Source organism: Schistocerca gregaria, chromosome 5, assembly GCF_023897955.1.
Source record: "Schistocerca gregaria isolate iqSchGreg1 chromosome 5, iqSchGreg1.2, whole genome shotgun sequence".
NCBI lineage: Eukaryota > Metazoa > Arthropoda > Insecta > Orthoptera > Acrididae > Schistocerca > Schistocerca gregaria.
The window spans coordinates 114,852,803-114,996,981 of record NC_064924.1 but is presented as its reverse complement, the minus strand read 5'-3'; the positions used below and the strand labels follow the sequence as shown (position 1 = coordinate 114,996,981).

Here is a 144,179-nt window from a genome sequence, read left to right as displayed (position 1 = left end):
ACTTGTCAACACATCATAGAGTGTTCAGCCTCTTCAATTATCTTACCGAATGAGGATTGTACATTCCCCAGCTGCGATAATGGACGACGCCATATCCGTGTATGACCTATAACTTAGATAAGTGACCGTGGGTGATGCTGTCAAGTGTATTACAAAATTAGAAAATGCTTTATTAGCTCCGATTTTCTGTCTTCGCAAAATGTTAACATTGGAGAAGAAGTGGCGATGAATCAATAAACATCTTGTCGCCTCTGCAGTGCTACCAACATTGAACTGGACATCTCTACAGTGAAGGAAGGAACTGAATGCATCAATAGTGTGTATATTTAGGATGTGTTCGTTGCGGGAATGAGTCCAGAACCTATGCGTGGTGACAACCAAAACTGTGATAGTGAAGCTGACGCTATTCATGAAGAGCAATCCCATTAGGCTATGCATAACATATTATTGCTAGATATAAGTCGCTCGCTTCAGAGCTTTCCAACCTCAATCTATCTGAGGTGAAAGAGGACGTTGAGGATGTGATTGTAAACAAGCGAATCACAATGTATGTGCAGTTACTAATTTCCACATATTTTACTACAAAAAGTTAGGTACGTACTTCTTATGGTTATGAGTACCCTATAGGAATTGGTTTTTCATTGTAGCAGTGGGCATCATTAATTGTGTTTAAGTGATTATGTTCAATATCGCATTTTACCCTCATCACCTGTTAAGAAGACCACCCCTCCAGAGTCCACTTTTCACAAAAATTCAAATGGTCAGCTTAAAGAGCTTTCATTACACACTGTTACTTGACAGTTTTTTTTTTCAAAATTGTTCCATAACCTGTTCAATAATTAAAAATTGTAAATCTGACCAGTAACTCAAGTCACACCACTAAAATTGATGAAAAGTGCAAGCAGCAGTACCATATGCCAGTTACTGCATATCTAATTAGCTCTGTCTCACTTTCCTTTAGTACAGCAAAAGCTTTGTTTGACATGCTGTAGCCTGGCGCTTTTAGGTGGCTGGTGAAAGTCGAGAGTCATCACGGGAACCAGATTTGTCATAAAAATGTTTTTGTTCCTTAGCCCAGTCTGTGGCGTTCTGAGAAGCATGCTCTGTCAGTTGAACAAAGTGAAGCTGACAGGATATCTTGCTAAGTCTGTTATAAAGCTACGTTGTTTGTAAAGGGTAAAGAACACCTTTTAGAAAAGATAAGTATGAAAGAGAGGAGAAAACATGATGCTGCTAAAAAGGAAACCAGCCCCAGACGTGGCGAAAAAAATTATCTTCAGAATGAAGGAGGGGCATCCATGACTGATACATAGCAATTATGTTGGTGATGGGAGAGAGAACTCACATGTGTGTATGTGCACATTTTCTCACTGACTGCAGCTGGAAGTCTGAAACACAGTGGGAAGACTTTATGCTGTTACCTTACTTGGAGGGAGTAATGTACTTCATTGGTTAACCACTGCAGCACCTGCCAGAGTTGGTATGTTTACTGAGTTATCATTAGTCGGACCATGGAAATTCTGTAGCACCGTGAAATTCCGGTGCTGACAGAACCAGGTAAGTTTCGTAGACCAGAGTAAGAGAACTCTCACTGTAGGGGAATCATTGTGAACACTTCTCCTTAGGGGATCAGAGAGGGTATTTATCTGCATCGTTTGATAAAGCACGCTTTGGCTTAGAGCTACAGAGCTAGATGTTTCCAACTTAGAACATAACTCAGAATTCTATGCCATTACTGCAGCCATCCTCTTTAGGCACACTATAAGCAACGAGTGGGCAAGACCCCTCAAATAACATCGGCGATAGGACGAAGTCCAGCTCAACTCCCTTCTCAGCCACTGCTCCCCTTTATTGCCCCTCGATAATTGTAACTGCAGTCTGCTTCTATACAAGTTGTAAGTAGCATTTCGCTTCCTGTATTTTGCTCCTGCTACCTTCAGAATTTCGAAGGTATATTGCAACCAACATTGTCAGAAGATTTCTGTAAGTCCACAAATGATGTAAAAGTAAGTTTGCTTTAACTTAGTCTGTAGTCTGAGATAAATCATACAGTCAGTATTCCTCCACGCGTTCCTAAATTTCTCCAGGACATACACTGAAGCGCCAAAGAAGCTAGTACAGACGTGCATACTCCAAATACAGAAATGTGTAAACAGGCAGTATACGGCGTTGCGGTCGCACTGCCTATATAAGACAACAAGAGAACGTGGTGTTACAGCCGGCGCACGAGCGATGGGACACAGCATCGCCGAGGTAGCGATGATATGGGGATTTTCCTTTTCGACCATTTCGCGGATGTACCGTGAATATCAGGAATCCGGTAAAACATCAAATCTCCAACATAGCTGCGCCTGGAAAAAGATCCAGCAGGAACGGGTCCAACGACTACTCAAGAGAATCATTTAACGTGACAGAAGTATAGCCCTTCCACAAATTTCTGCAGATTTCATCGTCGGGCCATCAACAAAGTGCGAACCATTCAACGAAACATTAGCGATATAGGATTTCTGAGCCAAAGGCCCACCCGTGTACCCTTGATGACTGTACGACAAAAAGATTTACTCCTCGCTTGGGCCCGTCAACGCCGACATTGGACTGTTGATGACTGGAAACATGATGCTTGGTCGGACGAGTCCAATCCGAATTGTATCGAGCGGAAGGAGACAACCTCATGAATGCATGGACACTGTATGTCAGCAGGGGACTCTTCAAGTTGCTGGAGGCTCTGTAATGTTTGGGAGCGTGAGCAGTTGATGTGATATGGGACCCCTGACACGTAAGACACGACTCTGATAGGTGCCGCGTACGTAAGAATGTTGTCTCATCACCTCCATACATTCATGTTCATTGTGCATTCCGAAAAACATGGGCAGTTCCAGCAGGACTAAGCGACATCCCACACATGCGGAATTGCTACAGAGTGACTGCAGGAAAACCCTTCTGAGTTTAAAGACTTCCACTCGTCACAAAACTCCCCAGACATGAACACTATTGTGAATACCTGGTATGCCTGACGTCGTGCTGTTCTCCACCTGCTCCTAGTCTTAAGGATTTATGGACAGCCCTGTAGGATCCATGCTCAGTTCTTTCCAACACTACTTTACATATTAGTCGAGTCCTTTAGGTCTTCGATGTCTAATGCTCATTAATGTTGGTGCTGGACGTCGGCTGTTGGTGTGTAAACACTGACAACTAAAACTCTGCTTATTTGTTTAACAGAGGCTGGTCACCAAAGCATGGCCATGTTTACATACGTGATATAGTTTTCCAGATCCGTTTCTGAAGCTCTGCAACATAGCTTTATTTAAATTTCTAACAAACAAAGCTGATCCTGTACATCTTCCGTCCAAACTGCGAGCAAAAGTAAATGAATTACATCGCAGTTGAGTAGACATACCTTCACGCTGCCCATAACGAAGCAAGCTGGTATGAGAGATCTAATCGTCGGAGTCTACGACTCAATAGCCGATACCAAACGGCTTGTCGTTTTGCTTTAGCACCTTTTTCCCAACATTTTCGTCAAACGTTTCAACGTCAACAATAACGAGCCGTACTGTAGACTTCCTTTCAATAGCTTTAGTGTGCCGTTAGATTAATTGAACGTCATTCAGTTAGAAAAAACGTGCTTTAGTTAATATCTCCGATGATGCACGCGATGAGAATATTAAACGTAGAATAAAATTACGTGTCTTCTGTCTATTATCATAACCAAAAAACTCGTTTTGATGTATTAAACATTTGGTGAAATACAAAGAATGAACGATTTAGGTCTTTAGTCCAGCGTAGTCTCCCACCACACGTTACTAGGGCATGTGACATGGCAGTGATGGTACCAAGTACTGATGCAACCTGACGGAGGAGATTGTTCTTTCAAGAAATCAATGTACCATCACAGAGACAAATGTAAATTCCAATAATCGGACAAACAGACAAAACGTGATGAAACCGATTCCTGTCTGTTTACATTTAAAGATCAGAGACAACTACAATGGGTGCAAGATACATTCCGTGCGACGCAAAGTAGAGGCGTGTATTTGACTGGCGCTAGACTGCTGCACATGTCCGAGATACGTACACAGAAGCAAATACAGTGAAAGTAAACAGCGAGGGGTTTATTGCGCCAGAGGACGCACCAGGGACGGCTATCAGTCAACACGTCCGCCACAGAGAGTAAACAGCCCAAGGGTTCAGCTCGCTATCGGCCGAGTACAACGGGAAACGAGCAACTCGGCAGTTGTACAAAAGACGTGGCACGCACCAGCTCTACATCGGTGGCCTGAATCACGTAGTACGCTATGGTGTGCGACCGTTAATGCTGCTAAGGTACCGTCCCAGCAACCGTACAAGACGTACACTATGTGATCAAAAATATCAGGACACTTGGCTGCAAATGACTTACGAGTTCGTGGCGCTCTCCATCGGTAATGCTGGAATTAAATATGGTGTTGGCGCACCCTTTGCCTTGATGACAGCTTCCACTCTCGCACGCATACGTTCAAACAGGTGCTGGAAGGATTCTTGGGGAATTGCAGCAAATTTTTCACGGAGTGCTGCACTGAGAAGAGGAAGCGATGTCAGTCGGTGAGGTCTGGCACGAAGTCAGCATTCCAAAACATCCCAAAGGTGTTCAAAAATGTGCAGGGCAGTCTATTACAGGGACGTTACTGTCGTATAGCCACTCCTCTACAGGCTGTGCTTTATGAACAGGTGCTCGATCGTGTTGAAAGATGCAGTCACCATCCCGGAATTGTTCTTTAGCAGTGGGAAGCAAGAAGGTTCTTCAGACATAAATGTAGGCATGTGCTGTGCAACGCTAAACAACTAGGGGTGCAAGACTCCTCCAAGAAAAACATGACCACACCATAACACCATCGACTATGAATTTTACTGTTGGCACTACACAAGCTGGTAGATGACGTTCACCGGGAATTCGCCACACCCACACCCTGCCATCGGATCGTCACATTGTGTTCCACGATTCGTCACTCCACACAACGTTTCTCCACTGTTCAATCGTCCAATGTTTACACTCCTTGCACCAAGCGAGGCGTCGTTTGGCATTTCCTTGCGTATTTTGTGGCTTATTAGCAGCCGTTAGACCATGAAATCCAAGTTTTCTCACCTCCTGCCTAACTGTTATAGTACTTGTAGTGAATCCTAATGCAATTTGGAATTTCTGTATGATGGTCTGGATAGATGTCTGCCTATTACGGATTACGAACCTCTTCAACTGTGGGCGGTCTCAGTCCGTCAAATGGTTCAAATGGCTCTGAGCACTACGGGACTTAACATGTGAGGTCATCAGTCCCCTAGAACTTACAAGTAATTAAACCTAACTAACCTAACGACACCACACACATCCATGCCCGAGGCAGGATTCGAACCTGCGACCGTAGCGGTCGCGCAGTTCCAGACTGAAGCGCCTAGAACAGCTCCTCAGTCAGTCAACAGACGATGTCGTCCTGTACGCTTTTGTGCTGTACGTGTCCCATCACGTTTCCACTTCACTATCACATCAGAAACAGTTGGCCTAGGGATGTTTAGGAGTGTTGAAATGTCGCATACAGAGGTATCACACAGTTGACACCCAATCACCTGTCCACGTTCGAAATCCGTCAGTACCGGGGAGCGCCTCATTCTGCGCTCTCACGATATCTAATGACAGTAGGTCGCTGATTCGGACTACCTTCCATAAGGTGGGAGCACAATGCACCTAACATGAAAAAAGTATGTTTTGGGGAGTTCGGATACTTTTGATCACACAGTGTACGTATCCTCCCCCCATGAACCATGGACCTTGCCATTGGTGGGGAGGCTTGCGTGCCTCAGCGATACAGATAGCCGTACCGTAGGTGCAACCACAACGGAGGGGTATCTGTTGAGAGGCCAGACAAACGTGTGGTTCCTGAAGAGGGGCAGCAGCCTTTTCAGTAGTTGCAGGGGCAACAGTCTGGATGATTGACTGATCTGGCCTTGTAACACAAACAAAAACGGCATTGCTGTGCTCGTACTGCGAACGGCTGAAAGCAAGGGGAAACTACGGCCGTAATCTTTCCCGAGGGCATGCAGATTTACTGTATGATTAAATGATGATGGCGTCCTCTTGGGTAAAATATTCCGGAGGTAAAATAGTCCCCCATTCTGATCTCCGGGCGGGGACTACTCAAGAGGATGTCGTTATCAGGAGAAAGAAAACTGGCGTTCTACGGATCGGAGCGTGGAATGTCAGATCCCTTAATCGGGCAGGTAGGTTAGAAAATTTAAAAAGGGTAATGGATAGGTTAAAGTTAGATATAGTGGGAATTAGTGAAGTTAGGTGGCAGGAGGAACAAGACTTCTGGTCCGGTGACTACAGGGTTATAAACACAAAATCAAATAGGGGTAATGCAGGAGTAGCTTTAATAATGAGTAGGAAAATAGGAATGCGGGTAAGCTACTACAAACAGCATAGTGAACGCATTATTGTGGCAAAGATAGATACGAAGCCCACACCTACTACAGTTGAACAAGTTTATATGCCAACTAGTTCTGCAGATGACGAAGAAATTGAAGAAATGTATGATCAAATAAAAGAAGTTATTCAGATAGTGAAGGGAGATGAAAATTTAATAGTCATGGGTGACTGGAATTCGGTTGTAGGGAAAGGGAGAGAAGGAAACCTAGTAAGTGAATATGGACTGGGGCAAAGAAATGAAAGAGGAAGCCGCCTGGTAGAATTTTGCACAGAGCACAACTTAATCATAGGTAACACTTGGTTCAAGAATCATAAAAGATGGCTGCATACATGGAAGAACCCTGGAGGTACTAAAGGTATCGGATAGATTATATAATGGTAAGACAGAGATTTAGGAACCAGGTTTTAAATTGTAAGACATTTCCAGGGGCAGATGTGGACTCTGACCACAATCTATTGGTTATGACCTGTAGATTAAACCCGAAGAAACTGCAAAAAGGTGGGAATTTAAGGAGATGGGACCTGGATAAACTGAAAGAACGAGAGGTTGTACAGAGTTTCAGGGAGAGCATAAGGGAGCAATTGACAGGAATGGGGGAAAGAAATACAGTAGAAGAAGAATGGGTAGCTTTGAGGGATGAAGTAGTGAAGGCAGCACAGGATCAAGTAGGTAAAAAGACGAGGATTAGTAGAAATCCTTGGGTGACAGAAAAAATATTGAATTTAACTGATGACTGGAGAAAATATAAAAATGCAGTAAATGAAGCAGGCAAAAAGGAATACAGACGTCTTAAAAATGAGATCGACAGGAAGTGCAAAATGGCTAAGCAGGGATGGCTAGAGGACAAATGTAACGATGTAGAGGCTTATCTCACTAGGGGTAAGATAGATACTGCCTAAAGGAAAATTAAAGAGACCTTTGGAGATAGGAGAACCACTTGTATGAACATCAAGAGCTCGGACGGAATCCCAGTTCTAAGCAAAGAAGATAAAGCAGAAAGGTGGAATGAGTATATAGAGGGTCTATACAAGGGCGATGTACTTGAGGACCATATTATGGAATTGGAAGAGGATGTAGATGAAGATGAAATGGGAGATACGATACTGCGTGTAGAGTTTGACAGAGCACTGAAAGACCTGAGTCGAAACAAGGCCCCCGGAGGAGACACCATTCCATTGGAACTACTGACGGCCTCGGGAGAGCCAGTCCTTACAAAACTCTACCATCTGGTGAGCAAGATGTCTGAGACAGGCGAAATACCCTCAGACTTCAAGAAGAATACAATAATTCCAATCCCAAAGAAAGCAGGTGTTGACAGATGTAAAAATTACCGAACTATCAGTTTAATAAGTCACAGCTGCAAAATACTAACGCGTGTTCTTTACAGACGAATGGAAAAACTAGTAGAAGCCGACCTCGGGGAAGATCAGTTTGGATTCCGTAGAAATGTTGGAACACGTGAGGCAATACTGACCCTACGACTTATCTTAGAAGCTAGATTAAGGAATGGCAAACCTACGTTTCTAGCATTTGTAGACATAGAGAAAGCTTTTGACTGGAATACTCTCCTTCAAATTCTGAAGGTGGCAGGGGTAAAATACAGGGAGCGAAAGGCTATTTACAATTTGTACAGAAACCAGATGGCAGTTATAAGAGTCGAGGGGCATGAAAGGGAAGCAGTGGTTGGGAAGTTGGGAAGGGAGTTAGACAGGGTTGTAGTCTCTCCCCGATGTTATTCAATCTGTATATTGAGCAAGCAGTAAAGGAAACAAAAGAAAAATTTGGAGTAGGTATTAAAATCCGTGGAGAAGAAATAAAAACTTTGAGGTTCGCCGATGACATCGTAATTCTGTCAGAGACAGCAAAGGACTTGGAAGAGCAGTTGAACGGAATGGATAGTGTCTTGAAAGGAGGATATAAAATGAACATCAACAAAAGCAAAACGAGGATAATGGAATGTAGTCGAATTAAGTCGGGTGATGTTGAGGGTATTAGATTAGGAAATGAGATACTTAAAGTAGTAAAGGAGTTTTGCTATTTGGGGAGCAAAATAACTGATGATGGTCGAAGTACAGAGGATATAAAATGTAGACTGGCAATGGCAAGGAAGGCGTTTCTGAAAAAGAGAAATTTGTTAGCATCGAGTATAGATTTAAGTGTCAGGAAGTCATTTCTGAAAGTATTTGAATGGAGTGTAGCCATGTATGGAAGTGAAACATGGACGACAAATAGTTTGGACGAGAAGAGAATAGAAGCTTTCCAAATGTGGTGCTACAGAAGAATGCTCAAGATTAGATGGATAGATCACATAACTAATGAGGAAGTATTGAATACGATTGGGGAGAAGAGAAGTTTGTGGCACAACTTGACAAGAAGAAGTGATCGGTTGGTAGGACATGTTCTGAGGCATCAAGGGATCACAAATTTAGCATTGGAGGGCAGCATGGAGGGTAAAAATCGTAGATGGAGACCAAGAGATGAATACAGTAAGCAGATTCAGAAGGACGTAGGTTGCAGTAGGTACTGGGAGATGAAGAAGCTTGCACAGGATAGAGTAGCATGGAGAGCTGCATCAAACCAGTCTCAGGACTGAAAACCACAACAACAGCAGTGTACGTACTGCAAACCTTGGCTGTACGTCATAATGTAGATTCTACGCTTATCGCCACACCTGCATTACAGCAAACATCAATAATATGTCACCGGAATGAAATTTTCGCTCTGCAGCGAGTGTGTGCTGATATGGAATTTCCTGGCAGATTAAAACCGTATGCCGGACCGAGACTTGAACTCTCTACGGACTGAGATACCCATGCGAGACTCAAAACCCGTCCTCACAGTTTCACTTTTAGCAGTACCTCCTTGCCTACTATCCTAACTTCACAAAGTTCACCTGCAAACCTTGCGAAGAATCAGTCACAAACACAAAAGAAATGACGATCGCTAACGCAAGGCAGGCTTGGGTCTTCGTTGGTTTTGTTTTGTGGGCAATAGGCCGTAGTCCACAAGGCACAAATTTCTCCCTAACGTTTTATCTTCTAGTGTTGGCGACCGTCCTACGACGTCTGTATATTATTTGATCAAACGTACTCGTAACTCATTAATTGACATTAATATGAGGTGTTTCCACCATTCACCTTTTAACTGTGTTGTGGGCACAGTGTGATGTTTATGGCTTTGGAGCCATAAGATTCCTTCCCAAAATTCACTCCATAGTGTGGCTGAATTTACCGCAGACTGAGGCATCACGTAAATAATGGGATGAGATGAAAACAACAGATGGTACAGTCACTACCAATTACGCCAGAAACTGCGTCAGTTTAGTAGGGTGATAGTGTGATCGGTGGCCGACACAGGATGTGGAGCGCCAAATTTCTTACATTCAGTCTTTAACATTTGATAAAGCCTAGTTCAGGTTTCATTTTCTGTGATGCTCAATGCATTATCAATAGGAACCTTTAAAACGCTTACATCACTATTTCAGGTCTCACTTTTATGACAACTTTCATTACCATCCGAATGATGATATTCGGACAGAGCATCCTCGGTTCCCGCCTAAGGTGCGCTCCGAAGCGAAGTGGTTCGGGTTGTTGGTCGGTCTGGGACGAGATGTTGAATTGTATGGTTCACGCTTCTAACCGCGCAACTGAGATCACGGACGCGCGACACATAATACAGTATTCAAACAATGCGAATCCATGTACAAAAGAAAAAACCATGGTAGGAGAGCGCCATTTTTGTTAACATGTATTTTATTTGCTCAAGGTAACAGGATTGACACTGATTATTATATGCATTGTCGTAATTGCATCATCGATCATTCCAAAGTTACAATAAAGCTATTGATCATATGAAACAGGTGATGAACATTAATTTCCTTTGCGCGAGGGATTTCATCTCCTTCGCAGTCATTCTCTCTATCAAGTTTTGACATACTCACTCTCGTTATGTCTCTCTCCGTTGAGATACTATGTAATAACGAGGTGAAGTATTTTCTCGTGCACCTACATTTGATGACAGTATATATGCGGAAATTGAATACTAATTTTTACTGACATTCTTATTTTCCTTGTCCTACCCTCCTACGAACCAGGTATTATTTGTTTCAGAAATTGTAAGATTACACCACGTGGAAGTTTTGCTACGGTGATGGGACTGATAGGCTGCCATTATAACCGGCTATACGCAGATGTGCATAATCAGTCACAGAACTGTCCTTCATTATCTTTTCAAGACTTATGAAGTCCGACTACAGTTTCTTGAATACGGTTTTATTCAAACTTTTATTACTGATGTACGGTCTTGCATCTCCCTATTTATGACTGACCAAGGAAACCAATTACTCCGTTTCAGTTTCTTTATTTCCAAGTCTCGCCGTTAATATAAAGATTCGCTCTCTCAAACTAACTTAGAGGCCCTTATTGTCAACTGAAACAGTTAATTTTCATTATAAATGGCGGGACCGAGACAGGACTTCTTAAAGTCTAACATAGCTCCTTCAGTTGTAGACGTTAGGCATAAGAAGCTTCCTGCTTCAGTGTGTACAATTGAAATTATCAGAGCAATTGTCGACAATCGTTTGATAAATGTAAATTTGAGTTTATAGAATTTTATTGTATGTACAAAAGTCTCATGAGCTATTTGTCACAACATGGCTGCTCTTTGCTTAGCTTCTGTATAACGGCGAATGTCCAGTTTCGTAGTGTGCGCCATGAAGCAATTTGCTTATGCTAGACACTATTGATTCTCTACATAATTCTGTAGGTATCGCTTCAGATCTTCGATTTTACATTTTTTTATTATGTTATTAAATATATTTGTTATGGTGAAAACAGGAAAAGTGAACAAAATGTCATTACGCGTGAACAGTGATGTCGAAGTGAACGCTGAACAAAGCGACCTAGACACTGTGGACGTAGAAAATTCTCATGTTTCCGAGCCCGAACCAGAATAGAGCTCTGAGACGGAGGTATATATTTTACCTGACAATCTTCTGTTGAACATGACGTTGAATTACATGGTAACTGCAGTCTCTGAAAGTGATGACGTTTCACGTGAAGCAAATGTTCCGATCGACAATGTTTCTCGAGAATCCGATTTGCAAACTAATAGTTTGCCTGCTTATCTGTTTGCACTTGTGTTCCTAAAACATAAATGATTTATCAACTAAACAAGAGTTACGTGAAGGTTTTAAGACTTTTCACGCAGAACAGGTGCAGACAGTACAATGGAAATGAAATGAGCGTTTGGCATCATTGGCCGGGAGGCCACTTACGGGGCAGGTCCGGCCGCCAGCGTGCAGGTCTTATTACATACGACGCCACATTGGGCAACCTGCTCACCGGTTGGGGATGAAATTACGATGAAGCCAACACCCAGTCCCTGAGCGGAGACAATCCCCAACCCAGCCGGGAATGGAACGCGGGCCCGCAGGAAGGAAATCCATCACGCTGACCTTTCAGCTATCGGGGCGGAAAATAATACTATGAATTAGCGACTTTAATAGCCCATTTTAATAACTTGTCTATTCAGTTCAATAGCAAGTGACGTACTGCAGCAGATTTCACAGTGATATAAGTGGAATAATATCAGGTTTGAAGAAAGAACTAAAACAATTACGTGGTACAGTAAACAGCTAGAAAATAAAGTGAATACTTTCCACGATGAAGGGGGACAGAAGTGGAAAAACAGTTTAAACATCAGTGCGAAATTACTGTTGTCGACTTTTCACAATAACTGACGGCGAAAGACACCGAGATAACTGATAAATTAAATTTTGAACTCAAAGGAGATGACAGAGTAACGGTCAATACCACAATGTTGACATTCTGGTGAGTCGGTCGACCCAGGACTCGAACAGCTTAAACAGGCTGTAAATAAAGATGTACCAGAATGGTGTGGCCAGATGACTCTGCACAATCGTACTATGTAGCAAGAAATATCTACAGTCAAAGGCATAGTTCAATGTGTAACATCGACTGGAAACCAAATTTGTAACGAATGCGCTAATCCCACTGTTTTTCTACGCCGTACAGAATGCTGTGATTTCTAGCTGTCTGTTACCGAACAATGTATCGCACGAAATACCGGCAACCTCTCAGTCGCTTGAAGAGAGGATACTAAGACACATGCAACTATAGCCTTATGTCAGAGAAAAGAATGCTCCACCTCCAATTGGTGTTCATTAAGTCCTTCAAATGTTTGTTACCGTCATGCTGGTCATAGCAAACAACAGTCACGCTTTACGACAGGATGCAGACAAGAAAATTTAGCCCGTATGGGGAACACAAACGGCTGAGTACTGTGAAACTTGGGACCGATTCGAACGAGCCCCCTTTTTTTGTGTAAACGTTGGTTCCGTCGTTACCAGGAGATACTTAGAAAAAAGGTTTTTCCTCAAAACCAATTAAATTCTACACTACCCTCCTTACTTCGAAAAGCACTTAAATAAAATGAGCCAATCTCGCACAAAGATATACCGGGTGCTCAAAAAGTCAGTATAAATTTGAAAACTGAATAAATCACGGAATAATGTAGATAGAGAGGTATAAATTGGCACACATTCTTGGAATGTCATGGGGTGTTACTAGAACCAAAAAAAAATACAGAAGTTCAAAAAATGTCCTACAGATGGCACTTCATCTGATCAGAATAGCAATAATTAGCATAACAAAGTAAGACAAAGCAAAGATGATGTTCTTTACAGGAAATGCTCAATACGTCCACCATCATTCCTCACCAATAGCTGTAGTCGAGGAATAAGCTTGTGAACAGCACTGTAAAACATTTCCGGAGTTATGGTGAGGCACTGGCGTCGGATGTTGTCGTTCACCATCCCTAGAGATGTCAGTCGATCACGATACACTTGCTACTTCAGGTAACCCCAAAGCCAATAATCGCACAGACAGACGTCTGGGGACCTGGGAGGCCAAGCATGACGAATGTGGTGGCTGAGCACACGATCTTCACCAAACGACGAGCGCAAGAAATCTTTCACGCGTCTAGCAATATGGGGTGGAGCGCCATCCTGCATAAACATCGTACGCTCCAGCAGGTGTTTATAAGCCAGGCTGTGGATGATGCGATTCTGTAACATATTGGCGTACCTCTCACACGTCACGGTAGAAGTTTTGCTGTCCACCGCCATCTTTCAGACATTTTCTGAACTTTTTCTTTTGTTCTAATAAAACCCCATGTCATTCCAAGCATGTGTGTAGATTTTTACCTCTCTATCTACATTATTCCATGATTTATTAAGTTTTCAAATTTATACTGACTTTTTTATCATCCGGTACATGGAATTTTGAACGCAAAATTGCATTAGGTATTCGTGAAAAATTTGTACATTTGCAGGAAGATAACCTACAACACTTTATGTCGGTTCTAGATTCAAATGACTGTTTACACGAAAATGGGCAAGCTAATACAAACAACGGCGCCAGCTATAACAGAGCGCCGCATCTATGCCAGCCACGCTCGCAGCATTACGCAAACGCCCGGTCGCCATGGCTTCCGCTATCCGCCTGTGACATCACAGTCGACGTCATCCGGATATGCCGCGGAGCGAACTGTTCAGCGCCCGCCGATTATGGGCAGCAATAATAACAGGACACACAATAACAACATCCGGTACCACGCCCAGTTATCAGGGAAGTGACGGTGGGCGAAAAGACACGAACAATTACTATGGTTACTGGCGTGCACGCAGTGCAAACCAGTGCCAGGCAAATAAAAAAGTACTTACCCACAGCATAGTAAGCTAACAATGAGTCCTCCTGACAACGGCTGGCCCAGTAAAGGTCATTCCGTGAATATCATAGAAATCACGAATGAGCCGCAACCTGCTGTTCGTGTTGAAGCTTCAACAAACTACACCACTGGTCATTAAAATTGCAACACCACGAAGATGTCGTGCTACAGACGTGAAATTTAACCGACAGGAAGACGATGCTGTGATTTGCAAATTATTAGCTTTTCAGAGCATTCACACAAGGTTGGCGCCGGTGGCGACATCTACAACGTGCTGACATGAGGAAAGTACATGAGGAAAGTTTCCAACCGATTTCTCATACGCAAACAGCAGTTGACCGGCGTTGCCTGGTGAAACGTTGTTGTGATGCCTCGAGTAAGGAGGAGAAGTGCGTCCATCACGCTTCCGACTTTGATAAAGGTCGGGTTGTAGCCTATCGCGATTGCGGTTTATCGTATGATGACATTGCTGCTCGCGTTGGTCGAGATCCAATGACTATTAGCAGAATATGGAATCGGTGGGTTCAGGAGGGTAATACGGAACGCCGTTTGGATCCCAACGGCCTCGTATCACTAGCAGTCGAGATGAGAGGCATCTTATCCGCATGGCTGTAACGGATCGTGCAGAAATGTCTCGATCTCTGAGTCAACAGATGGGGACGTTTGCAAGACAACAACCATCTGCACGAACAGTTCGTCTACGTTTGCAGCAGCATGGACTATCAGCTCGGAGACCATGGCTGCGGTTACCCTTACGCTGCATCACAGACAGGAGCGCCTGATATGGTGTACTCAGCGACGAAACTGGGTGCACGAATGGCAAAACGTTATTTTTTTCGGATGAATCCAGGTTTTGTTTACAGCATCATCATGGTCGCATCCGCGTTTGGTGACATCGCGATGAACGCACATTGGAAGCGTGTACTCGTCATCGCCATACTGGCGTATCAGCCGCTGTGATGGTAAGGGGTGTCATTGGTTACACGTCTCGGTCATCTCTTGTTCGCATTGACGGCGCTTTTAACAGTGGACGCCACATTTCAGATGTGTTACGACCCGTGGCTCTACCCTTCATTCGATCGCTGAGAAAACCCTACATTTCAGAAGGGTAATGCACGACTGCATGTTGCTGGTCCTGTACGGGACTTCCTGGATACATAAAATGTTCGATTCCTGCTCTGGCCAGCACATTCTCCAGATGTCTCAGCAATTGAAAACGTCTGTTCAATGGTGGCCGAACAACTGGCTCGTTACAATACGCCGGTCACTTCTCTTGATGAACTGTGGTATCGTGTTGAAGCTAATGAATACCTGTTTATCGTCTGCATTTCTTCTTGGTGTAGCAATTTTAATGCCCAGTGGTGTAGATTCCACCAAATTAAGCCCTAGGATATTGGTGGTATCACAGATGGGGACAGTGTTGACAATCAAGTGATCATGCTACGCTATAGTGACGGTAATGACAGCAGAAAAGAACAGTTCAAATGGCTCTGAGCACTATGGGACTCAACTGCTGTGGTCATTAGTTCCCTAGAACTTAGAACTACTTAAACCTAACTAACCTAAGGACATCACACACATCCACGCCCGAGGCAGGATTCGAACCTGCGACCGTAGTAGTCGCACGGTTCCGTACTGAACGCCTAGAACCGCGAGACCACTGCGGCCGGCACAAGAACAGTACAATGATCAGCATACACATTTAAACGAACCGCTAACCATGGTGCAAGCATCAACTATTGCAGCTGTACGAGCAATCCCTACCATGATTATCCTAGATACTGGTGCTTCTGTGAATGTCATGTCAGAAGAAAAAAAAAATCGTTCAAATGGCTCTGAACACTATGCGACTTACCTTCTTAGGTCATCAGTCGCCTAGAACATAGAACTAATGAAACCTAACCAACCTAAGGACATCACACACATCCATGCCCGAGGCAGGATTCGACCCTGCGACCGTAGCAGCAGCTCGGTTCCAGACTGAAGCGCCTGGAACCGCTCGGCCACCGTGGCAGCCGAAGTAGAGTCCCATAGTGCTCAGAGCCATTTTGAAAGAGAAAACTCTCGAGCATTGCGTGATTCCCGCTATGTAGCAGCAGTGTGCGCCCGCTTCAATTCTAGTAGAAATGGTGTCGACACAAGAGAAAACGTTTTGTGTTCAACTTTTAGCGCAGTGCAGGTCAGTAATAACCGCTCAGCGTGTCTCTCGTGCTAGGTACGGTGGGTATCGTCCTACAGCACAGAGCCTAGACGATGATATGAACCGTTCCGGGAAACAGGTTATCCGTGTACAGGCAAATCGCCGGGCCGTGCCCGAGTGTTTGACATAAACGTCGAACGCATCCGCAATAGTTTCACAGGGAGTCTACAGAAATCCGTTTGCCGTGCAGCTCGACAGCTCAACATGGCGCCGATGTCCGTCTGGCGTGTGTTGCGTCAATGTTTACACACGAAACCTTAAATCGAAGGAATGGAAATGAGCTTATGACATCGTTGGCCGGGAGGCACCTATTCGGGGAACTTCGGCCGCCAAGTGCAAGTCTTATTTCATTCGACGACACATTGGGCGCATTCCGCTCCATAATGAGGATGAAATGATGGTCAGGACAACACTACACCCAGTCAACGAGCGGAGAAGAATCACCAACCCGGCTGGGAATCAAACCCGGGCCCGTTTGCATGGGAAGCGAGCACGATACCACCCAGCTAAGGAGGCGGACATGAAACCATACAAAATTCAGCTACTGCAAGCTCTTCGTGAGGGTGACAAACAACAACGTGTGATGTTCTGTAATTTCGTTCTTGGCAACATGGAGCACGACACTTTTCTTCCACACTTAGTGTTTAGTGACGAGGCAACATTCCATTTAGATCGGAAGGTGAACCGGCATAATGTGAGAGTGACTACATGAAGTTGGACAGCATGAGAGGGCCTCTCCAAAATTTAATGTGTTTTCTGCAGTTTCACGGGGATGGGTGTATGGTCCATTTTTCTTTGCCGAGGGCACTGTTACAGGAAGCACAAATGTCTATATGCTTGAGAAGTTTCTTTTCCACAGTTGGAGACTGATTCTAACGACTTCATTTACCAGCAGGATGGGACACCGACGCATTGGCATCTGGAAGTGTGAGAATTTACTGAACAAACGATCGTTTGCACTGGACAAAAGGATTCAGCCTTACATTACTGGCCTCCACGGTCACCAGACCAAATTGTATATCATTATTTCTTGCTGGGTTTATAAAAGACTCTTTCTGCGTGCATCCGTTACCAACAAAAATGAATGCACTGAGACATGACATAACAGCAGCTGTGGAAACTGTAACTCAAGATATGCTCACTTCATTGTGAGAACAATTTGTATACTACATTAATATATGCCGTGCATCTCAAGGGTGTCATCCAGAACACCTATAAAAAGGTGTTAAAAAACTTTTTTGAGTTTCACATTCATCAAAAAACAAAATTCATTGTACATGTTTGTTAGTTTCAGAAATTTTGACGTCCCAAATCGGATGATTCTTTTGGTACATGTTGACGACATATTAACGGATACTGTCACCTGAAAAGAACACTTGGATTTACTATACACAATACTGTGCAAATTTTCCGGGAGTGGAGTGGCAGCTAATCTGTAGAAGGCGAAGTTTGGTAGAGAGAAGTATAAGTTTCTATAAGGAAAGAAGGAAGACTAGGTTTAACGTCCCGTCGCCATCGAGGTCATTGGAGAGGAAGCACGAGCTCAGATTGTGCCAGGATGGGGAAGGAAATCAGCTGTGCCCTTTCCTAGGAGCCATCCCTTTATTTGCCTTGAGCGATTTAGGGAAATCACGGAAAATATAAGTCCGGTTGGCTGGACGCTGGTTTCAACCATTGTTCTCGAGAATGCAAATCCGGTGTGCTAATCACTGCGCCACCTCGCTCGGAGTAATTTTCTACATCATATTGTTTCCCCATTAGGTATAGGACTTGATTCCGACAAAATAACAGCAATCAAGAATTTTCCCACACCGCGCACTGAACTGTGGTTAAAAGCCTTCATTGGCTTGTGTTCATTCTTACATCGTTCTGTGCCAAATCAATTACCGATTAAGATTACTAAAGAAAGACGCAGTATGGTTTTGGTCAGATAGCTGTCCAGCACATTTTGGTGCCATTACAGATGCACTTGTGAATTACGATATTCTAGGTCTCTCTGACATGAGGTTAGACTTTTAGATTGGCACTGATGAATCTCTCAAAGGAATCAGGGCTTCTCTGTTTCAGATGCCAGAGGGAAATGCTGAAGGAATTGACGTGATCAGTTTTGCAAGTAGTACTTTGAGTATGAACGTGGATAGCCAACGCCCAAGCTCCCAGCTCTAGTAGTCATTTGCGCTTTTAAGAAATTTAATTAACATATTTTTAAAAAAAATATGAAAATGTACTGCGATCACTGGGCACTTAGCTCTCTATTAACATGGAAGTTACTATACCATAGAATTGTTAGAAGAAGAGCATTTCTTCAGGATTATGACTTTAAAATAATGCACATACAAGGTAAAGATAATGTCGTCATTCACACTTCATCACAGCTGCCACAAGGAGCAGTTGAACGTTGTCATATCACTGTACAGATCACAGGCTACAGAATACTTTTAATGAAGGGTGGCCGCCACACCCAATTATATTTAGATATGATAATATAACTGCCATCTGATTTCTGTGCACCTTCTGAAGGTGGCAGGGGTAAAATACAGGGAGCGAAGGGCTATTTACAACTTGTACAGAAACCAGATGGCAGTTATAAGAGTCGAGGGACATAAAAGGGAAGCAGTGCTTGGAAAGGGAGTGAGACAGGGTTGTAGCCTCTCCCCAATGTTATTCAATCTGTATATTGAGCAAGCAGTAAAGGAAAGAAAAATTCGGAGTAGGTATTAAAACCCATGGGGAAGAAATAAAAACTATGACATTCGCCGACGATATTGTAATTCTGTCAGAGACTGCAAAGGACTTAGAAGAGCAGTTGAACGGAATGGTTTGTGTCTTGAAAGGAGGATATAAGATGAACACCAACAGAAGCAAAACGAGGATCATGAAATATAGTTATTAAGTCTTGAACAGCTTGCACCATTTTATATTGTCCAACGCTTTTTCCATGTCGACAAACCCTATGAACGTGTCTTGATTTTTCTTTCAACTGCATTTAACAGCGGAATTCCCGTTGCACTCTTAATGTTAGCTCCGTTGCTTTTAATGTCACCAAAGGTTGTTTTTACTTTCCTGTATGCTGAGTCTGTCCTTCCGACAATCATATCTTTTCGATGTCTTCACATTTTTCATGCAGGCATTTCGTCTTAGCTTCCCTGCACTTCCTATTTATTTCATTCCTCAGCGACGTGTATTATATTATTAAGTCGGGTGATGCTGAGGGAATTGTATTAGGAAATGTAGCACTGAAAGTAGTAAAGGAGTTTTGCTATTTGGGGAGTAAATAAATGATGATGTTCGAAGTAGAGAGGATATAAAATGTAGACAGGCAACGGTAAGGAATGCGTTCCTGAAGAAGAGAAATTTGTTAACATCGAGTATAGATTTAAGTGTCAGGAAGTCTTTTCTGAAAGTATTTGTATGGAGTGTAGCCAGGTACGGAAGGGAAACATGGACGATAACTAGTTTGGACAAGAAGAGAATAGAAGCTTTCGAAATGTGGTGCTACAGAAGAATGCTGAAGATTAGATGAGTAGATAACATAACTAATGAGGAGGTATTGAACAGGATTGGGTAGAAGTTAAGTTTGTGGCACAACTTGACTAGAAGAAGGGACCGTTTGGTAGGACACGTTCTGAGGCATCAACAGATCACCAATTTAGTATTGGAGGGCAGCGTGGAGGGTAAAAATCGTAGAGGCAGACCAAGAGATGAATACACTAAACAGATACAGAAGGATGTAGGTTGCAGTAGGTACTGGGATCCTTGTCTTACTCCCTTCTTAATACGAGCACTTCGTTCTTGATCGTCCACTCTTATTATTCCCTCTCGGTTGTTGTACATATTGTATATGACCCGTCTGTCCCTATAGCCTACCCCAAATTTTTTCAGACTCTTGAACAGCTTGCACCATTTTATATTGTCGAACGCTTTTTCCATGTCGACAAACACTATGAACGTGTCATGATTTTCCTTTAGCCTTGCTTCCATTATTAACCGTAATGTCAGAATTGCCTCTCTCGTGTCTTTACTTTTCCTAAAGCCAAACTGATCGTCACCTAGCGCATTCTCAATTTTCTTTTCCATTCTTCTGTATATTATTCTTGTAAGCAGCTTCGATGCATGAACTGGTAAGCTGATTGTGCGATAATTCTCGCACTTGTCAGCTCTTGCCATCTTCGGAATTGTGAGGATGGTGCTTTTCCGAAAGTCAGATGGTATGTCGCCAGACTCATATATTCTACACATCAACGTGAATTGTCGTTTTGTTGCCACTTCCCCTAATGATTGTAGAAATTCTGATGGAATGTTATCTATCCCTTCTGCCTTATTTGACCGTAAGTTCTCCAATGCTCTTTTAAATTCCGATTCTAATACTGGATGCCCTCTCTCTTCTAAATCGACTCCTGTTTCTTCTTCCATCACATCAGACAAATCTTCCCCCTCATAGGGTCTTTCAATGTATTCTTTCCACCTATCTGCTCTCTCCTCTGCATTTAACAGTGGAATTACCGTTGCACTCTTAATGTTAGCTCCGTTGCTTTTATGTCACCAAAGGTTGTTTTGACTTTCCTGCATGCTGAGTCTGTCCTTCCGACAATCATATCTTTTTCGAAGTCTTCACATTTTTCCTGCAGCCATTTCGTCTTAGCTTCCCTGCACTTCCCATTTATTTCATTCCTCAGCCACTTGTATTTCTGTATTCCTGATTTTCCCGGAACATATTTGTACTTCCTCCTTTCATCAATCAACTGAAGTATTTCTTCTGTTACCCATGGTTTCTTCGCAGCTACCTTCTTTGTACCTATGTTTTCCTTCCCAACTTCTGTGATGGCCCTTTTTAGAGACGTCCATTCCTCTCCAACTGTGTTGCCTTCTGCGCTATTCCTTATTGCTGTATCTATAGCGTTAGAGAACTTCAAACGTATCTCGTCATTCCTTAGAACTTCCGTATCCCACTTCTTAGCATATTGATTGTTCCTGAGTAATGTCTTGTACTTCAGCCTAATCTTCATCACTACTATATTGTGATCTGAGTATATATCTGCTCCTGGTACGCCTTAGAATGCAGTATCTGATTTCGGAATCTCTGTCTGACCATGATGTAATCTAATTGAAATCTTCCCGTATCTCCCTGCCTTTTCCAAGTATACCTAATCATATTGTGATTCTTGAACAGGGTATTCGCTATTACTAGCTTAAACTTGTTACAGAACTCAATTAGTCTTTCTCCTCTTTCATTCCTTGTCTCAAGCCCATATTCTCCTGTAACGTTTTCTTCTACTCCTTCCCCTACAACTTCATTCCAGTCGCCCATGACTATTAGATTTTCGTCCCCCTTTACATACTGCATTACCCTTTCAATATCCTCATACACTTTCTGTGTCTGTTCATCTTCAGCTTGCGACGTCGGCATATATACCTGAACTATCGTTGTCGGTGTTGGTCTGCTGTCGATTCTGATTAGAACAAACCGGTTACTGAACTGTTCACAGTAAGACACACTCTACCCTACCTTCCTATTCATAACGAATACTACTCCTCTTATACCATTTTCTGCTGCTGTTGATATTACCTGATACTCATCTGACCAGAAATTCTTGTCTTCCTTCCAATTCACTTCACTGACCCCTACTATATCTAGATTGAGCCGTTGCACTTCTCTTTTCATATTTTATAGTTTCCCTACCACGTTCAAACTTCTCACATTCCACGCCCGACTCGTAGAACATTATCCTTTTGTTGATTATTCAATCTGTTGTGGTTGGCAGGAAAGCCAACCGTATGGTTAAAGGAGGCCAATATGCATGCGTTTTAGCTCACGCAGGCTGGCGTGAGGTCTGGAACATGACAAGGGAATTAGAAGTGAGAAAAACGGACGTAGCTGGTGGAATACTCAACTTTAATCCATTCATGGAGAACGTCGCTCTTTATAGTACATAATTCACAGTATCAATAGTACAGATACTGGCGCTTTGCTAGGTCGTAGCAAATAACGTAGCTGAAGGCTATGCTAACTATCGTCTCGGCAAATGAGAGCGTAGAAGTCAGTGAACCATCGCTAGAATAGTCGGCTGTACAACTGGGGCGAGTGTTAGGAAGTCTCTCTAGACCTGCCGTGTGGCAGCGCTCGGTGTGCAATCGATTGATAGTGGCGACACGCGGGTCCGATGTATACTACCGGACCTCGGCCGATTTAAAGGCTACCACCTAGGAAGTGTGGTGTCTGGCGGTAACACAACATTCCTCCCCCGCAAATCGGCGTACGGTTGTGGTATAAGGCTTCCGCCCGCCGTGGGGAGGACCGCATGTTGACGTATGCGACGAAGTGGGGAGCTTAACAACAGGTGAGGCTGTGCCACCCGCACCCTGCCATTCGGACCGCGGGGAGCTAGGAAATGCCTGAAAACCTGCTCCAGGGTGCACGCCAACATGCGGTGTATGCGCTCTTAGAGAGACAGGAGGGGCCGAAGGGTCGACCTCCATCGGGCCGGGGCACCCGACGGGCGAAGACGACATATGATCCGGAGCGGGCAAGAATTCCATGTCGGAGGACAACCGGTCACGGGAAGCTATCGGCGGCACTGGGTCACCCAGGGAGGCGCCCGGCGGTTGCAGCGACGCGTCCACTGTGGGCGTCGCCGGCGGGAGAACAGGCGGCGGCGACGGCGGCGGTGGCGGCGGCGCGTCGCCATGGGGCAGAATGGAAGGCTGCGTCGGTAACACCTGGGGCTGAGGCGAGACAGTAGATGGGTCCCCAGGGAGCTGACCGGACGGCACCGTCGCTGAAAGCAGACGGGGAGCGGCAGATCCTGTGCGACGACAGAGGCGCGGCTGATTGAGATGCCGACGCACCTCACCAGAGGCCCCCAAAACCAGATACATAGCGCGGTGGAGGCAGCGAAGAATGCGCCCTTCGAGCCAACGCCGTGAACCTCGATAGTGGCTATAGTAGACAACGTCGCCTGGAGCAAAAGCAGGTGTCTGCCGCTGCACAGGAACTTGATGCGGCGGATGCAGCAAAGACATCATGGTTCGATGAGGGCGACCATGGAGCAACTCAGCCGGCGAGCGACCATCCCGCGGCTGAGAGCGATACGAGGACAAAAAGAGCAATAACGCGTCCTCCCGAGAATGCGACTCTTTCAACTTCAGCATCTGTGACTTGAAAGTCCTGACCAATCGTTCAGCGGTACCGTTTGACTGTGGTGAAAACGGCGTGGGCGTCACATGTTGAATACCATAGGCCTTGCAGAATGACTGAAATTCTGCGGACATGAATTGTGGGCCATTGTCGGAAACTATAGTCTGTGGAAGACCTTCAATGCAAAAGATAGCGGATAACGCTTGGATGGAGGCAGATGACGTCGTGGAAGACATCCGGACAACAAAAGGAAAATTACTGAATGAATCTACCACAACCAACCATCGAGCATTCCAGAATGGACCAGCAAAATAAATGTGTAAGCGTTTCCAAGTGGAAGTGGATTTTGGCCATGCAAAGAATTTCAGCGGTGGTGCTGATTGTTGTTCGGTACACACCAGGTAAGAAGAGAACATATTCGTAATCGCGGCATCGATTCCGAACCAAGTACAGTGCTGACGAGCAAGTTGTGTCGTTCTCACTATACCCCAATGTCCTTGGTGGAGAAGCTATAAGACAGAGAACTGTAACGAACGTGGGACCACGACCCTGGACTGATCATTATCAGAACGCAACAGCAAAACACCCCGCCATACAAAAAGTCTCTCTTTGTGACCAAAAAATCGGCAAACTAACGGGTCCCCGATCCGTGACTTTGACAAGGGCCATTGCGTAGCAACAAAACGCAGAACGGTAGCAACGACAGGGTCGGCAGCTGTGGCTGTAGCTACACGACGAAAATCAATCGGAAACGATTCGACCACGTCATCGGTTTCCGCATCAATGAACATGCAAGCAAGTTCGGAGAAATCGAATGCCCTATCCTCAGCAACAGGCAAGCGGGTCAACGCATCGGCGTTTCCGTGCTTAGCAGTGGACCGATACAAGATATCGTAGCGGTACTGCGAGAGGAAAATAGACCAGCGACTGAATTTCTGCGCTGTACGTGGAGGTACAGGCTTGGTCGGATGAAAAAGCGATGTCAAAGGTTTGTGATCTGTGAGTATGGTAAAGTGACGACCATACAAGAAATCATGAAACTTTGTAACACCAAATACGAGAGCCAATGCTTCTTTCTCGATCTGTGAATAATTACTTTGCACAGACGAGAGCAATTTGGACGCAAAGGCAATAGGGCGATCGTGCTATCCATCTTTGTGGGCAAGCACAGCACCGATCCCGAAATCCGATGCATCCACCATCAACAAGAGGGGCTTCCGGGGATCGAATGGCGTAAGGCAAGTATTGGAAAACAACGCCGATTTCAACTGGCGAAAGGCGCGTTCGCATTCCGTTGTCCAGATGAACGGAACACCCTTACGGCGTAAGCGATGAAGCGGAGCTGAAATGAAAGAGGCGAGCGGCACATATTAATTACAATAGTTGATTTTTCCCAGCACACTCTGTAGCTGCTTCAAATTCTGCGGCGAAGGCAAGTCTTGTATGGCATGGGGGTGCGTGGGACTGGGATGTATGCCTTGGGCATTGATTACATTTCCCAGGTATGGCAAGTCCCACTCAAAAAACACACATATGTCCTTCAGCAAGCGAAGACCATTTTGTCGCAAGACCTGAAATAATGTTCGGAGATTGGCCAAATGTTCTTCTTCCGTCTTTCCGGAGATCACAATATCGTCCAGATAATTTGCTGCAGTAGGGACCGACGCACAAACAGTTTGTAGATATTGCTGAAACAATGCAGGGGCGGATGCACACCCGAAGGGCAGTCGATTGAATCGATGGAAAAGTTGCAATCCCTAGTTGTGGATTCACTGTTGCCTTGAAGTCTACACAAATTCGCAACTTTCCGGAAGCTTTTGGCAAAATTACTAAGGGTGATGCCCAGAGAGAAGCCTGTACACGTTCAATTACACCTTGTGATTCCAAATCGTGTAATGTATTGGCGACCTCATCACGCAATGCGTGGGGAGCATTGCGCGCTCTGAAAAATTTTGGTTTCGCGTTTACTTACAGTTCCAAATGTGCTTTATAGTTCTTAGCGCAACCGAGGCCCGGTGCAAAAATGTGTGCAAATTCTTCACAGAGACGAGAAACACTTTCTGGAGCCACAGTGTGTTTCACTGATAGGACCTGATTGACTATAGACAAGTTACACAATTGACATCAATCGAAACCAAACAAGTTCACTGCAGAAGAAGAACGAAGGACGTAAAATGACACAAGTTTTGTTTGTCCTTTGTATGTTGCAAGAAGGCTGCACTGTCCTAACACAGGGATCGCTTGACCGGAATAGCTATGTAACGTAACATTTGCGGCACGCAACGGAGGTGTGCCCAGCAGTTTGTAAGTGTCTTCATTGATCAGTGAAACTGCAGCTCCTGTATCGAGCTGCAAAAATTTTATTGTCCTGCTGTCGACAAGAGCAATTGTCTCGTGCAACGTGAACTGACACTGGTACATAATCACTTGCGACTTGACGGGAGTTCCGGCGATGTCGACGCACACTATTTTTGGGACGAACACAGTCACTGTTAGAGAGAGTGGCACTGGGCGGAGTAGAATGAACTACATGAATTTCCATGGGTGAAGTTCCGCGAGCCTGAGTATCCTTGGTTCGATTCCGATTCCGGCGCAAAGCAAAGGGCCTGGAACTGTTTTGAGCTTCCGATCTGAGCTTTTTCTGGCAAACACTCTGAACATGTCCTTTTTTATTACAATAAAGGCAAATAGCCTGGCTTGACGGGCAATTCTCACGCGAATGTTTAGTAGCACACCGCGGGCATGATTTGATCACTGCAATAGCTTGCCGACGCGGCACACGTGGCTGAGAGCCTGGCGGCAGCGGCGCGGCCGGGCGCGAGGGCTGTTTACTGCTCCGTGCAGCTCTCCCGGCGTGCCGGTTAACCTGACACACGGCTGGCGAAGTTTCAAATGATTCCTGAGCAAAGTCAAGTGTGTCCTGCCGGTCCAATATGTCCATCACTTGTTGAAGGGACCGATTTATTGGTTTCAAAATCTGTTCCCTTATACGAACATCACAAACGTTCTGTGCAATTGCATCACGTACCATAGTATATGAATAAGGGAGTCCACATTAGCATTCAAAAGAACAATCCCTAGTAAGGACTTGCAAGGTTGCAATCCACTCCCGATTAGTCTGACGTGCCGTACGTTTTGTACGAAAGAAGGTATACCTTTTTGCAACTACATTGACTGATTCTTTGAAATATGCATCTAATGCAGACAAAACTTCTTCGTAGGACAGAGTTGCTACGTCGCGTCGGGGAAATAATTTGACTCTCACACGGTACGTGGTTACGCCGACAGACGACAATAAATAAAGCTGCCGCTCGTTACCTTGAATTCTGTATACGGCGGGATGGAATCTAAATTGGCGTGACCACTCCGTCCAGCTTTCCAGTGCAGCATCAAAAGGTCGAAAAGTTGGTGCAACAGCGTGTTGTGGCTGCGTTAGCGGTGAAGCGGCTGCCGCCTCATCGTTTTTCATCGCACGTTGACGCAGGACGAGCTGTCCAAGTGCATCCAGTAAGGCCTGCGTCTGCTGACTCTGTAAGCGATAAAAGTCGGACAGTATATCTGGAGATTGTGGCGAAGCCATTACACAAGTGAATCAGGGCAATTTAGATAAGAACACCTTGACTCTCGTCGCCAATGTTGTGGTTGGCAGGAGAGCCAACCGTATGGTTAAAGGAGGCCGATATACAGTGGCGGGGATCGAACCCGCGACCGAAGACGTTTTTTATATGGATCAAAGACGCTACCCCTACACCACGGATACTGATCTAGATTTGCGCACTTCTTAAAGTAACTTAACGCTAAAGACAGCACTCACACAAATGCCCGAGGGAGGACTCGAACCTTCGGCGTGAGGGGCCGGACGATCAGTGACACGGTCACTCCTCGCGGCTGTAATGGATTCAGGTTTTTGTCCATGTAACTAAGTTCCATGAAAAGTCATTAATTTTGGAATCCTAAATGTACTCGAATTAAGTATAGATGTTACGAAAGACTGAACAGTAATCTGATCTCCAAACATCCATTCTGTATCTCCATTTTCTTCTTTTGCAGGAAAAGACACGCACTTACTTTCGAAGAACAGTCTCATTTTTACTGTTTGTTTGCGTTATCAAGAAATTTGTAGTCACCAGAAGCAAGATTTGTAAGTAAAAATGGCTTAAAGTTTTCGTAATACTAACATACAACCAATGAATACATGCTGCATTTAATTGTACATACTAATTTTTACGTTTTCCTATGCAGCGGAATGCCGACTAAACTGCTGTAAACCAGTTAATACACGTAACACAAGCTTTGATGGCGAGCACTATTTTAAATGAGTAATTTCATTCTTATGGTATTTCATGGCAGCAGCTTAGAAACCTATTTAAGGTGTTGTTCTGATAGATTCGTTGAGAGTAAGAAACTAGTAGCACTCAATGGATGAAAGTTTTGATGAAGCTAACTGTATGTTCACTGTCCAGTGTTAAAGCATGTTTTCTTTGCTGTGACTAACACACTTTTTCAGTTTTTCTGTCTTCGGAATGTGCAGATATTTTCTACATGATATGGGGTAGATCTTATGTCAGAATTGCAGATAGTGTAGCTCCGGTGTCGCAATGCGATTCAGAATACCAGATCGGCCTAACTGTTATTTACTTGCCTTTACTTAATGTAATGGGATGCAGATTAAACGCTTTTGTAAAGGACTGGGAATGAGTTATTAATTCAAACGATAACTGTTATTGTTACCAAGTGGAACGTGCGGAATTTGCAAATTTGTTTCGATGACAAGCTGCAGAATGAAAGTATTATATGTGAACTAGAGTAAATACTAAGGGAAAACATTCTGCGAATGTGTGTGCTTACCATGATGTGTTCGTGAAAATAAAGATTTCAACTTATACAGGGTTCGAGTGTTTGATGATGTTTCTACCTGTGGACGATGTTCCGCTTACACTCAAAGAAAGAACTATATCAGGTGAGCAGCCGACTACTTGTGTGTGAAATGCTGGGTGCCAATGTACTCTTTGAAGAGGCATTATCCTGCGTTTGTAACTCGGGAAGGCGTTAATTACTCCGCACCTTTGCTGAACCCAGTGCTTCCCCTGACGACAATCCTATTTTTCGCATAATGTAAGAAGGCAGCCCAATTTTCAGCCATCTGTGCATCGCACCCCCCTCCCCACCCAACACTAGCCACAGGCTGCCAATAATATTCATTCTTTTTCCGAGTGTCTAGCAGAGAGTAGCTGCTAGAGTGCGAGAATCTCGCGCCTACATGTTCCACTGTTGCCGCACTTCGCGACAAACGAATTATTTGTTCAACTATCAATATTTTTGAATTCTGTTTTTTTTTTCTGGCAGCAGTATAGTTCTGAATGTGTGTCTTTTAAGAGTTTAAGTGCGATTAAAAAAACCGTCAGAACAATAAATGTGAAGTTTTTCACAAGTTGGCGAGGCGGATCTATAACTATTTCAAATGTGAATTTAAAAGCGGGTCTCGTACTATTTACATAGGAAAAAACAAGAACGGACTCCAGTACCATGTTGTGTTGGTCAAGAGAACTCTAAAGAGAATTATAAAGGAAACTGTCAGAGCTGTAGGGACTGTAGAAACAGTTGGTTTCCTGTCGCCTGGAAAGCATCGAAATCGCAAGGAACCTGTAAACAAATGGATAGTTTTGACAACGATGTTTTAAATTGCTTCATGTGGATGATCCATGACTGACATGACAAAAACGTGTTACAGTTATGCAGGCTTCAATGGTCAGTGCTTCGCCAATGTAAAGAATTGTAAAAGACGTTGGTTGTAGATAAGTTAAGACGAGAGTTTTTAGTTCAACGAAGTGACCTAGGTGCAGCATGAACTACATCCCATATAAAGTTTCACTATACAATGGAAGGAGACAGTTCAACAATGTATACCTTGATGAAACATGGGTCAATTAGAATCATTACAAGAAGATCTGCTGGGAAAATTAGTGATGGTAGTAGCTGTTTTCAAGTTTTCATGGGGATAGGTTCTCGGATAATTATTCTGCATGCTCACTCTTTTTCTTGCTTTATTACTCAGAATAAACTCGTATTTACTTGCAAGAAAAACAGCAGTGATTACCATTCGCCATGATCAATGACTGACATGACAAAAACGTGTTACAGTTATGCAGGCTTCAATGGTCAGCGCTTCGCCAATGCAAAGAATTGTAAAAGACGTTGGTTGTAGATAAGTTAAGACGAGAGTTTTTAGTTCAACGAAGTGACCTAGGTGCAACAGGAACTACATCCCATATAAAGATTCACTATACAATGGAAGGAGACAGTTCAACAATGTATACCTTGATGAAACATGGGTCAATTAGAATCATTACAAGAACATCTGCTGGAAAATTAGTGATGGTAGTAGCTGTTTTCAACTTTTCATGGGGATAGGTTCTCTGATAATTATTCTGCATGCTCACTCTTTTCCTTGCTTTATTACTCAGAATAAACTCGTATTTACTTGCAAGAAAAACAGCAGTGATTACCATTCGCCAATGAATGTGACATGGTTCACAATTATTGTCATACCTTGCTTCGATATCGGTCGAAATCAAGTACAAGCACCACAAAAGCGGATATTTTCCCCAGGCTTCAAAATAAAAATATTAACCACCGTATAAACCAGTCTCTTAATGATCTATTGCACCTCGTTAATTTATACTATACATGTCACTTGACAGAATGTAGAAACTTGACTTCCTTGCACGTGAAAGGGCTCACACAGTTTTGCGTTTAACCACGTGTCACTTTCATTGTAGCCTCATGGAATTATTTTGGGCAAAGGGTTTTAAGACTATGTAGGAGACAAAAAAATTCAAAATAACTTAGAGTGCACAGACAACATATCACATGTAGCATGGGTGCAGACTGTGTGGCATGATCAAAAACTTCAGAAAGAAGAATTTCACAGGAAAGTGATTATGGATATAAACCATGAACCTATTATTCTAAATTTGTAACTAGACTATTCGGAAACAGACTCAAATAGAACTGACGATGGTATTACGATGTCGACTTAGGAACAAAGTAATAATATTTCTTACTTTTAAAAAATGTGCTTGTCAACATATCAGTTGTAAACATACTAATGAGAACTTCCTAGCCTTTTTGATTGAGACTTTGTATCCTTTTAATTATGCTGACTATAATATTCAACATAGTGCCCAAGGAGAAGTTAAGTTTGTCCCACCAAGTTGAAAAGCTCTGTCATTTTAAAGGCACGAAATGGATAAGGCCCTAAATTGACAGTAACTGCTACTTGTCGAGATATCGATGGTTTTCGGTGTTATTGGTCAGATACCATGGCGTTTCTCGCAGATGGCGTTTAATTATTTGCTTCTTCAATGTATTATAACTGCGGTCTCTTACTGTAATATCGAACGTGTTAGTTAACACTCATAATGGCCACTAAAAACAAAAAAGATTACAACGTACTGACCATTTTGACGATACTCTTTTACATTAGTCTTTTCTATCACTAACTCTCTTTTAAACGCAGTGATTACACTTAACTATCGTCCAAATTATCCACACCTTTTAAGAATTCTATTGAGCAGAAGCAATTGTCAAGCAAATATAAGGATTTAGGTTTTTGGTTGAAGTTAATTTTGTTGTGTATCAAAATTTTTACTTATAATGTGAATCAAACCGCTATAAATGGTATTTATTGGACGTAGTTTCAATGTCGTCTTGAGAAAAATTGTACTTCACGTCTTCACAAAGTTGTGTCAGCTGTGGAGTAGTGGAAGTGAATTGATATTTGTCTCATGACGATTGATGGAAATTGATTTTGTACCGTATGCAAAAGAGCTTGTCTGTTATCCGCAGCAATGCAGTTCGGCAACGTGGACTTTGTTTGCCCGCTCTCTGCTGCATCACATGCCCAGATCTCATCCCCCCCACCCCCCCACCCCCCCCACCCGGTTCATTTCCCCTCCGCCTCTACACGAGGAAGCGTCGGGGTGACGCGGCTTTTACCTTCCTGCAACAGACTTGATTCTCGAGTTGACTACAGCGCACGTAGCAACGCTGCAGAATTTAAAACAACGTAATGAAATTAAAGAGAATAAATAACATTGACGCCAATACGTAGTGACTTTCATGAACATTTATAGTGAACAACGATGACAGAGTTTGTGTTGTGTTCTACGGCAACCGCAGAACTTGCGTGATTAGGCAGGACCCAAAGGTAGCAAACGAAATAAAATATTAATCTTTAGGAAAGGTCATTTCCCTTGGCTGAAAACTTGACGGATCTTGCAAATAAGTACAAAAAACTTTAACTGTGTGTCTCTAAACATGATTTCAAGAACGAAAATTCTGCATTTTTTAATCCCGTGCCGGTGAAACATGTCACTTGACAGTATTTGACAGTTGTAGCATTGCGCTTTACTTCTTAGATTCTAACTTAAATTGCGTGTGAGTTTCGTATAGGAGGTGTAATTTCGCGTTTTAGTTACTGTACTCGTAAATTCAGGCACATTGAAACGCAGTCGTCAGGCATTTGTACAGGTTAGTTCATACATTCTTTGCGTGTTTCTCTTGCGTTATCTAAGCACGGACTCGTGTTTCAGTAACTGTTGTTCAACAGAATGGACAGGGACTGTGATTGCTGTGTTTGGATGAGGGCTGAGTTGGCATCCCTTCGCTCACAGCTGCAAGCGGCGCTTACTTCGGTCGCGCAGCTTGAGGCTGTTGCCAATGGGCACCACTGTGGGGAGCCGGACTTGGGTATCACGGGGATGTGAACCTCGTTCCGTCTGTCCCCAGATCGGTCTGCCGCTGCGGTTGCCCCGGTTGCTGCCCGCAGTGGGGCTGAGCTCTCGCCTGTGGTTGATTAGGAGGTCGTTCCAAGGCGTGGCAGGCAGCGAAAGACGTCCCCGGGGGCTGATCAGAAAGTCTCCCCGGCCCGTCTGACAAACAGGTTTCAGGCACTGTCCCTAGCTGAGCCAGATGCAGCTGCCTGCCCTGTTTCAGAAGATCATTCTCAGCCTTCAAGGTCCGGGCCATTGCAGAGGGTGGGCTTATTGGTAGTTGGGAGCTCCAATGTCAGGCGCGTAATGGGGCCCCTTAGGGATATGGCGGCTAAGGAGGGGAAGAAATCCTGTGTGCACTCCGTGTGCATTCCGGGTGGAGTCATTCCTGATGTGGAAAGGGTCTTTCCGGATGCCATAAAGAGCACAGGGTGCAGCCAGCTGCAGGTGGTAGCACATGTCGGCACTAATGACGTGTGTCGCTTTGGAACTGAGCAAATTCTCTCTGGATTCCAGCGGCTATCGGATTTGGTGAAGGCTGCCGGTCTTGCTTACGAGATGAAGGCAGAACTCACCATCTGCAGCATCGTTGACAGAACCGACTGCGGACCTTTGGTGCAGAGCCGGGTGGAGGGCTGAATCAGAGGCACAGAAGGCTGCAGATTCCTTGACTTGCGCCATTGGGTGGTGGGGTTCGCGTTCCGGTGACTAGGTCAGGAGGTCACTACACTCAGCTGGCGACTACACGGGTAGCGGAGGCTGTGTGGCATAGATTGGGCGTTATTATTTTTTTTTTTTTTAGGTTAGAAGGCTTCGGGAAAGTACAGTGTGGGCTGCAATCTCAAAGGGTGCATGGCAAATACAGGACGTGCTTGGATCAAGGAACAGTAGGAATTGTAGTTATAAATTGTTGTAGTTGTGCTGGGAAAGTCCCTGAGCTACAAGTGCTAATAGAAAGCACAGAAGCTGAAATCGTTATAGATACAGAAAGCTGGTTAAAGCAGAAATTTTTACGAAGTCTCAGACGGTGTTCAGGAAAGATAGATTAGGCAGAATTGGTGGTGGAGTGTTTGTGTCTGCCGTTAGTGGTTTATCTTGTAGTGAAGTCGAAATAGATACTCAGTGCAAATTGGTATGGGTGGAGGTTATACTTAACAGCCGAACTAAGTTAATAATTTTCTCCTTCTACCGACCCCAAGACTCCGATGATATAGTTGCTGAACAGTTGAGAGAGAATTTGAGTCTCGTAACAAATAAATACCCCACTCACACGGTTATAGTTGGTGGGGACTTCAACCTTCCCTCGATATGTTCGCAAAAATACTTGTTCAAAACCGGTGGTAGGCAAAAAACATCTTCCGAGATTGTCCTGAATGCTTTCTCCGAAAATTATTTCCAGCAGTTAGTCCACGAAACCATGAGTCAATGGTTGTGAAAACACTCTTGACCTCTTAGCCACAAACGATCCAGAGCTTACAGACAGCATAATGACTGATACAAGGATTAGTGATCACATGATCGTACTAGCTAAGCCTAATACCGTTTCTTCCAAATCCACCAGAAACAAACGCAAAATAATATTATTTAAAAAAGCGGATAAAGTGTCACTAGAAGCCTTCCTAAGAGACAATCTCCTTTCGTTCCGAACTAACTATGCAAATGTTGACTAGATGTGGCTCAAATTCAAAGATATAGCAGCAACAACAATTGAGAGATTCATACCTCATAAATTGGTAAGAGATGGAACTGATCCCCCATGGTACACAAAACAGGTCGGAACGCTGTTTCAGAGGCAACGGAAAAAGCATGAGAAGTTCAGAAGAACGCGAAATTCCGAAGATTGTCTAAAATTTACAGACGCGCGAAATTTGGCACGGACATCAATGAGAGATGCCTTTAATAGGTTCCACTACGAAACATTGTCTCGAAATTTGGTAGAAAATCCGAAGAAATTCTGGTCGTATGTAAAGTACACAAGCGGCAAGAAGCAATCAATACCTTCGCTGCGTAGTGTCGATGGTACTGTTACCGACGACTGTGCCGCTAAAGCGGAGTTATTGAACGCAGTTTTCCGAAATTCCTTCAGCAGGGAAGACGAATGGAATATTCCAGAATTTGAAACACGAACAGCTGCTAGTGTGAGTTTCTTAGAAGTAGATACCTTAGGGGTTGCGAAGCAACTCAAATCGCTTGATACGGGCAAGTCTTCGTGTTCAGATTGTATACCGATTACGTTCCTTTCAGACTATGCTGATACAATATCTCCCTACTTAGCAATCATATACAACCGCCCCCTCACCGATAGATCTGTACCTACAGATTGGAAAATTGCGTAGGTCGCACCAGTCTTTAAGAAGGGTAGTAGGAGTAATCCATCGAACTACAGACCTATATCATTGACGTCGGTTTGCAGTAGGGTTTTGGAGCATCTACTGTATTCAAACATTATGAATCACCTCGAAGGCAACGATGTATTAATACGTAATCAGCATGGTTTCAGAAAACATAGTTCTTGTGCAACGCACGAGGTACTGGCCGCTATCAACAGGGGATCTCAGGTTGATTCCGTATTTCTGGATTTCTGGAAAGCTTTTGACACCGTTCCTCACAAGCGTCTTCTAATCAAGCTGCGGGCCTATGGGGTATCGTCTCAATTGTGCGACTGGATTCGTGATTTCCTGTCAGGAAGTGTCCTGGGACCTCTGCTGTCCGTGATCTATATAAATGACCTGGGTGATGCTGTAATTTACGTCTAGTAAGGTCATCCAAAACCATTATCAGTTGCAAAGAGATTTAGAAAAGATTGCTATATGGTGTGGCAGGTGGCAGTATACGCTAAATAACGAAAAGTGTGAGGTAATCCACATGAGTGGATCCGTTGGAATTCGATTACTCGATAAATAGTACAATTCTCAAGGCTGTCAATTCAACTAGGTACCTGGGTGTTCAAATCACGGACAACTTCAGTTGGAAAGACCACATAGATAATACTATGGGGAAGGCGAGACAAAGGTTGCGTTTCATTGGCAGGACACACATAAGATGCAACAAGTCCACTAAAGAGACAGCTTACACTACACACGTTCGTCCTTACTAGGTGGGATTGACGGGCAGCTCGTTTTGTATTATTACGTAATAGGGGGAGAGTGTGGCAGATATGATACGCGAGTTGGAATGGAAGTCATTAAAGCAAAGACGTTTTTCGTCGCGGCGAGATCTATTAAGGAAATTTCAGTCACCGACGTTCTCTTCCAAATGCGAAAATAGTTTCTTGAGCCCAACCTACGGGGTAGGAATGAGCATCACAATAAAATAAGAGATATCAGAGATCGAACAGAAAGATTTAGGTGTTCGATTTTCCCGCGCGCTCTTCGGGAGTGGAATGGTAGAGAGATAGTATGATTGTGGTTCGATGAACGCCCTACCAAGCACGTAAATGTGAATTGCAGAATAATCATGTAGATGTAGATGTAGATCCTCATCATTATTAAGAGAAATCATTAAATGTTCGTTTCCATTTATAACGCCGTCTATAATCTTTGTTTCTTTTATGAGTTTAGCAACATGGTCTACTTTTTTCCTCCATCAGGTAGCGTCTGCAGTAGCAAGATCTTCACGTAGCAGTCTTTCCACTTCTGTTATAGTAAAAGTATTATTGTTACTACTAATGTACCCCTTGACTTCAGTGAATACCAATTCAATTAAATTGAAACGGCAATCATAAGGCGGTAGCCTAATTACCAAGTGACTCTGTTCGCTTGCAATTTCATCTACAACGTATTTAGGTGTCACATGGTTATTTTGTTTTGCTCATACGAGGGCTCATTTAAATGACTTAAATTACAAACTCCTGAAACAAGGGCAGTTCATTCACGAATTATACAGCCATCTAAAAGCTTTTCAAACGAAAATGTGTTTGTGGGAAATGCAATGAGAGCTGCAAAATTTTACCATTTTGAAAGGTGGCTTCCCTGAGTCACAGCGACAGATATTGCCCCAAAGATTATTATTCCGCCGCCTCCACTGGAGCAGTACTAGTTCAGAGGATGTCGAGTGCAGTTGTTCTTCTTTGGGCGAGAGAGTAGACGCTGTTCGATTGCTGTTATGTATAGATGGAAGATGTTGCAAATATCACAGTTTATTTGAAAAGGAGATGGGCTTTTTATTTGTGATGCTCGTGTAATGGACATTTTTCGTTAATATGTAATGAGGTAAAAAGGTATTACAGTTTTCTTTAATGACAATGCCTCTTGGTCACAGATACAATCAACAAAGCATCTGGCTAGTGTCCATGTATTAGACTTGTAGTTCTGGTTTCTATGTGCAATTATGGTATTTCTGGTTTTTTCATTAGTTCATTGTAAATGGTGTTTAAATTATTTTCTCGTTTTGAGAAAGAACCGAGACAGATACATGTACGTTGAGTCACACTACCACACACAGAACAGTTACACTTGTGTTCTGTTGTTTCGTAGCTTTTTATAGTTGCAATGGACTTAATTAATGAATTGAGTTAATGGAAATTCGTTATCATTCTTTATTTTTATTTTATGCAGTCAGATTGCGTGCTAATACTAGTCAGGGCCAACCGGTTACAACACTACGTAAACGGTCACACAGCTACTAAAATTATTGCATCTTATTCTTTCTAATTAGGCCCCCATGCACGTGCCAACCGGTGCTTCGGATCAACCCTTGTAATTCTTTTGATAGTAAAAATAGCACACAGTAGTATTGGGTGTAATTTGTAGTTCAGTGAGTGTAGTCTATACTGCACGTGTAGATTTTGCAAGTGAACGTTTGTAGTTGTCTTGCCATTCTTCTGATGGTATTTTTGTAGAATTTAATTTTCGATGTGTCGTATACGGGTTTGACAATTTTGTGCAATTGTGAAGGTTTCAATTGTTCGTTAATCGTGTTTGTCGGGAAGCATTTCGTGTGAATGGTATTGTTGGTAATAAGTGTTATATTGTGTGTAATTTTCATATAACGACGAGTTTTGTATGTTTTGTATCTGATTACGCGGCCGATGAAAAAGGCAGGAATGATGGAGAGTCAGAATAACGAAATAGTTGACATGACGAATTTGCCAGCACAGGAGAACTGTATGGAGTAGAAAACAATTTAATAAGCCGGGAAAATTGTCCGGAACCAAATTTTTTCACAAGCGGATAATTTTCAGAATACGAGATTAACGATAGAAGATTTTGAAATAATATCGAACACATAGCTATACGGCTATGCCGGAGGAAGTTAGTTTTACGGGAAATGATAGGAGCGGAAAGAATTTCGAATCAGTTTATATGGAGCAGTTGATTAGTGCAATATTAAATTTAGGATCTGAATTAAAAACAGAAATAAGGAACATTTGCAACACGGTTAGACTCATGAATATTGAATGCTCACAATATCAGATTATCTTCAATAGAAATTAGACAAAAGGAACACTATAGAGAACAGGAAGAAAGAGATCGCGCGGTAGTACGAAAATTTTCAGAGTGAAATTTTTTTAACGTGCACACAATAAGGAAGAAATATTTGAAACGATCGAGGAATCCGTACCAAATGACAGAATAAATAACCTAACACAACAATATGAACAGTTAACTACTAAATGTGTCAATACTGAAACCCGAGTCGCGACACTTACGGAAGACGTAAATAAACGGAAAGAACAAGTAGGTGATTTATCGGAAAGAGTTAGATTTCAGATAAATTGACAAGTCTTGCTTTAAATGGGGACAGAGATTCAGATGATACAACTCTATTGCCATTTTCAGAAACAGAAGAGTACCAGAATCTAAATAAACATGTTGAAAATCAGGGAAAATTTAATGAACGCGTTAAAAGGGAATTTCAGGCTTTACGAAAACAAGTTAAGCAAATTGAAAGCGAAATCGTGGGAAAAGAGAGTAGAAGAAATTTACAATCACCGATAGGGGGGGGGGGGGTTTGAAGAAAACAATTTATTTCATTTACGAGAGCGCCAGAATAATCGGCATTCGCTCTGGGACAGACGTGGCAGGGTTTTGTCGCCATGAGGCAAAAACTTTGATTATAAACACTTTTCAACTGTTCGGAAATTTAAGATCTTTCGCAATTCTAATAATGACATACATCCATGTTTATGGTTAGATCAATTTATGTACGCACTTCCGCCAAATTGGACACTAAGTCACAAACTGGAATTTATGTGTGGATATTTAGAAAACGAACCGGCGACGCCCATGCGCGTACTTATTAGAGATTGTGATAACTGAAATGATTTTTATCATGCATTTATATCGGCATATTGGTCCGAAAACACTCAAGACAGAGTCAGTCATAGTCTTATTATGCAGGGTAATTTTAAACGGTCTGAGTTCCTCACGCCGGCAGAACACTTTGAAGACATGATTCGAAAGAAACAATTCCTTTCCAACCCTTATAGCCCGACTGAATTAATTCGCATTTGTTTAACTAAGCTGCCACAATCGATAAGATACATTGCTTTAGCCGGAAGATGTAAAGATGATATTGAAACTTTGAAGACTTTGCCACAAGAACCTGAGTATGACAACGACGATGGATAATTTTTTCAGTAACGGTAATCCCAATAGACTTTCAGAGAAAAGGGATAATTTTTTAGTGGTAATTTTGAAAATGACACACGAAACGGACAGGACAATAGATACCAGCCTTGTGACAATAATTACATTGGCAAGTATAATAACAGAAATTCTTACCGGAATGATCAATCATACGGAAACAGTAATCATTATCATCAAGGCAGAAATTATTCACACAATAATAGAAATTCTTAGTACAGAACTACCCAGGTTAGTAGACGTAACAATAATTTCAGAAGCGACAGTCGAAATTACACAAGAAGTAGTCACGCAGATAGCCAGGAAAATAGAAATTTTAATATCAGACACAACCAAAATTTACATGTAACAGACACGAGGGACATAATTAGCATCCTTCACGTGACCGAAATTCAGAGAGACAAGTGCAAATTGTAGAAATTGATGCGCGAAATGACGCGAATAATCTAAGACGTGACGCAAACAATCGACAATGAATTGTAGCTTCGGCTTCTGGCAGCAATATAGACCGTTCAGTATGTAATGACACTACAACTCTACACTACGTACGCTTGAAAGACATGAGAGATATTTTGCTAGACGCAAAGGAAAATAATGTAGACGTATTTTTACATCCTGTTATTGAAGTATGCGTGAGTAAGAATAAGTTCACTGCAGTTTTAGATTCTGGGAGTCCATTGAATGTTTTTAGTGAATCAATTTTTTCGTGTATGTGTAAGAACTATTGCTTGTCCTGTGTTACCTGTTTCTAAAAGTACAAGTCGAGGAGCTATTTCTGTAAAAAGTGTGAAGTCAAACACCAGACCAACTTAAATTTCATTTGTCAAGGATATGAATTTTTTGCTAATTTTAATATTGTTCCATTACTCAGTTCACAAATTATATTAGATTTGGAGTTTCTTAACACATATAAGGCAATTTTAAACTTTTAGGAAGGAAGTGTGAACTTGACTGTTGCCGGAATGCCGAGACGTTTGAAATTTTTCGAGTATGTAACGAAATCTGAATCAGACACAAATTGTTTAAGGTTTCTTTTTACTGACGTTTTCGCTGCTTATTATGACGACAATGTGTTCATTCATGACAACGACAATAGATACAGAGACGCGATGGATGATATGATTAATAGTGAATACTTAATTAATTAAAGGTTATCAAAGCTGAAGTGACAGATGACGTTGCAAGAGAAGAATTGCACCAAATTTTGACTTCACATGCTACAGTATATAGTCATCACACAGGAACTATAAAAGGCTTACAACATTTATTTAAAGTAATAGAACACACACCATTTCGGGGCAAAACGTACGCTTTTCCTTTGGTTTATGGAGGCACGGTTAAGAGTGAACTACTGTACATGTTAGATCAAGACATTATTGAGCCAGCAGTCAGTCCTTATACCAGACGATTACATGTCGTTCTTAAAAAGGATGGGTCAATTCGTTTGGTTCTGGATTCCAGACAGATAAATAATATCATGAAAGGTTTCAAATGGATCTGAGCAATATGCGACTTAACATCTGAGGTCATCAGTCCCCTAGAACTTTGAACTACTTAAATCTAACGAACTTAAGGACGTCACACACATCCATGCCCGAGGCAGTATTCGAACCTGCGACCGTGGGAGTCGCGCGGCTCCAGACTGAAGTGTCTAGAACCGCTCGGCCACCGCGGCCGGCAATAATATCATCATTCCTGAAACTGAGCGCCCACAAAATTTAGATGAACTTATGCAACATTTACATGGAATTAAGGTTTTATCCACAATTGATATGCGCGAAAGGTTTTGGCAAATAGAATTCCACCCAGATTGTAGAAAATTCGCGCATTTTAGCCGTTGGTAACTGTTATCAGTTTCGGAAATTACCGTTTGGACTTACTGTATCTTCCGCAGCATTCAATCGTGGTTAACACGAAATTTTACCTGTTTATTTTCGTAACAATATTACTTCATATGTTGAGATATTCTTATTGCTAAACGTTCTTGGAGTGAGCATAACAGAATTTTGGATTCATTATTACGTCTTTTTGCAAGAGTTGGCATTACAGTGAACTTGGAAAAATCTGAATTTGGTCGTTCTCAGGTGAAATTTCTTGGTCATATTATTTCTACAGAAGGTATTCTTCCTGATCCAGAGAAAATAGACGCCATTCGTAATTATGCTGTTCCTACTACAAAACGTGACGTTCTTAGTTTCCTTGGTGTCTGTAATTTTCTTAGACGCTTTGTTAGATTGGACAAGTTGGCCGCACCTCGTTTATGTGAACATTCTGGAAAGAATTCTAATTGGTTTAGGGATGAAGAAGCTCAATTAGAATCTGAAAAACTTCGTGATGCTTTAGTTGTTGCTCCACTTCTTTCACATCCGGATTTATCTAAAGATTTTTGTTTGGCGACGGACTCATCAGACAAAGGCCTAGGTGCCCACTTATTTCAAGAGACAGAAGAAAACGGATTTGTAGTACAGAAAAGTATTGCATTTGGAAGTCGTGTTCTCTCTGAATCAGAAAAGAATTATTCCATTACGGAACTTGAAGCTTTGGCTGCTGTTTGGGCTTCCAAAAAATTTCGCATCTTTTTGTATGGGAGACATACTATGGTTTACACTGATCATCGAGCTCTGGAATTTCTTATGTCAACAAAATTAACACATGAAATATTATCACGATGGGCACTGTATCTACAGGAATTTCATTTTAGTTATTCTTTTAATTTTATTGCTGATGCTTTATCATGTGCACCTATGGGTTTGAAACAAAGTGAACATGAGGACTGCAAAGAAAACAATTATTGTTTGATGTATATACAATGTGTTGCGTTTGGTCTTCACTCCAGGACATCACTAAGGAGCAAAACAAGGATACAATCTGGAAGGACATTAAGGAGAAGTGAAGGAGAAAGGAAAGCGTAGCGATTAGACAGTATTATTTAGTTCGCAATGATATTCTTTTTAAACGAAATTCTGGTTAGTTTGCATTCCTGATGAGTGGGTTAATAAATTGATTTGGTGTACACATTTCAGTTATGAACACTTTGGTCCCAGGAAATGATTTCATAAATTGCGAGAAAATTGCTACTTCAATAACATAGAAAAACGTATTCGATTTGTTCATGCCAAATGCAAATTATGTCAAAAGGCAAAGCCGCCAACTATTTCTCACAGAGCACCGTTGTTTCCTATCATTCCAGCGAAATTAAAGGAGATGGCTGCAGACGATTTGTTATGTTCAGTGGTTCGTTCTACAAATGATTTTGCGTACATTTTGGTAGTAGTGGAATTGACAACAAAATAGATGTGTTTTACACTTTTACGCAAAGCGACAGCTCGTTCAATATCTAATGCTTTCATCAAACATTTTCTTAAAGAAGTTGGCCATGTTAATAAATTTATATCAGATAATGGATCACAGTTTCGCTCTAAAATTTTTGCTTCGTACTCTACGGCGTCATAAGATTAAACCAATTTTCATTTCACTTTTTCACCCTCATTCTAACGCGTCAGAGAGATGGATGAAGGAAATCAATAAATTGTGTCATCTTTATTGCCATCATAATCACAGAACATGGGATCAGTATCTTCATATTTTTCAGAGCATTCTGAATGAACTCCCTAATGATTCAACGTCTTTACCACATATATTGATATTAAAAAATAAAGCACCGACAAATCGCATTTCTCAAATCGTTCCTTATCCGCCTACACAGAAACTGCGGCATTGTGAAGTTGTGAACTCGGCTCTGCAAAATATTGCATCTATCGCTGCTGGGAGAGAGAAATCAGCTAAACGTCCTGGTCGTTTAAAAACTTTGTCAGTTGGTCAAAAGGTTGTTAATTAAGTCTCATCGTTTGTCTCACAAAGGAAAAGGCTTGTGTTGCAAATTTTTTCTGCTTTATAACGGTCCATATAGAGTTCGCAAAATAATTCTTGATAACACTGTCAAAGTAGAAATTGTTAAATCACGGCGCTCTAAGGGAATACATCATATATCGAACGACAAAATTTTTGTCGAATGACATGCTTTTGAGAAATTAACAGTTACTCGTAGACACGCAGAGAATACAAGGATACCATGCCGTAACTTAGCGGCAGCACATACACAAAGCGACAGTCAGTCAGCGCGCCGCACAAGGTAGCCGTTGACCGCAAACAATTACTTCCTACGTCACGCTTACCTGCAGCTGATCGAGCGCTCAGTGCGAATGCACTGACAGCCATAGACAAATGCACAGTCTAATTTCTCCGATTTAATTCAGTATAAAGCTAAAACTTATGTTATTAACGTTCAGTTTTTCCAGGATACAGTTGTATAAAATATTTAAGAACTACAGGTAAATTCTCTGCGTGTCCGACGTTAAGATGACTTGCTATCGAGAAAATTTCATGAAGAATGTAATTTCGAGGGATAAAGTAAAAGGCAACTATTTATTGAATTTTTTTCCAGGTAACATATTTCTACTTAGGTATGTAGTTTATACGTAATTTTCTGCTCGCGATTACTTGATTTATACTTTGTGTTAAATTTTATGCTCTATGAATTTACTTGTGAAGATACATGCTTGCGTACATTTGCTGATCTTGACAATGTTTTATTATTAAACAGGGTTGTTACTTGCGTATATTATGCATCGCTAGGCTGCTACGATTTCTCACTGATGTCATATTTTTTTATTATGGGCCTGCTGTGCCTATTTATTTAAATCATAATTGTCACCTGATTAGTTGTGCTGATATGGTTATGTACGTAAGTTATACTTTGTGATTTATGTGCTTGCGCCTTCACGTTTACTTATTAAGATTACATATGAACATTTATTTGCTTATGCTGATATGATGCTAATGACCTATTTATTATGTATGATATATACTTGCTGCTTTGTGTATGGGTTGCATATTTACACATTTCTTTTTTGTTGTCATAACTACTCTTTAATTTAGTGTAGAGAAATACTTATATACTGTGTACGAACATTGAGTTAAGATTACACTATGGTATTAATTATAGGTTGTTCGCCTGGCAGAGCCTCGTTGTAGGGTCTGAGCTGCATCCACTTGTTGACATTCAGTTCTCTACTGGTATATTTACTCGCTATTGCATGTTTGGCTTACGCTCAGTGCTTTATATTTTAAGATACGAAAAAGAACTGTTATTATTCTACGAACTACATGGGCACAAGAAACCTCATTGAAGTCACATGAACTGGAGGTTCTATGGAAGCTGTATTAATTCATTATAATAGAAAGGAATGAAATACCAACACTATCTTTAGAGTACTGACAGTTATTACACTGCATTCTTTCTGAGCAATTGAAATAGCAAGTGACACTTGACACAAAAAATACTCCACATGTTTGTTTCTGTTTTGGCCTTATTCGTGAAGTGGTGTACACACTGTGAAATATTACGATTTATTCATTACAATTCTTATGTGATCATTAATACTGTATACTGGCACCTACTTACTGAAAGTTATTCAAACTGAGGGCTGTTAGAGGTCATCTATGCATTTCTTTTATTTTATGATGGACAAGGTAACCAAAATGAATTTTATAATTCATAATGAGTAGAAGATTTGGCTCAGGTGGATTACACAGACATTGTGTGTGGACACTGTGTCTTCGGATTGTATGGGATGATGAGTTGAGATTTGCACTAGGATTTTATCTGTACTTGTTCGAGGAGACTGACTAGAGGAAAGAGTTGTTATGGAAGTGAAATGATATTGGTGATAAGGTTTATATGTATCGACATATTGAAGAGGTATTATTGAAGTATTTAGATTGTGTGATGTTGATGATTATTGGAGTTTGGGTGGATAAGAGGTTAGGTAAATAGTATTGGTGATAAGGTTTATATGTATCGACGTATTGAAGAGGATTATTGAAGTACTGAGATTATGTGATGCTGATGATTATTGGAGTTTTGGTGAATAAGAGGTAAAGTAAGTGAGGAGCATATTATTTTTTTGTTTTGTTTATATGGAACAAGAAGGATGAAGGTGGCACACTAGAACACTCCAGTGGAAGGAAGATTGTCTACACACACACTTTGTTAAATCAATAAGCAGTATATACTTTTTTGTGGAGAGAGGAATTATTTGCAAATCTTGGCACACTGACAGTTGTTCAGCAACCATACATTTTGATTTGGCTTGCTGCCACTACTATTTCATACACATGTTGAACATCAAGTTTTGACAGAATTACATTTGCACAGTTAACACTATTCAATTACACAGTAGTACTTAATATGTGGATGAAAGATGAGTGAGTGGGTTTTGTGTGTTTTAATTTCCTAATCGCAAATAATTGGTACCGACCTATCTCCTAAATATTATTTTACTTGTTTGTTGTGGCTTGCACTGACACCCTATAAATATTATGGGTTTTGTGATATTTGAATATTTGTAATAATTAGTATGACAATTATCTGATATCATTTGTGTGTTTATTATAATTGTATGTTTAGTGTAAGAACATTGATAATAATTTTGTAAAATCAATTGTGTGTGCATTCAAACTGTTGATCGTGCTTACACCTATTATCATTGATGGGTGGCACTTGAAAATTTTTAATTTCTGCTGATGAACTCTGATGAACTGTTTAATTATTGCTGGTGAATATTGACTTTTACCTGCACTTTTTCAACATTACTGGGTGTCACTGTTGAAACTGCTCAACCACTGATGAAATGTCACTTGTTGGTGTCTGCACCTGCTCGCCATTGCTGGGTGCCACTGTTGGAACTGTTCAAATACTGCTGATAAAATGTTATGGGACTGCTATTTGCACCTGTTGACCATTTGCTGGGTGACACTATTGGGATTGTGAACTGCTCTGAGGAGTGCTACTTGTTTATTGAACTATTGAAGAGATTTTATATGAATATTTTTGTAAACTGATTTTTGTGTATTTACTGTTTATGAAATGTTATGAGACTCTTATCTGCACCTGTTCGTCATTGGTGGTGCCATTGATTGAACTGTTTCACTACTCTGAGAAATGATACTTGCGTAAACTATTATGTATTTGTATTCCCTACTGTATTTTTATACATTAGGTTATGGAAGGTTCAGTGCAACACCAACATTTATTTAGTTATGTAATATTTACTTATTAATATCATCTTTTATTTTTGTCTATGTTTTTTGGTTGTATTTGGTAGTATTTTCACCACCAATGCTGGCAAAAGTACCACCAAATTCTAGTCCGTGGGGGAGGGGCATATGAAAGGTGGCTACACTGAGTCACAGCGCCAGAGATTGCCCCAAAGATTATTATTTCGCCGCCTCCACTGGAGCAGTAGTAGTTCAGAGGATGTAGATTAAAGATGTTGTTCTGTTGGGCGAGAGAGTAGACGCTGTTCGATTGGTGTAATGTATAGATGGAAGATGTTGCAATTATCACAGTGTATTTTAAATGGAGATAGGCTTTTGATTTATGATGCTGGTGTAATGGAAAATTTTCGTCAATATGTAGTGAGGAAAAAAGGTATTACAGTTTTCTTTAATGACAATGCCTCTTGGTCAAAGGTACAATCAACAAAGCATCTGGCTAGTGTTCATGTATTAGACTTGTTGTTCTGCTTTCTATATGCAATTATGGTATTTCTGGTTTTTCAATTAGTTCATTGTAAATGATGTTTAAATTATTTTGTCGTTTTGAGAAAGAACCGAGCCAGATACATGTACGTTGAGTCACACTACCACACACAGAACAGTTACACTTGTGCTTTGTTGTTTCGTAGCTTTTATAGTTGCAGGGGACTTAATTAATCAATTGAGTTAATGGAAATTCGTTGTCATTCTTTATTTTTATTTTTAGCAGTCAGATTGCGTGCTAATACTAGTCAGGGCCAACCGGTTACAAGACTTCGTAAACGGTCACACAGCTACTAAAATTATTGCATCTTATTCTTTTTAATTAAGCCCCCATGCAACTTTGCTACAGTGTCAGTTCATGAAAATGTAGATTACTGTACTTATGCTGATGAGCTGCAATCACTATTTGCGCTATTTACCACAAGGTTTTCTGATATCAGGAATGCAGGAAATGTAGCATGTTTGGTGTATTTGCTAACCCAACAACATGTGATGTAGAAAAGGCCCTATAAAACCTTCAAATGGAAATTATTGAACTCCAGGAAGATTTATCTATAGATTCTAAATTTGAAGGAGTAAACCTTGTCGAATTCAGTAAAATTTAACTGACCGAAGAGAAGTATCGACAACTGAGATCGTTTGCAAGATGAACAATTGGTCTTTTTTGGAAGTACATATATGTGCAAACAACCTTTTTCTATTAAGAAAGCAAATAAATGCAAGACCCATTCAACGTTAACAGACGACAACCTGGAAAATAACTGGAAAACGGAAATCGAGATATCAACAATCTTGTATTAAAAATTCAACTCAGAGCTCACATTAACCTGCTGTTGAACATTTTTCAAATGAATAAACCACTGTAAATACATTTATTAAGCGTAGCTTTTCAGCTTTCCTAATAGCTTATGACAAAATTTGTGTATTTATTGCACTTAACTGCGACAAAGTCGCCGTGTTTGACATGGGTTCCTGTGCAATGACCTGTTGTTGGAAAGTTCTATTTTGGGGTAGGAATTATTATGATGAATAGTACGGAACCAAGACATCGTGTTAAAGCACGGCGCTACAATAAATATAAACATCTGAAGATGGGGTGTCGTGTATTGTCACAGTCACCGACGACAGAGTTCCATCTTATTCGCTACGGAAGCTGCTGTCAAGCCAGGTGAGTTTCTTTTTGGTTGTTAGGCCCAGTTTTTGTATTTCACTGTGTATGATAACATCCATTTTCTGTTAATAAGGTAGGTAGAAAAGAGTAGTCCCATTAGACAGTGGCCCTGGGAGAGTATAGGCCAAACGCTACAGGAATAGAATACTAGGGCATAAAAATCGTGATACTTAGTGGCAAGTTTAGCAGTACAACAGAGGATATGAGGGCTTTGTGCGATATGTTGACAAAGATCATTTACATGAAGTAGGAGGAGGATTAAACAACTAGTATAGTTATTTAGACTATGATATGAAAGGTGACCTGTGGGACACAGTTGCAGCCACAGCACACACTGTGTGGAATTTGTGTAGATTTCACTGCACCACCACGAGCTCTGTATTAACATAATCTCAGCCATGTAAAAAAAGTTGAGTGTATTGCCTTTGAGTGAAACAAAGTCTCATATCTATTCTATGTTGTACTTCTTCTTAAATAGGAGATGGAAACATGCAAACCTTGGCCTGCATTTACATAAGTGGGAGAAGGGAAGATTACTTGAGCATATTGCAAAAGGTGTAAGAGGGAACAGAAGCACACAAGGCAGAGACCTTGTGATTCCTGGGAACAGAAGGACTAATTTTTTAGGCTATAATCAAAATATAGTTAAGCCGTGGTCGGCTCGCGCTATTGCAGTTTTTCCTTTTGGGCACTTTATCACCATCGAGTGGCTCCTTATTCCTCCCTCAGTTACTATCTGAACGAGTTGCTCACTTTACTACGTCAGTAGGAGCAGCAGCGTTTATCGATATCATCATCTATATCTACATGATTACTCTGCATTTCACATTTAAGTGCTTGGCAGAGGGTTCATCCAACCACAATCATACTATCTCTCTATCATTCCACTCCCTAACAGCGCGCGGAAAAAACGAACACCTAAACCTTTCTGTTCGAGCTCTGATTTCACTTATTTTATTTTGATGATCATTCCTACCTATGTAGGTTGGGCTCAAGAAAATATTTTCGCATTCGGAAGAGAAAGTTGGTGACTGGAATTTCGTAAATAGATCTCGCAGCGACGAAAAATGTCTTTGCTTTAATGACTTCCATCCCAACTCGCGTATCATATCTGCCACACTCTCTCCCTATTACGTGATAATACAAAACGAGCTGCCCTTCTTTGAACCCTCTCGATGTCCTCCGTCAATCCCACCTGGTAAGGATCCCACACCGCGCAGCAATATTCTAACAGAGGACGCACGAGTGATGTGTAAGCTGTCTCTTTAGCGGACTTGTTGCATCTCCTAAGTGTTTTGCCAACGAAACGCAGCCTTTGGCTCACCTTCCCCATAATATTATCTATGTGGTTTATCCAACTGAAGTTGTTCGTAATTTTAACACCCTGGTACTTAGTTGAATTGACAGCCTTGATAATTGTACTATTTATCGAGTAATCGAAATCCAACGGATTTGTTTTGGAACTCATGTGGATCACCGCACACATCTGGTATTTAGCGTCAACTTCCACCTGCCACACCATACAGCAATCTTTTCTAAATCGCTTTGCAACTTGACGCTTTGTGGCGGAGATTACATTGAGTACCTCTACCGGTTTTCCCTTCTATTCCAGTCTCGTATTCTCGTATTGTTCGTGGAAAGGAAGATTGTCGGTATGCCTCTGTGTGGTATCTAGTACTGCCGTAACTTAGTTGGCGTGGCAATTACAGTTCCGTGTCATGGCGTGTGTGTGGTGGATGAGCGGGGAAGTCTCTGTGGCGTGTGACAAGTTCTGGGCCAGCTGTGTGGCACTAGCTGTGAGAACTGCTTAGTTCATCGCCCACCGCACCTACATACTGGAGTTGAGAAATCAGTGAACCTGTTCCGAAATCTCAAACGCTGTAATCTCTCTTGACTGATTGCTGGTTGTGGCATCCTGGGATGTCGCCCCAAGCAGCAACGTGATGGTGTGTTGGAATCGGCAAAATTTTGCAGCTGTCTCATTGTATGGTGTTTAACCTTTGAAATGATTATAATTTACACTCCTGGAAATTGAAATAAGAACACCGTGAATGCATTGTCCCAGGAAGGGGAAACTTTATTGACACATTCCTGGGGTCAGATACATCACATGATCACACTGACAGAACCACAGGCACATAGACACAGGCAACAGAGCATGCACAATGTCGGCACTAGTACAGTGTATATCCACCTTTCGCAGAAATGCAGGCTGCTGTTCTCCCATGGAGACGATCGTAGAGATGCTCGATGTAGTCCTATGGAACGGCTTGCCATGCCATTTCCACCTGGCGCCTCAGTTGGACCAGCGTTCGTGCTGTACGTGCAGACCGCGTGAGACGACGCTTCATCCAGTCCCAAACATGCTCAATCAGGGACAGATCCGGACATCTTGCTGGCCAGGGTAGTTGACTTACACCTTCTAGAGCACGTTGGGTGGAACGGGATACATGCGGACGTGTATTGTCCTGTTGGAACAGCAAGTTCCCTTGCCGGTCTAGGAATGGTAGAACGATGGGTTCGATGACGGTTTGGATGTATCATGCACTATTCAGTGTCACATCGACGATCGCCAGAGGTGTACGGCCAGTGTAGGAGATCGCTCCCCACACCATGATGCCGGGTGTTGGCTCTGTGTGTCTCGGTCGTATGCAGTCCTGATTGTGGCGCTCACCTGCACGGCGCCAAACACGCATACGACCATCATTGGCACCAAGGCAGAAGCGACTCTCATCGCTGAAGACGACACGTCTCCATTTGTCCCTCCATTCACGCCTGTCGCGACGCCACTGGAGACGGGCTGCACGATGTTGGGGCGTGAGCGGAAGACGGCCTAACGGTGTGCGGGACCGTAGCCCAGCTTCATGGAGACTGTTGCGAATGGTCCTCGCCGATACCCCAGGAGCAACAGTGTCCCTAATTTGCTGGGAAGTGGCGGTGCGGTCCCCTACGGCACTGCGTAGGATCCTACGGTCTTGGCGTGCATCCGTGCGTCGCTGCGGTCCGGTCCCAGGTCGACGGGCACGTGCACATTCCGCCGATCACTGGCGACAACATCGATGTACTGTGGAGACCTCACGCCCGACGTGTTGAGCAATTCGGCGGTACGTCCACCCGGCCTCCCGCATGCCCACTATACGCCCTCGCTCAAAGTCCGTCAACTGCACATACGGTTCACTTCCACGCTGTCGCGGCATGCTACCAGTGTTAAAGACTGCGATGGAGCTCCGTATGCCACGGCAAACTGGCTGACACTGACGGCGGCGGTGCACAAATGCTGCGCAGCTAGCGCCATTCGACGGCCAACACCGCGGTCCCTGGTGTGTCCGCTGTGCCGTGCGTGTGATCATTGCTTGTACAGCCCTCTCTCAGTGTCCGGAGCAAGTATGGTGGGTCTGACACACCGGTGTCAATGTGTTCTTTTTTCCATTTCCAGGAGTGTATTAGTGAAGTTCCTTGTAGCAGTTAACGTTCGGGTTACCTGCCCTGGTTTTGCATTCTAAACGAAATACCGTATACTGAAAGTCATTAAAATTCCGAGAAACATGCAGGTCGTGGAAAATATTAATAATACCGAAAATAAGGAGAAGGTGTATGGGATACTGTGAAACAGTATACACGACAATCAGTGTACAAGTATACAACTAGAAATGGCAGCACAGACCATCACTCCTGGTTCTCAATCCGTTTGGCGGGTGACAGTAAAGTCGGTATGGCACCAGTATCCCAGATACATCTTCGCTGCTCGTCGGGTCCCACTTCGAAGCGGTACTCATCAATGAAGACTACTCCAGTCAGTGAGACCACAGGCCAAAGACGTGTTTGCAAACGCCCCCCATAGTAGTGGCATAATAACGTATCGTCCAAAAGGTGGCCCGACAACAGTATGTGGTGGTCTAAGTGGCCACTCCATTTCGTAGCAACATCCTTTAGTTGTCATCCGCGGCACAGTTACGGCACAGCGCTACGTCGATGAAATTATACGCCCCGTTAAGTTCCCCTTCAGGCCCAGCCGTCCTGGGCTTACATTTCAACAAACAGTGCTTCTCTTCATGCTTGTTAACCCTGCCTTGGCCAGTAAGAGGACCTGGATATCTCCGCAAATGAGAAGGTTTTGAAAATTATGGGCAGTTCTCTACTATTTTATGAAGATCCAAGGCACCGATCGCACAAAATCTGCAACGATATCCCTCAGGGGGACATCCAGCAGCTCTAGCAGTCAGTGAGAAGCCCAATAATAGCTAGCTAGAAGCGCATCCACACTTTCTTGATTTTTCCAATCTGCGAAGCTCTTTCCCTTGGATTAATCGCCAAAGTTTTCTGAACCCGCAGTCATTTGTTTGTCTGTACGTGTAAATCACGTCAACCGATTTCAGCCGGCCACTGTGGCTGAGCGGTTGAAGGCCCTTTAGTCCGGAACCGCGCTGCAGCTACGGTCATAGGTTCGAATCCCGCCTCGGGATTGGACGTGTGTGATACCCTTATGTTAGTTATGTTTAAGTAGTTCTACGTCTAGGGGACTGATGATCTCAGATGTTAAGTCCCTTAGTGTTTACAGCCATTTGAACCATTTTCTGAACCGATTTCAGCCGGTTCGGATAATTCCGTCGTTGGACACTAACAACAAGAAGGAACAGTGTGATGTGACGTATGAAACATCAGAAAACAACCTCCATAATATTTGAATGATCCGTAACGTGTACAAACTATAGCAGTAAACAGAGATTCGAGTAGGTGAAACAAATATTTGAGGACGAAGTATGAATGTACTATTCAGAGATAAATAGTTGGTACAGGAGAAAAAGTCGTGGCTTGCCACATCAAACCAGCCAGAGGACTAATGACCCGCCGGCCGCAGTGGTCTTGCGGTTCTAGGCGAGCAGTCCGGAAGCGCGCGACTGCTAGGTTCGAATCCTGCCTCGGGCATGGATGTGTGTTATGTACTTAGGTTAGTTAGGTTTAAGTAGTTCTAAGTTCTAGGGGACTGATGAGCACAGCAGTTGAGTCCCATAGTGCTCAGAGCCATTTTTGACTAATGACCCAAACAAATACGTCAATTCGTGCTGCGTCCAGGTCAATTTTACAAACAATGCTCTTCGACATTGCCATTAACTTTGGTTGCGTATGTCGCTGATCTCTCGTCCTGCCGTAACTTCTAAACGACTGGAAAAAGCTTAAGTTGGTGTGCCGGAGAAATCGTAAGCAGATTTGAATTTCGATTTTAATGAATTTCCTTGACATAGAAAAAAATTCTGTCCAAAATCTAGATGGATTTGAAAAGAATTTTAGCTTGCCCTTTTTACACATGGTATCTTGCGAACCATGGATGAAAGACAAAAAGTGTATTCCATATTCCTTTCTTTCCAGACAGCGTTTGACACAGTGCCCCATGCACCGGTTAGCCAAATTTTGTGCATACAGACACCTGAGTCTCTCTAAGACTTGAAAAAGAACCCAATAAGTTTTCCTCAATGGCGAGTTTTCATCAGGAGCCAGGAGTGCCCCTCGGAACCGTGATAGGACCGTTCTCTTCGAATACATCGGTCGCTAAAGACTACACTGTTGAGCGCCCATAACACTATATCCATCCATCCATCTTCGAATACATAAACAAGTAGAGTAACAGTCTGCTACAGATTCCTGATGACGCTGTAGAACCTGGGGCGTTTCGTCCTTGAGAGACTGCATGTGATATAGAATGACTTGGGATGAATTTCTATTTGGTGTAATAAAATACAGCTTGTCCTAAATGTGGGAAATTGTAAGCTAATGCAGCTAAACAGGAAAAATATTATGTAATTTTCGAAAACGGTGTTAATCGAGTGCTCCTTGACACAGTCACGTTGATTGCGTTTCCAGGTGTAACGCTAAAAAGCGCTATAAAATGAATAGAGCAGTTGCACGGTAGGTAGTTGGGCAGGTGGAAGATCGACTTCTGTTTACAAAGAGAAATCTAGCGACCTGTAGCTCATCTATAAAGGAGCGATTTTGTAGAACACTACTGCTATTGTGTCTGTTATCCACAACGGATGAGATTAAAGTCAATTATAAAAAAACTCCAGCAACGTGCTGCTATATTTGTTACCAGTACATGCCAGTGTTACGGAGATGCTTCATAAACTTCAAATGGGTACCCGTTGAAGGAAGACGACGTTATGTCCACGAGATGCTATCGAGAACAGTGAACCGGCATTTGCCACTGACGGCACAATTATTCCACTGCTACTGCGTTAACGACCGTGAAGGCAGAAAACGAGAAATTAAGGTTCGGACGGAGGCATATGAACAATCGTTTTTCTCTCGCTTTACTTTCTAGTGCAACAGAAGACGGAACTACTGGCAGTGGCACAAGGTGTCATCCTCCATGCACCTTATGGTGGCCTGTCAGGTATGTAAGTAGTTGTAGACATGCTGAATAGTAGTTTTGCTGATAATTAGCACTACTCGTGTTATACGATGGTCGTTCAATAAGTAATTTCCAGCAGTTTTTTTTTTAAGCTATTAATATACGTAGACAAACGTCGTTGTTGCTGCTTCCCAATGGATGGTTGTTCCATGAGCCGGTGAAGTTTCGAAGCGTTCTCGCGGATGTTAGAGGCGTAGTCACCGTCAAAATGGCGTCTACATACGACTGAGGTTACAAGGAGCGTGCTGTTATCGAATTCTTGTGTGCAGAAAAATAAACTGCGCTAAACATCCACAAACGTTTGTGTGAAGTGTATGCCGATGTTGCAGTTGATAGGAGTACAACTGAGCGATGGGTAAGCAAAGGTACAACCTCATGAAATGCAGGAACAAAGCTCCCTGATCACTTACGCTCGGGACGTCCTGTCACAGCCACTGCTCCAGACATGCTGAATCGTGCGGATGCCATTATTCGTGCCGACCGGCGCATCACAACTCAACAGTAGGATCTGCAATTACCGATCAGCTTTTGATGTGCTCCTACAATCATCGAGACCCTCCGATATTCAAAGAGGTGCTCACGATGGGTTTCACGAATGCTCACAGTGGACCTTAAGATTCATAGAAATGCCATTTCATCTGAATTGTTGAAGTGCTTTGAAACTGATGGAGAGGCTTTTCTGTCACGGATCTCTACGGGGAACGAAAGGTGGGTGCACCACTTTGCGCAATAAACAGAAAGGCAGTCTATGGAGTGGCATCATCCTCATTCACCACAAGCGAAGAAATTCAAGATAACCCCTTCTGCCGCAAAAGTCATGGCGACAGTCTTCTGGGATTGTGATGGTGTCATCCTCGTAGATGTGATGCCAGGAGGGTGAATCATCAATTCAGAGACATATGTGTAGACTGTGGATAAACTTAAGAACTGATTCCGACGTGTTCGATCGGCCAAGTATCCATCAGAAATCTTGCTCCAGCACGATAATGCACGGCCACACACAAGTCTAAGAACCCGGGAGCACATCCCCAAATTGGTTTGGGAATCATTGCCCCATCCACCCTACAGTAGAGAACTGGCAACCTCAGACTTTCACGTGTTTCGGCCGCTTAAAGATTCTCTACGTGGTACACACTTTGAAGTTGACTAGAGCGTCAAATGGTTCAAATTGCTCTGAGCACTATGAGACTTAACTTCTGAGGCCATCAGTCCCCTAGATCTTAGAACTACTTAAACCTAACTAACCTAAGGACATCACACACATCCATGCCCGAGGCAGGATTCGAACCTGCGACCGCAGCGGTAGCGCGGTTCCAGACTGTGGCGCCTATAACCGCTCGGCCACTCCGACCGGCACTAGAGCGTCCGTGATGCAGTGAAAACATGCCTACGCCTAAAGGACAAAAGCTTTTACTTGCAGGGAATACATGCTCTTCCACAACGTTGGCGTACGTCGATAGAAAGTGATGGAGGCTACGTAGAAAAATAGGACATGGAGAAGACATGTTGATGTATATTGTCACAAAATTCTGACTCTTAACAATAAATTTGTTGTGAGAAATAAAATGTGGAGTGTTACTTATTGAACGACTCTCGTAGATGGATGTGATCAGTGATTTCTTCAAAATACAGAGACGATCTTTTGCTCGAGGAACTGATAACGGAGTATAGTTAATTGGGGGCAAAATCACTTGAAAATTCTGTATAGAATCTTCTAGGCATTTCTTATGGTCTCGGAAGGTAGTTCTGTTTTAGCGATATCAGCTGTTTCTAAGGACCACTGAATCAAATATCAATTCGGATTTATTCATATGAAATAGACACAGTAAAAGACTAGTGTCAATACGAGACTGGAATAGAAGAGAGAACCGATAGAGGTACTCAGGTGGCTTGCGGGGTATGGATGTAGATGTAGATGTAGAAAAACCTTGTAAACTACAGTACTACCCAGTTGCTCATAACACATGTTTGCATTATTGGAGGTGTACAAGACTGTTAACTACAAACGCATTTAATGTGAATGCTATCCTTAGCTTCGACCATATAGGCGTTCGATTACAGGCATCATTTACGTTTTTATGTTCGATAATTAGAGACGTAAATTCGTTTATGTATGTTGGTGTCCATTAGTGTTTTGTATGATTTAAGTCGAACACGCGTAAAACAAGTCGTGGACTACTGATATACAGCTACTACAGGGTCCCAGGAATAGATGACTTTCCAATAAACCGATCTCCCAGATTTAGCGTGCCATTACTGCCTTTACCTCCACGTAACAACGCAATCGCGCGAGCCGGCACTCGACGTCAGTTCCCATCCACCTTTCTGACCGCAGGGACGCGGGTCACTACTATGGAATACCGGATAGTGCGGTTCTTGTGTTTACTTTTCACGTTGGTGGTACGTACTGCATCTAAATAACGTAAACCGCTCTCGTACTGCGATGCCATTTCACACTCATAGACAGATTTTTTCGATGGCATTGCGTTCTGATTTCACCGTATACGGCACAACAAAAGGTCTATGAAAGACTAAATTTATCATAACTTCTCAATCAATTTCCGGCGTCTGTGGCCGAGAAGTTGTAGGCGCTTCATAACCGTGCGACTGCTACGGTCGCAGGTTCGAATCCTGCATCGGGCATGGATATGTGTGATATCCTTAGATTAGTTAGGTTTAAGTAGTTCTAAGTTCTAGGGGACTGATGATCTCATATGTTAAGTCCCATAGTGTTCAAAGCCATCTGAACCATCTCCTACAGCTATGTCATCTTCTTGTAACACACACAATTCACAAGTTCAAATTTGTGTGATTACCTTCAACAGTTTAAAACGTCTGCTTGTAGCTTGGAAGGCTCCTGCTTACACTTAATACACTGGTGGAAAGTGTTACACCATGAAGCACTATTCCAATAACTATTAAACGTTTAACAGATCTTCAAGACACAAGCGATATTAAATAACTGACGTTTCATTCCATTCAGAACTGCTGTCCACAACAGGCGTCAGTATGAGATGCTACCCGACACGCACGGATACACTGTTGCATTCGGACCTGTACGGAAGCAAACGATCTCTGAACGTCACATGGAGGGATATCATGCCGTGCCTGAGACGTCTGCTATGTCGGTTCATGTAGACTCCCGACAGGAGCCTGATCTGAAAGTATATGTCTTCCCATCGTGTCCCTGGCTCTGTGGTGACACTGCGAGCCAGACAACGATCTGTCCATTCCTGACTGTGTCGTTACGATGTGAACTGTAGTGTGGGGTCCGGATTTATGCTAGTGTACTGTGTCATTTCGCACCATAATCGTGAAGGTATGACAAAAGAGATTCCTACATACTGACAACTGTCATTTTTCCTTCAGAAATTACCCAATCAGTCGCTTTGTCTCTTGCAATAGTTTCCTGGAGTTGGACAGGTGTGAGTCTCAGGAACTTCCCGTTCATATGACATTCCACCAGGTCGTCTATGGACGCGGTGGCGTCTATCTCCCCGCCACACACATATCAGCGTCATTCATCACTCAGCAGCACAGAATGCAGCCCAGTGTCCCAGCTGACACTGGCTCTGCATCGTGCAGCCCTATGTAGTGCGTGGGTTCGCGCCCGCAGTAATCGATGTATGGTAACCCGCGATCTCATCAGTTTTCCTAGTAATTTTACGCTATGGTGACTTCCTGCCCGTAACCTTTTCCGATCAGTTTTCCTAGTAATTTTACGCTATGGTGACTTCCTGCCCGTAACCTTTTCCGAATTACAGCTGCTGCCATCCCTCTACTTGTCGGGGCAGCAGAAAAACCCTGGAAACATGGAAATTCTGTAGTAAAAGTTTCGTGGTGCAGGTTTAGGTTCTTTGCGGTGTATCACATTACACTGCCCGCCAAGGTATGTTGCAAGGCTAGCTCCACCTCTTCCACATACTAAGTGAAAATCTCATTTAGTTAACTGTTGTGTGTAGATAAGCAGCCACCGGTTACTTGTGTTTACAAAAATGCACAGAACTACATACCAGTACCCGTCTCTGGTAGAATTCTGTAGCATATCTGGAAACCACTGGACCAGTCTTACCAGACGCACTGCGTGGAAAGAATCGCTGTTGTGGTAAGAACCACCTGTCCATCAGAGGGACGATAATAAGAGTAAAAGAGGTGTGTAGCCCAGGAAGCGCGAAGGCCCAGATTTTATTCATGCAATATCTGAGAATTTGATTACTTAGTGACATCCAAAAAACTTTACACATAATCTCAGATCTTCACTAAGCCTTCATTCTCTGAGAAGTGACGAAGTCATGAAAGTAAAAAGTTTATCCCTGACAACATTTTCGCTGTTGGTGCAGTAAACCTGCCGTATCATTCCTGATGCTTTAATACTAGATTTGTTTACTATCGACTGTATTTGAGAGAAACTTTACATACAGTATTCACATTTCTTTATTCAGTTTCAACATATTGGGAACCGGCAACTTTATTAAATTTCTGAAAGTGTTTATTAGAGATTCGGTCAACGGTTGCAGTATTTATATTAAGCGCCTAATTTCAAACCTTTGCGGTCCATACTCAGCCCTCGCCTTCTGAGGCAGGGCTGACAGTGCCGGATCTACATGATAAACATGAAAGTGATTACACAAGCTTCATAAATGATTGCATAATGACTGCCAAAATTCACACTTGCCCCTTACTAACAGGGAGAGGTCCCCAGCGATGGTATAGACTCTTTGAAACTGTACGGTGATGTAGCTTAAGATCCCATATACAATACACTGTATTCACTCTGGTGAGCCCTCGGTTTCGAGTAATTGAGGAAAAAAAGAACTAGGAATTTTGTGGGGCACTGAACAGGGTTAAACATGTTACGCTATACATCGCCTGGTAATAGTTTCACATGCAAGAGGCCGCGGATTCGTATTTAGTGAGATGCAAAGATTCATTTTAACTTTAAGAGCTTCACCGAAAAGACTTTTATCATATTTTATATTCAGTTAACTCATTCAAATACTATTTTTAATGCCATTCTTTTGTCACATAATTTTAATCATAACATAATCTTCTTCATTTCCTCTCATTTTTTTTCCTGTCAGACTTGAAATCTTTGTTGAAGTGGTTTTAATTAATTTTATGTATTATTTTCGAATTAATCTACTTTGTTTTATCAAGATGTTTTTTCGACCACATTAATGGGTTCAATATATTTACTTCTCATTTTGCTTGATTTTTTTTGCTCATAAACCCGTCTTCCAGTTAAATTTCCACCTGCGTTATTTGGTCCATAATGCAATAGGTATTTCGGTTATTATATTTAAAATATTTGTGTGACGGTTACTGCGCAAAAAAATTGCACATCTGCTAACAAAAATACATTTTCCTTTCACTATTGCTCCAATATAAATACATTAGTTCGTCTTTTGTTTTTTAAATGATAGATCGGAATTCTAAAATAAGTGAAAATTATAGTAGAAAAATGTAACTAAATTTATACACAGTAAAATTCCGACTGGAGAAGGAATGACATTAAAAATTGAAACAAATGAAGAAATTCACACGGTGATTAAAATTATGTGACAAAGGAACAGAAATAAAAAATTACATTTAACAATTAAGTGAATATAATTAATGATCAAAGTCATTTCGATAAAGATTTAAAAATAAAATGAAGTCTTTACATCTCACATGATTCAAACCCATAGCCTGCTGACTACAGTTTTTATCCTATCCATTACACCACACAACCAGGCGATATATACTGAAGCGCCAAAGAAATCTGGTACAGGCTTGCGTATTCAAATACAATGGAAACAGGCTGAACACGGCACTGCGGTTGGCAGTGCCTATGTAAGACAACAAAAGTCTGACGCAGTGGTTAGATCGTCTACTGCTGCTACATTGGCACATTATCAATATTTAAGTGAGTCTCAACGTGGTGGTATAGTCTGCGCACGAGCGATGGAACAAAGCATCACCGAAGTAGCGATAAAGTTGGGATTTTTCCGTACGACTATTTCAGGGGTGTACCATGAATATCAGGAATCTGGCAAGACATCAAATCTTCGACATCTCTGCGACCGGAAAAGTAACCTGCAAGAACCGGACCAGCGACGACTGAAGAGAATCTTTCACCGAGACAGAAGTGCAGCCCTTTCGCAAATTGCTGCAGATTTCAATGCTGAGATATGAACAAGTGTCAGCGTACGAATCATTCACCGATTCATCGATATGGGCTTTCGGATCCGAAGGCCCACTCGTTCATCCTTGACGACTGCACGACACAATGCTTTACGCCGCCCTGGGCCCGTCAGCACCGACATTGGACTGTCAATGACTTGAAACATGTGGCCTCGTCGGGCGACTCTCGATTCAAAGTGTATTGAGCGGATAGACGTGTACAGGTATGGAGACAACCTCATGAACCCATCGACCCCGCATGTCAGTAGCGGACTGTTCAAGCTTGTGGAGGCTCTATAACGGTGTGCGACATGTGCAGTTGGAGCGAATGAGTGATACATCTATTCACGACTGATAGGTTACACGTACGTAAATCTCCTATGTGATCATCTCCATCCATTCACGTCCATTGCGCGTCCTGATGGACTTGGGCAATTGAAGCACGACAATGCGACACCCACACGTACAGAATTGCTGCAGAGTGTCTCCAAAGACACACTTCTGACTTCAAAGACTTCCGCTGGCTACCAAACTGCCTAGACATGAACATTATTGAGAATATACAGGACGCTTTGCAATGTGCTTTTCAGAAGAGATCTCCATCAGCTCGTACTCTTACAGATGTATGTACATCCCTGCAAGATTCATGGCGTCAGTTCGCTCTAGCACTCCTTCAGACATTAGTCGAGTTCACGCCACGTCGTGTCGCGGCACTTCTGCTTGGTCGCTGGGGCCTACACGATATTAGCAGGTGTACCGGTTTCTTTGGCTCTTCAGTGTATGATGCAAATTTTTAACGCTATTGCGTATCACATAAAATTCCGACTTATTTATTTAAATATTTATTTATTTGTTTAGCAAATGAGGGCCCACCAGGGTGGATGGCGGCACCTTGTGATACCTTTGATCTTGAGTGAGATATTCTAACGTTGTACTTGAAATTATATCACTGTACGACTCATAATTGAGACGATATAACGTAGCAGATAGGCAAAGGTCCCTAATTCGAGTCTCGGCCCGGCAAACAGTTTTAATCTTCCGGGAAGTTTCATATCAGCGCACACTCTGCTGCAGAGTGAAAATCTCATTCTGGAAACATTTCCCAGGCTGTGGCTAAGCCATGTCTTCGCAGTATCCTTTCTCTCAGGAATGCTAGTTCTGCGAGGTTCGCAGGAGAGCTTCTGTAAAGTTTGGAAGGTAGACGAGGTACTGCCAGTAGTAAAGCTGTGAGGAGAGGGCGCGAGTCGTGCTTGGGTAGCTCGGTTGGTAGAGCACTTGCCCTCGAAAGGCAAAGGTCCCGAGTTCGAGCCTCGGCCCCCGCAAACAGTTTAAATCTGCCAGGAAGTTTCACCTTTGTTCTTAACCTACATCACCGTATGGATAGTTTCCAAAGGTCGATGTCACCCTTGCGGATCTCTTCTTGTAAGTCAAAATGAAATATATATATACTGCAACTGTTGACAGGATCATCAACAAACGCTTTATATACTCACATATTCTACCGTTGTACTTGGAAATTATATCACTGTACGACACGTAATTCAGACGATATGATGTAGCAGACATTAAGATGTTGGAAAACGAAACTACAAGGCGATATTCACAAGAGATGCAGGTGCAATATACGCACCAACGTCGATGAAATACTTGTGAAAGATATGTGAACAAAGTTGTGGATAAAAACGTGCCCCAGACCCCTAGATCGACAACAGCCCAACGTGGTACTAATATTACTTGTTGCAGCGTTAAGAACCAGGAACCTCCTTTTCGGGTGGGGGTGATAATGTAGAGAGAGAATAAGGAGATGGAGAGATGGACAACCAGAGAAGTCGGAGAGGGAGTAGCACACAGGTATTTGAGAAGAGGAGATGGCGAGAGAGAGAGAGAGAGAGAGAGCGAGGGGGGAAATAGACAGGGGAAGAGAAGAGGAGGAGATGAGCAGAGAATGGAGGAAAGAAAGAGATCGACATTGGAAGGAAAGAGGAGGAGATGGTCCAACAGATGGGATATGATGAGAAGGAGATGGAGTGATGAGGAAATGGGATAAGAGAGGGGGAGACAGAGCAGACACAACGAGATGGGTTAGAGGAGGGAGGAGGAAATGGGCACAGAGAGGGGTAGATGGACAAAGTGTAGGATGTGGAGGAGGTAGACAGAGAGAGGGGGCTGAAGGAGATGACCACAAAGAGGAACAACGGCGAGCGAGGGGGCTAGGGGGAGAATGGGAACTAGATATGTACTAAATACACTCCTGGAAATGGAAAAAAGAACACATTGACACCGGTGTGTCAGATCCACCATACTTGCTCCGGACACTGCGAGAGGGCTGTAAAAGTAGTGATCACACGCACGGCACAGCGGACAATCCTTGAACCGCGGTGTTGGCCGTCGAATGGCGCTAGCTGCGCAGCATTTTTGCACCGCCGCCGTCAGTGTCAGCCAGTTTGCCGTGGCATACGAAGCTCCATCGCAGTCTTTAACACTGGTAGCATGCCGCGACAGCGTGGACGTTAACCGTATGTGCAGCTGACGGACTTTGAGCGAGGGCGTATAGTGGGCATGCGGGAGGCCGGGTGGACGTACCGCCGAATTGCTCAACACGTGGGGCGTGAAGTGTCCACAGTACATCGCTGTTGTCGCCAGTGGTCGGCGGAAGGTGCACGTGCCCGTCGACCTGGGACCGGACCGCAGCGACGCACGGATGCACGCCAAGACCGTAGGATCCTACGCAGTGCCGTAGGGGACCGCACCGCCACTTCCCAGCAAATTAGGGACACTGTTGCTCCTGGTGTATTGGCGAGGACCATTCGCAACCGTCTCCATGGAGCTGGGTTACGGTCGCGCACACTGTTAGGCCGTCTTCCGCTCACGCCCCAACAACGTGCAGCCCGCCTCCAGTGGTGTCGCGACAGGCGTGAATGGAGGGACGAATGGAGACGTGTCGTCTTCAGCGATGAGAGTCGCTTCTGCCTTGATGCCAATGATGGTCGTATGCGTGTTTGGCGCCGTGCAGGTGAGCGCCACAATCAGGACTGCATACGATCGAGGCACACAGGGCCAACACCTGGCATCATGGTGTGGGGAGCGATCTCCTACACTGGCCGTACACCTCTGGTGATCTTCGAGGGGACATTGAATAGTGCACGGTACATCCAAACTGTCATCTAACCCATCGTTCTACCATTCCTAGACCGGCAAGGGAACTTGCTGTTCCAACAGGACAATGCACGTCCGCATGTATCCCGTGCCACCCAACGTGCTCTAGAAGGTGTAAGTCAACTACCCTGGCCAGCAAGATCTCCGGATCTGTCCCTGATTGAGCATGTTTGGGACTGGATGAAGCGTCGTCTCACGCGGTCTGCACGTACAGCACGAACGCTGGTCCAACTGAGGCGCCAGGTGGAAATGGCATGGCAAGCCGTTCCACAGGACTACATCCAGCATCTCTACGATCGTCTCCATGGGAGAATAGCAGCCTGCATTGCTGCGAAAGGTGGATATACACTGTACTAGTGCCGACATTGTGCATGCTCTGTTGCCTGTGTCTATGTGCCTGTGGTTCTGTCAGTGTGATCATGTGATGTATCTGACCCCAGGAATCTGTCAATAAAGTTTCCCCTTCCTGGGACAATGAATTCACGGTGTCCTTATTTCAATTTACAGGAGTGTACCTACCCAGATGACACTAGGTGTTCAGTTACTTAAATAACAAATAAAACTGGAATATGCACCTGCGTAATGAACTCTACAGAAGGGAGTATGAGTTCTGAACTCTCATACTTAAACATGTTTCCCTGAAACCCCTGTCAGCTTCGTGGCTGTGCCCAAAAAAGAGTAGATCCGACTCTCCATATGGCGGCAAAAGCGGCGGAGATCGCATGGGGCCTCGCATATACCTATGTACACAGTAGTTTGATGACAGGAAGAAGCTTAAATGGATGTATCACTGAAGAATGCAATCGCTTACTGTACATAAATGTTTATGCACATACGAGTTGCATTCAAGTTCTAAGGACTCCGATTTTTTTTTTTTTCTCTGGACTGGAAAGTGACAGAAACATGCGCATTGTTTTAAAATGAGGCCGCGTTCATTGTCAACATGTCCCAGAGATGGCAGCACCATACGACGATGGAATTTTACCGCCTGCGGCGAGAATGAGAACTGTTTTAAATACTTAAAATGGCGACGTTTTCCTTACTTGAACAGCGTGCAATCATTCGTTTTCTGAATTTGCGTGCGGTGAAACCAACTGAAATTCATCGACAGTTGAAGGAGACATGTGGTGATGGAGTTATGGATGTGTCGAAAGTGCGTTCGTCGGTGCGACAGTTTAATGAAGGTAGAACATCGTGTGACAACAAACCGAAACAACCTCGGGCTCGCACAAGCCAGTCAGACGACATGATCGACAAAATGGAGAGAATTGTTTTGGGGGATCGTCGAATGACTGCTGAAAAGATCGCCTCCAGAGTTGACATTTCTGTGGGTTCTGTGCACACAATCCTGCATGACGACCTGAAAATGCGAAAAGTGTCATCCAGGTGGGTGCCACGAATGCTGACGGACGACCACATGGCTGCCCGTGTGGGATGTTGCCAAGCAATGTTGACGCGCAACAACAGCATGAATGGGACTTTCTTTTCGCCGATTGTGACAATGGATGAGATGTGGACGCCATTTTTCAATCCAGAAACAATGCGCTAGTCAGCTCAATGGAAGCACACAGATTCACCGCCACCAAAATAAATTCGGGCAACCGCCAGTGTTGAAAAAAGTATGGTGTCCATGTTCTGGGACAGCGAGGGCGGAATCCTTACCCATTGCGTTCCAAAGGGCACTACGGTAACAGGTGAATCCTACGAAAATGTTTTGAAAAACAAATTCTATCTTGCACTGCAACAAAAACGTCCGGGAAGGGCTGCGCGTGTGCTATTTCACCAAGACAACGCACCCGCACATCGAGCTAACGTTACGCAACAGTTTCTTCGTGATAACAACTTTGAAGTGATTTCTCATGCTCTCTACTCACCTGACCTGGCTCCTAGTGACTTTTGGCTTTTTCCAGCAATGAAAGACACTCTCCGTGGCCGCACATTCACCAGCCGTGCTGGTATTGCCTCAGCGATTTTCCAGTGGTCAAAACAGACTCCTAAAGAAGCCTTCGCCGCTGCCATGGAATCATGACGTCATCGTTGTGAAAAATGTGTACGTCTGCAGGGTGATTACGTCGAGAAGTAACGCCAGTTTTATTGATTTCGGGTGAGTAGTTAATTAGAAAAAAAATCGGAGGCCTCAGAACTTGAATGCACCTCGTATGTTCAGAATCGTTTTGTTTTCATCCATGGAATCACTCGTTCACTTCATTCCTTGGAAGGATACAAGAACATATTTGTAGCGAATAGCTCTTCCACTATCATTTCGTCATGTGTTTCGATACGCCTTTGTCAGGGCATCGAGACATTTCATTATCGACAACCAGCTGCTCACGAAACAGTGAAAGAAGTTTCACTGAAACAGTCAGTAGAGCTAATGACGCAGTACTCGCGTAAAACTGGATTGGCTACGTTTGCAAATGGTGTCTTGCAAGTAGCAGTCACGAAGCAACTCGCCTAGCCTCACTGCACCAGTTACTTTCTGTAAGACAAATAGTTTGTATGGAGTGAGAGGGTGAGTATGAATGTCCTATGTGTGGTTTCGAAGGCATTGCACAGATAGTACCTTCAGATATACAGAGATAATAGAAAGGAGCGAAATTTTACTTGTTGTCTGAATACAGTACAGGATGTCCCAAAAATTTACGTTACATATTCAGGGTGATATAACACGGCTTACAGTTAACATAGAAAAAAAAGTAAAGTTTGTCTGACGCACCATTTCAGCAAGTTTTATTCTGGAAGTTTAATCAAGTTTTACATGCGTTTCTCTTGTGGTAAGTGCAGTATTTAGCCTGTGAAGACGCTCATGGAGTAACTGGTACACCGTCGTATAAGGGATCTGATGCCATGCGGAAAGACGTATGTGGTGGACGCTGGTATACCTCTCGAATTCTCTTTGTAGCCTCATCACTTCTATTTAGCCTACCTACATGGTGCTTCAGATCCATAGTCCCTGTTTTCACGAATTTCCGGCTACATTTTTTTATGATGGCTGAGAAGGTGGTGGGTTCCTGTATCGCATTCTGAAATTTAATTGAACTTCAGTATCTGACGTCGTTTCCATAAACCAATCCACCTCTTGTAGCTTTTTTAGAACTGACTCCATTCTCCAACTCATTTATGATGATCCTATTGCCCGGCAACAACACCGAATTTTTTCAACTATGTTGCTCTTTTCACCTGGAGAGCCAAATACATTTACATATTGTTGTTGTTGTTGTTGTTGTCTTCAGTCCTGAGACTGGTTTGATGCAGCTCCCCATGCCACTCTATCCTGTGCAAGCTGCTTCATCTCCCAGTACCTACTGCAACCTACATCCTTCTGAATCTGCTTAGTGTACTCATCTCTCGGTCTCCCTCTACGATTTTTACCCTCCACGCTGCCCTCCAATGCTAAATTTGTGATCCCTTGGTGCCTCAAAACATGTCCTACCAACCGATCCCTTCTTCTAGTCAAGTTGTGCCACAAACTTCTCTCCTCCCCAATCCTATTCAATACCTCCTCATTAGTTACGTGATCTATCCACCTTATCTTCAGTATTCTTCTGTAGCACCACATTTCGAAAGCTTCCATTCTCTTCTTGTCCAAACTAGTTATCGTCCATGTTTCACTTCCATACATGGCTACACTCCAAACAAATACTTTCAGAAACGACTTCCTGATACATAAATCTATATTCGATGTTAACAAACTTCTCTTCTTCAGAAACGCTTTCCTTGCCATTGCCAGTCTACATTTTATATCCTCTCTTCTTCGACCATCATCAGTTATTTTACTTCCTAAATAGCAAAACTCCTTTACTACTTTAAGTGTCTCATTTCCTAATCTAATTCCCTCAGCATCACCCGATTTAATTTGACTACATTCCATTATCCTCGTTTTGCTTTTGTTAATGTTCATCTTATATCCTCCTTTCAAGACACTGTCCATTCCGTTCAACTGCTCTTCCAAGTCCTTTGCCGTCTCTGACAGAATTACAATGTCATCGGCGAACCTCAAAGTTTTTACTTCGTCTCCATGAATTTTAATACCTACTCCAAATTTTTCTTTTGTTTCCTTTACTGTTTGCTCAATATACAGATTGAACAACATCGGGGAGAGGCTACAACCCTGTCTCACTCCTTTCCCAACCACTGCTTCCCTTTCATGCCCCTCGACTCTTATTACTGCCATCTGGTTTCTGTACAAATTATAAATAGCCTTTCGCTCCCTGTATTTTACCCCTGCCACCTTTAGAATTTGAAAAAGAGTATTCCAGTCAACATTGTCAAAAGCTTTCTCTAAGTCTACAAATGCTAGAAACGTAGGTTTGCCTTTTCTTAATCTTTCTTCTAAGATAAGTCGTAAGGCCAGTATTGCCTCACGTGTTCCAACATTTCGACGGAATCCAAACTGATCCTCCCCGAGGTCTGCATCTACCAGTTTTTCCATTCGTCTGTAAAGAATTCGCGTTAGTATTTTGCAGCCGTGGCTTATTAAACTGATAGTTCGGTAATTTTCACATCTGTCAGCACCTGCTTTCTTTGGGATTGGAATTATTATATTCTTCTTGAAGTCTGAGGGTATTTCGCCTGTCTCATACATCTTGCTCACCAGCTGGTAGAGTTTTGTCATGACTGGCTCTCCCAAGGCCGTCAGTAGTTCTAATGGAATGTTGTCTACTCCGGGGGCCTTGTTTCGACTCAGGTCTTTCAGTGCTCTGTCAAACTCTTCACGCAGTATCGTATCTCCCAATTCGTCTTCATCTACATCCTCTTCTATTTCCATAATATTATCCTCAAGTACATCGCCCTTGTATAAACCTTCTATATACTCCTTCCACCTTTCTGCCTTCCCTTCTTTGCTTAGAACTGGGCTGCCATCTGAGCTCTTGATATTCATACACGTGGTTCTCTTCTCTCCAAAGGTCTCTTTAATTTTCCTGTAGGCAGTATCTATCTTACCCCTAGTGAGATAAGCTTCTACATCCTTACATTTGTCCTCTAACCATCCCTGTTTAGCCATTTTGCACTTCCTGTCGATCTCATTTTTGAGACGTTTGTATTCCTTTTTGCCTGCTTCATTTACTGCATTTTTATATTTTCTCCTTTCATCAATTAAATTCAATATTTCTTCTGTTACCCAAGGATTTCTAGCAGCTCTCGTCTTTGTGCCTACTTTATCCTCTGCTGCCTTCACTACTACATCCCTCAGAGCTACCCATTCTTCTTCTACTGTATTTCTTTCCCCTATTCCTGTCAATTGTTCCCTTATGCTCTCTCTGAAACTCTGTACAACCTCTGGTTCTTTCAGTTTATCCAGGTCCCATCTCCTTAATTTCCCACATTTTTGCAGTTTCTTCAGTTTTAATCTACAGGTCATAACCAATAGATTGTGGTCAGAGTCCACATCTGCCCCTGGAAATGTCTTACAACTTAAAACCTGGTTCCTAAATCTCTGTCTTACCATTATATAATCTATCTGATACCTTTTAGTATCTCCAGGGTTCTTCCACGTATACAACCTTCTTTCATGATTCTTAAACCAAGTGTTAGCTATGATTAAGTTATGCTCTGTGCAAAATTCTACTAGGCGGCTTCCTCTTTCATTTCTTAGCCCCAACCCATATTCACCTACTATGTTTCCTTCTCTCCCTTTTCCTACACTCGAATTCCAGTCACCCATTACTATTAAATTTTCGTCTCCCTTCACTATCTGAATAATTTCTTTTATTTCATCGTACATTTCTTCAATTTCTTCATCATCTGCAGAGCTAGTTGGCATATAAACTTGTACTACTGTAGTAGGTGTTGGCTTCGTATCTATCTTGGCCACAATAATGCGTTCACTATGCTGTTTGTAGTAGCTTACCCGCATTCCTATTTTCCTATTCATTATTAAACCTACTCCTGCATTACCCCTATTTGATTTTGTGTTTATAACCCTGTAGTCACCTGACCAGAAGTCTTGTTCCTCCTGCCACCGAACTTCACTAATTCCCACTATATCTAACTTTAACCTATCCATTTCCCTTTTTAAATTTTCTAACCTACCTGCCCGATTGAGGGATCTGACATTCCACGCTCCGATCCGTAGAACGCCAGTTATCTTTCTCCTGATAACGACATCCTCCTGAGTAGTCCCCGCCCGGAGATCCGAATGGGGGACTATTTTACCTCCGGAATATTTTACCCAAGAGGATGCCATCATCATTTAATCATACAGTAAAGCTGCATGTCCTCGGGAAAAATTACGGCTGTAGTTTCCCCTTGCTTTCAGCCGTTCGCAGTACCAGCACAGCAAGGCCGTTTTGGTTAATGTTGCAAGGCCAGATCAGTCAATCATCCAGACTGTTGCCCCTGCAACTACTGAAAAGGCTGCTGCCCCTCTTCAGGAACCACACGTTTGTCTGGCCTCTCAACAGATACCCCTCCGTTGTGGTTGCACCTACGGTACGGCCATCTGTATCGCTGAGGCACGCAAGCCTCCCCACCAACGGCAAGGTCCATGGTTCATGGGGGGAGGATTTACATATTACCTTACATAAAAAGAACTTTTTCAGTTGGCGCATCAGTCAAACTTTACTTTTTTCCATATATTTACCGCAAGTCGAGTTACATTTCGCTGTAGTTGTAAAGTACTTTTCTAACACCTGTGTAGTAGGATAAACACGAATAAGATTTGTTTACAGGTGGATTTAGATGCCCCTAGAAATCGTGTTTATGCAACTCTCAACACATTCAAATACTTTCGCACGCTATGTCGAATCTGTTAGTCCTACATGAAAGTAGACAGAAGCTTAGTGTGTAGCTGAATTTTGTGCTGGAATACGTTTTGAGCGGAGGCTACAGTTGTCAAGTCATTCAGGAAAGGCATACAAAAGTGAACATACACACCCCTACTTCCCCACTCAGTCCAAATATTCAGGATATCTGTTACGTTGTTCATGACATTCCATCCTACCAATGTACGAAAATTTGCTACTACACGAGTTATTTCCGACATTCGGATGTTTTTGGTCTTCATTGACTGGCATTTTTACGTCACTGGATTAGGAAAGCTCTTACAGATTGTAAAATTGACGTTTGTGTAAAATTTTACTTGACAGTTTTGTGAATTTTAGCAGAACAAAATGAATAGTTACATCAGTGTACCCACCAGGAATCCGTTTACGATGATTATGCTTGTTAGAGTTATGTTTGGGTCGAATTTTAACGGTAAGTAGTTTTACCTTAACGTTCGCAGAAGTTGTTTTTCCTTCATTACACAAATGGGTACTTTTAAATTATTAACATTATTGAAATAGCTGACTATGCTGCTGTCATGTTCAATAGATAATTAAAGACGTCAAATATTGGAAACAGTTCGTGTAGTTGGAATTTTTTGTGCTAGGATGGAGTGCCATAAAACTCCAAAAATCCTGAGATGTGAGGGATGAGGATTGTTAGAAATGCACTTTTGCCCTTTTATCTTGAATAACATGTAAACCGCGTCCTCCAGTGAAATTGTATCCCAGTATAAAATTTAAATGACTTAAATTTCCCAAGAAATGATCCTGTTAATTTTCTTTCTGTAAGACAAATAGTTTGTATGGAGTGAGCGAGTGAGTATGAATGTCCCATGTGTGGTTTAGAAGGCATTGCGGGTTGCATAAAACCCCTCAGTAAGAGCAGCTGGGCTATCCTGTAAAACATGCGAGTGAGGGGGGATGCAAAACCTAGTATCAGAACACAGATCTGTCTCCTCTAGGAGGAAGAACAGCTGTACCTCAGCTGGGCATGGAGTGGAACAAGGATGTCAGATATGGGTACAACACTATACCACAGTAGGTATAGCATATTTGATTGCAAAAGGTGCAGTAATTTTGATTTTTGGAGATGATATGTGTATTAACCCATGTGTGAAAAATCCATGATATAGACCTCATCCCCCTTGTTGTGGTATCTGCCCATTCCAAAAAAAAAAAAAAAAAAAAAAAAGAAAAACCACTAAGGAATGGCACTTTTTCCAGTTTTTCCAGACCATCTCAGCAAAAAATGCCAGTACCAAGCTGCAGACCAAGTTTCAAAAATATAACATGTTAGAAAATTTGGATCAGTTACAGAGACACGAGACTGTTACAGTCTGCCAAAATGTCGTGAAATCGCAAAATGTTAGACACATCAGTGGTTTTGCCTCAATAACTATCTTTTAGTCCAATTTTGTGCAAAGTGCATAAGGACCTGTGACATAGGGGACTTAATTTCCTTCACGATTTATAGAAAACATGTGCAATTTCTCACTTTACACGCTGAGAAATATTGCACTCGTAATATTAGCGAAAGTATACTTCATAAATACTATCCTCATTCAAAACAGTATTCCAGAAAGTAATATCATCTGTAAGCCATTATGTCTACAACACGGACATTCAGTTAATGAGATTCATGTCATTTCTCGGGGACTAATATATTCGAAAAAGATAAACAGAAAATTTCAAAAACTAATCAAACAATGGAAACTCCATGCAGGATATCAACAATGCAGGAAAGGGCATAGTGCTACTTACAGTAAAGAAGACACGTCAAGATGTAGACAGGTACAATTAAAAGACACTTACATAAAGCTTTCGGCCACAGTCTTCATCAGTAAAAGTGAGACACACCATTCACATACGCAAGCAAGCACATATTCTGCACGCACGACTGCCATCCCCAGCATATCCAGCCGGAGGCATTCCGGCCCAAGGTGCTGGAGATGGCCGCCGCGTGCGCATTATGTGTTCTTCGTTGTGTGTGTGAATGGTGTGTGCCTCTCTTTTGCTACAGAAGGCTGTGGTAGACAACTTTATGTAAGCGTCTTTAAATTGTACCTGTCCGCCACTTGACGTGTCTTCTTTACGAAAATTTCAGAACTTACACTTCTATTTCAACAAAATTTGGTTTAAAAATTGATGTCAAATTTTATTATAATGGTACACGCAACCTTTAAAGTTAAAATTTGATCACTTTCGCTGTTTTTGCTCAGCTGTCTTTGATGTGTTGAATTTCTCTCTTCAAATGTTCTTCCATGTTGAATTCAAACTCTGTTACATTACTTCGTCATTCGAACCCACAAAGAACACACAATGGAACATCGAAGTCCTGCTTTTTTGTAGCTGAATTTGTTGCCATGAGCCGTTTTGTACTGACATGAAATCATGTTAAGTACTGCCTGTAAAATTGGTTCTTTCTTGGCTGGATTGCAGTTAGACACCACTATCCTTCTTCGAGCCTGTATTTCATACCCTACAACGTTTGAGCTTGGAGATAATTTGAATATGCATGACACCGAACTTGATCCTTTCTTGGAGGCTGGCGTACGAAATCGAATTTGGTGTCTGTAGTTGCTGTAGAAAAGAAGAGATATCCTAAGTCATCTATATAACGGTTCAATATGCCACAAAGAAATTTTCAGTTGCTTCCATAATCTTATCTTTTTCTGCAGCTGAATCTTTCAAAATAAACTGACAGATAAAAGTGAGTTCCAAGAAGAAGTCGTGCGACACAGACGTAAGTTTGTAGGCGTGTTTCTACAAATTTAGGATGTCAGCTATCCAGATTTCGCACCAATCGCATAAGAGTGTAGCTAATAGCACGACTATGAGGATGCAAATCAGATTTGCTTTAAATACAAGCTGTAGCGACAAAGACGCCACTATAGACACGTTGAATTTGAACGAGGTCGTGTAATAGGACAATGAGAAGCTGGATTTTCCTTCTGCGGTATTGGAGAAAGACTTGACAAGAACGTAGCCACTGTCTATGATTGCTGGCAACTATGGTGGTGGAATAAGTGGGCGTAAGAAGACCGGGTTCTGGACGGCCGCGTGTCCCTACCGAGAGCGAAGACATTCGTGTTTGACATATGGATGTGGCCTAACTGCAGCAGCAATTTGAACAGCAATTCGTACAACTGTGAGAAAACGAACTAGATTACGTCAAGGACAGCTTCAAACTAGGCACACTGTTGCGTGCGTTCCACTGACCCCTAAGTACCGCCGTTTGGGTTCGGTGGTGTCACGTGAGAGCTCATTGGGGACCAGGGAAGACATCAGTTGTGTTTCCTGATGAAAACTGGTTCTGTCTCGGTGCCAGTGATGACCGTCTGTTGGTTAGGAGGAGGCCAGTTCTAGGCCTACAACCAACCTGTCTGTGTGCTAGACTCACTGAACCTAAACCTGGAGTTATCGCCTGAGGTGCGATTTCCTATGACAGCATGAGCACTGCCGTGGCTATACCACGCACCCTGAAGTCAGTCTCGTGACTCGACCTGTTGTGCTGCCAGGAGTGATAATGTTCGCCCACGTACTACTGTTGTAACCCAATATGCGCTATACAGTGTCGACATGTTGTCTTGGCTCTCACGACTACCGGATCTGTCTGCAATCGAGCACGTATTGGACATCATGGGAAGACAAAACAGAGTCATCCACAAACAGCAGTCCCTATATTGATCGACTGGGTGCCACAAGTATGTAACATACTGACACTAGGAACTTTACAATACACTGCATTCACATTTGCTGACTTGTATTCAACATTCGGGCAATTACACTGTTTGTGGCTCTTCTCGCACCTATGATAACATTTGTTCTTGCCATGTTAATCACTTAAATATGTTACCTAGACAAAAGTTTCCCAACAGTTCATTACACTACATCAATTACTTTTTGGTATTGAGATTGTTTTACATCGGTGTAGAAACAGTCTAATTGTATGAAGCATCGGTGTGAAGAGCGTGGAAAAATTTAGCTTCCCCTTCTTCAAAGGAGCAGAGGTATTATGGTAACTAGTTACTGCATGGAGGAAAAGAACTTTTCTCTGAAATACAGCGCATCTCCTATATTACCTCTTCTATATATCCTAAAGAAAATATTGTCAGGCGCTAGAGCCGTCATAAAAGCCAATAGACCTATGTCTGCTCCAGTAACAACTAAATCGTGTTCAGAAGGCATCGAAAACGTACTTTTTACAGTTATCACATCTGCATCCTATACTACCTGCTCATTGACCATTTGTGTTCGCAGAAATTCCTTTTGATGCAATGAGACGAAGCGGGATTTGTTTCCTTTCTTTCTTTTGTCAATCGACAACAGTTTATCCTTTGGAATGGGCGGAAAAAAATTATCATCATATAGTACTTCTCCACAAGACTGTGGCCTAGGACGACGAGCTCGTTTGTGTTCCTTTTATTTCTTTGTGTGGATTCTGTGGCGTATCCAACCAAGACTACCATAGAATTCTGACGATGATGTCGCTGTACGTAGGTCACAGATCTTTTCAAAATAGCATACAAACATTCGCTGCGACTCCACGGAACTCTGTGTTGGAGGTAGTCACCATTTATAACATCAGCTTTGTTCTTTACCGTTGCTGTGTGTCTTGGTAAGGATGTGAAGGAAGTGTAAAATGTGGACTTTATCCTTTTGTGAATGCCTTCCTCAGACGTAAGTAACAATGGAAAAGAAGAAAATTAGTACTGGAACTACTTTTTAAGGCATTATCAATGTGCTTAGAGATGACCGTACTGTGGAAAACCATGACAGGATCGAGAGCTACTTTCTCTTCCTTCTGGCACTTCATGGAGTTATCTCCGCGAGTTCTATAGATAGGTTGCAATATCGTCGCTGTCCTAAAGCTGCTACAAACACCAAATTCGATTTTGCCATGCATATCGTCATCAGCAAATGCATTTAAGTATCATTCTCACTCAGCTTATACGAAAGTTCGAAAGTTGAAGGGGCAAGAAAAAAATCATCGTCAAGTGGAGTTGGAAGAAGGTTGGTTTAATTCTAGTCCCATGGATTAAAAAATCAGCTCCACAGGCATCGCCGAGCACCGTTTCATGCCACTGGAAGAAAACTGGTCGCAACAAATACAGCTGCAAAAAAGCAGGACTTCAGTGTTCCATTGCATGTGTTCATTGTGGATTCGAATAATGCGGTGATGCACCACAGACTGAATTCAGCATGGAAAAAGGCGAGTTAGATGATTCACTGCTTATTGACTGAAGTGATGAATTGTACACATCAACCTCATCTCAGACAAAAAAACAAAAATTGATGTATTTTTCTTGAAACTCCCTACATATCATTAAAAGAAAATTTACAATATATTTTTAATCAGTGTTTTGTTTGAATATAGGTACGTGTAAATGAGTAGAAAAATTGTGTTTTTGTTTTGCAAAAATACTTATTCCCTATAAACTGCACGACTCTCACAAACCACATGTATAATTAAGTACATAACTGTTTAAAGATGATGCTACCTTTCAGAGGACTGCTTTTTACTCAGGGTGGTATTTTGAGGTTTGAGGCCTTTCTCAATGAAAATGTTAAGTCTAAATTTCTCTGTTTGTAAAGTCAGTATTTACAAATATTTTTATCAGTCTTGAAAAAAATTAATTGCTCCACGGCAGTGGTTATTATGCGTTGTGCACAAATTACCTTAAATAATTTATAAAGACGAAACAACTGTTATACCTAAGTTTCGGCGATCTCTTGATTTTTTGCATATTTTTACAGACTCGTATCTCAGTAGGTGTTTGTTCAGCATTTCTTAACATGTTATATTTGAAAGTTGCAGAAAACTTAACGTCTTATAAAATTGATATTCACATATTTTTGCCAAAAATGAATCACATGCGAGTTACTGAGGAGAAACTGAAGTAACTTTGATTTGTTACACTTGGTGGTTTCTTGAAGATGATGGATCACGCATAAGGGCGAGCAGGCCAGAAACTATGGCTTTTCTCGAGAGACGTAATCCATACATCATACCTAAAAATCAAATTACTGCAACTTTAGCAACTCAACATCTTTTTCAGACCTATCTCTGCTAAGCTGTTAAAAGTTCAACTTTATGGCAGAGTTCATTAGTCGCAGTAGCTGGCTAGAGGTGGTGTGTAAGGCCCTCGGCGGGTCATAGCCAGTTACTTGCAATGAATGAAACCCGTTGAAAGTATGCCGGACAGAGCAACAGTTCAACAACCTCTGTATAGGTCCTCCTAAGCCACTAGACAGATTTCAGCCACTCTTGGTACACACATCCCTTATTGCCATGCAACAATCATTTCGAAAATCGGAACCAAGAAAAAAGCCAGCAAAAAAACGAAAAAGAACTTCAATGACATTGAGATAGACACTAAATTGAAACATGTATTACAATACGAACGAGAAGTCTAAACAGAGAGAAGAGAAAACACTTTAAAGAGAAATACGGATGTTCTGCGTAAAACTATTTTCTAAAATAAATGGCTATGATGAAGCTAAATCATACATAAATTCCTCAAATAAAACACAGGAAGCAAGCTGGTAATCTGAAGAAGGTTCTTCAAGGTGAAGTTGACGATTCCCGGTGTCTTAGATGTCTGAAACCATTCCCTCGCAGCAATCCAGGCTATGAAGGATTTAATGTTCATGTTGTACGCAGTGGGCACATCTGTCAAGCGTTAAAACTGAAATGAAAGCTGACTTTTTTGTGAATATTTCAACTGTGAAGATACTTTCGGGCACTCAGACGGAAACTGATAAAAATCATGGACCTACTTTCCTTTCACACTTAATCCAACCACGCTAAAACAATTTGTGATCGTAGTTTTTGTGATATATCTGTAGGAACTGATGTTAAAGTATACTATGAGTACGAAATTCGACGTATTTTCAATTAAATGACCAATATCGTAAGTAAATTAAATGATACCATTATATGAGCCAACTTGCCAGAAGCGCTAGGTCATCTTGCTATGTGGATAGGGTAGGTCGTCCAGGTAGAATTGCTGTAGTAAATATATTTTTTTATGATTAGGCAAACAGTCATACGTATTAATTATCAGTTTTTAATGCGCTGAAACAATGTACCAATCTTTCCACGAATAAAAATCAAATGAAACATTTAAAATACAAACGGGAAAAAATCAAGAAGAAAAAGTGGACCAACCTGTCCCGATCTCCCTTACTGGACTTATAATTTTGCATATTAAGCGTATTTCTTTCTACAAATGTTTCATAACTTCAAAGGTGTTCGCACGATTTCATGGAAATGCAGTTTCTCCTATATTAACTACATGTACATTTCATTTTTATGGTTCCATACCTCAGTCGGTAAAATCGTAACCGTTATGGGATCACTTTGTTGTTCCTCCGTCCATTTGTCTGTCCGACTATTATTGCCATTTTTCTAAGGAATGGGTATTCATATCACTCTGAAACTTATCTCACATACTGAGGCAGATAGGCACTTGGCGGTGTGAAACATTGAAGCTTCTGAGCCAGTTTAATAAGAATATACGGCCATTTATGTCACATATTTTAATACAAACTCACTCATCGAAACCTTCAGGGTACTTCCTGTTCATCCAGGATCATGAAATTTGGCCTAAAGGAATGTTTCACAACCAAAGCAAAAAATCCTAATACTGTACATCTGTAATGATATCAGACGAAAAAAAATGTTTTTGTCATTTCAGACCTCACTATCTGTTCTTCCGTCTGTTACGAGACATTTTTTTTTAGAAACGGGTAGACGACCACGTACAAATTTCTGTCACATGCTGTGGCCTACGGTCCCCAGATGGGGCAAAAGAACCCAGGCTTCTAACTTAATGCAGTCAAACGATGACGTCATTTATATCACATATTTTTATGCTCGCAAACTCATTCATCAGAGGTACATAGTACATCCCGTTGGTTTAGCAGCATGAAATTTGGCAAGAAATAAGGTTTTATATCAAGTACAACCAAAGGTAAACAAAACTGAAAAATGTAAATTTGTAATTATATGACACGGAAAAAGATCTTTTGTCTGATTTGGTCACTGACTATCTGTCTTTTCGTCCGTCTTTTAAGACCCCTTTTTCTCAACAACAGGCAGTAGTTCTTCTTCGCAATTTATTTCACATACGTAAGCCTATCGTCCCTCGGTGGTGTCAGATATTGAAGCTTCTAAGTTAGTACATCGAAAGATAAGGTCACTTGTGTTACTTGGGGTACCTCACGTTGAACTGGAATCATGAAATTTAGCGAGAAGCAAGTTTTCGCAGTGAAATTAAAGGGAAAAACTCAGAAAATTATTGATCTGCGTTTGTATGACACGATAAAAAAATTTCTTCTGTCGTGTGTTATCCGACGTGTAACATAAAATTTAAACGATCAGTAGTTTTGCATGCAGGCTGACTAGGTCGCAGTAATGAAAGTCTAACATTAGGCAATCTATGACTTTATAGCCCTTAAACGTGTTCCGAAGTTTATCCATGATCAGATATCCCGAAGCGATTACCACACGTATTGCGGCGTTTGGTTACCATACCGTCAGTTCGTAGCGCTCCACACGCCGTCGCATTATCTCTGCGGACACAAGTATGTGAAACAAAGATTCGCAGACATTTGCAGCCCACTATTGGTCATTATAATAATGGCAGGCTGTTTTCGGCGAGACTTTATGTCACATTTATATTATTGAAATTAAAACATTCTCGACAATCTTGGACGGTGGTCTAGCGCTCAGTCCGGAACCGCGCGACCGCTACAGTCGCAGGTTCGAATCCTGCCTCGGGCATGGATGTGTGTAATGTCCTTAGGTTAGTTAGGTTTACGTAGTTCTAAGTTCTAGGGGACTTATGACCACAGATGTTAAGTCCCATAGTGCTCATAGCCATTTTTGACAATCTTGGAACCCCTGGGACCGATATCTTGCCAGTGTCATTCTCGATAACAGGAAAAATGGTGAAGCTTCTCGAATCCAGGAGCCATCGAAGACCTTTGAAATTGTACAACATCTCATGGAAGATCTTAAACTCCATAACAGAAGTTAACATAAATTTTTAAAAGAAGATTCGAAAGCTATTAGTTTCAGAAGATTAAACGAATGTTGTAGCCACGTCAAACAGCGAAAAGTATCCCACAAGTACTTTGATCTCTGCAGAACGAAGTCGTTTCACGGAAGGATGATAACTGACAGGTGACATTTCACAACGATGAAAATAAATAAAGAAATAAGTAATTTCAAATGAGTACTAATTTCGAATGTGCTAATTTAGAATGAGAGACTGCTGTAACCTGAACTGCCAATTTTTTAGGAAGATTTTAAGAGAAAGAGGAGACACAAGTGGCCCATTGATAACAGATTTACTTAGAATGAGAAAATAACTGTATGTTTAGATTTTGTAAAACTATAACAGCACACAAAAGAATGAATGAAGTATCGTCTGCTGTAATAGGTACACAGAGCAGTACAGTGAAACTAAATTTGATTTACAGACAAAACTCTATTGCGTCCGCCCCCTACTTCTCGTGACTGAATTGTGGGTATATTGCTTATCACGCGCCCCGCAGACATTGTCACAATTGGTTTATTCTCCGTCGGTCGCGAGATGTAACACTCATTCCATAAACAGTGCATAATATGTCGCTAGACGATAGATTTAACGCTAAGCATAAGAAGAATCGTAAAAGGTTAGGATATCAAATGATTTGGCTTTTTTCGTCAAATTGCAAAATTTGAACCAATCTGTCGTTAATATTTATAACAGGATTCCCGGTCATTAATCACTTGCCACCTAGCATCGCAAAAGTCACAGAATGCGTCACATCACCTTAGAATCCACATGAGATCACACAAATACGCTTTCCGAGGCAACTTTACGTTACTTCCGTCTTTACGCCAAGCTACACTTCACACACTAGTTAGCGTGTTTCCTCGTCGAAAGCTAATCGTAGACAGTCTTGGGTTAACGCAACTTCGCAGAATTACGTCATCCGAGGCACTTTTCAACAAACTGTTTCTTCTTTACTCGATAGCAGATTTTATAAACTGATCCATGTATAATGTCCTCGAAATCCGGTCGTAGACTGACAGAAGTTTGGTACCTGCCCTCTCACGCCGCACTTCTGATTTGTCCATCTCTTTCATCAGTAAGCACTAACAGTAACTGAAATTTGTTATTTGCGTTTCCTGGTGAATTGAGTGGCGCTGAATTTATTATTGACAAGTAACCAGTGCAAGTAAGATCATAGTCTCGGTTGGAGCTGAATCTTAGTATTTAATCAGTGAATATAAACAATACAAGATTTGCTCCTTGGCGCCCAGCGCTGTTGGTAGCCCCCATTTTCTCTCTCTGCTACCACGATGTGTGTCTTGCTCACCCGGCTGTTATCACGCTATGTGAGCATCTGGCGAGTCGTTCGATGGGTCTGCTTTGTGATGCTACCCACTTGCTAGCCTCCCGTAACGCAATTTTCCTATAGTGTACATTAAAACATAGCAACAAAAATGTAATAAACGTGGGGAGAGATGTGGCATAAACGCCACATATGCCCCATCGTGAATGATTTTGAGTACTATCCGGTTCTGAAAAGACTAGGAAATTAAAAGAAAGGAACACCAACCATACTAGGACCTTTAGTTCGTTGATACATCAAATTTCCCTACTAATTTGTCTTTTCAGTACTTTAGATTTCCTTCAGTTCCCAAGGTGCACGTCCCCTGTGTCTGTATAATTATCATTCATATAAAATCTCTTGCTCCTCCAAATTTGTACAGTTTTAAAATTTTTTTAGTACTAGAGTTATTGATTTTGTTTACTCTTACAACAGCATTACACCCGTTTCTTGGTTTTCTGTGGCTGATTGCAGAGTTATTTGCTGATCTGTTACTGTCCTGATGTTTATGGCATACTCTCTCTGTTCCTCTTGTACATTTTGATACATGCAACATACGTTATATTATAAAAACAATATTAACATCAAATATTAAAATCTTGCTGAAAATCGAAAATTACAAAATTAAGAATTACATGAATGGAAATAGTCTAAACAGAATAACTTATGTATTATTAGCAAAATATTAATCTTCGTCTCATAAGAGACTAGGTCTCAAGTTGGTTTGTACACGTTACAGCGATGCCTCATTCACCTGATGACCTGTCAAGATCTGCGGCAACAACCCTGCCCCAAAATCTGGTGGCTGGCAGTTCGTCACTTCGTGCAACATTAAAGTCTTCAGAACTGCTATTACGCACGCATCTGATCTTAACTGCGTGTTCTGTGCTCTCATTGTACGAATTCTCTCTCCTACTTTAAACTTGTAATACATACACATCCGTTCGTCAATGTCACACCAAATTAGCAAAACATTAAAATGAACTCAGAATAAACACTAAATTTTTGGTACACTTGTAACAATCAACACAACTACATGTTGTTATCATCTACCGCTTCTCATGCTACCATGACAAGACCAGAAGCATTTGTTTGAAAGGACTATGCTCTTGGAAATAAAAGAAAGGTTCAGGAGTGGAATTAAAATACAAGGTGAAAGGATATCAATGATACGATTCGCTGATGACATTGCTATCCTGAGTGAAAGTGAAGAAGAATTAAATGATCTGCTGAACGGACTGAACAGTCTAATGAGTACACAATATGGTTTGAGAGTAAATCGGAGAAAGACGAAAGTAATGAGAAGTAGTAGAAATGAGAAAAGCGAGAAACTTAACATCAGGATTGATGGTCACGAAGTCAGTGAAGTTAAGCAATTCTGCTACCTAGGCAGTAAAATAACCAACGACGGACGGAGCAAGGAGGACATCAAAAGCAGACTCGCTATGACAAAAAAGGCATTTCTGGCCAAGAGAAGTCTACTAATATCAAATACCGGCCTTAATTTGAGGAAAAAATTTCTGAGGATGTACATCTGGAGTACAGCATTGTATGGTAGTGGAACATGGACTGTGGGAAAACGGGAACAGAAGAGAATCGAAGAATTTGAGATGTGGTGCTATAGACGAATGTTGAAAATTAGTTGGACTGATATGGTAAGGAATGAGGAGGATCTACGCAGAATCGGAGAGGAAAGGAATATGTGGAAAACACTGATAAGGAGAAGGGACAGGATGATAGGACATGTGCTAAGACATGAGAGAATGACTTCCATGGTACTAGAGGGAGCTGTAGAGGGCAAAAACTGCAGAGGAAGACAGAGATTGCAATACGTCAAGCAAATAATTGAGGATGTTGGTTGCAAGTGCTACTCTGAGATGAAGAGGTTAGCACAGGAAAGGAATTCGTGGCAGGCCGCATAGAACCAGTCAGTAGACTGATGAAAAAAAAAAAAAAAGAAAAGAAAGATGCTCTTTCGTCTCAAATAAGTAAGTATAGTCTTTCCAAATAACACATATTTCAGAAAATAATTCCTGATACATTCTCAATAATTCCAGCAATGCATTATTTTCACCATAAGCTATTGCTTAATCCATCTGATCGCAAACTGCAGCACTAATATAATTCTTCGACGAAGTAAAGTTCTTTATTGGCAGTGTTCTAGCTTTCAACTTCAGAAACAATATTGTCCCTCTGAGAAGTTGATTTATTTCTGGTCTCCTCCTTCGTGTTACCTGAATGTGCCATTATTCTCTTACTACTTCCCTTTGTACAACAGTTAAATACACTTCCCACTACTTCATCATTAATATTACTCTGTTTACCTTTTTCAACACATTTTCCAGATATTTAACCCTGTTTCTCCTTCAAACAACTCTGTTCCTACATTGCCATTTACGAGATCTACATCTCAGATTAAATCACGTCTTATCCTCACTCTTTCCCATTTCACCATCATCTTTTTGTGCTTTATTTTTATCACAAATAACCTCACCTACTTCATAGACTTTGACGTATTTCTCCAAACCCATCAGTTCATAAATAAATTCGACCACGTAAGTTTTAACTTCCTTTCCTCATTAATCACAAGATTTGGTCAGCTGATCAATTAGCTCTCAAATTTTAATTGTTATCTCCTTCCTAGATTTGTCAATCTTAGTGTTAATTTGATCAATCCTCGTAACTAAACACCCACTGGTTTGCTTACTGGCTGGTATGAGAACCCTACGAAATCCACCTGACAAATTATTTGTAATATAATGAGATTTTTAAACATCTGTCTTATTCCATGTAACACCCTTCTAAATTCGCATTCTGTGCGAGTCCCAATGCTAATATCATCGCTGTTGCAATTGGACGTGATTTACATTAGCATTAATCTCTTCTTCCCAATTTAGTTCAACATTATCGTTATCGACTATAATATCAGTATATTTTACACTGTCAATGACATCTTGTACTCTTTCGATCTATCCGCTCTTTCCTCTGCATCTGGCAATGGAATTCTTAATGTTTTCATCCATGCTTTGAATTTCACAAACACTATTCCAATATTTCTTTATGCTAAGCCAGTCTATCTGGCATTCATTCCTTTTTCGATTTCTTCACACTTTTTATGGACCCATTTCACCTTAGCTTCCCTGTAGTTCCTATTTATTTCATTCCTAAGTTTCTCGTTCTTCTGAAACCCTGAATTTACCTGAATATTTTTGTACTTCCTTCCTTCGTCAATACAGTCAAGTATTTCTGCTGTTACCCAATGTTTCTTGCCAACTTTCGTGACTGACTTTTTGAGAGATGTTCATTTCCCTCCAATTGAACTGCCTACCGACCTATTCATTATTGCAGTATCTTTAGACTCGGTTCCAAGAATAGCTCGTCATTCCTTATGATTAACGTGTCTCGCCCGTTGCACACAGATTTCTTCTGACTACTTTCCTGAACCTACTCCTCATCATTACTGAATTGTGATCTGAGTGTACAAATTCTCCTGGATACGCATTACAACCCAAATCTAGTTTTCAAATCTGTGCCTGAACGTTATGTATTATAACTGAAATCTACGGGTAGCTCCTGGCCTTCTCCAAGTATACCTCCTCCTCTTGTGATTCTTGAACAGAATATTCGCTATTAATAGCTGAAATTTACTGGCGAATTCAATTAGTCTTTATCTTCTCTCATTCCTAGTACAAAGTCCATATTCTCCCGTAATCGCTTCCTCTACTGGCTCCCCTACAATCGCCTTCCAGCCCCATGTTTATTACATTTTCATCTCCCTTTACATAGTGAATTATTCGTTCAGAATCCTCATGTGCTTTCACTTCCCCTTCATCTTCTGTTTATGACGTTGGCATGTATGCCTGAACTATTTTAGTTGATGTTGACTTGCTGTCGGTGCTATTAAGAAAAACCATATCATTGAATTGTTCACTGTAATTCACTCTTTGCCCTACCACACGGGTCCCTGCTGTATTTAGTTCAAACCACAACATTTACGTGTTGAGGTTTCCTAGCTCGCCCATCACGTTCAACCTTTTGACATTCTGCTTCCCGGGTCGAAGAGCGTCATTCTTTCGTTCGTTAGTCAAAGTTTTTCTTATAGTTACTTTTCCCATGGCAATCCCCTCCCATAGGGAGACTACTCCATAATCTTTTGCCATTGGAGAGATCATCATGACACTTTCCGGTTATAGGGTGCATGTCCTTAGGACACACGTTCTGCATCTTTAATGAAATGCTTTCCATTGACTTTTGCAGTCTCATTCTGTTGGCCATTATTGACTCTTCCACATTTTAGGCGCAATTATGCAACCAAAAGGCAAGAAAGTGCCTTGAACCTCAGCTTGATTCACCACCCTCTTTGGCAAAGCCGTTGGCGGAATGAGGATGACTGCTTATGCCGGAAATCTTCTGCCGCTATTGCTAATTATTTTTATTAAAAGATTTCAGCGGTGGCGTGATTCGAGCTTGCGACCGATGACGTTTTAATTACTTGTCACAGACGCTTCCGTCACACCACGTGTCTACTATGTGGAACTTACGCAAATACAAACATTTCTGTAGCATGAAAAGATGTCATTTGCAAAACCATTATTTGTGCAGACGATAATGACCTTACGTAACGATAAGCTGACATTCCACGCCCCGATTAGTAGAATGTTTTTACTTCTTTGGTTACTCAGATTTTTTCTCATGTCACCTCCCGCTTGGGAGTCCCTTTCGGAGATATGAGTGGGGAACCAGCCTGGAATCTTTCGCCATTGGAGAGATCATTATGACTTTTTTCAGTTACTGGTCACATCTCCTGTGGATATACATTACGTGTTCTTAATGGACTGATTTCCACTGCCTTCTGCATCCTCATGCCGTTAACCATTGATTATTCTTTTGGGCTTTAGAGGCAGTTCCCCATCACAAAGATAAAAGAGTGCCCTGAACCTCGGTTCGCTTCTCTGCCCTCTTTGATAGAGCCGTTGGCAGAACCTGGGTGACTTCTAATGCCGGAATTCTTTTGCCGATTTTGCTGGTGACTTTAATTCGAAAATTTAAGCAGTGGCGAATGTCGAGCACCAGCCCGAGAACATTTTGACAACTAGCCAAAGACACTGCCTCTACTCTACGTATCTAATATGGTGAACATACGCACATACTCTTGTAGATTTTTAGAATATCTGTAGATGTTATTTGGAAAACGATTATCTGTTTCATCATTAAATCAGATGATATGTTGCTGCTGAATAAAATTGAGAACAGCTGTTAATTCATAATTTTTTCACACTGTAACGTTCTTCACAAAAAAGTCTAAGTGTAACGTTTTTTAAAAATATATCTCTTTGTTATCCAATTTACTGTGTGATGTGTTGTTGAGCAATTGGTGTGATTAATCAGTTTTACCGCAAGCCAAAGAAAAATTAAACAACTTAATACTGAAAACCAGTGTGTAATGCTTATAATGAACTCATCCCTCTGAAATTTACTGTCTCGTGAGCACCGAGTTCTGTGGTCTTGCGCAATAAAATGGTAAAATTCCGTATGCAAATAAACAATGAAATACATTTTCCACACCTCTTGAGTCGTAACGGATGTAATCTTGGTATTGTGTTCTCTGCACATTAGGCATAGAAAATATTCAATCTTGGCATAGCGAAGTGCAATGCCGTCCGTATAATAGCTTCGTACAAGTAATGTCAGTAGATTCGTTGATAAATAAATAACCTTACAAGTGTTCAGTCATAATTTTGGATACTGGCTCAGCGCTGTGTAATGCTGCCCTCACTGAAACTGTAATAAGCTTTATCACTTTTCTGATTCCTGTACATTATTACTTTTCTGACTCTGATTGAAAAATCATTTCCTTTAAAAAATACTCTTTGGATTTAAACACTACATGGAAGAGGATGGGCTAATGATAACGGGATATGCTAAGACCGAATTCTTTAGTTAAAAAATTGTATTCAACATTTCTCCTTCACAATATCTGACATGAAACATTTTACGTTATTTTCAAAATCAATGAACTTCTCAACTGTTCTACAATTCTCACTTACTGGGGTAGTTAACAACACTTGGATAGTTACATGACAAAGGATCATACATCGTTTGACAAAGTAGATTCCTAAAATTAACTTGTCTGTATCAGGATTACAAAACAGACAAAATATTACAAATCGTGAAAACCTAATCAACCTATACATTAAATCTGATGGAAGATACTTGGTTCCTACATTCAACGGACGGTACTGTTAGAATTAGAAAAATCCACATTGCGTTGCTGCATGCTTGAAACTAAATATAAAAAATTTGATTAACTTAAAAATCTGTATTATGCTGCGTCCATAGGCCAGCAGCTTCATTTTCACAGCTAGCCCCTAGCTTTAAGCCTTACATCCTACCTTTAACAGAGTGCAACGGCAACTGCTACTACCCTCCGTGCTTACAATCGATTCCGCCACTGAGCCAACGTCTTTGGTTCAGTGGTGTCAAACATACAATCTCTTCTACATGTGATAACCATTTCATGTCATTTTTCAAGAGATATATTAGAAAACTGGGCTCCACGTACAACTGGACCCCTCAGAACACGGTCGGTTTCGCTGCGTTAATACAGCATCTTTGGGTGAGGCTACATAGAAAGGACAGCATCCTTGTAACCGATATAAGTAAAGTAGTTAAGGATAGCCAGTATAAATAAACGCAAAAGAAAAGTTCGGGGGTAAGTAATGCCTCCTATTTTTATTCATGGGCACTACAGGAGAACACTCGTTATGCACTTTGCCAACGATGACCTACAGCCGCGCGTGTAAAAATTGGAACCAGCTGAGCCTAACCACTTCTTACAGTTTTTGAGAACAGCATCCCAGTCTTGTGAAATGTTCTCCACGTAGTCCTTCTTTCAGAGGCCCAAAGAGATGGATCTCCGGGGGCGCTGTGTCCGGACTGTGTGGTGGAGGTAGTAAGAAAGTTCAATCCAGTTTTTCAAAGTGTTGCGTCGTCTCAAAACTGGTGTTGTATCTAGGGTTATTATGTTGCACGTGAAAGTTGGTCTTAGTTTCTGGCCTTACCCTGGAAATTCGGGTTTTTAACTTAGTCAGTGTCGCCTTATAGCTTGCTGAACTGCCAGTTTATCGAGGCTACAGTATATATATATATATATATATATATAAACACACACACACACACACTGGTTATTCCACAAAACTGTGTACATCTCTTTGCCTGGAGACGGCTGTGTCTTGAATATCTTCATTGACGGAGGATTCGCATGTCGCCATTCCATCGACTGTCTTTTGGATTCCGGCTCGTAATGGTGACATCGCGTCTCATCTCCTGTGAAGATGCTAATCAGAAAATTGTCACCTTCATATTGGTCTATCAGGTCCCGAAAAATTTTCATTCGATGAGTTTTGCGTGGTTCTGCAAGCATACGCGGGATCCATCTCACACAGACTTTGCGATATCCAAGATGTTCCACAATTGTTTCCAAGGCAATACAGCCGGCATTCGCATAAAATTCTCTTTTCGTTATCCGCCAATAAGCACGGATAAGTTGATCAAGACGCTTTTCATTGCGAAGGATAACAACTGCCAAGGGCCGACTGAACCATGGCGTATTATGAATACACTTTCCACTACCTTGAAAATACTGTACTCATACAATACACCAAATTTGCATACCCTGGAGTTGGTTGACCCGAGGGTAATGCACTGAAAGTAGTCAGCTGTATACTAAACTGGAGGAGATCGTCGTTCATATTGGTCACGTCTATTTTATCGTCTCCATTTCAATCGGCGCAGTTTATTTAGCAGTGAACAATTCAACCACATATTGCTGATATGAATATATCAGACTCCATTTTGGAACACTCCCCGTCTGGCACCAACTACCGCAGAACAACGGAACCACAGGCAAATTAAAGAGGGAGGTGCAAGCATTGACAATACACCAACAACAAACATCAAGTGCGTCACTCGAAGTCACCACAAAAAAAATAGTAGGAGGCGTAAGTCTCGGAACAACTCTATTACTCTCAGAGGTTCAAACAAAATAGCATACAGAAGCACCCCGAACGTTCGTTTTCACAGAACCCAACACTGTGAAGATGAAATCAGTCAGTAAACAGCAACCAGCACAGCATGGATCGAATAGTACATGGGATAAGGCACTATGTCAGAAAGAACCGTAGTTAAATGTAATAATTTCGATTTAAATAAAAAAATTCATTTAATAAAATAAGCATAAAATGCGAACGCCTGTCTGAGAAACATAACACATTAGCTTGCTCGTTGCTACACGAGTAAGAAGCCCTGGGATGGAAAAATTGTCGCTCGGCGTGGCCGAAAGGTTCTGGGCGCTTCAGTCTGGCACCGTGCTACCACGACGGTCGCAGGTTCGAATCCTGCCTCGGGCATGGATGTGTGTGATGTCCTTAGGTTAGTTAGGTTTAAGTAGTTGTAAGTTCTAGGGAACTGATAACCTCAGAAGTAAAGTCCCATAGTGGTCAGAGCCATTTTTGATGGAAAAATTACTCAAGATTGAGAATCTGGAAGCGAGAAGTTAATAGAGCTATTGAGCTGACTTGTGAATCCACGTGCAAATAGAATGCAGATAAAGTGAAACGTCCCCTTTGGACAATTATACATGATTGTGCTTTAACTGACACAGTAATTTTAGAGCAACGCAATCTGACTTTTAAAAATCCCTACAAAAGAATGGTCCTGACTAACATTAACCTATACGTTTCACAAATCAGTTACCTCATAAAAATCTTCGTTACTCAAACTACTGCAATAAAGCGAGCACCACTACTGTCAGCTAAATAAAAGATTCTGACTACTGAAGGCACTAACTACTGATACGCATAGTTAGCAAATGAAAGATTTTTATAGAGACAAACAATGTATTTACCTTAATAGTCATAATATATATATATAGCAGTTCATGACATCCATTCTGACAAATGTACTGTTTCTAATGGACTCGCCTCCAGATTATCAATTCTCAAAAATCCACCATCTCACTTCCCCACATCCACCACTGCTGGCGGCTCGCCTCCAACTGCGCAACGCTACGCGCTTATCCAACTGCCCAACACTACAATGGCAGACGACAATGGAAACGAGCCACAGCCTGCACACAGCACAGCCAGTGATTTTCGTACAGTGCGCTACGTGGCGTTACCAATATAAAAACCTAAACAGCCTACTTACAAAAGGACTAAGTTCATAAACTTTCATTAACGTACTCACGAATAACAAACTATTCACAGCCGAAAATGAACTTATCAGACAGTGGGAAACCCCATTATTCATGCAAACCCTCAAAAGCAGGTCAGATTAATAACTGTCTAACATAACCTGATTCTTCAAATATACTAATGCACTAAATTTGCATACCCTGTGGTTGGGTAACCCGAGAGCAGTTAGTCATGAAAGAAGGCTGTATACTTGGAAGAGGTCTGCTGACTCTGGAAGGTTTCAAATGGATTATACAATGGTAAGACAGAGATTTAGTAACCAGGTTTTAAATAGTAAGACATTTCCAGAGGCAGATGTGGACTCTTGATCACAAACTATTGAAGTGTAGAGTAAACCTGAAGAAATGGCAAAAAGATGGAAATTTAACGAGATGGGACCGGGATACATTAAAAGAACCAGAGGTTGTAGAGAGTTTCAGAGAGACCATTAGGGAACGATTCACAAGAACCGGAGAAATAAAGTTATAGAAAAAGAATGGGTAGCTTTGAGAGATGAAATAGTGAAGGCAGCTTCTGAACAAAGAAGGGAAGGCAGAAAGGTGGAACGAGTAGATAGAGGGTCTATACAAGGGCGATGTAGTTGAGGGCCACATTATGGAAATGAAAAGAGGACGTTGGTGAAGATGAAATGGGAGGTGTGATACTGCGTGAAGAGTTTGACAGAGTTCAGTCAAAACGAGGCCCCGGGAGTAGACAACATTCCATTAGAACTACTTACGGCCTTAGGAGGGCTTGGCCCTAACAAAGGTCTACCATTTCTTGAGCAAGATGTATGACACAGGCGAAATGCCGTCAGTCTTTAAGAAGAATATAATAATTCCAATCCCAAAGAAAGCAGGCGTTGACAGCTGTGAAAATTACCGAACCATCAGTTTAATAAGTCACGGCTGCCAAATACTAACACGAATTCTTTAGAAACGAATGGAAAAGCTGGCAGAAGCCTACCTTGGGGAAGGTCAGTTTGGATTCAACAGAAATGTAGAACACGTAGGGCAATACTGGCACTAAGACTTATCTTAGAAGATTAAGGAAAGGGAAAACTACGTTTCTAGCATTTGTAGACTTAGAGAAAGCTTTTGAAAATGTTGTCTGGAATAACCTCTTTCAAATTATGAAGGTGGCAGGGGTCAAATGCAGGCAGTGAACTTAGATTTACAATTTGTACATAACCAGATGACAGTTATAAGAGTCGAGGGTCACGTTAGGGAAACAGGGGTTGAGAAGGGAATGAGACAGGTTTGTAGCTTATCTCCGATGTTATCCAATCTGCATATGGAACAAGCAGTAAAGGAAACAAAAGAAAAATGTGGAGCATTAATTAAAATCCATGGAGAAGAAATATAAACTTTGATGTTTGCCGGCGACATTGTAATTCTGCCAGAGACAGAAAAGGACCAGAGAGAAGAGTTGAACGGAATGGACAGTGTCTTGAAAGGAGGATATAAGATGAACATCAACAAAATCAAAACGAGGATAATAAAATGTAATCAGGCGATGCTGAGGGAATTAGATTAGAAATTGAGACACTTAAGTAGTAGATGGGCTTTGCTATCTGGGAAGCAAAGCAACTGATGATGGTCGAAATAGAGAGGATATAAAATGTAGCCTGGCAATGGAATGGAAAGCGCTTGTCAAGAAGAGAAATTTGTTAACATCAAGTATAGATGTGTCAGAAAGCATTTTCCAGAAGTATTTGTATGGAGTGTAGACACGTATAGAATTAAACATGGGTGATACATAGTTTAGGTAAGAAGAGAATATAAGCTTCCGAAATGTGGTGCTGCAGAAAAGTCCTTAAGTTAGATGGGTAGACCACGTAACTAAGGAGGAGGTACTGAATAGAATTGGGGAGAAAAAGAATTTGTGGCACAATTTGAGTAGAACAAGGGATCGGTTGGTAGGACACATTCTGAGAAGTCAAGGGATCACCAGTTTAGTATTGGAGGGAAGCGCTGAGGGTAAAAATCGTAGAGGGAGACTATGGCATGAATACACTAAACAGATTGAGAAGGATGTAGGTTGCAGTAGTTAATCGGCGCTGAGGAAGTTTGCACAGGATAGAGTAGGATGTAGAACTGCACCAAACCAGTCCCTGGAATGAAGACCACCACCATCGCAACAACAACATGGAAAATTTCTGTTGTTTTGCGATGTACAATACAGGGTACTTGTTATACTTTAATTCACACTGTATATGACACTTACAAGAGATTACGTGAGAAAAAATTTATGATGAACCAACTGTTGGTATAAAATTTAATATAATACATTAAAAAGTCAAGTTACCATTTGAAAATGCCTTTCCGCATAAGCAAACTGGATAGGATACGAAAGAGCAACTTACAAGACAAAGTAACTCTATAGGAATTAATGTATCATGTGAAAATTAAGGGATACGTATCTGTTGGCAGGAATTAGTAGACCACCTGCACTAGCTGCACACTACAGAAACTGCTGAAAATTTCTCAGGAAGGTTATTAAAAAGTAAGGAATGTACACATTATTTCAGAAACCGGTAATTCCGGCAACAGACTGAAAGGCCATACAGGATCTTATGGAACAAGAGATGGGATCACTAACCGCAGAAAAGTGTAACTGAGTTAGATAGAAGGGCTGTAAAAGACGAGTCACAGGTAGCATATAAACTCTAAGAAAGAAAAAATAATAAAGGCACCACGAAAGTATTATCCGAATGGGACGGAAATGGGTAGTGTAATGTACGTGTACAGACGTACTAATAACTTCAGTTTCAGAAAAATTTAATGATCTTTTTCGAGAGAAATTTTCACAGATTTAGCTAGTCGATAACGCCTTGGTCCAACTCTGTCGCTTATACAAGTAGTTGTTCGTTTTGCCACTGATTAACAGACTTGTTGAATGGCTTCCTGCGGTATACTGTGCCAAATTCTATCCAACTGGAGCGCCAAATCATCAGACTCGCTTTATTATTGGAGGGCCCTGCCCATTCTGCTCCAATCAATCTCAGTTAAGAAGAGACCCGGAGATATTACCAGCCACGGTAGGATTTGGCATGCACCGAGCGAAAGAGTAAGGACTCTTGCCATGTGCCGGTGGACACTATCTTGCTGAAATGTAAGGCCAGGACAGTTTACCACAAAGAACAGCCAAGTCGAATAGTTTCGACCTACCACTGAATAGTAGATGGCTACCAAACGGTTCCTGCTATAAAAGAAATGGCACCCCAGACCAACTCCTGGGTGTCTGGCCGTATGGCGGGTGACAATCAGGTTGCGATTCCAGCACTCACGAGATGTTTCTAGAGACGTCATCGGCCTGGAATCTTGTTGTCCTGCTTCTAACTGAGTCCCGATAAACAGCGAAGACGTGTCTGGAGACGCCCGTGTAGCTATGGGGTACCACCTCACTGTCTCTCGGCATACGGCTAGACAAGCAGGACCCCTTTGATTGTTTAGTCACCGTTACAACACAGCGGTACGCCGACGATATTCTACATCCCGTTTTTCTGCGCTTCATGGAAATCCATCAGCGGTTTACGTTTCTACAGGATAATGCCCGCCAACGCAAGGCGAGAGTTTGCAATGGTTGTCTTCGTGCTTGTGAAAGCATGCCTGTAACCAATTGTGAACATCTGGAGTATTATACGTAGGGCCGTCGAGCCACTCGCTATTTTGAGTATCTAATGCGCCAGTTAGACAGAATTTACCACGATGTCCCTTAGGATGACATCCAACAACCCTAAGAACTAATGGCAAGCCAAATAACTTCCTGCCTATGGGCCAGAAGTGGACCAGTGTGTTATTGACTTCCTAAAATTGTGAAGCTCTTCCTCGTGAGCAAATGATCTAATTTTTGTGGAACTGTAATCTTTTGTTTGCCACACCTATCGATTTCCGTGCTATGTGGGTAACTGCTTCATGGTGCATCGCTTTTACTTTTTCTTTTCTTTTCTTTTTGGGTGCATATTTAACTAGCATTTATTTAATACTGTATAAAATATGTTGTAGCAGTTTTATTTTCCTGTAGTTCTCTTTTAGAAAGATATTGGACGTATCATGGTATTACAATTTTGGCACAAAACAAAGCGTAATTGACACACGCATACGTTTACAGACAAGTACTCGATCGTGGGTCTGTAGTAGGAACCATTGCAGCAGTTTCTCGATATAATTAAGATAAACCATGGGATACCTAATTCAGGATGACAGGACAGAGATAGAAGCTTTAATCCTCCCGGACACATGACCATTCTGTGTCGAATAGTGCTAACTCATTCAGCAAATGCCTGGTGAACAGTGCTGTTTTAGAATAAATTATTTAATAATGATAAAAGGCTCATGGTACACTTTTCATTCAGTTCTCACTGCCAGTCACTGAACGCATTGCAGCACTGCCCAAAGATTATTTCTTGACACTCCAAACATTAACAGCTGATGTGAAGACCATTCTGTGCACTGCGAGATCTCATTTTTCTGGCCTGAGAAATCAAGTGAGCATCACTCTCTAACGAGCAAAGTGTGAAGCTGTGTCAGAGGATAAGGTATTTATATGATACATCGCATAGCTTTCGGATTTAGTTCTTCCAGAAAACGAAAAATATGAAGGAGAAATATAATGGGGTGGTGTTAAGTAAAGGTGTCAACAACAGAACAGACGTAGAAATAGATGCCCATTTATCAACAGCAAACAAGACACTTTTTACTTTCATCAAAATTCTATGAAAAAGATCACTTAGCAGTAACTTCAAAATCTGCTTACATCAATCGACCATTATACCTGTGATTTATGGATGTGAAACATTAATATTTAGAGAAACAGATAAGGAAAAACTGTTAATATTTGAAAGAAAAGTACTAAGGAAAATTTTTGGACCTGCATACGACGAAAATACATTGGAATGGAGAATAAGAAGAAATTAAGAATTAAGAGGGCTATACAAACACCTTAACATCGTCGAAGTGCTCAAGAGGAGAAGGTTGAATTGGACAGGCCATACAGCAAGAATGACAGAGAATAGACTACCTAGAGTGGCATTCAGCAGAACAATAGACCAAACGAGAGGAAGAGGGAGACCCAGTGTCAGATGGCAGACAAAAAATGGTTCAAATGGCTCTGAGCACTATGGGTCTTCTGAGGTCATCAGTCCCCTAGAACGTAGAACTACTTAAACCTAACTAACCTAAGGCATCACACACATCCATGTCCGAGGCAGGATTCGAACCTGCGACCGTAGCGGTCACGCGAGTCTAGACTGCAGCGCCTAGAACCACTCGGCAACCCTGGCCGGCAGATGGCGGGAACATTCCGAAGGACACAACTAGGATGAACTGTAACAGCAAATGGACTAACAGCTCATTGGACAGGCAGAAGTGGAAGAGGCTCATAGAGCAGGCGTATGGTCGATAAGGCCCTTGCCACATGTAAAGTAAAAAATGTAAAAGTGTTTTGTAGAATGTTAGATGTTTTATTATCATTGTTGTTATTTGTGTTACAGTTTTTACTAAATTCCTACTCAGTGTTATTTGAGTAATACTTTGATATATAGGATGTTTGGTTACCAGGTTCTTTTTAAATATGTTTGTATTAGCTATTTCCTTAATTTCCTTTAGAGTTTCTTGTACCCTTTTATCCCTCAATAGAAAATGCTGTCTTGTATTTTATGTCTATTCTTTTTTGGTTAACGTAAGCTCATTCTAGATCGTGTTCCGTATTCATGGACACAGCTGTTTGAACAGTAATTATCATTATTATTTTCGATGTGTACAACTGTGTGATATATCAGTTCATACGGTGCAATTATAAAGAATTTTCGCAGTTTGTTACAATGTCTCTAGAGGCGCCAACTAAATTTTATTTCATGTCGTCATTTTCCGTCTTCAGGTTTAAATTCCGCGCATTAGCTTTCTTTATGTTCGATGTCACTTTATTGATTATTCACCAATAATAAAGTTTGATTAGGATATCATTTGTTTCTCTGTATGGAGTTCTTTTGTCCGTGACTATAAAATTGCTGTCATCAGCAAAGGGAATTTATTCCCGTAACTAATACTAGTAGGAAAGTCTTTAATATATATCAGAAACAGTATAACTCCTAAAACGCTATACTTAATAATTCCAATATTAATATATTTTCGCTCTGGCAAGTTGTTTTACTAAATCTTTAGCCATATCTGAGATATCTGTTACCTCTACACTCTGTACCGTATCTCCTGTGTTTGACTGGAACCAGTTATCAGCTACCCCCCCCCCCCTAAATTCTAAAACTTCTAGCTAATTTATTTGAATCTAATGGTCAACAGTATCAAAAGCGTTAGAGTGATCTAAAAGTAAGTGTCATTTTTTCACCTGTTTCATCACTAGTTCCATATTTCTGGTACTTCATGTAACTCATTAATCTGTCTTTCATAATTGATGCCATTCTGTTTTAGAACTGTGGCGACAGGGCAATTTTCTGGCATTTTTATTTCTTCTTCATTACCTATCCTTCGCAGCAGGGGTGCTGTGATCTTGCTTGTTTCAAACACTATAGAAACTCCACAGATGTGAGGAAGCGTGTATACTCACAATGCACAATTTTAGTAAACACACAGGTAATTGATCTAAGCCTACTGCCTTATTATTTTTAGTTTTTGTATATTTTACTGGACGATAAAGACAGACAGTTCAAGAAAAAAATCCCATCAGGATGTTGAAAAAGACCACTCATTAAATTTAGTAATATCAATGTATTACAAACTTCTCCTTTTGGAATTAAGAATATTGTTTATACTGCTAAGAGCATAAGTTCATCTCGATTTGATGTTTTTTCAACAGAGGACTGGAGATTTGTTTTCATATAATAAGTCCTGCCTCATCTGAAGTGTGCAAAGCCACTGGCGCAAGGTAGTTTTCCACAGAAATTGATATATTCCGTTGTTGAGACCCTCTATACGAAAGGTGTTAGGAGAGGTATCAATAACTAACGTCTTGTGTCACTACCGACAACATTTTGAAGAGGTAATGTACTATAGAGTAGCATCTAATCTAAGCAAAAATAATTTCCTCAGCCAGTAACAGTTTCGGTTTCAGAGGAGATTCTATACGTATAATACCGTTTACATATTCAGTATCCAAATTTGAAAGGCATGAAATAAGAAAATAGCGTCTATTTTCTGTGTCCTACCAGCTGTCCGTAAATAGCCATATTCTCCTAGATAAACTAGGGTTTCCTGGCACAGATGGTATAACCAACCAAAAGATAATATCAAATCTAAGGAAAAGAATGCAGGAATCTCTACTTAGTAATTCAACCCATCTAATTATTCTGACTGTCGAGGAATCTTGTCTGGGTTTTCTTAAGAGACAGTCTTATTTCTGGTACTGTTACTCATATATATAAGCGATCTTCCCTCTAATATAGGGCAAGGGGAACTAGTTCTTGCGGATGAAGAAGTAGTGTAATGAGTTCAGGCATATATAGCAACAAAATAATAGTAAACTACATTCTCAAAAGACTCATTGACTATTTTATGTGAATGTCTCTCTCTCATTTTTTTAAACAAAATATATTCAGCTCCGCTCATCTAAAGCTACTGCGCCATTTATACATGTAACACACTCTGAGGAAACAATAACTTTTTATGTGTACATACTGGTAGAATTTAAACTGGACACAGGAAACGCTAGGACTCCTAAATAACTTTACTCACACTCATTTGCCTTAGAATTATGGCATGTCTTGTAGAGAGACAAAATCAGTAAGTTGAAATATTTTGCATATTTCCATCCAATAATCTCATCCAGGATAGCGTTCTGGTGTAACTCTCCTTTAAGAAAGAATGTCTTCAATTCTGTGAAACGTACTGTGAGAGAAATATGTGGTGCTTAACTACAATCATTTTGTAGACATCTGTTTAGTAAGGTTGGTGTTTTAAATACTACTTTACGGTATATTTCTTTCTTCATCAAGTTCGTTGTTAGTAAGCCACTGCTGTTCAAAAGAAATGATGCTTTACATAATTATTATACTAGAAAAATATGTCATTCATATGCAACATTAATGTTTTGTTTAGAACAAGATGTAGCGCTCAACACTGCAACCAAACTGTTGAACACTTGCCCAGAGACATAAGATATGTAAGAGAGAGAAAAGTAAATTTTGAAAACAAACTCAAACAGGATCTCCTTGACAACTTCTTCTTTTCTGTAGAAGAATGTCTATATTTGTAGAAGGTGGTGGGTAGGAACTAAAGGCTAACATCTATATGTTAAAAAAAACCTTGTAAATGATCAGGATGTAGCCATATTTACCAACTAATTTCTGAGGTGGTTACAAAATGATTCGTTCCTTTTAATTACAGTTTATCGTGCAGATGATCCATGGCATACGAGACTTAGTAATTTCCTATGTTCATTGTTTATGTTTCAGTTTCGTCAACATTTTGTTTCAAGTAGTTCAAATGGCTCTGAGCACTATGGGACTCAACTGCTGTGGTCATCAGTCCCCTAGAACTTAGAACTACTTAAACCTAACTAACCTAAGGACATCACACACATCCATGCCCGAGGCAGGATTCGAACCTGCGACCGTAGCAGTCGCACGGTTCCGGACTGCGCGCCTAGAAAAGCGAGACCACCGCGGCCGGCTCCATTTTGTTTCTCTTCAAGATTGTATTAGAGTATTTGTTTGCTGTTTTATCTTTGCAGGATAATTTCATTTACATTTTGTGTGAAGACATTCTGTTCATTATGTTAGGGTTGATCATACCTGCGTTCTACCAGAATTTTACATATTTTGGTGGATAAGGATTGGTCAAATTCTGTGCTTAAGACATCAGATTATGTAATATGTATCTCACGGTACAGCCCCGTTCTGTGCTGGCAAATGTCCTCCACAGGCAGCCGAAAGATATGACAGAAAAAAGTCTGATTGTCAGTATGACGGAATTGCAGTGAAGGGTCTAACTATTCAAAGCTGAGTGCTGAGGGAGAATCGTCTCTGGACAAGCGCATCTGGGAACGTCTCCACCGGCAGCAGGTGATTTTGCCTCCAGACCTCTCATTGGATGTTTAGACGCTGTGTGGGAGAATAGGTTCTGTCAGCAGTCGTACCTAGAATAAATTTTGTGCTGAAATGATACTTCAGACTGGCATATAGGCCATGATACTTACTGCAAACCTTAACAAGTGTGGTACCGTTGATACGACAATATCAGCGCGCACTCCGCTGCAGAGTGAAAATCTCATTCTTTTAATTATTTGTTTGACTGATGGAGCTGCTAAGTGCTATACCACCTACTGCACTCCCCTGATTTAAGCCCTCGTGAGATCAACTCGATTTCTAAACTGAAAGAAAAACTTCAAGGCAGTCGTTTCAGAACTGATACAAATTCTTCGGGCAATAGACCACGCCACTCGAATTTTCAACACAACTGGCACAGATAAGTGTACCCTACGACTTCCACATCGCTGGCAGTAGGTTATACACAATGCTGGTGACTACTTTGAAAGTCAGTAAAAATTCGGAACACGTACCTATTTTGTACGAACTGTAAATAAATAGTTGCCACTATTGAAGTTGCAGGCCTCGTATTTGTGCCAGTCATTGAGCATTTCCTTAACATAGTGACATAACTTCTTTGTGATTATATTATGAACCTCTCACCATTGTGTAATTTGCTTTATTCTGAAGAGCTTCAAAATTTGCATGTATAGAAGGTACAACAGGTGCCATTTGCTCTGTAGTGAATTCGTCAGGCATCTGAAAGGCGGAACTAAATGTGTGCAAAACTTCCGGAACTACCATAGCTGTCATATCAGCAATCCGCATCAAGACTAGATAATACAAGGTGTGGTCAATAACTGGCAAAGCATAACGGTGTCCTTGCTGTGTTGTTGTAAAGATCCCAGAAAAGCACTGTCAGAGAAATAAATATGTACACAGGAAACACAGCCTCGGTTTTGATCCGATGACACAGTATGCCACCTGTGGGATAGAAGATGCACTGATAGTAGTTACAACGTCGTAAGGCAACAGACAGCGTAATGGTATACCTACCAGGAAGCCATCTATGTCTACCCTTTAAAAGGAAATGATCACAGTTAGAATGCTAAGTGTGGTGCGAAAGTGATAGGCAAGCAGGCAATCATGCCATGGAGGTGCACTTGTGCTTCCTAGAGCCGACTGAACAAGTTTGAAAGGAATGAAATTGTGGCCTTCCGAGTGGCGAGCTGGTAATTTCGGAGAATTGCCGCACATATTGGACATAGTGCGTCAGTTTTGCAACGACGCTGCTGTCAGTGGTCACGTTAGCATTTTCAAACTCGTAAATGATTTTCTGGACATCAACGCAGCACAGACGCCAGCCAGGATCGTAGGATTGTGAGGGTAGCAGTGGCGGGTCGTACAGCTACCACGGTAAAGATCCGAGTGCTTGCGAGCCCAGACTTGTCAGCACGAATTGTAGCCAACCGGTTATTAGCGGTTGGACTATTGACACAGACACCTTCAGCTCACCTTCGACTCACTCTACAGTATCGACGTGCACGCCTCGACTGGTTCCATCAGAGGATCATTTGGTAGATGGAATAGCGCGTCACGATCCTGAGCGATGACAGCAGATTCTGCGTACGATATAAGCATAGTGAGCACTGTCTCGTACGATCTAGTAGTCCAAGAACCATTGCCCCAGCCCAGGTCTTACGGTAGAGGGTGCGACGAGCTACAGCCCTCGTTGACATATGGTGTTCCTGGTACATTCAGAATGTGATTAGACCCGCTATTTCGCCGTTCTTGCAACAGGAACATGATTTGCCGTTCCAGAAGGTTGATGCTCGCCCTCATACTGCCTGTGAAACTCAACGTGCCCTGCAAGACATACAGCAAGTTTCTTGGCCAGGATTATGTCTGGAGTAGTATTCAGTCAAGCACTCTCACGGGATGAGAAGTGTCATCAACCAACAACTCTTACAGAACAACGTGAATAGGTCGAGCACGAGTGGAATATCAGGACAGTGTTCGCCGTCCGTACGATCGACTGGATGCCAAAGTGAGCGCCCACATTTCCGTCGGTGGAAGCTACACCAGTTACTAAAATGGGTGTTATAGCATAGATCGATACCTAGCATCTCAGAACCGATTGCGCTAGGTATCTGCGAACGTAATCATTTCATGTTCTCTATATGCACTGTTGCAACGACAAATCTTGAATGGACAGGAAATCTCTAAACGGGTGTACCAATTTGTTTTCCAGCAGTGTTATAAGGGTCTTATGTCGAAACATCTGGAGGCTACAGGCCAAGTTTGCCCTCGAATTCAAGGTTTAGTATGTCGCGCCCTCTGTCCACATCGAACGTAAACACACATAGAGCTTTGAATATCGCTATTGCCACCCTTTCACGAGTGTGTAGTCACTACTTGCCCTTTACACCAAGACAAACTTGTATGCTGTTGTAATATTGTGTGGTAGTATGACACTGGAGCAATTTTGGTATTAGCTGTCTGGCCGTGTCATGCTCCTGCGCTTTGTACAACACCACAGTAAGTGAAACATTCTGGAGGATTAAAGCAGTGTGCCGGACCGAGCCTCGAACTGTGGCTCTTTGCCCTTCGGGGACTAGTCCTCTACCATCTGAGCTACCCAAGCACGTCTCACGACCCGTTCTCACAACTTTAAGTCTTCCAGTACCTCGTCTCCTACTTTCCAATCTTCACAGAATCTCTTCTGCGAACCTAGCAGAAGTAGCATTCCTGGAAGAAAGGATCTTGCGGAGACATGGCTTAGCCACAGCGTGGGGGATGTTTCCAGAGTGATAAGATTTGAAAGTAGGAGACGAAGTACAGGCAGAACTGAAGCTGTGAGGACATATCGTAAGTCGTGCGTGGGTAGCTCAAATGGTCGGGCACTTGCCTGCGAAAGGCAAAGGTCCCGAGTTCGAGTTTCCGTCCGGCACAGAGTTTTAATCTGCCAGAAAGTTTCATATCAGCGCACACTCCGCTGCAGAGTGAAAATCTCATTCTGGAACCACAGTAACTATCTCCTCTGCGCTCAACAGTTGAACTTTCTCCCCATAGCTTCAGAATTTTGGTCAACTTTCCCGGCTTGTGCCATACTTCACGATCATATTCGCCAAATTATATAGCCCATCGCATCTCTGGAATAACGTGAGGGCCGTTTAAAGAGAAACAGACTGATGTTGTAAAATGAATAGGATCGTAATTCCACAGCCTGCAACGGAATGACTGGTCTCTGTCAAAGTGCCAACACCGCAGCTTACCTTTAGAGGTACATGGACCCAAAACACTGGATGACAGAAATAACATGTGCACATCTCAGGTGTCCACTACAAACATCATTGTTGAAAACAGGGCAATAGCTGCTTCAGAGAAAGTAGCGAAGTGGTTCCTTGCGTTCCTTACTCTAGGAGGAGCTCAAGGAATGAAAGTCATTGAACCATGGCACAGGTGTACAGTGAGCACTGACTGTTCGTTGCAATCCTGGTGCTCAGTTCACTATCTTGGGCAATGGCTGCCACAATAGCTTACTGGTCCTTAACAATGAGGGTATCCATATGTCTGGCAATATAATTGATAATGCTGTGTGGCGTTCCATGTAATATATTCTTAGCAACCAACATCCCTCCATCCCTGTATCGCTTGTGTGATGCCTTTATCCTTGCAACAGACATGCAGTGCTCTTCGTACACTTCTTCCATTATTCGATGAATTATGGGAGTAGTTATAATAGCAACAGAAATTGCCCAACGGCTCGAGGGACACTGGATAACTGTAGCTTGTAATTGTTGATGGATACCTTCTTCGTCAAATGATAAGCAATCCAATGAGGATTTGCACTAATGTGTTCCCATTCCCTGTTGGGATTTCACGGTACACTAAATGTACGGCTGTAAAGTACTACCTATCTTTAAACAGCAATAAAAATTTCTCTAACACTATATGTAACAGGGTTCTCTTTAATTATTACAGATGATACAGCTCTTCTTGTAACTCGTTTCTGAGAGGTGGTGTGATTATGCGAACTTGCGTAAGTGGCAACGTCCTATGCTATGATCTGCTCAGAAATTGCATTGCTCCCTATGGAGGCGTTGTCTGCCTATTTCTTCATCCATTATTTTCTCTATGCGGGTCAGGACTGTTACACGAGGAACCACATCTATTTTTCCAAAATTGTCTACGTAGACACGGACACATATTACTAAGCATGTTGTCGCGCCTTCAGAGATCTCATTTGGCCTTAATCTTAGACGACGTAAAGCTTCATTATAGTTAAACAGAGTGTCCGTAGGCTTTAAGATTTTCGTTGCCACACATGGCAAACTTCCCGCCCTACCACGTGTGGTTACCGATGTGCTCGCCTGTAACACTAAAATACGCAATTCAGTGGAAATTCACGGGGACTGACAGTTTCCCCGAGTTTCTTCTCCCATTGTTCAGTGTTGTCACTACCAAATCGCTGAATCTGATCACTGAGCTGACATCTCGCCCCTCAAGGACAGATGAACACTCAGCTTCAGCAGATGCGTCCATTCCCAGCACTGACGGACACAGACGACACTTTGGTTGACTGAGCTCAGGCCTCCTTCGAACTTGGTCAGCATTAATGTTCAAATCATGGTAGCTATCCACAAAATTGGGGCCACCCGTACAGACTGACACTTCTGACACCAGACTGTACCAGAAAGTTGGTGGACATCTTTAGACGTTCATGAGAAATACACTAGGTGTAAGAAGTAAAATGTCCGCTATTGTTTACATGGGCCTAATTTTGCTGTTTGTTCATGCCAATGTTTGCGCTCTTCGTCGTCCGTGTTTAGGGGAATTTTATTGCTATCGTATTTAATTTCTATTTTCTAGGTCATTGCCGCTCCCATCATTGAAAAACAAAATTTTAAAAATAATTTTTAAATTTTAAGTATCGCTTTCACCAGATGACTGTATGTTGGACGTGAATGGTGGGAAGTGGCTACAGGGCAATGTTTAACGTTGCCATGTTATAAATAGCGTATTGAGTACGTTGTTGTCTCGTTCAAAAAACTGTTTGTACCTCATAATTGGGAAATCGAATAGTTAATTTGAGCTCTTGTTATTTTTTTTTCTTTTCTTTCCTGAGGATGTGCTGATAAGTGATGCGAAGCCGGTCGCAGATTTAATAAATCACGCTTCTTCCAATAAGAGGCTCGTTTGTTGATAGTGTCTCTGTAGAATGTCTGACTTTGTTGACGGAGCCACAACATCACCTCTGCTTGCAATGTTTCATCTGTATAAAAGATAAGTCATCGAAATTTTCCTTAAGTTCTGGAAACAGATGACCATCGCATGGGATCTAGTTTGGACAGTATGGTGGATGTCCCTTGGCAACGAAGCCTACGCATAGGATTGTTGCAGGTGTCGCAATGTTTCTGCGTGTTCCGGTATTGTCATGCTCAAGGGGGGAGGGTGGGGGGCTTCAAGTGTGGACGAGCTCTTCGAATTCGAAACTCAATTAGAAAACACCGTTTCTCATGTGTCATCATAGTTATGTTGTACAACACTATGTTCTACGCTACAATTCAGCGTCCTCAAGCGGCAAAGGTCTACAAATATGTAGGGACGAAGAACGAAGATCCAGGATGTTAACAACATTTGTATTATTTAAAATGCTTTAATGGTTTTCATATAAAAGATTCGGAGGTGCTACTTTTCAACACCCCCCCCCTCCAAATTAGAAAACACCGTTTCTCACGTGTCATCATAGTTATGTTGTGTAACACTATGTTCTACGCTACAATTCTGCGTCCTCAAGCGGCAAAGGTCTATAAATATGTAGCGACGAAGAACGAAGATCCAGGATGTTAACAACATTTGTATTATTTAAAATGCTTTAATGGTTTTCATATAAAAGATTCGGAGGTGCTACTTTTCAACACCCCCTCGTTCATTATAAGGATAAAATGGTTGGGGCAGACAGATTCCAGACTATGCCAAACAGATGGGGGAAGAAATTGGTGTAATATATATTTATGGTTGAGAGAGCTGGAGAATGGCTGCGGCCATTTGATGTACTGATAGCATACTACACACGGTAATTTGATACTGATGGACATAATCAAAGCAGTTGGCGGCCGAAGATTTCCAGTATAACAAGTCACCCTCATTCAACCAGCGGTCTCGTCAAAGAGGTCCCCGTAGCGGTGGGAAACTGCCCACAAAAGCAATGATTAACAGTATGAGGATGCAGAAGGAAAAGGGAACCGCTGCATTAAGAACACATATTGTATGTTACCTGCAAATGTGGCCTATAATTGAGAAGAGCCATTATGATCTCTCCATTGGATTCCGGAATAGCCCCCATTCCGATCTCCTGGAAGGGACTGCTAAGGGGGAGGTGACCACATGAACAATGCTGAGTAACCAACGAAAGGCTAACGTTCTACGAATCGGGACGTGGATTGTCAGAAGTTTGAACGCGGCAGGTAAGCTAGAAAATCCGCAAAGGGAAATGCTAAGGCACAATCTAGGCATAGTGGGGATCTGTGAAGTGAAATGGAAATAAGATAAGGGTTTCTGGACAGATGAGTATACTAAAAGAGAAACAGCAGCACAAAATGGAATAACTGGAGGATTGGTGATGGATAGGAAGGTAGGGCAGAGAGTGAGTTATTGTGAACAGTTCAGTGATAGCGTTAGTATCCTCACAATCTACGGTAAGCCAACACCGACAATAAGCGTTCAAGCATATGTGCAGACTTCGCAAGCCAAAGATAAAGAGACAGAGAAAGTATATGGAGATATTAAACGAGTACAGTATGTAAATGGAGATGAAAATGTAATACCCATGGCTGATTGGAATGCGGTTGCATTGGATGCACTATGAAGACAGATTACGGAAGAGTATGGGCTTGGGAGCAGGTATGAGAGAGGAGAAAGACTGAGTTCTGCAATTAATTTCAGCTAGTACTAGCGAATTCTCTGTTCAGGAAATCACAAGGGGAAGCGATATACTTGGAGATGACCGGGTGATAAGGTGAGATTTGAGTTACATTACATAATTGTCAGGCGAAGATACTGAATTGTAAGGCATACACAGGACAAGATATTAACTCACATCACAATTTAGCAGTGAAGATGAGTAGGCTGCAAATGAAAAATGACAGTTTGTGGTAAGGTCTTATGGGGCAAAACTGCTGAGGTCATCGGTCTCGGAGCTTACTCACTACTTAATCTAACTTAAACTAACTTACGCTATGGATAACGCACACGCCCAGGCCCCAACGAGGACTCGAACCTCAGACGGAGGGAGCCACCCGGCCTGTGACAAGACGCTTCAGACCGCGCGGCGTAGGCTGCAACTCAGGAGACTTATCAGGAAGAATCCGTGCGCCAAGAAGCGGAATATGGAACTACTGAGGAATAAAGAGATACGGTTGAATTTCTCTGAGGCTATAGACACTGCGATAAGCAATAGGCAATTCAGTTGAAAAAGGATGGACATCTCTACAAAGGGTAATCATGAAAGTTGGAAAGAAAAACAAAGAAGGTAACTGCGAAGAAACCGTGGGTAACAGAAGAAATACTTCAGTTGAGCAATGAATTAAGGAAAAGAAACTCTGACGGAAACTGAGGAATGAAATGAAATGTTGTATGGCGAGGGCCTACCGTAGGGTAGACGTGTCACCTGGTGAAAGTCTTTTGAGTTGACGCCACTTCGGCGTCCTGTAATAAGACAGCAAAGTTTCTACAGATCAGGGTCCACAGTTGTGGGCTGCGATGGCTTACACCAAACAGGCGAGGCATACTTTGCTGCAGAATAGCACATTTCCCGTGAGGTGGTTTGATGAACTTGTGACTTAGCTCCACAGTTTGTGCATCACAAATTTCTCAAAATCTTATTCTGAGCGCTGGTGTTCTGTGTGTCGTCGGAGTAGTATTGTGGTAAGGCGAAGGAGCGGTACAGTGTTAATTCTAGGTACTTTGGAGTGAAGTACTGTTTCCAGGGGGTGATGTCCCAAGAGACATTACAATGTGCAGGGTAGTTAAAACGAAAGTTCCAGGTTCAAAACGCAGTTAAATAAAAACTGTCTCTCAGTTTGATGTAAAATTTCAACCGAATGTTGTTTACATAATGTTGCCCTCTTTTCCGACAGTATTCCGTTCAGTTTTCACGCCATTTTGAGTAGTGGTTCTCTTTTTACAGAGTTTTGAAACAGGAACAACAATAACCACCACCCTGTATTGGTTACCAGCACGATACAGTTGAGACACAATAGCGATTCTAAGTTGACAAACCCAGTAGTTTGCTGTTAGCTGTATTTAAAGAAGCTAGCCTATGCGTTTTCTCTGTCTTCTGTTTCTGACTCTTCATCCAGATTTTTAAGCTATTCCTGAACTTCATTCTGTTTTATTTGTAAATCGTTCAACTCTTGGTACAGAAATGCTGCATAGTAACAATACCAAAACGAGCACACGTCTGCAGCCACTAGACTGCTTTGAAAATGGTAGTGTCTGTGTTTTGCAGGATTGTCAAGAGACGGTCGACTATGGACTACTGGAGCCTGATACTCCGGTACTATCTGCAGAAGATCGGATTGCTGCCTGTAAGTATATAGGAATCTTTGGCAGTAAGTACATGTCTCCATCTTTTTCAGTGTAAGCTTCAATTTAAAATATGAATACAGTGTTATTCGTAAACACCTCTGCACTTACAGAAAACAGCCGCAAAAATATTACAACACATGCAGGAACAGAAATTTATCAGTTGACAGAACATCTCAACAAATTTTTCATTCACACTTTACAACTTTTTTTGATTAAGTGGCAAACGTCGGTCAGTGCGTACTGGTAACTGTGATAGCTGCTGCTACTGCCCTGTAAGACATATCAACAGCTCACTTTTGAAATTTGTTCACAGGGTTGCCCGTATACAGGTGCGAACTAGTTCAATGTGATGTTACGAAGTGGATCTATATGTTCTGATAAATTTGCTCCGATGTGATGGGCTTTATAACTATGTCACGGTGTGTGTTACGAATCTAAACTTGGAAAGATTCTAGGTCAACAGATATGTGTAATTTTTGTGCCGGGTTGCCGTAGTTTTAGCTCAGTCTTCTTCTGAAAATCTGGAAGTATTTATAAATAATTCTGCATTTTTGTGTTACGCCAAAATTAACCAGTTTTTCTTGCAAATGGGAAAGTGTTTTCGTAATTAGTGCGTTCCCTGTGGCTAAACTAAAATGACGAAAGATGTATAGGAAGTGGACAAAAATACGGAAGAAACAAAAACCACTTACAACAGTTTCCACTACCCTCGTAATTGATAAGTACTGGTCGTTTATTCATTTCAAAGAAACCTTACACCATTCTTCTAGCCAAACAGGAGCAGCCCTTGCTACGTATTTGTGAAGTTAGATAATGGAAAAAATATCTCCTTTTAGCTTCCAAAATTTTGAGAAATGTTATCACACGAGGGTAACGTACGGAGAAATATTTTTTCAGCCATAGATTTGGAGAACACGAGTATGAACGACTCTCAAAGGCAGCCTCTACATGCTTTATCACGCCCTGACAACAACTAAAATATCTAAAGGAAAAATACAAGAAGCATATTATTTTATCTCCTCTCGGGCGTAAGGCTGCCACCCGAAATGTAGGAAGTACAGTTAATAATATCCCGCATCCACGCCCGAAAGACGATGATAAATTCGAACTGTCGGGAAAAGTTTAGGAAACAGATGAAGCAAAATGTTTATTCTACGAGACAATTAAAAAAAGCTAAATTTATAATTGAAAATGAATTCAGTCATAGAGGTAAGCAAATGTTAGGGACCTTCAGCACTTCAACACAAGGCGTATAAAATCAATTTTGGCTAATAACAACACATGATTCTAGGAAATGCGGTAGGTTAGAGATACAGTTTTTGACGTTACATCAATGAAACTGAAACAGAAACCGTATCCGTGTAGGGAGAACACAATGGTAACGTAAAATGTCGTGTAAGATGCCCTCCTCGCGATGTGCTAAATTGCCGATCACATACACTGTTTATTACTGAGTATATAATTGAAACACGCATTTGACTGTGGAGTTGGTACAGGATTCGAGAAGACAAACTCAGACAGTATTGTTGAGCAAGAAATAATGAGCTATAGAATGTACTTTTATTTTCCTCCATTAAAATGGGACAGTATAATCGAATACGTGGAGCACAAAACTTTTTCACTGTATACAGCTTCATTCATAATTATTCCTGTTATACTCTGCTTGACTAAATCATTACAGTAGCGGCCTCCGTCCATTTGCGTAGGCTCCTACAAATGGCTGATCAGAATTCTCGTCACACACTCGCTGTGTACAGACTGTTGATCAAGAAAGACAATTCAAGTTTGGTAATTGACAATTCCGTCTTCAACTATGGAATGCAGAAACATAAGGAAGAAGGCAGACATATGCACTCTACCGTATCTGCGGCTAAAAGCTTGACGCGCCGAGTTTAATCGCTGAATTACTATTCTGACAGTTTATTAAAATTATTATCGCTGTAAACAGTACCCACGATGAAAGTTCGAAACCCTAAGACATGTACAGAAAGCTTCTAGCAACTTTTCATATGCAATATTTGTATTGAAGTTTATCAATTCTAACATTCAATGCAGATCTTTTAATCCTCAACCAGCAGCTTCCCATTAACTTCTCTTTGGCTTTATGTGTGAAAATTAGCTTAATACATCAATATTTCAGGACTAATTTAAGACTGCTCACTAAGGGATTGAACGCCGCCTTGGTGGCGCTGAGAATACGTACCTGTTTTTTTTTTTTTTTATTTTAGTCATCAGTCTCTAGCACTTGCAACCTACGTCATCAATTATTTGCTCGATGTATTCCAATCTCTCTCTTCCTCTACAGCTGTCTCTAGCACCACGGAGGTCGTTACCTGATGTCTTAACGGAGGCCCATCATCCTCTCCTTGTCACTGTTTTACTTTCCCCTCCGATTTGCGAAGTACATCCTAATTTGCAACATTCGTCTGTAGAGCTCATCTTAAATTCGTCGATTGTCTTCTGTTCCCGTTTTCCCAGTCTATTTTTCACTTCCATACAGTGCTGTGCTCCAAACGTACATTCTCAGATAGTTCTTCCTCAAATTAAGGTCTATGATTGATATTAGTAGGCTTCACTTGGCCAGGAAAGCCCTCTTTTCCAGTGCTAGTCGGCTTTTGATGCCCTCCTTGCCCCGCCAGTCATTAGTTATTTCCCTGCCTATGTAGTACAATTCCTCAACTTCATCTACTTCGTGAACAATATTGATGGTACATTTCGCGCTGTTTTCGTTTCTGCTACTTCTCATTACTTTCGCCTTTTTTCGATTTTCTCCCAATCCGTATTCTGTTCTCATTAAGCTGTTCATTCCATTCATCAGATCATGTAACTATTCTACAGTTCACTCAGGATAGCGATGTCATCAGGGAAACGTATCATCGAAATCTTTTCACCGTGATTCTTAATCCGACTTCTCAAATTTTCTTTTATTTTTAATATTGCTTTTTCGATGTACAGATTGAACAGTAGGGGCGAAAGACTAAATCCCAGTGTGATACCCTTATTAGTTCTACGACATCGTTCTTGGCCGTCCACTCACATTATTCCCTCTTGGCTGTTGTACATGCAGTATATCACCAGTGTCTCCATAAAGCTTATCAATATTTTTCTCAGAATTTCTAACTTCTTGCGCCATTTTACAGTGTCAAGTGCCTTTTCCAGATCGAAAAATCCTATGAACGTCTCTTGATTTTTCTTTACTCTTGCTTCCATTATCAACCGCAACGTCAGAATTGCCTCTCTGGCGCCTTTACTTTTCCTAAAGCCAAAATAATCATCTAAAACTTCCTCAATTTCCTTTTCATATTTTCAGTATAATGTCTTGGTCAGCAATCTGGATGCATGAGATGCTCAACGGATTTCATGAAAATTCTGGCACCTGACAGCTGTTGCAGTCTTCGTAATTGTGTCGAAATTGTCCAAAAATGAGATGATGTGTCGCCAGATTAATTCATTCTACACACCACTTCCCCCATTGATTTCATAAATCCTGATTGAATGTTATCTATCCCTTCGGCCTTATTTGATCTTAATTCATGCAAAGCTCTTTTAAATTCTGATTCAAATACTTCATCCATTATCTTTCCTAACTCCTGTTTCTTTTTCTGTCACATCAGAAAAATCTTCCCCCTCATGGGTTACATGGTTAGGAAAGAATATAGGTGAGCAGGGTTGTATGAGAAATTATGACAGTGACCATACGGGCAGTAATTCGGGCCATCCACTAACATAGGTGTCTTTAACAAATGGCAGAATTTTATGGCCAGCCGCCAGCGAAGCTGATGAGCTGTTTGCGTGCTACAATCAGGAGCAGCTGTAGAAACCAGTCGGAGGACGATGGTTTCACGAGTAGGCGACAAGGACGTCAGGTCCATGCCTCATCACAGAGCGTGTTGGTAGGAGTCTTGTACCTCAAGAGAAGTCTCACACTTACGTGGAAATAATCTACACTGCAGAACAACATTTGGTCTCCAAACAGTTGCTCGACTGATAACGCTATTTAGACAATCACTTATCAAATAGCACACACCATAAATAATTAAATATCGCTAAGTAGATTTTTAAATGTTTCCAATACGTCTGAGTGTATACATCTTATCACTCTATAAGAAAAACTCAGAATGATGACGCTTGCCCTGAATAATTCAAACAATGTCGGAAGGGTAAAATATTTTAGTGGCTAGTAAGAAATCGCAAAGAGAGTACAGAGTACAAGTTGGCGTCACCACTTGTTCCTTATTTCGTGGTATCGAAACGGAGTGATCGGCAAATGCAAATGATAGTACGCTAAGTGTCACGTACTTTGTTTGGTGATAAAGTAACTTTTCTATCGATCAAGATATTGAAGTAAATATATTTGTTTAATGGAATGATGTAATTCTTAGGAAATAAAAACCCGGCATCATAAATCGCTTGAATAGACGCATACGGTGATATAATGCTTGTTATTGTTGAGGTTGAAACTCTTCGTAAAGGGATCAGAGAAAATAATGTGGTCAGAGTCAGCTAGTGCCGTGTAAAGGCCGTCAAGCTGAGATTTTGTAAAAGGCTATGCAGCAAGACCGGCCCACGCTGCTAAGATAAAACTTTATTTCCTATACTACGTAGGTACAGGGCCCGCTATGACTCCTTTGCATCATATGGGGCTTAGGAAAACTATTCTCTTTCAAATGTGTGTGTGTGTGTTTCCAACTTTCATGGAAACGACAACAGCTCTATCATGAAGTTTTCCCTTTAAATCTTCCCAGTTGTTGCTTACTTGTCAAACATAAACATGTGTCGCTCACACTTTATGATGATAAGCAACCCTGCTCAAGTGAAAGAAGAAACTACTATATTAACTTACTTATATTTGGAAAAAAAAATTCTGACCTGTCTTTATCTGAAGACGCCCGAATGCTTAGGTAAATCACCTGCTGTCAGTTAAATTTGTTTATAAACATTCCTCGAAATAGTAATTAGTCGGAATACATTTTAAATAAACAGTTTATTCAGAATGGGAGACTACATGTCGCCTACAAAATAAATTGTTTCTTTGACGAGACGTATTTTTGTAATTTACTTAAGTATGTGCTCAAATGGTTTACCATCGTATGTAAGGCAGAGTTGCAATCGCCCTTCGATAGACAGATAAACAGATGAAAGTACATTGGATGATATACTGTTTCATGTTGTAGCCATTTGATGGCGCGTATCGTCTGGCATATTTTGCGCTTCATAATAGACAACCCCCTTCAGTGCTCTGCATAGAAGAAAATCAAGAGGAATGAAATCAACCTACCTGGCCAGCCATTGTACTGCAGCCTATCGGCCAGGAAATTTTTCATTGAGTATTTGCATTTCAGCACGGGAACAGTGAGTCGGGAGGCCGTCATGTTGGAACCACATACACTGCCGCTTATCTAGTGGTTACTCTTTTAGACGAACAAATAGAACCTTGGTAAGAATGTGTGCATTCGTGGTTCCATTTAACATCCCTGGGTTGAATTAGGGTTTCACAATGGAATAGATGAAGGACCACAGGAAATAACGGAAGCTCGGAAAGAATTTAAAGTCGAAACATTAATAAGTAGGACTGTAACAGGAAAAACATTGCAAAATCACAAGAAGCCAGAACGTTGGGCGAGAATCGATCAACGAATCAAGGAAAATAGTGTAGGAGTCTCGAGATAAGATTAAGAAACTATCTTGCACGATTTGAAATGTTGAACAGGTACAAATAAATCATTGGGTTTGCAACACGATCAAAGAAAATTGCATGGGCAGCAGGAAAAGGTCGATACGACAGAGGAGCAAGACGGGGTGATCGAAGAAAAGATCCACAAGAAGTTAGAAGATGCCATTAATGAATTATAGCCGAAAAAGGAATTCGTGAAGCTGATGTGAGTTCAGATTTTGCTAACACAGTACTGATAGCAGAAACCCAGGAGGAGGAGACACTGCTTATATTTAAGAAAAAGGACGAAAGCATGAATCAGTGGCAGGAGAAAGAAATTGTAAGTCATTTAGAAATTACAACACTTGGGCTGGAGAGCAGTTTCGAAAGAAGTACGCATTTCGATATCACTGAACAGAAGTCTTGCTCACATCAGAAGCGAAAGTAGTTTTGGACATAGCAATTGTGAGAACTTCCACGGTGAGTCCCAAACTGAAGAAATAAGGAGAATATTGAAAATCGCAAGTAGTTCATGCGTAAGAGAAGTGGAACTATTCGACTTCAAGTCAAGTCCCGGTCAAAATATTGAAAATAATTATGAAAACGCACTTCACTCCTAAAACCTAGATTGCTCAGTTTAATCTGTTATGGACTTCGTGATACAAAATAGAATTCATTTGTGCACAGTTCCATGAGGTAAAATCAGAAAAGATGAGTGGTATAGCTGTCACTTGCATCTATCACAGAGAAATTAGGGACGCTTTCTTTATGAATTATTGCTAATACGAGACACAGGAGAGCACAAAATATACAAGGATTTATTCGCATTTGGATTCTAGAGCCCTAATAAGTCATTTAAAGCAATGGCACAAAAATCAATTCTTAGCGGTTTCTTGAAACCTAGGAGCGATCATTTGGTTCTACTAGCTAGAACTTCCAATTAAATATCAACAAGTGCAAGTGGGAAGATGTGGAAAAGATGTTAAGCATTTAAAACAGGCTTCATGAGTTAGAATTTGCTTTCAATGAGGTTACTGAAAGGAAGAGACAAAGAAATCACGTAACTAATTTCGGCGGACCTCCATGTCTCTATAACAATAGGCATACTAATAGGAACAGACCAACTGAAGGTCGTAGTCATTTCTGTAATCACTCATTCCGGAGAGAAGTACAGAGTTGCTATCAGAATCATAACAAAACGGAAATCAAGCAAAATGGACCAGCGCCAAATCTCTATAAGGAACAGGCAAAAAGAATTGAAATCAGACCACCTAAGGCGTGGAATGAACAGCATGGTGGTAGCTCATCACAACAGTGACTAAATATATGTGCGGAGGAGGCTGCCGTTACACATATCAAACAATTCAGAATAAGTGAAATTAATTTGATTAATTATGGTGATGTATCAAAACATTGTTAGAGGAAAAGGAAGTGACAACAAAACAGGATTTGCATCCATTGATTAAAGCAATGATAAAGGAAGTACATTTACAAGGGATTCTTGACAGCAGGAGTCAGATTTCGACGATAACTGCAAAGTGTTTCAAAGATGCACTGAGAATTTTGGTTGGTCTGTGCTGTCGCCGAAGAAAACGAGAATCGGAAGATTCACCGTGAATGTATTCACAGAAGTGGAGTGACAGACTAAACTAGAATTTGTACGTCAAGGAAACATTCTGACAGTAAATTTCGTGCTGGCCATCAAATTAATTACGGGTACAGGTTTTCTGAATGATAGTCAAGCAGTATTAGATCTTGGATATTGGGAGACGGTTTTACAGGTAAGGGCGAAAATAAACATCTGTTTTGAGGAGCAGGCTCTATGAGCACAAATTCGAGATAGTTGCTTGAAGCTGTGCTTTGAACATGGAGACTGTGCAGAAGTAAAATTTAGCAGTAACTGTGATCAAGGAAAACAATTCCTGGAAGAGAAGAAGATGATTAAATGTGAAAGCGCTCCAAAAAGTAATGAACAGGTGGAACAACTCCAAAACATTGCTTTGCAAGAAAGTGAAGAACTATAGAAAATATTACTTAGTAATGAAGGAGACTTCTCACCAAATCCAGGAATGATCAAGAACTTTCAAGAAGCATTTCAAGTAAAACATCATCAGAAATTTTCATATCCTTCCATCCTACCCCACTTGCATACAAATTTTAAGTGATTCAGGAATTTCGGGTAACATTGCAGTGACTGAAGCAGTTCTGTGGACTTACACTAGTCTGTTACAGCTTGTTGATAAAACGGATGGATCTACTCACCCATACCTATATCCCAAACACCATAAATAGACAGGCCAGCGGAACTCAAAGGATTACCAGGAAAGATCCACAGGGAAAAGACTTTTTCCCTCAAGAGAATTGAGATCAAATTTTTGACAGATAGAGCTACATCCTATATCCAGAAAACATATAGCCTCTGCTGAATTTGAAATATTCTGTCAGTTACGTCGCCTCCAATTTGGTCTTAACATATCTCGTGCAGTGGATTAGGTTGGATCCTTGATGAGTCATGGGAACAACATGTGACGATCTAATAATAGTATACGTGTCTTGGAAAAACGATAGAAGAGTTTTTAATGTGCTGCTCAAAGCCTTAAGCTATCATGGAGTACTCACCAACATCCTAAATTTCCTGTTTTGTAACAACCAAGATAGAATTCTTGGGTCTCGTTATTATGGAACAACGCATACTGTGTGACAATTATTGAACTATATGCAAAGAAACGTAAATTTGTTACAAACTACAGCGTACACACGTTTTATTCAACGTGTAAACGTTACTCCAGATATTCGGGTTTGGGTTATGACATGTTCGACATGCCTACCATCCCTGGAGATGATGTAGCGCCGACGAATAGCAAAATTCTGCATGACCCCATGATGTGTCGGAACACTTCTCAATGACCTCCTGAACGGCTGTTTCAGCTAAGCAATGGTTTTGGATTATTGCTGTACACCTTGTTCTGCATTTAACCCCACAAAAAGGAGTCTTATATGTTCAGACCTGGAGAAAATGGTAGTCAATCGAGGCCCTTACCAGCCAGAATTCAGTCCCCAAAGTGCTCCTCAAGGATATAAAACACTCTCCTGCTTCGATGGGGTCCTGCTCGTCTTGCATGAACCACATCTTGTCGAAATCAGAAATCATCTTCCTAAACCTTAACATAGCGTTCGGTACTCACTATGCCATTAAGGAATATGGCACAGATTACTCCGTGACTGGACGTTGAATACCACACAGTCACCCGTTGAGGTTGAAGAGACTTCCCGATCGCGAAACGCGGTTTCTCCGTCCCGTAAATGCTCCAGTTTTGCTTATTGCTTATTGCTCAGTGACGAAAATATTCAAGTGAAAGTGGGCTTCGATGCTAAATCATATTAATTCCCATCATGTTCCGTGGCGAACCGTGGAGTTTGAACGTCGTAATGAAAACTGTTCAGATATTACAACAATTTTGTTTCTAATAGTTCAATAATTTTCATCCTGTGTCATCCAGCCCGGATAATATCGTGAACAGTTCCTCTTACCAAGGGCCACGAATAGAGTATGAGGATTACTGCGTGTCATTGATTTTTGTAAGCATTTCGTAACGGTAGGCGCTTGACAACACCCTGGTTGTGTGTACTTAAAGCAAAGAAAACACTCTAAATGTCGGACGTACTACGAAAAAACAAAAAGGGATTGGTTGTATAATGTATTTCCTTTACACATCTCATTATTGACTCTTACTCTATTTCGTAATTAATCATACTTAAAAAATTGTTTGAAACAGATATACATTCTTCTTTATAAGTATCACATGTGATATTAAATGGTTTTATTTCATAATTGCTGATTACCTTGAGTGGGTAATACTGTGCAAGCTTATTTGTAATCTTCTGAGGTCGCCTCATACAAATTCCCTACAAGTATATGGTACAGGCCATTTCTTTCCCAAATGTGCCTGACACACACCATAAATAATTCTCTTTCACGGATATGTCCATCCGTAATTTTATTTTCATCTTCTCCTGATGAGAGGAAACTTCCCTTTTTATTCTAAACCAACTGCACAGCATCTCCTCAGCTTTTCTCCTAGTTATCTCCCTACATCGGTTCAAACAGATTCCTTCACTTGTTTCTACCCAGATATCAACCTATATTCTTTCTCATTTCATACCTTACACTTACCTATACTCTAATTAGCTCCTTTTATACAAAGAAAATCCACATATTTATAGTTTTTTATATAATAATTACCTATCCTACATATTTACTTGAGGCTCAAAGATTTATGCCTACCCTCGTATTACATACAAAAGCTCACGCTTTTCCCTACTTAACATTATTAACAACGTTATTCGTTACTGCATGTGAGATACTGTTACTCTGTGTACGTAATCAGTGTATGTCCTTGAGTTCGTGCATCTTAGCGTGCTACATTCTATACGTATTCTCCTTTAAGCCTGCTATTTCTGCAAACCTTTTTTGGCACGTCTAAACTTATGACCACCCAAATCGCTTGTCACATTTGTCAATATCGTATGTTACTTGCGAGTAGATCAATCTCGACAATCCTGTGAAAATAGATTACAGATACAAATAACTTAACAGGAATGCAACCAGGTGACGTCGTCGACAAGCGCCTATATTTCGACAAGAGCACACACTGCTCTTTTCAGTCCGAAACAGCAGCACGAACGCAGTGTTCAAGTCCATTTACAGCTCGGTTTTCAGAGAAAACCGTGAAGTTAAAACAAACACACACATTCACACCAACCCATCCGCCGAACCACACACACACACACACACACACACACACACACACACACACACACACACACTGTAAACACGACTGCCATCACAAGCCAAACATGACCGACGTCAGAAGTTATCGAAAGTGAAATTAATAATCAGTGGGTGAGGTAGCATAAACTCTGACCCTGTGTATTTTGACAAGCGAGAGAGCAACAGCTTCCATATTAAGACTATCGCAGTGACTTGAAGTGAATGTCAGAATGTCCATGTTGTTATATTCCATCGGATTCCCAAAACAATGTTCTCAAACTCTGGATTTGCACGGTGGTTGCAAGCGTGTGCGCCGCTTTTGCTCAGAATACCTGTGCTCCGCAGTCTTAATAGTCTGATCAATGGATGACATTCCACAACTGCAACGAATATGGTAGATATCCTCCTCGGCAAAAGAAAATCATCCTTTACGGAACCTAAAAATCCTTTTCTTAGATGTTGGTCAAGACACACACTTCACTTAATATTTCCGTAAAATACGAGCAGCCCTGTACGAGGTGCTCCCTATATAAGGAAAACAGGTCGTAGACTTTGGTGCCAACTCGATATTAGAATTACTCGCCCAGCATTACTCTACATCGCAACATGGGGCTAATCTGTCTTTAATTATAACCATTATGACAGACGGTGATTTCTAGATGAGCTAGCTCATTTGGCAAACTCTCAGGCTCCGAGATGACCCTGTGAACCAAGGTACGAATGAACGCTTCAAAAAAATGGTTCAAATGGGTCTGAGCACTATGGGACTCAACTGCTGTGGTCATTAGTCCCCTAGAACTTAGAACTACTTAAACCTAACTAACTGAGGACATCACACACATCCATGCCCGAGGCAGGATTCGAACCTGCGACCGTAGCAGTCGCACGGTTCCGGACTGCGCGCCTAGTACCGCGAGACCACCGCGGCCGGCCGAAGGAACCCTTCACGTTGAGGCGATTGGTGACAAGAATCTGGCTGCAGATAAAAGTTAGTGTCAGCAGAATTTCTACTAACGGTGTGTCTCAACACAACATATCATCCATCTTCCTACTGACCAACATATCCAGGAAGGGAAAGCAGCCATCCTTTTCCAGCTCCATCGTGTTACGAATATTCGGATCAATTGAATTCAAGTGTTGTAGAAAGTCGTTGAGATTCTCATTGTCACGAGGCTATTCAACCAAAGTATAGTCTACATACCTGAAAAACCACACAGATTTATACGCCGCAGACTCCAAGGCACAGTCCTCAAAATCTTCCCTAAACAAATTGGCATTAATTGGAAGTCAATACATGTCGAAACCGGTTCGTTAATACAGAACCAACCTAACTTCAATCAACCCTAACGAATCAGACTGAGGGACAAGGGTAAACAGATAGGTCACATCAAAACATTATGGAACATCAGAGTCACTCAAACGCATTCTATCTAATCAACGCAATAAATGCGGAAAGTTCTTAATGTGGTTCCCACATCTGCCTACTATATGGCTCAACAGAGAACCCCTTTCTTATGGACCGCAAAGAGGCCAAATAACCTAGGGGGAAGAGCTTAAAGAGAACTGGGCCTCTCGATAGTCTCCTTAGAACTTTTCTTCGAGACGCTGTTAATCTTTCAACACTTCTTGTGGTGTCAGCACCGACTGCGATACGCTCAATCAGACAGTAAACACAGCATCTTCTGTACGTAATCCTGCTTGTCCAAAACCACGCCATCATTGTCCTTGTCAGCATGTAAAATGACAATATCCGGGTCAATTCTAAGTGAACGTAAAGCAACCTTCACAGACGATGTGACGTTTCTCTTGGGTCGACGCGCCCCAGCCAACGCAGAACATGCCTTCCCCCTATGCTCCTCTTTCAAATCAGGAGGTAGTTTAAAAACCAATACAACAAATAAAATCAGCCAGTGGCAAACGCTTGTCAGTCGGTTCAAAGGAAGCCGTTCAAATTAAATTAGCAAGCATCTTTATAAGTAGAGGCGGTGGTTCTTGGTTAAATTCTGTATGTAACCCTGCTTTCTCACTTCTCAAAAAGCAGACGGATAGAGTTTATGCAACGTCACCCGTTGATTATTGATTTCACTTTCGATAACTTCTGATCTCAGTCATTTTAGGTTGTAATGGCGATAGCGTGTGTGTGTGTTATCATTACGGAGTTCTCTGAAAATCGATGTTCAAACTGGTTTAAACAGCGCTTCCCCGCTGCATAACTGCTTTGAAAATGGCAAGGTGTACTCCTGAGGAAATTTCGGCGGTTATATAACCCGGTGACATTTCCGTAAGTTATTTGAACACTGGATAGGCCAGTAGAAGCTGTCTCACAGCTTGAAGGCAAATGGAAACGTGTAGGGTTCCACAATTGAGACTACTGCTTACGAAAGGAGAGAAAATAAAACCAAACCTCCTAAAGGAGAATAAAGGAAGGAATAAGTAGAACAGATTTGTTGAAATTGAAGAAGAAAAGAAGACAGACCGCAAAAATAAACTCCCGTCCCAATCCCCACACTAAAAAAGCATCCCGTCTGGATGAGTTCTTCACTGAAACGCCAGAGGACGAAGAATGTTTTATGCCTTACAGAAGGCCTGATTCATCTTTATCGTACACACCCCAGAAATGAATTCAACAAACTCCTCTTGTGTGAATGGAGAGAGTGGTCTAACACCATACTTAAAATAAAAACTTTGTGAACCATAATTCGTCAGCCGTAAATCGTTCTTGTCTCAAGTCATGTCCACCATCCTAGTTTTTCCAGCATATGCGTACATTTTCTTCCAAAATAACCTCTTTCTCGTAATTCCTCTGCAGTGTTATAGGGGTCTGATCCCAGGAACCTGCGTCATCAGGAGCGATGCAGAAGGGATGCAGCAGTCAGGATTTAGTTATTCTCCAGGGTGCCGAGTAAACATAATTGACAATGACACATTTATTGGACAGAAATACCGGATTGTCTTCCACAGCGTTGCACCTCAGCCAGGCAAGCGGAGTAGCTGCAGAACACAGACATGTGCTCATCTCACAGTATGGGAAGCATATCGAAGTATGTGTGTGTGAGTGGGGGAGTGGGGCCGAGAGGGAAGGGGGTAGCTGCTATGTCACGGGGTGGCAGTCGATCTGTGGCATCTGGAAACTTCCAGCTCTATGTGTCGGTCTCCAAAGTGTCCTTGTTGACGGTGAATATTTACACACAGAAGTGCACCTGAAATACTGCCTGGCTCACAACTGTTCAGCTCTCAGCCCCCACTTATGAAACAAAAGCCAGCACCATTGGTGTCTGCCACAGGAGCAGCATGAGTAGCTGCAGTGATCCTGTCACGAAGGCGGATGATGTACAGCATCTAGGTCATGCAGGTAAAGCCTCCAGCGGACCTGCAGGATTATGGCGGTCTCCACACCCCATCAGAGTTGCTTCAGAAATTGGCACTGCAGCTGGAACGTCCTTTCAGCCAAACTCATGGTTCCATATGATCGAAGACAGCTAGGTATGTCAACAGCCGACATTCATAGCCCTCCCTCTAACTGGATAATTACAATTGACTGAAGTGCTGGGACTACACACTGTGCGGTCAGTAATGACCACTCAGCAATCAGACATTTGTTAAAGAAGGCTATGTATTTATGTTGTCGCTTCCCATGCGCTCTACTTTAGTGGAGGCGGCTATGACATGATATGCTCTAGATTTTTCCTCGCTGTCACCTCTCCTATTGACTTCAGACTTTCGCTACTTCAGCTTTCAGAGGCTCTTTTCTATTAGCTCGACGCCTGAAGTCTTAATGTTGTCTTCCTTACGAAACTCAGCTTTGTCGACATCCCTCTACTTAATGACGTCATTATGATTCGCTTGTGGATCTGGGCATTTGGCGTTTTTGCTGTGACGTGATGGCTTCCTTATTTGCTTAAACTCGCTCAGCATTTCCCCCTGACGGCAGATTCTGTGAGCTGCCATAGCAGAACCTATAACTCTGACTGTCAACGATATCATACCTCACGTGCAATTAAGAGCTGACCAATTATAACTGTTTGTGTTTTATGCTTTGTTTATTATATTGCTTATCATAAATAACTGCTGACTGTGTTCTCCTTATTTATTGTACTTTAGACGAAGTAACGGTTTATAGATCTCTATCATATCTACATTGTATAGTCCTTTTTCTTGATCGTTATTGGAATTGACCAAGAAAACAGCTTGTTGACAAATGTTAGATATATTTATCAGTCTAATAACGTTCTTACTTGATCCCTTTAAGTAGTAAAACTTTTTATTAATTTTATGCATTTACGAATAGCAAAGTGACCACAGCCTTTACTTATGAAACATACTAATTAGATCTCCACACATTGCGAAATGCATAACTTTCAATACTTAGTGTGTCTCCAATTTCTCTCCAAAACACATTTGATCTCAAGTGTCCATACATTTGTTCTAATGACGGTAATGTTCCCTGTTCACGTTGTTGCAGTTTAATTTTAAAATTAATATCCTCTTTTAATCCTTGCCTTACCTGTCGTGCTAAATTTCTTACTACATTCTTCGTATCGCTTAAACTTAAGAAATTCATTGAGAATCATATTCCAGGCCATTTAGTTGTTTTCATATTATACACACCCATAGGTAACCTTGCCAAGACATCTAGAACTTCATTTGTAGAACACTTTATACATTTTATGTCAATGCTGAACTGTTGAAGAGGCAAACGACTTTGAATGTCGTGTACAGTTGTGCCACTGGGCACAAGAGAAATTATGGGACGATGACAGATTTTTTGCACGCGTTCTATTTAGCGACGAAGCGTCATTCACCAACAGCAGTAACGTAAGCCGGCGTAATATGCACTATTGGGCAACGGAAAATCGATGATGGCTGCGAGAAGTGGAACATCAGCGACCTTGGCCGGTTAACGTATGGCACGGAATTATGGGAGGAAGGATAATTGGCCCCCATTTTATCATGGCAATCTAAATGGTGCAATGTTTCACTGCATGACAGAATGGCGATGTACTTCCACCATGATGCAAGTCCGGCACATAGATCGCGTTCGGTTGAAGAGGTATTCAGTAGCATATTTCACGATAGATGGATTGGTCGTCGTAGCACCATACCATGGCCCGCACGTTTACCTGATCTGACGTCCCCGGATTTCTTTCTGTGGGGAAAGTTGAAGGATATTTGCTATCGTTATCCACCGACAACGCCTGACAACATGCGTCAGCGCATTGTCAATGCTTGTGCGAACATTACGGAAGGCGAACTACTCTCTGTTGAGAGGAATGTCGTTACACGTATTGCCAAATGCATTGAGGTTGACGGACATTATTTTGGGCATTTATTGCATTAATGTGGTATTTACAGGTAATCACGCTGTAACAGCATGCGTTCTCAGAAATGGTAAGTTCACAAAGGATCATGTATCATATTGGAACAAACGAAATAAAATGTTCAAACGTAGCTACGTTCTGTATTTTAATTTAAGAAACCTACTGTTACCAACTGTTCGTCTAAAATTGTGAACCATATGTTCGTGACTATTACTGCTCCATCTATCACAAAACGAAAAATGTGGTCCAGCTAAAATAATGATATTTCTTTACGTACTACACGTATATGTAATAAAAATGGGGTTCCTATTTTTTAAAAAAACGCAGTTGATATTCGTTTGACCTATGGCAGCGCCATCTAGTGGGCCAACCATACCACCGTCTGGTTTCCCCCTTCAAGCTAGACAAGTTTCGTTCTTTGTAGTTTTTTCGTTTGACGCTTATTTCGTGAGATATTTGACACGGTCACAATCAATGGATCACCATGTATGTACTGCTGTTTCTGGTAAAATTCTTATGAGATCAATGAAATCTCGCTACCTGAATCGACATGTGTTTCTACCGTTCTGTGTCCTGTTACCCCATTCACTATAGGTTTTGGTGTAATTTCACTATCTCCTGAGATTCTTGTAATGACCATTCACTCCGAGCTAGCTGTCTATTTCAGAAGGCTTTTATTTCTTCATGACTGTTAGCTTCTTGTTTAAATGAGGCATGTATTTCCATTTTTGTTGTAGCAATGATGAATGTTTTGTACTCAACACTTCTTGTTACGATACCACATGTGCATATCACGGACTCCCAAAAAATGAAGGCATTTTTCTATTTGCTTTCTTTTGTGGCTATACTAATTACTTATCACACTTCGGACTATCAGTATACAGTTTACAAATAATAATAATGCCATCTTATTTTTTGTATAGTAACTGTCACAACAAAATAATTGCACACACCATGTTTCTACGTACTTTCTAGTTAGATTTCGATGTCTTAATAATTTTGTGTTGTTGCTGTTTATTGCATCTAAGGGTTGTTTTATAAGTCACATCCACGAGGAAAAATGGGTAGCTCTAGGAGAATGATAGATTATTCTGTTAAATATAAGTTAATGTATTTGTTTGGTTGATTTCCAGCTGTTTTCTATATGACTAAATTAGTGTGTAACATAATGTCATATTTCAGTTGTTTTTTGTTATCACAGTATTTGATTACTGTATCATTAGTAATCTTCGCTGACATAGCACATTATTTTTCGTAACAGTTTATCAGTAATGTGAAACATGTATTCCTTTTAAAACTTTTATATATCAATAGTGATCAATATTGTGTCTGATTGGTATGACTTGATCTTAAGTCAGTTGGTGATTAGCTGTATTATAAAAAGAATAATTAAATAACCACACTCAAAGAAATAGCAGAGTAACAAAATAACATTGTAAAATAATTTACGCTCTGGCCTAGGTAAAGGAGGGATTGGTTACAGCAGCTGGACATTTAATATTAAATTTGTGAAATTGTGGATGAACCACAGTCTTCTGTAGCATCATCCAAGTACGAATATGTCAGAAGGTGGATTCCCTGTGGATGAATATGTGATTTTTATTTGGGGTCGTTATTTCCGTGTTCGGGATGGCGAATATGCCTTATGTTTGTTACCTCATTTTCAGTTAATGACAATGGGAGTCATGTACTGAACCACACCAAGTCGCTGAGAACCGCTGACTGAAATTTTGTTTTTTTATGGCGAGCTTTTCCTCAATGAGACAACTCCTGAGCAAAGTTTTTGTACAAGCGGGATGTGGTTAAAAGCCACAAACTTTTTGACTCATCTCATTTCATTCGTATTTGCTTAAGTAATAGGATCTTGTGTGAGGTGAGCTAGAAATGCTCTGATTATATACATCTGAATAGGGATATGATTAGAATGGTTTTATATACTGATTTCATTTCCTTTTTTAACATTATTTAACACAATCCGGTGCAGACTATTTCTGTTGCTTTTTTGGTTGAGCCTTACAAGCGAGAAGTGCTTAGGATGGATGACGGATGAGTCGCAAGTGTGACACGACGAAACCGATCCACGGTGCAAAACTGTTAGTGGGTGATAGACGAACAGAATTTGGCTTTGTATTGTCGTCAGCGAAGTCGCTGTGGTTAGCATCATAATGACGCCTGGCCAATTGTGTAGTTAATTGTACTTATTCGTTTAGTACGACCAAGTTGAAAGCATTCATTTAGGAGGAAGGAACTCTGCCGGCTGGAGGTAGGTGTCCAGGCCATGCTAAAGAAAGTGCATTAATTGGAAAATAATTTCCCGGCTGTGTAAAAAGCATGACAAAACGGCTCTGAGCTATTACAGATTCGCAAGTAACCGTAGAGCTGCAGATAGCCTGGAGTATAGATTTTTTAGCTTTCCCCACGGAGTATACCTTTTATGAGAGTGGGGAGGATATCGACATCATTGGCTTTTATCTTTAGCTACTTACGTAAAGAGTTGTTGTTATTAGGGAACAATTACATCTGTGGCAGAGTGATATAAAATTAAGAGGATTGGTTGCCGAGATTGTTTGCAGGAACAAAGCAGCAGTCAGTTCTTTACTGACTAGAAATTAAGACTTCGTCTCTGAACTTGGAACTGAGTTCATCGATACTCCGCGTACTAGGTCTCTCGAGTGGAGCAGTTGACTCCATTAGCGCACTGAGATCGAATGTTCTAGTCCTCAGCAGAAATATTCTAGCGACATACTTGACTGCAGGTCGACACAGTGTCACACATTTACTCATATCTGACTGTCCTTTATTGTAGGTATAACGTTCAGCTGGGCAGGCTAGAAGTCACGAATCGTGTCTCTGCCATGTTTAAATATCTGATAAAGTCATGGCGTTTACATCTCGAGTCTTCAAAGAATTTCGTTTTGCGTCGGAAATTAAACCTTCGACCACCACATCATACTGCACAAATCTAGAAATCGCAGAAAGAGTTAACCATTTTCTGAGGCAGCAACGAATCTATAGTACCATATGCACCACGCTCGACAGAAAATCGACAAACATTCGTTCTGTTATACCAACAGGTGAGTGTACTGGAGGCAAAGGAATCGCTATTTTGATCTACGAAACACACTTCGTTAAGGCATAACTGGAAGTGAAATTAGTTATAATCCACCTCTATGATTCCATAGTATTGTAAATGTCTGCAAAATTCTTTGGCACTGCATTTTTACATTTATTGCAGGTGATGAAACAGAGTTTAAGCACAAGAAAAATTTATATATCACTCAAAGTATATGTTTTTGGCCATCTGGGACGTCACAGTATTCTAAAATACACCAAAAATGTTATTTTTATGTTTATATAAAGTGTAGTTGTGGACTATCACAGTGTGTTTACTTATAATTTACTCTGCACACGTTTCATTTCTGAAAGTAGGGTGGTTTTATTCAATACTTCAGTACACCATGTTATTTCCCCATTGTTTGTCCTGCTAAATATATTTTTCCAAAAGAATATCCGTTCAGAGCTACGGCCTCACACCACCTTAGTGGGAGGTACCACTCTACTTGACGTCAGATCGAAGGCCTCGCTACATCTACACTCCTGGAAATGGAAAAAAGAACACATTGACACCGGTGTGTCAGACGCACCATACTTGCTCCGGACACTGCGAGAGGGCTATACAAGTAATGATCACACGCACGGCACAGCGGACACACCAGGAACCGCGGTGTTTGCCGTCGAGTGGCGCTAGCTGCGCAGCATTTGTGCACCGCCGCCGTCAGTTTGCCGTGGCACACGGAACTCCATCGCAGTCTTTAACTGGTAGCATGCCGCGACAGCATGGACGTGAACCGTATGTGCAGTTGACGGACTTTGAGCGAGGGCGTATAGTGGGCATGCGGGAGGTACGGGTGGACTTAGCGCCGAATTGCTCAACACGTGGGGCGTGAGGTCTCCACAGTACATCGATGTTGTCGCCAATGGTCGGCGGAAGGTGCACGTGCCCGTCGACCTGGGACCGGACCGCAGCGACGCACGGATGCACGCCTAGACCGTAGGATCCTACGCAGTGCCGTAGGGGACCGCGCCGCCACTTACCAGCAAATTAGGGACACAGTTGCTCATGGGGTATCGGCGAGGACCATTCGCAACCGTCTCCATGAAGCTGGGCTACGGTCCCGCACACCGTTAGGCCGTCTTCCGCTCACGCCCCAACATCGTGCAGCCCGCCTCCAGTGGTGTCGCGACAGGCGTGAATGGAGGGACGAATGGAGACGTGTCGTCTTCAACGATGAGAGTCGCTTCTGCCTTGGTGCCAATGATGGTCGTATGCGTGTTTGGCGCCGTGCAGGTGAGCGCCACAATCAGGACTGCATACGACCGAGGCACACAGGGCCAACACCTGGCATCATGGTCTGGGGAGCGATCTCCTACACTGGCCGTACACCTCTGGTGATCGTCGAGGGGACACTGAATAGTGCACGGTACATCCAAACCGTCATCGAACCCATCGTTCTACCATTCCCAGACCGGCAAGGGAACTTTTTGTTCCAACAGGACAATGCACGTCCGCATGTATCCCCTGCCACCCAATGTGCTCTAGAATGTGTAAGTCAACTACCCTGGCCAGCAAGATCTCCGGATCTGTCCCCCATTGAGCATGTTTGGGACTGGATGAAGCGTCGTCTCACGCGGTCTGCACGTCCAGCACGAACGCTGGTCCAACTGAGGCGCCAGGTGGAAATGGCATGGCAAGCCGTTCCACAGGACTACATCCAGCATCTCTACGATCGTCTCCATGGGAGAATAGCAGCCTGAATTGCTGCGAAAGGTGGATATACACTGTACTAGTGCCGACATTGTGCATGCTCTGTTGCCTGTGTCTATGTGCCTGTGGTTCTGTCAGTGTGATCATGTGATGTATCTGACCCCAGGAATGTGTCAATAAAGTTTCCCCTTCCTGGGACAATGAATTCATGGTGTTCTTATTTCAATTCCCAGGAGTGTATAACCTCCCTATTACACATATAGTGCTTACCACTGAGTACATCCTTCGTTGCTTTTTATAGTCGTCTCTTAGGAAGGGAGGAATCCAGCTGGTATATATCTTGCAATAACCCAAATGATGGAAGGTGTATTAGCAATACCACAACATGCGTCCAGAAGTGCAGCGAAGTGTATAGTTGTGATATGTCAGTCACCTCGAATGGGACTGTCTTCAAGTTCCTACATTACAGGGGCGACAGATGGGTACGAATGGCTGGGATGCAGGAGATAGGTTGCGCAACCTAGATGTGATGATGAAAGACGCCTCAGCCAACGGCTCCTCGCGCTTTTGTTCAGGTCTTTGTAGACATTCTGCAAGAGCCTATAAACATATTTCGATGCCCTGGGTTTTCGATATTGCTGTTACTATGTTGCAGACGAGTGGTTGACGACATACTGGATTTTGCGTGGATAGCCTGATTGTAAGTCGACCGCTCATAATACGATTGACCTTGTAGTACGAGTGACGGTCCGGCAGAGATTTTCACTGTATTCCATTATACAGCTGACTGTTGTTCATATTCGCCACTGCAGAGACATTTCATTCTGTGGTTTCCATCAAAGTAAACGTAACGCCAGTTCTCTGCTTCGAGCTTATCTATATTAGAGATGTTATTTTTAAGACTACGTATATCGCCGGCAGGTATCGGAAATTTATGGAAATATGGAGAATTAAGCGTGAATATTCCACTTTGTCCCAAAGGAAATTTCACATTTTTAATGAAAACTGGCTGTGAAAAAAAATTAGTGACCATAGTTACAGATCCCCCATTGTATTTGCTTTGGGAGGTGGGAGATAGTATATCGATAGAACTGTATAATGGGTAATAGTTATCGCACAGAAGTTTGAGACGCTAGCTGAGGTCAAGTAGAAGAAAAACATTGGAAGGGTGACGTAATTACTTTAATCGTGCTATGATATCTACCCCAAAATGCGCCAGAAGGTGTAAATGTACGTGTTGTAACCGTATCTAAATACATTTAATGTGTTGCAAACCGATAGTGTGTGTGTGTACTGCCGTCACTTAAAATTTATTTATTTCATCAAGAGTTTAGGATGTGGTTAGATAAGATAATACATTACAACAAAGAATACACTCAGTAAAAAGTATTACTAAAAACTGCTGCTAAATTTCAGGGAGCCTGTCGGAGTGGCCGAGAGGCTCTAGGCGATACAGTCTAGAACATCACGACCGCCACGGTCGCAGGTTTGAATTCTGCCTCGGACACTATGGAACTTAACATCTATGGTCATTAGTCCCCTAAAACTTAGAACTACTTAAACCTAACCAACCTAAGGTTCAAATAGCTCTAAGCACTACGGGACTTAACATCTATGGTCATCAGTCCCCTAGAACTTAGAACTATTTAAACCTTACTAACCTAAGGACATCACACAACACCCAGTCATCGCGAGGCAGAGAAAATCCCTCGCTCCGCCGGGAATCGAACCCGGGAACCTGGGCGCGGGAAGCGAGAACGCTACCGCACGACCACGGGCTGCGGACGATGTGTCACATCAAACGTATAATACAATCTGTGATATTTGTAATTCAGTTTTGGGCTAAGTTGATACTTTTACTACTGCTGTCGCATCGGAACATGAAGTGTGGACCTCTAGATGCAAACGCCTCCAGTTCTGAGGGATGTGCTGAACGCCCGACGAGCAATGCATAACAAATAATGCATAACTCCTAAAAGCTCTGATATAATACATAACTCATAATGTGTAACAGCTGACAGATAAGGCCTAATGGCTAACTGTCTAATAGCTGACAGCTAATCCCCAGCACCTAACATCTATTGGCTAACAAATAATGCCTAACAACAAACACCTAATCCTTAATACATAATAATTAATGCCTAATGTCTAAGCCCTAAGTTTTACTGGGTAATGGATAACAGTTAACATGTATAGTCTAAAAGCTAATGTGTGACAGCTAATTGCCTACACGTACTGTATAAAGCAAACGCCTAAGGGCTAACATATAGTGTAAGTCCTAATTCATAAGGCCTACTGATCACTGATCATCATTTGTCGGTGACCATCATTAATCACCAACCACCAGTTATCCTAGATAACTAGCCCATCAAACAGTATCAACTTGCCACGAGTAGATTTAATATTCCCCAAAATATATCAAATTACCCCTCAAACTGTATTAACTTGCCTCTCAAACACTACCAGCTTGCCCCTCAAACTGTATCAACTTACTGCATAAAATGTATCCTATTCCCCCAAGCAACTGTATCAAATTACTCAAGAAACTTTATCAAATTGCCTTTCAAGCTGCATCAGTTCTCCCAAAAGTGTATTAAATTATCCCTCGAACTTTATCAAGTTTCCCCAAGCATTCTGTTGCATTTTAGCAACTGTTAACATCATGAGGTCAGTGCAACCAAGTTCCACACTTCCCTAGTGTCAATAAGTGAGCTGTGAGAATTGTGATTAGTAAATATTTAATTTGAAGCGTCTTTGTATTTGGAAAGTTTGAGAAATCTCACATATAACGCAACAATACTTTGCTACAGTTTCTTGGAGATCTTTCATAAATTATTATAAGTACAGATTTTAATAATTAATGGAGGCACTGTACAAGATGCTGAAGAAATTTAATTTTTGAAACTTCATTGTGCTTACAAAGTGTTGAATACCTCATAATAAAGCGATAAACAGTTTTATTTACTTCCAAAATGTCCCCTCTGAGATTACCTTTGGGACGTTAAATCTCTCAGTGTTGTGGTCTTTGATCTTCTCTCTTGTGAGTGTTCGTTTATAAGTAGTGTACGTCTTTCTACAGTTTAAGTAATATACCGTAATAATTCTTTCCTAAAAAATACACCGACTCGTTGAAAAGAGGGGAGTGTGTGGCATAGAAAGCACACAAGTTGTCTATCTCAACTAACTTGGGTTTTTAATATGGCTCTATGATTGTTTGGAGGTACAGCGAAGGAACTTTTAAATATCCCATTAACATGGCTTGACTATTTCTGCTGAACTGTATTTTTTAATACCGCACTGGAGATAACCATTACTCCACTGTATGGATGGTTGGAGGTACAGCAAGGACAACATGGTTTTCAATTTTCCCTTATTGAAATTGGGCTACATGTCTCATCTAGGTTTTTTATTGGTTGTTTCATTTCTACGATTTGTTGGAGACAGGATGGGGTGACGAGTAAGGGAGGTAGGTGGGAGTACGCAAGGGAGAGGGGTATGATTACATCATGAGTTCAAGGTAAGGGTCAAGTTCAAGGGAAAGGTCATTGACCACTGCCCCTGCATGTAGGCAACCCACTCGATCATTTCCACTTTTCAGGTTCATTCCACCGTCCGAGCTCGCCAATACAATTACTACTTTCAAGATACGAGGGTTGGCACTTAAGTCGTGCGAACTATTTATTTACAACTTGTACAAAATATATACCTGTTCCGAAGTTATACTGACTTTAAAAGTAGTCACCAGCATTGCGTACAACTTGTTGGCAGTAATGTGGAAGTTGTAAGGCACTCTCAGCAGTGCCAGGTGTATTAACCGTTCGAGCGACGCCGTCTACTGCCCGACGAATTTGTAGCAGTTCTGAAGCGAATGCCATGAAGTGTTTCCTTCAGAACTGCTACAAATTCGTCGGGCAGATGACCGCCCCACTCGAACTGTCAACACTACTGACACTGCTAAGAGTATACTACGACTTCCACATCGCTGGCAACGGGTTATACACATTGCTGGTGACTACTTTGAAGGTCAGTGAAACTTGGCAACACGTATCTGTTTTGTACGAGCTGTAAATAAATAGTTTTCACTATTAAAATTTTAACCTCATATATCTCGAAATATTCTTTCTAACTGTAATATTACCGTCCAGTGCCAAATTTATGCAAGGATTCACTCTGTGCAGTATATCATCAATATGCAGTGTGTTTCAAAAAGAATGACATGCTTTCAAAACTCCATATTTATTATTAAAAAATACCTTAAACGTCGGGTAAGTTGCAAAATAGTCACAAAATCGGAAACTTCTAGCACTGCTTATACAAATTCTCCCCCTATCCATTAGCAGGAGCAAGAACAACATCTAGACGATAGCTGCAGTCGTCTTAAACTATGCTCAAGATATCAGCTTTTATAGAAGTCACGGTGGCTGCTATTCTGTTAGTTACTTATTCTATGTCATGAGGTACAGGGCGGAAGAATACACTTTCCTTCACCTATTAGAAGAAGGAAAATCGAATCTGGTCATTTCTGACGATATTGGAGGCCAAGAATGCAAGACGGCGGATCGGTCTCTCGTGCGCCCTGTTGAGCATAGGGGCAAAGCGTCATTAACACACTGACTTAAGTTGTTGTGTCAGTATTGTGGAGCACCTTCCTGTTGGAAAATGAAGCCAGTTGTGTCCTGTAGTTCTCAAAGAAGCCTATTCTGCAGTGGTTGAAGATCATTCAGTGTTCGATAGGGCGCATGGGACTCCGAAACTATGCCCTGCATTCTTCGTCTCCAAGGTCAGCATACATGCCCCATTGCGATTTTTTCTTGTGGGGATATGTGAAGGAAGGTGTGTTGATCTGCACCTTAACCCGTAGACAAGGTGAAGAACAGAATAGAAGGGTCCGTAAGTTCTGTTAAAGCAGAGCTAGCTATCGTCTAGATGTTGTTGGTGCTCATGCTCTAAACAAATATACCATTAGACAGATGAAAAAGATTATTTCACTATTTGGCAGCTCGTCAGATGTTTGTTGTATTTTTTTATCAATATATATAAAGTTCTGAAATAAGGTCATTGTTTTTGGAACACCCGGTATTATTAATATTTAAATATGGTTCATGTTATTTAGATTGTGTGAAAATGTTTGTATTATATATATATATATATATATATATATATATATATATATATATATATATATATGTTTTGACAGAATAAGATAATATGTGCACAACCTCTACCACAGTTACCACTGCCGGCCGCTTTTGGATGTGTGTGACGTCCTTAGGTTCGTTAGGTTTAAGTAGTTCTAAGTCTAGGGGACTGATGACCTCAGATGTTAAGTCCCACAGTGCTTAGAGCCATTTGAACCATCAGTCCTCATTACACCCAAACTCTACTCTACAGTGCTTTTTAACATACGTTCCATCACAGGACCTCACTCTTGACTGAGCAGACACATTCATCCACTCCTGGCACCCGTGCGTGAGCGTACGAGTAGGTCATGATGGAGCGTGCCATCTATATCTTTTTCAGAAGCGTACATACACTACTGGCCATTAAAATTGCTACACCAAGAAGAAATGCAGATGATAAGCGGGTATTAATTGGACAAATATATTATACTATAACTGACTTGTGATTACATTTTCACGCAGTTTGGGTGCATAGATCCTGAGAAATTAGTACGCAGAACAACCACCTCTGGACGTAATAAAGGCCTTTATACGCCTGGGCATTGAGTCAAACAGAGCTTGGATGGCATGTACAGGTTCAGCTGCCAGTGCAGCTCCAACACAATACCACAGTTCATCAAGAGAAGTGACTGGCGTATTGTGACAGTCCGGTTGCTTGGCCACCATTGACCAGACGTTTTCAGTTGGTGAGAGATCTGGAGAATGTGCTGGGCAAAGCAGCAGTCGAACATTTTCTGTATCCAGAAAGGCCCGTACAGGACCTGCAACATGTGGTCGTGCATTATCCTGCTAAAATGTAGGGTTTCGCAGGGATCGAATGAAGGATAGAGCCACGGGTCGTAACAGATCTGAAATGTAACGTCCGCTGTTCAAAGTGCCGTCAATGCGAACAAGAGGTGACCGAGACGTGTAACCGATGGCACCCCATATCATCACGCCCGGTGATACGCCAGTATTGCGGTGATGAATACACGCTTCCAATGTGCGTTCACCGCGATGTCGCCAAACACGCATGCGACCATCATGATGCTGTAAACAGAACCTGGATTCATCCGATAAAATGATGTTTTGCAACTCGTGCACGCAGGTACGTCATTGAATACACCATCGCAGGAACTCCTGTCTGTGATTCAGCGTCAAGGGTAACCGCAGCCATGGTCTCCGAGCTGATACTCCATGCTGCTGCAACCGTCGTCGATCTGTTCGTACAGATGGTTGCTGTCTTGCAAACGTCCCCATCTGTTGACTCAGGAATCGAGACCTGATTGCACTATCAGTTACAGCCATGCGGATAAGAAGCCTGTCATTTCGACTGTTAGTGATACGAAGCCGTTGGGATCCATCACTGCGTTCCGTATTACCCTCCTGAACCCACCGATTCCATATTCTGCTAACATTCATTGGATCGCGACCAATGCGAATAGCAATGTCGCGATACAATAAACCGCAATCGCGATAGGCTACAATCCAACCTTTATCGAAGTCGGAAAGGTGATGGTAGGCATTTGTCCTCCTTACACGATGAATGACAACAACGTTTCGTCAGGCAACGCCGGTCAACTGCTGTCGTTGTAGGAGTCGCCACTGGCGCCAACTTTGTGTCAATTCTCTGAAAAGCTAATCATTTGCATATCACAGCATCTCCGTCCTGTCAGCTAAATTTCGCGTCTGTAGCACGTCATTATCGTGGTGTAGCAATTTTAATGGACAGTTGTGTATTTCAATCGATGTGACAGACAAACGCCATAAATTTCCCAACCTTCAGACCTGACAGACCAGCTTGTTTCTTGATATGTGGTCTTCCATCATACATTGTACTATAGCTTTTCATCAAAATTAGCACACCTTATGGGTGACACGAAGTACGATGTCATCAACGCCGAAAGAGTTAGGTCACACCAGTTGCAAAACCCTCACCACTCAAAGAGCAAAACACAAGACAGGTCTAGAGCAATTCAGCGTCATTCAGTGTCACTAAGGTAATCGAGTCAGGAAACAGCAGTCAGTGAGTGTACGGAAAGGAAATGAGGTTAAGATTCTCGTACATCACAAGGTCACTGTAGACAGAATACAAGTACAGACTGGTGCAAAGGCATGGAGGGAAATGGACCCTGTAGTTTTCAAATGAACTATCCTTGTTACTGCCTCAAGAAATTTAGGTAATCACTGGAGACGCAAAATCTGAATGCCAGATGGGGATTGGAAACGGCGATCTCTACGTCATGATATTCCTACAAAATGCATTCTTTGTCTCGCTGACCTAGGTGAGTTAGATTCGACACTTCACTCAGTGCCACGTCATTGAGGGTTTAGATACATCTTGTATGTTATTGTAGCCCCCTCATAGCATTATAATCTCATCATAGCATCTTCTGCGCTCAACTGACTTCTGGTGACCTTTGTATCGTGCAGTTTGTGAACAAGATATTAAGTAACAGACGGAGCATGAGTAAAATGAACACACTTCATACGATGCGATCGCAGTGAACACACGTGTATTGCTCCAAGATGATCGGTTTCAACAGTGTTATGCTGCTATCATCTGGTCTAAGGTAAAAACGAAAATAATCGGAGGCGAAAGGCTTGTTGATCTGGGGGAGTGGCCAAACAGTGAGGTCATCGGTCGCATCATATTAGGGAAGGAAGACAGCCGAGCCCTTTCAAAGGAACCCTCTATTTGCCTCAAGTGATTTAGGGAAATCACGGAAAACCTAAATAAGGATGGCCGGACGAGGGGTTTGAACCGTCGTGCTCCCGAATGCGAGTCCAGTGTGCTCACCACTGTACCTTCTGGAACTTGCAATAAAATTTCCGTATTACATTACACGAAGTAAGGCGCTCCCGACGTATATTTCTTGATGTCCAGTTGGTAAAATACACATAGTTGGTAAAAAACTCACAAATGATAAAGGGGACAGTGTTAAAATCGTCGTGTCGTCCATACGAACATGATTCTCACAAGCTTGCAGCACAGCACCACACTTCTGGTAGAGTATTGACATAGAGGCGGCAGACTCGTTACCAATTATCTCCTCGTCGCTTGACAACGTGTGTAGCACATGTAACATCACCACATACAACCAATGAATAGCGGTGCACCATAAAGTGCCCAATGTAACAGTTAGGAATACCACTTGGCCATACAGATAAAATGAACGTGGGCCCTTGCCCTTACAAAGTCTGTAGTAATCATACACTGTGTGCTTACTGACAGTGCGAAAATAACAGTAAAGATAAAAAACTTGAAAAACTGGTATCTTTAATTTACAAAGCAATATGACGTAAAAAGAAGAAAACCGCTCTGTTACCAGAGGGAATGCTGACTGGCCAGACCTGGAAGGGTCCCGTGAAGAATGACCAGGAGCACAAAAAGGGGACGGAGGGCGCGCGAAGAACAACGCAGTCGTGAACGTATTTCAGAAGTCATCTAATCGAGGAGCAGATGCAAGCCTTACAGGGTCTTTACTACAGAATCAATCTAAATGATGTATACCACAAAATTATCTTAATGACTACAGCAATATCAAAGGATTGAATGGGTCTTAATAGCGTATATGAATACATCATAGAGAGTGTAGAATGGTTGGATGGTTGATCTTGGGGAGGGGCCAAACAGCGGGGTCATCGCTCCCATCGGATTAGGGAAAGAAGACAGCCGTGCCCTTTCAAAGGACTCATCTATTTGCCTCGCACGATGTAGGGAAATCACGTGAAATCTAAATCAAGATGGCCGGACACGGGTTTGAACCGTCGTCCTCCCGAATGCGAGTCCAGTGTGCTGACCTCTGCGCCACCTCGCGCGCTCAGCACGTAGAGATTGTCTGTATCCCATGCTGTGTGTCAAGCACTGCTGTAAATGGGGGCATTCAAGCAAAATAGAGTTAAAGAAAGTAAAGTAGATGAGATGAGTCTGAGGCCATAGCTGAGGGATGTGACGGGATCTGCAATATCTGCAACACCCAAGGTTATATGATCACCAGGTTTAGGAATAATTTGGTCGAGATGAAATACTAAATGACTGCTACATGGGACACCCATTAATAAAGGGCACTTTGAAAAATCCAGCTTTCTTCCTGGCGCAATGCTATTCTTTGCTGGTAGTCTCTGTATGTGATCATTATCATGTACAACACATGGCATCCAGTGGCGAGATAGATAATTTCGTAGTGGGGTCTCCTGCCTCCATGTCAGCACACTGCCGGCTAAGTGGTGATGTGCGGCAAGCTTGTAAGAATCGTGTTCGCCACCTGCTTACATGGCGATAAGAGGATTTTAAGTGGGTGCTTTTTATTATTTGTATGCTTCTAATCCACTGCGTGTATTTTATCGACGGGAATTTTGTCAAGACAAGCATATATGGGGAATGCCTTTTGTGTTTTGGCTTCACGAAATGAAACATGACAGTTTTATAGCAAATTTACAGAAATAATGGTGGAATATTGTATATTTCATATACCCATCACGTGAATTCTTGCCTTCCTCCACTACCCGCCCCTTATTGTCTTTGTTTTCCCCTTAGATCAGATGACAGTAGCATAAAACTGTTCAAACGGGTCACCTTGGAGCGATAAAAGTGTCTAAACTGCCCTCGCGGCGTATGAAGTGTATTTATTTTCAAACATACCGATCGTCACACAGCACATCATATGTACGTTGCAAAAGAAACATGAATAACTTAACAGCTGCAAAAGCCAGAAAAATTCCCATATTTGTCCGTCGTTCATGTTGCGTGGTATTAATAAAAAAAAATTTCATTGCAGTGTATGACGGCAATGGGGAAGAAGATGCAAGTCAAACCGCGACCGTGCAAGGAGCAGGTTATGAGACAGATCCGGAGCAACTCAGCGTGAGTGAAGGCGTCTCGGGAAATGAACTCGACATCTACGTTACGCAGTCACCGCAACCAGATTTTGACCTTGCAGATCTCATCATCAGTCTGATTCCGATCTTGTATGAAGCCATCTTCGGGCCGCCACAGGATTTTGGCTACAATTGCGACGTGGCGAATTTAGGTACTTACCAGCTGCTGGCAGACCTGGCACAGCACGGGCAGGCCACAGGCTTATTAGACGGTACTCCTGTTGCAGGTTCCACATTCACCACTCCTCCGGCAGTACAGGGATTTGGCGACATGTCCGAACCTTTAAACCTCGATAGTTACCAACTTATGGACGAGTTGGAACAGCATCAGAAGCTTGAAGACTCCTACATGGCCCCACAGTTTTCCAATTTGGCAACTTACACTGACCCACTCACAAGTCTTCCATACTCTCAGGGTCTTGGTATCACGACTGACCCTGGCATCATCCACAGTGCTGGGCTTCTGGATCAGGTAGAAGACTACCAGCGGCCCACAGTCTCATCCGACATCGCCACCCTGCTAAACAGCTTGTTGACAGGCACTAGCGGAGTGACCTTTGCTCCAGCTATACCCACTGTATACAGTGCGCCACCGATCTATACATGGCAACAGACATACGGAGCTCCATCTTTATTATTAGGCAAACTGTCGGGTTATCCTCAAGTAATTGGGACTGGCGGTCTCGCCAATCCTCCAAGGCCATCGACAATATCTGGTGGGCTCCAGACCTATCCTGGCCAACAGCTGTATGGAGCGCCATTCCCGCCACTTATTACGACGATGAGATCTCCTCTAGTGGACCGCTTTTCTCCAGGATTTCACAGTGCCGTTTCCACCACCGGGTGCCAGCGGCGTTAATAATATGCCGATTCCAGACGCAGGTATGACAGGTAAGACAGTGCCCGCTCCCTTCCCGATTTCGAATGTACTAGTGGATGGTTGCCTCTGCTTCCCACAGGGTGCTGGAGGCGGCTGCTTCTGCGCAACAGACGCTATGGCCGCGACGCCGACCACAGAAGAGGAAACAGCATCGCCTGTTGCAGCCGCTGATATGCTAAACCAACTCATATTGGGACAAGGAGCCAATGGCACTAGAGGAGGGATGAGGAAACCGTGTCTCTATCACTGAGCAGCTTGTGGCTACAGTTAAATGACTTACAATAAATTAAATTTTTATATCTCATGATTATTTTTCTCTTATTTTTTGGCTGCGACACTTCCCCTTCCTCGAGCGTAACTACATGTTCCTCTACACTGCATAAACAGTCTTAAGGCGTGTAGTGAAGGTTACATTATGTACCAGTATTTAACTCAGGATTTTGTTAAAATTAAAAGTTAAATAACATCACTTCAGAGGATAACAGCTACTAATTCCTTATCAAATGATACTTCCAGAAGCATGTAGGCTTACCTCATCTCAGCACTGACCTTTATTTTATTTTTATTTTTTTCAACTCGCGTTAGAATACCTGAGCGTATACATCAGAGTCCGTATACTGACGGGCAACATGCCATTTCTACGTTGACATTCTGCAACTTTATCAGTTGTGTACATTACATCCAAGCTGATATATGAACTGCACCAAACGTTTCAAAAGCAGTTAAGCTATATCACAATACTTCGCCCTCTGCATCAATGTAGACTGAAGCGTCGGTTGAATTTTAACGTACCCATCGAAATTTATTAATTAATTTGTTTATTACACTGCAGCCTGTCATCTGCACTGAAGAACTAAGGAAAATGGTGCATCTACCTAACATCGTGTACAGCCCTAGCGAGCAAGAAGAAGTGCCACAAGACAACTTCGCATAGACTCGACTGATGTCAGAAGTAGTGCTAGAGGGATATGACATCATGAATCCTGCAGGGGTGTCCATAAATCTTTACGAGTACGCGGGGGTGGACATCGTTTCTGAACAGAATGTTGCAAGGCATCCCAGATATGTTCAATAATGTTCATGTCTTGGAAGTTTGGTATTTAGTGGAAGTGTTCCTGGATCCCCTCTGTAGCGGTTCTGCGCCTGTGGGTTGTCGCGTTGTCCTATTGGAACTGCCCAAGTCTGTCGGATGCACAATGGACAAGAATGAATAAGGGTTATCAGACAGGATTCTTGCGTACATGTCACGTGTTAGAGTCGTATCTAGACGTATCAGGGGTCCCATATCACTCCAACTGCAGATGTCCCACACCTTTATAGACCTTCTACAAGGTTGAACAGTCCCCGGCTGACATGCAGCGTCCATGGATTCGTGACTTTGTCTGCCTCACTATACACTTTATCCGCTCGATGTAATCTGAAACGAGACTCGTCAGACCAGGTAACATGTTTCCAGTCATCAACAGTCCAGTGCTGATTAACAGTCCCAGGCGAGGCGTAAAAGCTTACACGGGTGAGCCTTCGGCTCCGAAACCCATATCGAAGATGTTTCGTTGAATGGTTTGCAAACTGACACTGCAGCAATTTGCGAAACAGTTTCATTTCTGTCACATTGAAAGATTCTCTTCAGACGTCGTTGGCCCCGTTCTTGCACGACCATATTCTGGCGGCAGCGATGTCGGAGACTGGATATTTCACCGGGTTACTCATATTGATAGTAAACTCATGATAATGGTCTTAACCGGAGAACCCCATTTCATCGCTACCTCAGAGACATTGTGTCAGATCGCACGTGAGTCGACTGTAACACCACGTTGAAAGTCACTTAAATGTTAACACTCAGTCTTTGTAGCAGTAGTAAGTGATCAAACAACTGCAACACTTATGGTCTTATCTAGGCGCTGCCGACCACAGCGCCGTATTCTGCTTGTTTACATAACTCTCAATACACATGTCTATACCAATTTCTTTGGTGCTCCAGTGTATAACGCAAACCAAAACGGCCTTGATGTGCTGGTACTGCGAACGGCTGAAAGCAAGGGGAAACTACAGCCGTAATTTTTCCCGAGGGCATGCAGCCTTACTGTATGGTCAAATGATGATAGCGTCCTCTTGGGTAAAATATTCCGGAGGTAAAATAGTCCTCCATTCGGATCTCCGGGCGGGGACTACTCAGGAGGACGTCGTTATCAGCAGAAAGAAAACTGGGGTTCTACGGATCGGAGTGTGTAATGTGAGATCCCTTAATCGAGCACGTAGTTTAGAAAATTTAAAAAGGGAAATGTATAGGTTAAAGTTAGATATAGTAGGAATGAGCGAAGTTCGGTGGCAGGAGGAACAAGACTTTTGGTCAGGCGAATACAGGGTTATAAATAGAAAATCAAATAGGCGTAAAGCAGGAGTAGGTTTAATAATGAATAAAAAAAAACAGGAGTGCGGGTAAGCTACTACAAACAGCATTGTGAACGCATTATTGTGGCCAAGATAGATACGAAGCCTACGCCTACTAAAGCAGTACAAGTTTATATGCCAGCTATCTCTGCAGATGACGAAGAAATTGAAAAAATGTATGAAGAGAAAAAAGAAATTATTCAGATAGTGAATGGAACGAAAATTCAATAGTCATGGGTGACTGGAATTCGGTAGTAGGAAAAGGGAGAGAAGGAAACGTAGTAGGTGAATATAGTTTGGGGCTAAGAAATGAAAGAAGAAGCCACCTGATAGAATTTTGCACAGAGGACAACTTAATTGCAGCTAACACTTGGTTCCAGAATCATAAAAGAAGATTGTATTCATGGAAGAAGCCTGGAGATACTGACAGGTTTCAGATACACTACATTATGGTAACACAGAGATTTAGAAACCAGGTTTTAAAATGTAAGACATTTCCAGGGGCAGATGTGGACTCTGACCACAATATATTGGTTATGAACTGTAGATTAAAATTGAAGAAATAGCAAGGACGTAGAAATTTAAGCAGATGGGACCACGATAAACTGACTAAACCAGAGGTTCTGCAGAGTTTCAGGGAGGGCATACGGGAACAATTGACAGGAATGGCGGAAAGAAATACAGTAAAAAGAAATGGGTAGCTCTGAGGGATGAAGTAGTGAAGGCAGCAGAGGATCAAGTAGGTAAAAAGACGAGGGCTGGTAGAAATCCTTAGGTAACAGAAGAAGTATTGAATTTAATTGATGAAAGAAGAAAATATAAAAATGCAGTAAATGCAGCAGGCAAAAAGTAATACAAACGTCTCAAAAATGAAATCGACAGGAAGTGCAAAATGGCTAAGCAGGGATGGCTAGAGAACAAATGTAAGGATGTAGAGGTTTATCTCACTAGGGGTAAGATAGATACTGCCTACAGGAAAGTTAAAGAGACCTTTGGAGAAAAGAAACCACTTGTATGAACATCATGAGCTCGGATGGAAACACAGTTCTGAGCAAAGAAGGGAAAGCAGAAAGGTGGAAGGAGTATATAGAGGGTCTTTACAAGGGCGATGTTCTTGAGGACACTATTATGGAACTGCAAGAGGATGTAGATGAAGATGAAATGGGAGATACGATACTACGTGAAGAGTTTGACAGAGCACTGAAAGACCTGAGCCGAAACAAGGCCCCCGGAGTAGACAACATTCCATTGGAACTACTGACGGCCTCGGGAGAGCCAGTCCTTACAAAACTCTTCCATCTGGTGAGCAAGATGTATGAGACATGCGAAATACTCTCAGACTTCAAGAAGATAATAATAATTCCAATCCCCGAGAAAGCACGTGTTGATAGATGTGAAAATTACCGAACTATCAGTTTAATAAGTCACAGCTGCATAATACTAACACGAATTATTTACAGGGGAATGCAAAAGCTCGTAGAAACCGGCCTCGGGGAAGATCAGTTTGGATTCCGTAGAAATGTTGGAACACGTGAGGCAATACTTACCTTACGACTTATCTTAGAAGAAAGAGTAAGGAAAAGCAAACCTACGATTCTAGCATTTGTAGACTTAGAGAAATCATTTTACAATGTTGACTGGAATACTCTCTTTCAAATTCTGAAGGTGGCAGGGGTAAAATCCAGGGAGCGAAAGGCCATTTACAATTTTTACAGAACCCAGACGGCAGTTATAAGAGTCGAGGAACATGAAAGGGAAGCAGTGGTTGGGAAGGCCATTTCCAGTTTTTACAGAACCCAGATGGCAGTTATAAGAGTCGAGGAACATGAAAGGGGTGGTTGGGAAGGGAGTGAGACAGGATTGTAGCCTCTCCCCGATGTTATTCTATCTGTATATTGAGCAAGCAGTGGTGGGAAACAAAAGAAAAATTCGGAGTAGGTATCCAAATCCATGGAGAAGAAATACAACTTTGAGGATCGCCGATGACATTGTAATTCTGTCAGAGACAGCAAAGGACTTGGAAGAGCAATTGAATGGAATGGACAGTGTCATGAAAGGAGGATATAATATGAACATTAATAAAAGCAAAACGAGGATAATGGAATGTGGTCGAATTAAGTCGGATGATGCTGAGCGTATTAGATTAGGAATTGTGACACTTAAAGTAGTAAAGGAGTTTTGCTATTTGGGGAGCAAGATAACTGATAATGGTCGAAGTAGAGAGGATATAAATGTAGACTGCCAATGGCAAGGAAAGCGTTTCTGAAGAATAGGAATTTGTTAACATCGAGTATGGATTTAAATGTCAGGAAGTCGTTCCTGAAAGTATTTGTATGGAGTGTAGCCATGTATGGAAGTGAAACATGGACGATAACTAATTTGAACAAGAAGAGAATAGAAGCTTTCGAACTGTGGTGGTACAGAAGAATGCTGAAGATTAGATGGGTAGATCATATAACTGATCAGGAGGTATTCAACAGGACTGGTGAGAAGTTTGTGGCACAACTTGATCAGAAGGAGAGATCGGTTGGTAGGACATGTTTTGAGGCATCAAGTGATCACCAACTTAGTACTGGAGGGCAGCGTGGAGGGTAAAAATCGTAGAGGGAGACCAAGAGACGAATACACTAAACAGATTCAGGAGGATGTAGGTTGCAGTAGGTACTGGGAGATGAAGAAGCTTGCACAGGGTAGAGAAGCATGGAGAGCGGCATCAAACCAGTCTCACGACTGAAGACCACAACAACAACAACTACTAACATGATGGTCGAAGTAGAGAGAATATAAAATGAAGACTGGCAATGGCAAAGAAAGCGTTTCTGAAGAAGAGAATTTTTTTAACATCGAGTATGGATTTAAGTGTCAGGAAGTCATTTCCGAAAGTGTTTGTATGGAGTGTAGCCATTTATGTGCTATAAAAAGTTTCGACAAGAAGAGAATAGAAGCTTTCGAAATGTGGTGCTACAGAAGACTGCTGAAGAATAGATGGCTAGATCACATAAC

At 41.9% G+C, this 144,179-nt stretch overlaps 1 protein-coding gene and 1 non-coding gene across 5 annotated transcripts; both read left to right on the top strand.

Moving 5' to 3' along the window:
• The first annotated feature begins 56,393 nt into the window (after nt 1–56,393).
• On the top strand, nt 56,394–139,095 carry LOC126272658 (uncharacterized). Of its 4 annotated transcripts, none has more exons than XM_049975668.1 (5): nt 56,394–56,479; nt 107,279–107,357; nt 137,806–138,057; nt 138,133–138,787; nt 138,865–139,095. In XM_049975668.1, the coding sequence occupies exons 1-4, from the start codon at nt 56,432–56,434 to the stop codon at nt 138,762–138,764; spliced, it is 1,011 nt and encodes a 336-aa protein (XP_049831625.1). In that variant the 5' UTR covers nt 56,394–56,431; the 3' UTR covers nt 138,765–138,787; nt 138,865–139,095. The 4 variants fall into 4 exon arrangements, with proteins under 4 accessions (XP_049831625.1, XP_049831627.1, XP_049831626.1 ...); XM_049975670.1 differs by having other exon boundaries at nt 138,133–138,796; XM_049975669.1 differs by having other exon boundaries at nt 138,133–139,095.
• On the top strand, nt 61,481–61,563 carry Trnas-cga (transfer RNA serine (anticodon CGA)). Its single transcript has one exon. It is a non-coding gene; the product is annotated as a tRNA-Ser (tRNA).
• Nucleotides 139,096–144,179: the final 5,084 nt, after the last annotated feature.

Excerpts from the sequence above, each read along its gene's own strand:
- LOC126272658 (XM_049975668.1), top strand. The coding sequence starts at position 56,432 with ATGGAATACCGGATAGTGCGGTTCTTGTGTTTACTTTTCACGTTGGTG. Across the intron at positions 56,480-107,278 it reads GTTTACTTTTCACGTTGGTG|GATTGTCAAGAGACGGTCGA; the intron begins GTACGTACTGCA and ends TGTGTTTTGCAG. Across the intron at positions 107,358-137,805 it reads AGAAGATCGGATTGCTGCCT|TGTATGACGGCAATGGGGAA; the intron begins GTAAGTATATAG and ends ATTTCATTGCAG.